At 40.5% G+C, this 109,861-nt stretch overlaps 1 protein-coding gene and 4 long non-coding RNA genes across 6 annotated transcripts; 2 read left to right on the top strand and 3 right to left on the bottom strand.

Annotated features, from left to right (window-relative positions):
• The first annotated feature begins 11,087 nt into the window (after nt 1-11,087).
• LOC119729096 lies at nt 11,088-15,450 on the top strand. Its single transcript, XR_005271185.1, has 4 exons — nt 11,088-11,209; nt 12,076-12,171; nt 13,330-13,413; nt 14,588-15,450. It is a non-coding gene; the product is annotated as an uncharacterized LOC119729096 (long non-coding RNA).
• A 1,971-nt stretch (nt 15,451-17,421) lies between these two features.
• LOC119729097 lies at nt 17,422-28,059 on the bottom strand. Of its 2 annotated transcripts, none has more exons than XR_005271186.1 (3): nt 27,826-28,059; nt 18,489-18,623; nt 17,422-18,361 (listed from the first exon to the last, which is right to left on the bottom strand). It is a non-coding gene; the product is annotated as an uncharacterized LOC119729097 (long non-coding RNA). The 2 variants fall into 2 exon arrangements; XR_005271187.1 differs by lacking the exon at nt 27,826-28,059 and adding an exon at nt 18,836-20,160.
• LOC119729113 lies at nt 21,956-22,702 on the bottom strand. Its single transcript, XR_005271189.1, has 3 exons — nt 22,662-22,702; nt 22,311-22,438; nt 21,956-22,161 (listed from the first exon to the last, which is right to left on the bottom strand). It is a non-coding gene; the product is annotated as an uncharacterized LOC119729113 (long non-coding RNA).
• On the bottom strand, nt 23,211-24,837 carry LOC119729106. The gene is made up of 3 exons (XR_005271188.1): nt 23,863-24,837; nt 23,468-23,646; nt 23,211-23,253 (listed from the first exon to the last, which is right to left on the bottom strand). It is a non-coding gene; the product is annotated as an uncharacterized LOC119729106 (long non-coding RNA).
• A 5,906-nt stretch (nt 28,060-33,965) lies between the features above and the next one.
• LOC119729120 lies at nt 33,966-96,223 on the top strand. Its single transcript, XM_038201638.1, has 53 exons — nt 33,966-34,029; nt 35,069-35,173; nt 37,852-37,989; nt 38,945-39,049; nt 41,675-41,932; nt 43,743-43,899; nt 45,346-45,559; nt 46,876-47,056; nt 47,523-47,816; nt 50,524-50,890; nt 51,266-51,392; nt 52,108-52,278; nt 54,118-54,324; nt 55,489-55,763; nt 56,034-56,178; nt 58,635-58,853; nt 59,946-60,096; nt 60,725-61,008; nt 62,776-62,976; nt 63,169-63,307; nt 65,144-65,323; nt 65,667-65,785; nt 67,039-67,329; nt 68,002-68,167; nt 69,719-69,928; nt 70,139-70,350; nt 71,091-71,196; nt 71,567-71,683; nt 72,015-72,153; nt 73,610-73,790; nt 73,936-74,212; nt 75,333-75,525; nt 76,013-76,340; nt 77,247-77,366; nt 78,783-78,911; nt 79,723-79,833; nt 80,823-81,068; nt 81,842-81,985; nt 83,098-83,275; nt 84,530-84,680; nt 85,330-85,451; nt 86,267-86,406; nt 86,619-86,760; nt 87,510-87,716; nt 88,605-88,808; nt 89,421-89,600; nt 89,789-90,369; nt 90,783-90,927; nt 91,384-91,605; nt 93,282-93,374; nt 93,500-93,831; nt 95,016-95,217; nt 95,630-96,223. The coding sequence occupies exons 3-53, from the start codon at nt 37,974-37,976 to the stop codon at nt 95,899-95,901; spliced, it is 9,951 nt and encodes a 3,316-aa protein (XP_038057566.1). The 5' UTR covers nt 33,966-34,029; nt 35,069-35,173; nt 37,852-37,973; the 3' UTR covers nt 95,902-96,223.
• The last annotated feature ends 13,638 nt before the right edge of the window (nt 96,224-109,861 follow it).

Here is a 109,861-nt window from a genome sequence, read left to right on the forward strand (position 1 = left end):
ACACGTAAAATCAACTACAATACATGTACAGACATTCCCTCAATGAGCAGGATTGTAATTTGTAAATATTGGAAATGCCACATAACATTTGACAATTCGTGCGATGGTTTTCTTACCTTTGATCGCTGCTTTCAACGACGACGAATGAGACAGACAACAAGGAAAATGGCCTATATTTTTACAAATAAAGTTTGAGTCAAAAAAAGGAAACCCAAAGTTAGGACCATTTTTCAAATGAAGTTCTACATGTAGCATTTTTATAATCTAGCATATGAAAGCCCAAGTAATAACCTTTCTTTTAGTACAAAAATCATTCAAATCACTCAGGTACTTTTCAAGTTACGGAATTTTAAACGCAAACACCGTTTTAAAGTTCTGTCCACGGATCACGAAAAAGGTCAGTGTTCTTTCAGCAAAACGAAAACAATTCATCTCATGTACATCCCTATTTGAATTATATTCGTTTTGCTGAAAGGACACTTATTTTTTTTGTGATCCATAGGGAGAAACCTCGTTTAAAATTCCGTTACTTGAAAAGTACATGAGTGATTTGAGTGACTCTTGTACTAAAAGAAAGCTTATTGATTGGGCTTTTTATATGCTATATTTTGAAAGTGCTACATGCAGAACTTCATTGGGTTTCCTCTTGTTTTACTCACCCTTTACAAACTCAGGAGGCAAAGCGGTACATGTACTTACAAGTTCTCTCAATAAAACCACTTCTACTGTACAAAGAATATGTCGCTGTCAATTTACTGTGAAAGTGAAAGATGTATCATTATTAAGGAAGTGCTCTGAACAGGCAGAAACACGTGAGCTATCACCACATCGGGATGTAGTAAAACATCTATGAAACAAGTACATGTAGGGTGAATTACCCGGATGATTCCACTTCCATACAATGTCAGTGACATCCGATACTACTAGTCAAAACAAACTGTTCATCACGTTTTAATGATAATTACGCACTGGTAACAGTGTCAGGCAAGAAAGTTAAAGCGCACAAACTGGTTTAACTCGTTCGCACAATTCTTTAAAACTGACGGCAAGTCTTCGAAGTTCGTCTGCGCTCCAAACTAGTCATTTTAACTAAAGGCTGCAAGAATCCATCAACGAATACACCCATGTCAGTAAGTACTGAATCAGTTTTAAGAATGCTTCTTTCATTGCTGAACAAATCTTTAAAAAATGTGGACGCCTTACGATTCGATCCTATAACAGCATATTTTATTTTAGAATGATTCTGGTAGGACCTACGGTCAGACCTGGAGTTAACTTTTACGATTTTGTACTTTATGGCAGTCTAATCGATAGCACTATGCATCACCTATATTCATTGCTTACAAATCTATAACTTGGTTTACGGCCCCATTTGTAGAAACGTTGAGGGGTCTATTTTGTTTATCCTGGAGCTATTACTTCGGGGTATACACTATCGACACGAGAGTGGAACGGACATCTTTTATTCTTGTCTGCAACATAAGAAAACATAGAGCTGTGCGTCTATTTCAGAGACAGCATGAGGTATCAGTTGTGTTGATTTGGATGTTTATTACGGACAGGGTGAGTAACAAAAACAGCGGAACCCAAACCCCCAAAATATATTTCATTTAAACATATATGTAGCACCAAAAATAATAGCGACTGGAAAGCCAATTTCAGAAACTACTTTTAGATGAAAAAAATACTGAAATTGCTCAATCCGTTCAAAGAATATCACCATTTAAACGCAATGACCCTTAAACCTGTTTCGTCCAACCCCCCCCCCCCCCACCCCAAAGGAATTTATCGTGTGTTCTGACTGTTTGGAACAACAAAGAAAATGACACAGAAAACTTGTGTCAACGGCAACTGTAGTACACAATATATTTGTGAACAACCCTGCTTTGGCAAACTTTTTTTTTTTTAAAGACGGGCCTTCAAAAGGACTTTTACTTTTAAACTGAGGTTTTATCGCTGGTGATGTTTGAAGACAATTGTGACGAGGATTCTTGAAATAGTATTTTTGGACAAAAGAGGTTTTAGGGTCATCTAAGCGTAGTTTATGAACTTGGATTTACAGTCATAATTATTTTTGGTGCTACATACTTTTTTGAATTTGAAATACATTTTGGGTGTTTGGGTTCCGCTTTTTTTTTACTCACTCTGCATAATGCCGTATAGGGAATAGGTAACGATGACGCCAAACAGTCATTATAAGTGAAGAAAATAAGAAAAAGAAAGAAGCTTCTTTAAGCAAAACATGCAAATGTATGTATAATATTAAGTGAAGGAGCAAAGGACAAACAATTGCCATTTCCGGCAATGTGCCGAACAGCGGAAAAACCAAAACCACAATCTCTTTTATGTTCCGCATGGCAGATATAAATAAATACCTTTGGAAATCGAGGGAAATTCCAATTCAGCCTAATTCAGCCGACGCGACGCTCCTAACTATGCCCTGGTTACACGGGCCACAGTAAACAGTCTTTTGTAAACATAGCTTTATTTAAACTAATCTCGACGAGTTTTTAGGCAAGAATTGTATTACTCCATCACAATTTTGGCGTACGTGCGGTATGAACACTTGTTCATGGTTCACATTGAATATGAAGTCTGATGCCTAAAGATGCACAACAATAAATTAACACAAAAGCTAGTAATGCAAATATTGACTTTTTTTCCGAAAGGTACAATTAAACTTATGAGATGCAATGTGCAACCCCCCCCCCCCCCATCCTCCGCCATGGTCTATAATTTTTGAGCAAATTCGCTGATTAATTATGCAAGACAACCGCATCTTGACCGCTAGATTTTGACCAATCAGCGGGCGCTTTCTATATCGGGTCTTCGGTCATTCACCCGTTGTCGCATCGAGACATACATAACGGATAAAAAAAAAACCTAGACAGAGCAACAAGGGCTGTGGTCACGCGCTCTGTATTATGTTACGCAATACGCCCCGGCCGTTGTTGTATTATAAAACACTGCTGTCAAATCGACCAATCACACATTTAGTCCTGATTTGGGAATGAAATGACGTCACCATTTAGTAAAGTCGACTCCGATTGGCCGAGGCGCGAGATCGCATAAATCTGCATGCTTAGATATATCAGACGTTATGAGACTGGGCACCGAAGATAACGGGTGATACTCAGAATGGGAAGCGGGGATGAGATGAACAATAGGGTTCGTGACTCATAATCAGAGGGTCTGGGTTCGAATCCAGCTGCTGGTCATATGTTGTGTCCTCGGGCAAGCCACTTCACCCCCACTTGCCTCTCTCCACCCAGGAGTATAAATGGGTACCAGCATTAGCTGGGGAGTAACCTGCGATGGACTAGCATCCCGTCCAGGGACAGTACAAATATTAACAGTCGTTTCATTCTACTGAAACTGGAGATAAACGGAGATAAACATTGCTTGTGACAAACTTTTTTTTGTACTAATAGACACAGTCCTCCATTCTAATTCTTCTACGTTCGCTGTTTGAATAAAGTAACCATTGAAAACATATTAAAAATGTGAGTTATGAGGACAGGAGGTATAAGTTATTGGGTTTTTTTTTTAACTTTTGGAACTGTACCAATGTTAGCAACAAAATGTAATTAAGACAGATTCTTTTCACAAAAACGTAAAACGAAGTTTGTTTTCTCACACAAAACAACTCATTGTTGTTATTGCAATAAATGGAAATTGTACGATCTCGAACCCAACCCCCCAAAAGATGTTTTCCCTATTATTAATCCTCTTGGGAGGGTTTCTTGGGAAGGTTAATTTTATTGGGGGCCAAATTCTTTTTGAAAAGGGCACTTGCACATATCTGCTGAAATATAGACACGTTTTTCCCCCGGAAACTTGGCCTCCGTAAAATCAAATAAGGGGGGGGGGGGGGGGGGGGGCTGGTGCCATCTGTCGATGGGGTACCGTTCAAAACGACGATTGTTCACGCTAAAGGACAATATATAGTGCTTCTAACGGAGATACATGCACGAAATTGACAAAAAATGCACCCGCAACGGCCGATGGCACCAAAAAGGACACCATAATATTAAAAAGGGCACTTGTTCAGAAAAAAGGGCACTTGTTAAAAAAGGGCACTCTTTACAAAATTTGGGGGGGAGTAAGCGCTGGCTACGCCTATGCATTTGAAGTAGGGTATAAGGTAGATTCCTGCTGGTGTGCTTAACAATATCAGTAAAATTGTTCAGAAATTGCCCCTCGGCATCGAGCCTGTTTACAATGTGTGATTCAATCATTCTTGTAAAAAAAAAAAGCTGAATGCGGAACCTTCCCCCGAAGAGACCGGAATCCACAGTTGCTAAATGCGGAACCTTCCCCGGAAAGACCGGGGATTTCCCCCCCATTCATGGGGTGACACTCTATAACAAAATACCTCGGTTACCACGGGCAACTATCGTAAACAATTTTGCCAAGGTGTCTGGCCTGAAAAGGGGTTGGTCGGGTCAGCGTTTGCCTCATCATAGAGCAAGGGTCTTGTGTACTTAAGGCTCGCGAGATTGCCAAAACAGGCTCAAATGAATTGGCTTCTGGGTGAATTCTGACCCCGTTACATCAAAACAAAAAAAAAGAGGGAAAAGTCTGGAAACTCCCCTGTGCATTCCAACAATGGAAATAATTAGATGAACAAGGTTGTGTGCACGAGGAGGTGCTGGGTGGCTTACCCATCAACGTTTTTACTTAAAGGGGAGATACAACATTTGCAAACATCACGAAACGAAATGATCAAATTATCACGAAATATCTTGCTGGATTGTTAGGGAATGACAGTCTAAAACATCCCGTAAAATTGTGGCTCCTGGTGTGCTGACATTTTCAAGAAAACTTGTGTTTTTCCATTGATGGTCGGCCGACCAGCATTGGAGTAAAACTGGCTTTTTTTCAAAAACTGCTCCTATCTTTTCATTTTTAGTTATTCGCAATTTCAGTTCATTGCAAATAATAACACCGGAGTCTTATATAGCGCACGTGTCTACAAACAATTAGGTACTCAAGGCACTGGTAATTATGTCAATTTTTCAAAGACATGTTAATGAAGTTTATGAAATATGTGAGACCCATAATGTAGCACCTTTTATGAAGGGCATATAACTTGCTGGGTGCATATTGATAAAGAAACTATGTTATCTCAAGGTTGGATTGTCTCATCAGTGGGCAAGACGTTTTTCTCATCGTGGTCAACTTTTAATTTTGTTTTTATTTCATTTGTTTTTCATGCATTTTGTTCGCTTCCAATAACTTACACCATTCAAAATCCACTAAAATGCTCAAAACCAAAATGTTTTTTTTCCCCAAAAATCGGTCAATTTACTGAAAAGGGCGAATCGGGGGGGGGGGGGGGGGCAACGGGGGCCAAGGCCCCCAAAACGAACCCATGTCTTTTTTAAGTGACGTCGCCAAAATACGCCCCATCTTTTCCTCAAAATAATTTGGTTAAAGTGGTCAGTAATTGCCTCAGATCGCACCACAGAGCATCTAGAATTCGACATTTTTTCGAGGCCCTTATGCGGGCCCCGAACCCTCGCCGTAATATTTTGGACCCACTTTTTGGGGGGCCAAAATTGTTTTGCACCCCCCCCCCAAAAAAAAAATGTGTTCTGGATCCGCCATTGTTGACTGATTGTTGAAAATCACCTATACATTTCTTGATTTCATTTCAATGACAACAAGCTACGCAGAATGTTGAGTATTAGTATGATCTTTAATCCAAATTATTATTTTTTAACTATTTGGTAGGTTACTTTATGGGGATAAATGCATACGATCCTGTATGCCTTTAATAATGCTCGTAATGTACACACGTCTATAATCAACTACAACTACAGGTTCACACTTTTCTACAATGCTTACTAAGTGCGTAAGTTGAAATCGTGTCATCAACATCCTCAACATAAAATATATTGTGCATTATATGTGTTCGTTTAAAGGGAATGTACATCATTGGCTTTTGCTGTAATTTTCAGAAATGAACTATTTAAGGGGTAAGTATAATAGATCAAACATTGTTTAACTGAAATGTTTGAAGTTTTGTGTTCGAAAATGCTTGAAAAACCAAGAAAAACACAACTGTTTATGTAGTCTGGTTCCATGACTCCACTAAAGATAAAATGGATCAATTATAGATGTCGGAAAATTGTAAGATAAGGGAACCAGTCTAGCTGGCCTGCACCCGTTCATGAACATTTAACCAATAGCAAACAACATTTGGACTGAAAAAACAATTGTAAATTGGGAGCAGTAGTTGAAAAATAGTTAGGTTTTTCCAACAGTGGTTGGCCGACCACCGTTGGAAATGTATACAAAAATACAATTTTCTTGAAAATGACCCGACACCAGGTGCCATAATTTTACAGGATACTTTAGACTGTTATTACCAACATCCTTGTAAGGTAATTCGTAAAAACTTGGTAGTTTTATTTTTCGCTGTTTGCAAATGTTGTATATTCCCTTTAAAATTTAATTCACGTGCCCTCATTGGACTGAGACTTTAGTTTCGCTAAAACTTGTGTAGGCCAAGTATAGACCTATTGACACCAACATTATACAAGAATGTAGTGGGAATAATAAAGTAATAAAATCTGGTAGCATGGTAACCATGGACATATGTGACAAACAGAAAAATGCCAAACTATTAAAAAAAAAAGAGTTTTTAACAGAACACAATAGATTTATTTGGTTGGTTCCAACATTTCTCACCACCACAATATTCTGATAATTTACACGATTCGAATATATTTACATAGAAAAAAAGCTTTAGATGAAATGACGAGAAAACCAGTTGTATGACTACAGCTATACAGTAGCAGACACATTGACGTATACGGCTCAGAAAAAAAAAGGAATCCACTTGACATCTATGTTTGTTTTCAGTCCAAATAACGTTTTCGTTACAGTAGAAGTTGAACATAATTATTTGTACTTACCCACCGTCTTGGTCGATAATCCGGCACAAACTTTATCAGGAAGTTGGTCTGCTCATGCAGTATCAGTTAAATTTCACGTCTAATGGACTACACGAAGCGTGCCTCGTATTCCCGGGAACTACGCAGGCGCATACATTACGGCTGAACGGCATTCATTTGTACATGACCTGCACAATAAATTATTTTCAGCGCACAATGGGGAATATTCGTCATGCACATTTGCAACGAGAGTTTTCAGATGGCAATATTTTTTTTCTTGCGGACATGTTCCTCCCAACATTTTTCCAATTAACTAACAAAGATAATCTTTATTACAAGGGTCTGTCGGTCGCTATTTGTATTATGATCAATTCCTCCCAAAGATTTGAGGATGCTGTTGCAGATCCGGGATTTTTCAAAAGGGGGTTTGGCTGGGGTGTTGAAGTCCAAGATACCTTCTTTTGGGGGGGGGGGGGGGGGGGGGGGGGGGGAGGGTTTTTTTTTTGGGGGGGGGGTGTGGTGGTGGGGGGTGGCGGGGGGGGGGGGCTGGGCGGGGGCTTGGGGGGTTGGCTGGGGCTGGGATTGGCTAGGGGCTGGGAATTGACTGGGGTGCTGGGGGCTGGGGGGTGGCTGGGGGTGTTATATATTACATGTTCAGTCAACACATAAAAATACCGATGTTTGAAGCAGTGAATCGAGATTTTTTTCAATATTGAGTGATGACGTAATTCAGGCCATTGCTCTCAAATAAGGTCCAGGATAGTCGTCTTCGACTGAATCGCTTTATCACTGACATTGGCCAACTAAGGATACCCCATTACCAAAACTGGGCTAAATTTGCCACGACACTGTGTATATAGTATGCATGAAAGGCACGTGGCGGATCTACGGGGGTGGGCCGTTTAGGGGGTCTAATCATACAGGAAAAAGTACATGCCTGCTACACCCCCCCCCCCTCCCCTCTGAGCTCAAGCTGGAATCGCACCTTAAATGACTTGCAGTAAACAATCATTTTGAACCGATTGAACATAATTGTGTGCCCTCTGGGACCTGCTAGGCGTGTCTTGCCTTGTCTTGTTTCTATTATGTAAATAATTACTGGTGGCACTTGTCTGTCGGGGTGGGGGGGGGGGGTGCCGATCCGCAATTGTGTTGAAGTATAGACTGAGCTGTCATGGGAACAAACACATGACGTTCTTAAACCGACACCTGCCGAAATTTCATGAATCTGCTTTGCATCAGATTACATAATGTAATCTCTTTCACTTCACTTTATTAGAAGTCCTTTTCTGCTTACCAGCTCCGGGGATAAGGTTTCGGTTGGCAGTAGTCCAGGCCTACTTGAATTGTACAGCACTTGAAAAGTGCCATGGCCTATCGGTTAAAAACAGTGCACTAATGCTCTGGTGTTTCAGAGGCAACAGTGACGTGGGTTCGAGCCCGGGCCCGGCCACTTGTGCCAGCAAGGCACTTGCTTCGTCCTTCGGATGGGACGTAAAGCCGTAGGTCCCGTGTGTTGTATAATAATGCACGTTAAAGAACCCAGTACATCGATAAGAGAAGGGGTTCGCCCCGGTGTTTCTGGCAGTGCGATTATCTTCAGCACTTGTAAGGAAGAGGAAGTGTGAAACAAACAGCTCAGTGGAATTTCAGTTCCCAAGTTCCCATATTGAAGTTAGTTCTGCTTTTACTTTGTATTATACATGTAGTTTGCAGCTCCCGATCTCGTGCATAAAGTCATTAAGGTATTTAGCATAATGTCATATCAACAGCACTATATCAAAACTATTAGACACCAACGAATATACAAAACACATCCAGGAAATAAACATAATAGTCGCATAACGGATGTGGGATATGTGTGTGCTATCATTTGATCAATTTACTTTCACTCTTGATGTTAAATACAGATCTGCTGGTCTTTACTCGAGACGCTCACAAGTTCAGCCGTGTGAACAAAAAAAGGCAGTACACGACCTGTATAGGCCTAGTCTGTATACAACTTTGTTTTAGCATGTGTGAGCTAGTGTCTCAGTAATAACCATCAGCAAAATGATGAATTCTGCACTAAAACATTTGAGCCAGTTTGAAGTAGATCTGGGTGAACTTTCTTCGTGAAAAAGAAATACACTCCTTCCGTGGGAGAGACTGTCAAGTCTGAGCCCAACGACCCCAAGAATTCAAATTTCCAGAACTGTTGCACGCAATCACCTTTTGAGTGGTATTATGTGTTAATCTTTTCAGAGGATTCGATTTTGGTTTCCCGCATCTGGAGATAAACCATGCTTTCCTTCGGCTGTGTTATCGTCATCATCTTGGCTGCCCATTTACCACAATCACAGTAAGTTGTTCCGTCCCAAGTGCGAAGAAAATTCTGATAATTTTCTCGATCAAATGTAAGACTCTGGAATTATTGTCAACCCCACTTCCACAGCGGCTGTACATCATTGGTTGGTCATTATATATGCGGTGATATTTTCTTAAATATCACAGCGATTCGATTTTGTTTCAGTGGAATTAGCAATGGTGTTTAAAGTAAGGAGAATTTAAAGTGAGACATTCTTGACGAAAACCTTAAAATAATTAACCGAATTACAAACCGTAATTAACAGAGTTGCGTCGGCTCAAAGTTGCAAAAGAGTGGTGTTAGAAATTCGTATTGTAACAAAACATTGCCGCTCAGAAGATGAGTGTACTGAAGTTACAAGATTACACATGGATTTACTAAAATATCCTCACTATTTTTCTTTTCATTTTGCTGTACGCAAATCTCAGTATTTCTGAAAATAAAAAAATGGACAAATAAAGTTTTGTTGTATTTCCTCTTCACCAGTGTTGTTAGACCACATTTAAGCCAGTGTTTCAACTGCTTTCTGGAAACTTCTATCTATACAAATATTCAAAGGTATAATATTTGTGATAAAAATGTGATAACCATAATTGACTGAAAATGACGTTATAAATTGTATACAAGGGGAACTGTCTGTGAATACGGATGCCCTCAGCGCTACTCAACGAAGTGTGGATTGTTTGGCTGGAAGCGCTGTGCAAGATACAGGTGAGCATGTAAATACGGTTGTCACGCGTGCTGATTATGTGATATCTGTAAAGCAAGCAAACCCGTCTCTGGATCTCTGGATTGTGACCGATTAAGGGGTGTGCGCTGATTAAAAACAACATGGCGCACATGCATGCTGTAAGGTTGGAGTACAGCAACCTCGCCCCCAGTGCTTACTATATTTCAGCCTCGTTTCCAATAGTACGACAGTGGTGGGCGCGTACTGCTCAACACCCTGGGGCCGAGGTTGGGAGTACGGTTCTTTTTTTAGTTGCCTTTACAAAATGTGCCCGAATTTGTCTTTGAAATTGAAACGATGTATGTAGGGATCCATAACAGCTGACAATTGAATCAAAATCGTCAGCTGGTGGCTGTCGATCAATCAGTAGCACTTGTGTCGTTACAGATATTGCGTCTAGCATAAACTTTGGATGAGGAAATCTATTATTCAGACGTTCTCCAGTGGGCTCCGTATATTGAAAAACCCGTGTCATTATGACGGAACAACGTTTCATAAAATTGTGTGATTTCTTTTAATAGGACGTGACAGCAATACGCTTCATACGCTTTCATAATTCAAAAATTAGACAACAATTACACTTGATGTTGAACATCCTTGAAAAACAACGCTATTTATGATAGCGTGGCGTGTCCTTCAATATCTGAAAAATTGAAGTTCGTAAACCAACGTTTGAATTTGCGAACTTAGACGAACATTTTATATTTTTCTTCGCAAGGCCTAAAGGTCTACAAAAATACGTGGGTGGAGGACAAAATCCAATGTAAAATCTTCCTGACGCAAATTCCATATGTAAAAAAATATTTTTTTTGGACACAACCATTGTTTGAATTTTGCCTAAAATATTTATCTTGAAGTCCGTAGTGATGGCGAGTTAACGACACACTACACGTTTGAACACGGTTCACTCTTACAAGTTGTACGAGAGGGTCACCTAATATACCAGTAGTGCCAACGCGGGATTGTGAATTAAAAATATAACAAAGCGTGCGACCGGCCACGGAAAAGGGAATCTCCACATTCCATGTTTGCATCACCTTTGACCGTACTGCGCATGTTGCTTCAGCGAATGGAACAAAAGAACGCACAGACAAAAAAAGACCGGTACAGAGTGCAGTCTCGCTGGGCAGATCATGTAAGCCCTATGGGGCTATACTGACGCCTGTTCTCATGTAACGATGAAACACCAGCAGAAGTTGCCGGACAACGAGCCCGCCTGACCTACTACAGGTAAAAAATCCTCAAGTATTCCCTTCTTTTTCGTGCGTATTTTTATTGTAAGAATTATTGCTAGTATTGTTTAGGACTAAATAATATGCAGGATAATATACGTGCTGATATATTTTGTAGATTTTATTTTTTTCGACAAAATTAACTTTAGGTTTTCCTGTCCAGTTTCATACCTTGCTCAGTCGGTTATGCAAAGCTTTAAAAAAAATCGCATGGAAATTCGATTTAAATTTTACAAAAGGAACTCAGTTATGTTCAAGAAAAGCAAAACATGACTTTTAAGAAAGACTTATAAAGTAATGTATGGCTATTTCAAAGCAAACCACGAATGCTTGAGTAGGAAATATGAAATATGCATAACAAAACTGTCAAAGGTATAAAGCGTCTAAGTAAGAGAAGGGGCAATATGACTTTTTAAAAAATTATATGTAATAAAGATCAAACCAGTTTGTTAATTGGCGCATACGTGTAGATACAATGTCATCTATAAATAAAAGATATAATAACAATCATATCAATTTCTTAACATTAAACTGATTTTCTCATCGCCAATACAATTGACGTTTAGTGAAATGTAAGTATCAAACTTACTTGACTTCTGTACTCTGTAGTTCTATTGAACTCTTGTTGTAAATTGATACGCGAATTCAATGCGAACTCGAAAACCAACAAAATGGGATTTGCTTGCATGGACAATTTTGACAACTGGATTATTGGAAAAGTACGCGGAATTAAATGTTCTAACTGCGTATTGGAACTGTATTCGTGCCCGGATCTCTGAACTTGACTTCTTGAAATGGGATGAGCATTTTGTCTGATTGAGTGAAAAGTTGTGAAATTAGACGGGAATATTATGGTTATTTCAGGACGAATCGACTCTGCTTTGCCATCTTACTGGAGAACATCATGATTTTCGTCGGCTGTTTTGTAATCCTTCTGGCTGTCAGTTTACCACTCTCACAGTAAGTGTCACTGAATATTTTATTCAGAGTACGCCCCCCCCCCCATGAAATCAAACCGTCCGGTGTGATAATAATGAGGCGATTATAATCCACAATAAAATCCTCTTTTAGCTTTTTATATCGTCTCAAGTCCAGATTAATTCCAGTCAGATTTTCTAATTTTGAGGAGATTGACTATGTTGTAAAATAATAACACAGAGAAACGTGAGAAATGATTATTTTGCTTAAATACCCAATGAATGAATCGAAAAATGTTGGTTTGAGAAACACATGGTACTAGTACTATATTGTTGAAATTGTAACTGAGGATGTACTAGTCATTCAAAATGTCCTATAAATGTGCGTACATTCTGAAAGCAAGTACGAATATTTTAGAGTTTGTATTTTGCATGTATATCTTCCTTTCGCCAGTGTTCAGTGTTGAAGACCCCGGAAAGGCCAAAAATAAATAGTTCTGCTTCCCATTACATGACATTCGAAAACAGGTACAGGTAGGTAGGGATTCTTATTTTTTGTTGGTCACTTTTTTTTAATGTACGATCATGGAGGCATCTGCGTGTAGTCAAGAGTAAAAGGTAGAAATTGATGGTTTTGGGTTTTTCTTCTCATTTTCCCCATAAAACAATAAGGGTAGGGGCTGTCAGAATAGTGTAGGTAGGGAAACCGGAAGCAGAACTATTTCTTTTCGGCCTAAAGACCGATTACTTATACTCGGCGCGAAAGCGAACGTGAATTTGTGCAAATTCCGAAGTTGAACATAATTTCGCAGCGAATGTTAATGACGTCAAACTCGCTTTGCATTCGCATGAAGTATGAACAGGGCTTTAGACTAACTTTAGGACTACTCGCTGAAAACAACTCAGTCAAAATATTGACTGATTTTCCTATATAGTTTACTGAAAATCGAATAGGAATTTAGTTAAAACATGCAAAGTTTCATGATATGACTAGAAAAAGCAGTTGGATTTGATTCCAATTTTAGCTATTCGCATAACTTTTTCCTAAGTAATATAGTCAATAATACTGATTGGAAAAATATAGTCAGATTGACTGATTTTCAGTTGCACCCAGCTGACCCTGAATAGCTAGTCAAATTTAACTGGTATGTAGTCAAATCTGACTTGTGCTTATATGTGTTCCCCTTGTGTGTTTTTAAAGGGGAGATGTATGTGGATACGGATGCTCTCAGCGCTACTCAACGTCGTGTGGGTTGTTTGGCTGGGATCGCTGTACCAGACACAGGTAAGCATAATTGCCATGCATTCTTGGGATACACCTGCTATATCTATAGAGGGGACACATTTTCCGGTGGGGGGGGGGGGTACATACCCTGGAGAGGGACACAAGGGTTGATCGGGAGGGGGGGCAACGGGGGTCATCCCCCCCCCAAAAAAAACCGAACCCAACTTCTTCTTTTTTAAGTGACCTAGCAAAACAGGCAGGCACTGCGTACACCACCATCTTTTCCTCAAAACGATTTAGTTAAAGTGGTCAGAAATGGTCTCAGATCGCACCACAGAGCATCTACAATCCACAAAAAATTCCCGGAACCCCATCCCGTAATGTTTGGGACCCACTTTTTGGGGGGCCCAAGTCCCCCCCCCCCCCCCCCGGAAAAAAAAGGAAATTGTGTTCTTGATCCCCCCTTTGGGGACAACATTTAAAAGGTTAACCTGTCCCCGGGCAGATTTATAGAGTCGACGCAATGGACGACTCTAAGTAAATCTGTCCGGGGCAGATTTACGGGGGGTCGGAGGGGAGCAGAATAAACTTTTACAATACTGGCCTTGATTTTAAGTAGATCGATACGGGCACGCTATAAAAGCTACCATGAAGACCCCTTTTAGTGACAAAAGCATAATTGATATTAGCTGTTGTTGAGATATGTTTTCACCAAACGACAGCCACAAAATGATTTCAAAACTTTTTATCCGATGGTCGAGTACACCGAGTTTCACTAGTTCGCATAGATTTTCGGAAGGGAGAGGTCAGTTTTTCGCACGATATTTCTCTTTCACGTCACGTCAGGCAACTTATCAGTTTCCATATATTCATAAGCATAAGTTCCGAGAGCCATAACAGGAAGGAATTGAAGAGGTATGGCAATGAACCTCCGGACTCGGGGCTTCCAATTCTGAGCATTTTGGATGATATTGGGCTCGAAAGTGGCACTATTTTACCATGTTATGGAGGGCTACTTTTCCGCTTTGAAGAAAATAGGGGTCGTATTCTTTGGGTGAGAATATCTCGAAAAGTCAATGGTCATTCCACCAAAAAAAAAAAAAAAAGGAAAGATGACACATTGATCATCATTTTGTCTGTGCAACTTGAATACCTGTGAGAGTTCTGAGTAATTTTTTTTTTAATTTGAAGTATGCGCATTTAGCACTGGTGTCTATGGGATTTTTTTTTGCAGGGTTGCACCCTGTAAGCGCCGTGGACGGCTCCTACTAGACTGCGCATGTATGTTTCTCTGCGAGTCGCTCCCATTTTCCACCGGTGGAAAATGAGTGCGCCCTCTTGTGACTCAACAGTACAGTGACCGCGCTCCACGAAACTTGCAGCCAATCAGTGATAAGGCAAGGGAAAGGTCGAACAATCCAATCACATTTTAAAAAGGGGGCGGGGTTTTAGGACAACTAATTAGTGTAAGTGAGATAGTGTGAGTAATGCTAATCAGCACTAAGGGAGATTGGAATCAGCACTGTCGCCACTGACAGACCGGTGCTGATTGGCCAGGGGGATGCATCGGTAAAACCGCTCGGATGACAAAGGTCTGTAACAATACGTTATATTTTGGGGTTGCCTTTGCATCGGGGGGGGGGGAATACGCCTGTCATTTACTTTCAAAACCACAAATAATTCAAAATTTGTGACTTTAACATGCATAAATGTGGAATTTTTAGTTAGTTTGTTTAGATGTCTTATTTTAACTCAGCACTTTAAAATCAAATTCTATGTTGGTTGAAATTTAGAAAATAATACAGGGAGAGCGTTTTCAACTGTGTGATAGTATGGTACGCTGACTAATTTTCACCAAACCCAATTACCATTCATAATATCAAATTATAGCGTTCTAGACAAAAACGCTAGGGCCTAAAAGGGAACATTTTTCTGGAATGTGTTACAGGCGCAATTTTCCATTTTTCTGGATGTCATCCGTATCTTACTTATCCTTTTTTCCCAGGGCCGCGGTATGTCCCTAAAGTAGCGGGTTAAACGTCAATTTTCTTCTCAATAACTTCTTTCTTTTCTTGCACCAAGTATACGCCTAGTACAAGGCAGGTTTATTTTGCGATCCGCGCATTGTACATGCGACTCAAAACCTCGAGTGGATGAGCTGCATATGCTTTTGAAATCAGCTTGTTTATTCTTTTACCACAGTAAGAACAGTTCAGATGCCATCAGATTTTAGAAGTTTACTCCTTAGTTCGCTGACCAGATATCAAATCCATATTTGAATTTGAATTTGTATTATTCCGCATGAAACAATCTTGGGTGTTTGTACTCTTCGATATGCAGGCCCACCAGCACTATAACCTCTTGAACTGTTTAAATCTAATCGTTATATTTAAACCAAGGCTATTTTTGCTCTGTCGATCTTCGCATCATTCATGAAAATGTTTCAATTGTGTTACTCTTTGATAAGTTATTGAAGCTTGAAATTTAATCATTAATTGTATATGTATTGATACCCCTGTTTGCATGTGAACGTTTCACAATCTTCTTAATGTTAAAACTCATGACATAATTACATTCATTTATTTCAAATAGCTATCGCGCCGTAAGGTTGTAAACAAAGTTGTTAACGTTAAAAATTGTACACGTTTAACATTAGAGACACACTCTTTGAACAAAATTGGTTCGGTTAACTTATTCCTTATGATGGGACTTGCGGTTTGGCCGAAGTCAATTTAGCGTGATCGGCTGACTGATAAGGTTTACGCACAAAACCCCGATCCAACGAGGTTTTTGTATAGAAAGCTGCCGAACCACATTTTGCGAGAGTGTATCCGTAATGCGGTTGAAGCCTGCCGGTAATGCTGAGCTGCCAAAGTTACCAATGGCATCCCTACATTTTCTCGCGCAAATAGGACCCATATTTGGACCCTAATTTTATCAAATCTGCTCTTAGATATTAGCCCAAAAGCTAGGGAGATGATCCTCGGCTATATTCGCACGATTCCACCGATTTTTAAACTAGACGGTCTCGTTTTTTACAAAAAAATTGTGGGGGCACAAATTAACGACTCGCGTAGAAATGTTTGAAACCCTAATCAAAATTATTGCGCCCGCTGTCGGTTTTATTGCGCCACTTCTGATATATCTTCTGTCTAGCGCCCCCCCCCCCAGCCACCCCCCACCACCCCCCACCACCACCACATCGAAAAATATTAGTAATTAAATACTGTTTAAAAATTTGCTCGTTCATTCAGACATTCATGAAGCATATTCAAACTGATTGGATGTTTCCAAAGTGTCTTTCCCATTTGCAAATTGTTTTTAAAGCCCATGGGGGCATGCAAATTGTGATTTGGCCGGCGTATGAAAATTCGGGTCTTTTTATTGGACAATCTTAAAAGGTAGAACCTAGGAGCCTAGCAGATTTTTTTTTATTTCCGTTTAAGAGTAAAGATTTCCCTTACAAAAACACCTAATTATTTTATATTCCCTGACGTGCCTTTTTGTGCGCACCCCGCCCCCCCCCCCCCATCGCCCATAAATAATAAAACGTCATTTCAGCCGGGTTTTGTTACTTTTGTAGTAGCTTGACCTCCCCCGCCAACAACTAAAACAAAAATAGGCAAAATACTAACAACCTTCCATGGATATCAAGTGTCTCACATCTTTCAAGTTTTATTTATTGTTTAATTCCTTAGTCTTATTGACATACAAATATTTAAACCAATTCATATAAACAAATACAAACGATTCCAAATGAGGAAAAAAGTTAGGCAGAAGGCCAATAAATTTGAGAAATTAATAATCACTTTATACTATCATAGATTATTACATAAGCAACGACTACATGACTGTACACGGTAAAGCCCGGTTTTTGTATTTCGCCATTTCGTGAATAAGATTTTAAAAAGGGAAGATAAAACTTGGGAATGCCCCCCCCCCCCCCTCCTAAAAAATTCCTAGATTATTTTGAAACATTTCAGGACTATATTTTGTCTAATTAAGCTATTATGTGAAAAAAAATATTTGATGCGAGGCAAGTTCAACACTCGATATATATTGCGTTTATCCTTTTGTGAGGTTAGTTAATTATTAATAAGAAAATGAAAAGACATGCAAAACCACCAAGAAAAACAATTGTGCATACGAATTAAAAAAATAACAAGTAAAAAAGTACAATGAAATAAATCACAAAAGGACAAACACAAATGTAATTTGAGTGTCACTTATACCTGTTGCAATGCATTTTGATGGATAGAAGTTCCTGAACAGTTTATTCTTTAAATTTTCCTAAAAATTAAACGTTCTTGTGTTTTCTTATAAACATACAATGGAAAAAAGTCACGTTTTAGTTAAACTGACGTCTTGTTAATGACGTTAAATTTAAATAAAGTTACATTTCTTCAGTTTTTAAACAATAAATTAATCCTTTTTGAAATCTTTCAAAACTCTTATGACTTAAATTGGTTTTCTAAAATATGCACTTTCAATATCAAATTAAATTTATAGAGCAAAATTCTCCATTGTCAACTGAACAAAAAGCAGATAGAAAACCTTAGGCGATACCTCATTTATAATTTACCGAGAAGATCCAATCGAACGCATTAAAGATAAGGAGTATGAAATTATTAACTAATTGAAGCAATAATTTTGGATGACCCAGGACCGATCAAAGGAATACCCCTTCTCCCAGACATGTCACTGCTTAAAAGCCAGTGACCAATTATTACCCTTACAATAATTTTTCAGCAAGTTTCCATTATTGTCCATTGTTAACTGTCTGTTGCAGTATCCAGTTTAAGATTATTTTAGAGGCATAAATAATTTAATGAAATCAAAATTACTTTTCATTTTATTTTAGTGCTGTTGCCTTAGTGTATATGATTTATCATTTCATATTGTGCAAGCTAGTTTTTTTTTTAACTCAAGTTTCCGACGAGGGCATCCTTGTCCAGTAGAGCAGCTTCGTCATTGTCCAGGCTCGTCCAAGCTTGGTGGTCCTCATGTCCTAAACATGACAAAATAAGCAAGCAAATTAAAAAAAAATACATATATTAGAAAATCAAGCCCTGTGGATTTTGTAGGAGGGACAATCCTCATACCCTGGTCTTTTTTCGTTTTCAAAGTAAACTCACCTCAAGAATCAGTAATGGCCAGGCCAGCAGGCGGTGTCAGTCCATCGTCGGTCCTCCCAGCTTACGATGGCTTGAGGCAGGCTCATCCTCATCTCAGCAAGACAATTCCCTCATCAGTCAGTGGTCCTCATTTCTCTACAAGGATTCAAATGACGAAAAAAAATTCTGAAATATTAAGAAATATGTGCAAGGAGAAAGAAAACTTCGATTTTTACCCCAAAAAACAACAACAGTCCACACCTTGCCTGTCTAACCACGTTGCTGCTGGGCTAGCCAATCCGCTCATTAATGCATTATTCACCAATTTTGAGTTCTGTGGCTAAGAGGAAGCCTACATGTAAACTAACTTCAAGAATCAGTAATGGGAAGCCCAGCAAGCAGGTCATCCGTTCATCTGTCGGTCCTCCTCCCTGCTTCCGATTCCTCGAGTTTCTGTGTGATGAGGCTGTTGGAGCCTTGGAGGGTTGATTTTCGTCCAGACAAAGCAGCCTAGCTCATCCATGCAGTCTCAACTTTTAGATCATCAGTTTCTTTGAAGAAAGCTGCAACTCTTTCCTAAGTGAACAGGGTTACGAAAACACTGGGCCTAGCCCATTTGTTACTGAAGTGAAACATTCCAAAGCATTATGTCTAAGCCTACTTGTAATAAGGCCACTTGTTACCAAATAGAAACTAAACGATTCTACCCATGTTTCCACTATTTACTTTTAAAAACAGACATGATCTTTTTTTGTCATAATGCACACGAACATGTGCCGACACCGATAACGGCAGGTTGCCAATAAGTTGTACCCTTTCACAATGTGCTTTTGGGGGGGGGGGGGCAATTAGGTCTTTTTGAAGGCACTTCTCGACAATGCCAACAAGATCGATGTTTTTGAAATGCCGCTGTATATAACTGAAATTCAGTCATTTTCTAAACAGATATTTTGTTCATTATGGTGTAATTTTTTTTCTCGTAATTTCGTCAATTTCATTTTCTTTCGCTGCCGTCATTTTCCCACCGTTTGCCAACATTCGCTTTCCGACTTTTTGAGGCAAGTACATGTACATGTATTTACTTCTCTCGTTGCGGATGATTAATTTTTATGCCGTTATTTTCTTCATTTTGATTGTTATTTCCATAACCCATTTTGTTTTCTTTGTAGCAAGAAAAATAATACTGATTTCGGGTATTTTTATTCTCACTAACGTTGTGATGTTTTCCTCGCGTTGTTTTCATCATTTTCCTAGCGTGTAGGCCTACACGTAGAAAGCGGAGTAATTTCTTTTTTCGGAAAAAAAAATTCGCTTACGATGTGATTTCCGATGTGGGTATTATTTATTCCAATACTGCCTAACATTTTAAAGTTGATTTCGTATTTTCGTCAATTTGAGATTTGCCTCTTCAAAACCGTAACATTTTTTTGCCCGACGTATGGCAGTTGAGAAAAAATAACACTGATTTCAAGTATTATTCCTTTCAACATCTGCTTCGATTATGCTTAACGATTTGACATTTTCGTAGCCGCAACGATTAATTTGATTTAAAAAAAAAATAATTTTGTCTATTGTCAGAGACAACAGACGGATACCATTAAAAAATCACACCACACAGAGAGCAATGCACACAAAGGCAAAAAATCAAACATACAACATTTACAATGAAACAAAATACAATCTGTTCTAAACAGAACAAAAACTACTTAGCAAGTTGATAATAAGCAGGACAAGTTCTTCTCAGAACTAATATCTTCTAAGCAGTAGTTATTACCACATGGTGTTACCGCAAAACCGAAACGATACCGATACCCCACCATGCAAAGCCTCAAATCTTATAAAAATATAATCTACTTTTGAGTTTTTTCCCCCAAAAGTCATTCTCTCTGTAAGCATTTTTTTACTCACAGATAAGTTTACCTTTAAATGCTTAATAATGAACCGAGCTTAAAAGTTCTTCACATAATAAAAATGTCTTTTATATAAATTTATGCAAAGTATAATTAACCAAAGTTATGACTTTTGATTTTACTACGATCATTAAAATATGGTCAACTGTCAACTGTGCCCTCACTGCTCACAGACTAGCGAAGTATAGACAATGCGGCGCTTTTACTGACGCTGTTAATCCCAGATTTTTTTACCTTTTAGTGTTACTATAAGAGCGTATATGTCACCTTAACAGAGAGCTCATTTAGGAATTAGTGTTACTTGTTAACCAACAGTTTTCTCTGTATTAGACAACCAAATGAGTAACTCAAAGGAGAAATATATACTTGAGGAAAACATGTATCTATGCCGATCATTCCAAATCGGACTCACATAAATGATGTAGATTAAGTTTAAACCTTTACAAAAACACGAAGAAATGTCGCATGCGATAGTAAATATGTCGCATGTCTTAAACAGCCATTTCCCTATCGCTTTGTTGATTACACTTAAGTTGTACCCTTTCACGTGCAAAACCTGGCTATTTCTGGCCTTTTTGAAGGCAAACTTCTTGACAATGTCACAAATTGCAGTTATTTCCGTGACGAATAATACTTAAAAGATGTGGTGTATGCCTAGAACTCGGGGGAATGCCTTTAACATTGCTGCTTTAATTGAAATTCAGTCATTTTCTTTACATCGATATAATGGAGTTTTTCCTTTATTTCCGTCATTTTTTTACCTTTTTTTTCTGCCGTCATTTTCCCCACCGTTTACCAAAATTCGCTTTCCGACTATTTTAAGCAGTGTAGTACCGTACCGGAAGTGGCTGCCGATTATAATTTGAATTTTTTTGTTAACATTATTTCGCGGGTCATTTTTCCTTAGCAAATTTTTGCACGACATAGGGCCTAGAAGTTTAGAAAATTACCGATTTTCAAATATTAATTTCTTTCGCTGCCGCTGTTAATCTTTTTACCGTAATTTTCGTCTCTTTAATTTCATTCTTCCGCAATCGAATTTTTTTTACTTTGTTGGTAAGAAAAATAACACTGATATCAAGTATTATTTCTCTCACTAACGCTGTGATTTTTTTAGCCGTGTAAAATATGTTTCGTCACTTCACTTATTTGCCGCGTTGTTTTTCGGTGTAATTTTCGTAATTTTCCTGTAGCTACCTGTAGAAACAGAGTGCCGGGCTGCGAGAAGAAACTCCACGTACTATGTGATTTTCGTTGTAATTTATTAAGGCTGATTTGATTTTTGTTTCCACGTTTCGTCACACGCGTTTAGTCAACTATTTCGGGTAGGTATCGCAATAAAGGTGAAAACAACACTGATTTCAGTTATTTTCGGCGTAAATTTCATCATTTTCTCAGCCACTTGTTGGAAGCGGAGAAGCATTTCTGTAAGTAGAAAATCCGCTCATGATTTGATTTTCACTGCAATGTATTATACACCCATTTGTCTGTTTTTCTTCAATTTTCGTCGTATTTGTTGTCAAATATTTCAGGAATAGGTATCTCAGTAAAGTTAACCAGTAACAGTGATTTAAGCTATTATTTCTACCAATTATAGCGGTAACTTTGGCGTAAGAATTCGTATTTTCGTCGTTTTTATGTTTTATAATAATGCAAAATAATATGCAGTCTGATTTTTGATCCAATATTCCGCAATTTGGAAAGTGTCTGATGAGGGCATCCTTGTCCAGATAGAGCAGCTTCGTAATTGTCCAGTCTCATCCAAGCTTGGCGGTCCTCATCTTCTAAAAATGACAAAAAGAGTAAACTAGCATAATTTAGAATTAATATTTAAAGAGGAAATCAAGCATCGTAAGAGGTGACATAGTATTAAAGGAATAACAAATTTAAGTGTAGGCCTACATATCCCTGGTCTCTTTTCAAGTAAACATACCTTAAGAATCGGTAATGGCCAACCAAGCAGGCAGAGTCGGTCAACCGTCGGTCCTCCCAGCTTATGGCAGCTCGAGGCAGGCTCATCCATCATAGGGCAATTCCCTCACCAGTCAGTGGTCCTCATGTCTGTAAAAAGATTCAAATGACGAAAGACAATATCCGAATTATTAAGAAATATCTGAAAGGTAGAGCAAGGGGGGGGGGAGAAGAAATTTTCGAATTAACCCCACAAAGCAATACCCCACTACCAGCACTCTTTATTTGTGGGAGAACATAGAAGAGCGCTAATTCACCCATTTTGATTACTTGTTTCTGCTTATTCTTTCGGTACATGTAACTAAAAACTAACCTCAAGAATTAGTAATGGGAAGCCCAGCAAGCAGGTCATCCGTTCATCTGTCGGTCCTCCTCCCTGCTTCCGGTTCCTCGGGTTTCTGTTTGATGAGGCTGTCGGAGCCCTGACGATGTCTTGAGACAGGCTCATCCTCATCTCAGTAGAGCAATTCCCTCATCAGTCAGTGGTCCTCACTCTGCTGAAAGGATTCAAATAACGAAAGAAAACATTTGAATTATTGAGCTGTATTCGTGCCAGGGCTCGAAAGGGGAAAGAAAACATTGAATTAACCCCACAAAGCAAAGCCCTGCTACCAGAACTCGTTTGTGGACGAACCTATAATATTAGACAGAGTCAGATCGCCCATTTAAATTAGTTCTGTGACTTAATTGTTTCTGTTATGGGGAGGCCTACATGTAAACTAACCTAATAATCAGGAATGGGAAGCCCAGCAAGCAGGTCATCCGTTCATCTGTCGGTCCTCCTCCCTGCTTCCGGTTCCTCATGTTTCTGTTTGATGAGGCTGTTGGAGCCCTGACGATATCTTGAGGCAGGCTCATCAATCCCAGTAGAGCAATTCCCTCATCAGTCAGTGGTCCTCATTTTTCTGCAAGGATTCAAATGACGAAAGAAAACATTTGATTTATTGAGCTGTAATTGTGCCTGGGCTAGAAAGGGGAAAGACAACATTGAATAACCCCACAAAGCAAAGCCCCGCTACCAGAACTCGTTGTTTGTGGACGAACATAGAAGAGCGCCAGATCGCCCATTTTGATTAGTTCTTGACTGTTTCTGTTTAGGTAGGCTACATGTACACAAACCTGATAGTCAGTAATGGGATGCCCAGCAAGCAGGTCATCCGTTCATCTGTCGGTCCTCCTCCCCGCTTCCGGTTCCTCGAGTTTGTGTGATAAGGCTGTTGGAGCCATGACGATGTCTTGAGGCAGGCTCATCAATCTTAGTAAAGCAATTCCCTCATCAGTCAGTGGTCCTCATTTTTCTGAAAGGATACAAAAGAAAACATTTGAAATATTGAGCTGTATTCGTGCCAGGGCTAGAAAGGGGAAAGAAAACATTAAATTAACCCCACAAAGCAAAGCCTGCTACGAGAACTCGTTGTTTGTGGAAGAACATTATAACAGAGTCAGATCGCCCATTTTGATGAGTTCTGTGACTTGATTGATTCCGCGAAGAGGAGGCCAACATGTAAACTAACCTCAAAAAATAGTAATGGGTAGCCCAGCAAGCAGGTCATCCGTTGATCTGTCGGTCCTCCTCCCTGCTTCCGGTTCCTCGAGTTTCTGTGTGGTGAGGCTGTTGGAGCCTTGGAGGGTTGATTTTCGTCCAGACAAAGCAGCCTAGCTCATCCATGTAGTCTCAACTTTTAGATCATCAGTTTCTTTGAAGAAAGCTGCAACTCTTTCCTAAGTGAACAGGGTTACGAAAACACTGGGCCTAGCCCATTTGTTACTGAAGTGAAACATTCCAAAGCATTATGTCTAAGCCTACTTGTAATAAGGCCACTTGTTACCAAATAGAAACTAAACGATTCTACCCATGTTTCCACTATTTACTTTTAAAAACAGACATGATCTTTTTTTGTCATAATGCACACGAACATGTGCCGACACCGATAAAGGCAGGTTACCAATAAGTTGTACCCTTTCACAATGTACTTTTTTTGGTGGTGGGGGGGGGGGGCAATTAGGTATTTTTGAAGGCACTTCTCGACAATGCCAACAATTTCGATGTTTTTGAAATGCCGCTGTATATAACTGAAATTCAGTCATTTTCTAAACAGATATTTTGTTCATTATGGTGTGATTTTTTTTCTCGTAATTTCGTCAATTTCATTTTCTTTTGCTGCCGTCATTTTCCCACCGTTTGCCAACATTCGCTTTCCGACTTTTTGAGGCAAGTACATGTACATGTATTTACTTCTCTCGTTGCGGATGATTAATTGTTATGCCGTTATTTTCGTTATTTTGATTGTTATTTCCATAACCCATTTTGTTTACTTTGTGGCAAGAATTTTTTTTACTGATTTCGTGTATATTTACTCTCAATAACGTTGTGATGTTTTCCTCGCGTTATTTTCATCATTTTCCTAGCGTGTAGGCCTACACGTAGAAAGCGGAGTAATTTCTTTTTCCGGAAAAAAAAATCGCTTACGATGTGATTTCCGCTACAATTTATTTTGGACCGATTTGAAGTTTGTTTTCAGTTTTCGTCATGCGCGAAGTCAAGTAAATATCCGGGTGGGTATTATTTATTTCAATACTGCCTAACATTTTGAAGTTGATTTCGTATTTTCGTCAATTTGAGGTTTGCCTCTTCAAAACCGTAACATTTTTTTGCCCGACGTATTACAGTTGAGAAAAAAATGACACTGATTTCAAGTATTTTTTCTTTCAACATCTGCTTCGATTTTGCTTAACGATTTGACATTTTCGTAGCCGCAACGATTAATTTGATTTAAATTATTTTTAAATTTTGTCTATTGTCAGAGACAACAGACGGATAGGCCTACCATTAAAAAATCACACCACACAGAGAGCAATACACACACAGGCAAAAAATCAAACATACAACATTTACAATGAAACAAAATACAATATTCTTTTGAGTTTTTTCCCCCAAAAGTCATTCTCTCTGTAAGCATTTTTTTACTCACAGATAAGTTTACCTTTAAATACTTAATAATGAACCGAGCTTAAAAGCTCTTCACATAATAAAAATGTCTTTTATATAAATTTATGCAAAGTATAATTAACCAAAGTTATGACTTTTGATTTTACTACGATCATTAAATTATGGTCAACTGTCAACTGTGCCCTCACTGCTCACAGACTAGCGAAGTATAGACAATGCGGCGCTTTTACAGACGCTGTTAATCCCAGATTTTTTGACCTTTTAGTGTTACTATAAGAGCGTATATGTCACCTTAACAGAGAGCTCATTTAGGAATTAGTGTTACTTGTTAACCAACAGTTTTCTCTGTATGGCTATTTAATTAGTAACGTCCTTCCGTGTTTTTGTTAAATGGTTAAAGTTTTAATGTTCAAGTTCTTCTGAAGGAAGGGGCCTCTTGGAAATCGGCGCGACTAATATGCACCGAAGAGGGCATCCCTTACAAGTGACACTGTTCCAGGCATGGTCACTGTCAATTGCCGATGGCCTAGATTTTATGAATCTTGTTTGCTCTTAAACATTTTATACAATAAAGAAATTATATCGTTGTTGGTGGACAACGCACCAGGCATTGCCACTTTCTGTAGTTGTTTTACTTATTTTGTTTAATTATTGTTTTGAGTAGGGCAGAGTACCAGCCAATGTCCGTATAGAGGGCAGCATTCCAGTTGATCGATAAAAAATCACAAATTACTCTCAATCAATTACAAAATCGACTTTAAATTTGCGAGTGAAGTTTCTTAATAGCGAAAATAAAATAAAATACACCAGTACTTTCAAGTTTAGGGGGACAGTGTTATTTATTAGACTGATTTTCGTTTGCATTTTCATCCTATTTTTATTTTTTAAAGAAAACTTCTAAAACTTCCCATCGCACTTCCTGCAGGCTCAATGTGCGCATGCTCGCAGCGGGCTGTGCTTGCTCCCTAATTTTCGTTTGCTTCATTTTCCCTAACACTGTTCATTGCACCGTTCTAAACAGTTCCCTAGATTTTATCACTTCGAAGTCAGTGGTACACGAAATCGCGCGATTACGCAGGTACGCGGATATGCGGATACGCGGGTACGTGGGTACGAAGACCAAGAGGAGATGAACATATTGTTCTTATTTAGGGCCTACTACTATACATATGACAATTACAACGTACGTTCGTGATACATTTAATTTATCACATACGTACGTGATAATATAATATTACGTACTAACGCAATATTAGTATTATTCTTGCGTACATACCTGATAAATAAGTACATATTACGTACGTACATGTATTGCATATTTATTAAAGTGATAATACGTGTATCCTTAAACGAGTATACGTTGTGTATACGTACTTAATAATTATCACGTGGGCCCTACGTACGTAATAATTATCACGTGGGCCCTACGTGATAATATTACCTACGTACGTGATAATATTCAAGTACGTGCGTGAGTTACGTATGTACGTGACAATAACACCTACGTAATAGTATTATGAAAAAAACTAAATAACTCCCATGTCCCTTCACGGTCTTCGTACCAAACCGTCTCCGGTCTAGCCAAAACAAAAAATTAAAAAAACACGAGTTTGCCGAACATTACGTATGAATATGCCTTATTATCGAACGGAAAAGCGATAGAACGCGGTGCGGATGTTTCTAAACGCGTATGAGAATATTTCGCCGAATTTAAATGCCTATAACATTATCCTAACACTCCTACAGATCCAGCAGCTGCTTTGCTTCGCGGATGCTGCATAATGCACGCCTGCAGCGTCTGCACTCCTCCCAACTTGACCTACAAAAAAAACTAATTAATTGTTTGCATCACTTGCACCAACGTTTTGCCCAGAATGTTGATTAGGTTTTATATGGTTTCAATTTATTTTTAGTTTCTGAGACTGAGGTGGGGAACGTCTTTTAACCTTCTCTAGAAAGGGAGTTACATAAGACCTGAAAGTCAATGTGACGATGAAGGAGACACTGTCACAGGTTTATCATTGAAAATACTGGTGTAAATTAGCGAGTTTAATTATTCAGGGACAATTTGAAGAAAAAAAAACCTTCCACTGGAATGCTACCCTTCAACTGTTCCACGTGCGAACGCAATGTCACTGCACGTATCAAATTCCTATGCAAATTAACTCACGTGCGAACACAAAGTCACTGCACGTGTCTGACGAATTCTTTCGAAATTTTATTTTCTCCCCACGTGCGAACACAATGTCACTGCACGTATTTTATAAATTCCTATATGCAAATTAACACACGTGCGAACACAATGTCACTGCACGCGATAAATTCCTATTGGCATTGCATTATTATTGAATAAAATAATCATTTTCGTTCAACCTTAATTCTACTGTAATTTATCTTCCATGTAAATTTTTTTTTAACATCCAATGAAATTAAAGGAGTTCTCTGTTTCAGGTGACAAAACTCTCTACTTTTACCAGAGCTTATACACCTTATACACATGTACATTAATCAGAGACATGTAACGTACCTCTTTCTACTCTTGAAGACATTGCCCCTCTTGGTGTTGATCTTGGAGTAAATGGTAACGATGTCTTTGTTAATATAAATTGGACACAATGTGCACGTTCAGTTAGAATAAACAATTTTATAAAGAGCCAAAATGATAATTTTGAACAGTGTAGTGAGTTGCATGCAGTGAGCGTGAGGAGCACAACGACAGTAATGAAGGCCTAGCCCAGCACCGAACTTAAGATAAAGCTCGTGCACGCTAGGTCGCTGTACCATGGTGATCAGCGAGGCATGAATGTAACAATAGGGCTGGAGTCTGAGTGGAAATCTTCTAAACACGTTATTTGCATAATGTGCATTCAGCACAAGCCTGGGTTAGAAATGAGAATCGGATAGAATGCTAATGCGTAATCCCGATGGGCGATTACATTTTGGTCACGAGACCTACTTAGAGGGGTGGCACAGTTTCATACTGATCAACTTGAGTTGAAAACAATTGCCTGTTTAAATACATTTGTGAAGGACGAAAACAAAATGTACTGCACCCACTTTTGGGGTTTGAATTTTTGGACTAACCGGTTACAGTCGCATCACCGGGGCACTTGCTCAATAAAAGGCATCTTCCATTGGTGTAGCAGCGTATCCAGCTTTTTTTTGGGGGGGGGGGCACATCCGTGCTGAACTTGATGCCGACATGTTTTTTTCACCGGACACTTGGCCTCCGTAAAATCAAATGGGGCCCGGGGGGGGGGGGGGGCTGGGCTGGTACCAAGTTTACAAAAATTGGAGCGCTCTTCGAAACCGGCCATTTTATTCTGGTTCTGTATCTGGTGGAATATACTGCATGCATAATCTCATCAGTAGGGATGTAATATGCAGACGCCATGGTGACCGAGCAGATATTTACATGAAGTTGTAGCGTTTCAGATTCTCAATTCTCAATTATCAATTCGTCTTAACTTTTAGTTAAATATCACACTTTAATTATCAATGTTCCTTTTGAACTGTATTAATGATTAATTCTCTTGAATGTATCGCTCATTGTTTTCCTTATATACACATACACCCACACAGAACCTATGCAATGTGTAGTCCCTATACTTTTATACGGAGCAAATGATCTTCACTGCCCACACACAAGTCTTTGCTCAGTTTCTTAGTACAACCAAGTTACTTTCAAGATCATTGTTTTAAGGAACTATATTACTCATTCCTAGTCATTTTTCTGAGACTCAAGGAAACCACGATATGACTAAGTTTCCCCATTCTTAAGTATTTCTTATTCTCAAGACTTCATGTTTCCACCAGTATATAAGTGCTGCTCCACAATTCCAACTCTGTTCCATTTCTATTCTAGTCTATTTCAGCTCACCCAGTTCTCTTTGTCTCAGTTCACTGTAACCGTAGTTCAATCAATCAATGTGTATTAAAATATTGTTGTGGAATAAACAGTCACAGTAAACACAGTCCTCAACCAAATTGTGTATCGACCTATCCATTCCCCAACAAAGTGGGGCCCCTGATGACGTCATCTATGTTAAGAGACAGAAATTCTGACTTGAAAATGCCAATGCTTGGTGCTTGACGTATTTCCGGTTGAAATTTATAATGTGCCCATTTCAAGGCCCATTGTAGAGGTTTTAGGGCTCGGGTTTTGATATTCCCCGCTCATATCAGAACTCTCAGGCTATACCATTTTGGGAAAACAAATTATCCAAAATTTTAGAGCCAGTTTTGTTTTTATCTCGAGGGGGCCGGCACATTTTATGCTCAAGGGGGGGCACATTTATGTCCGCAGGAGGGTGGAGTGTTACCCCGGTTTCGCCGCCCCTGGGCCCGAACTAGGGACAACTAAAACGTACTAAATAATTTATTTCACGACACTGGCGATGATCGCAATTTTTTTCTAGACATTGAAGTTCTACAACATCGGTTTTTTTTGCGACATGAAATTCACGATAAATGTATGGTGGTGTACGATAATGATCATCGGGAATGCAACGAAATAAACGGAGTTTTTTTTCTAATAAAGGTATACGGTGTGTGGGTGGACTATGCTTGACCGATCCAGTAAGCACCGCCCCATGGTGTTCTGACCAATCACAGCCGTGACTTAATGTCTGACGTGCTCGCACAAAAGTCACGCGCGTATGATGCGCGCGGCAGGAAAATGCAGTGTGGCATTGGATAGGAGCACGTGTTAATTTGCCCAGTGCGCAGTGGGCGGGGTTTACTGGATCGGTCCATTAATCCGGTTCGCCTAAAACGTCATACACCATTAGAGACACGCTCTTGGAAAAAATGGTCCGACTAGGCCACAAAAAAAATAATAAGTCGGTCTCTGGTCAGCGCGCGCGTCGATTTTAATCATGCGCGTCAATCTTTTTTTTTTCAAAATGTTCCGCGGTAGCTCCAACAGCGCCCTCTATTGCTGCACCTCCTCAATTTTTTTTTTACCAAAGAGCACCAAAGAATGGGAAATTACACCAAGGCAAATGATCGAGAGCACCAAGGCAAATTATGGAGGACACCAATGTACATGAAGACACCAAAAAAGCAAAATAGTACCCCACCTTGTCTGTACAATCCAAGCTTGAAGAAAAAAAAAAAAAAAGAAAAAAAAAAGCCGCATCGCCACGTCAATTCCGGAACTTTGGTCTGACCAGAGACCGAATATATATATATATATATATTTTGGCCTTAACATGGTTAACTTATTCCTTATGATGGGACTTGCGGTTTGGCCGAAGTCAATTGAGCGTGATCGGCTGACTGATAAGGTTTACGCACAAAACCCCGAGCCAACGAGGTTTTTGTATAGAAAGCTGCCGAACCACATTTTGCGAGAGATTGAATCCCGGGACATACCGTTATTTCGTTTTACCGTTTTGGATTTCCTCAAAAACAAAAACAGTAAACGAACCATTGACCGTTTTGTCGTTTTACAGTTTTATAAAACGACAAACGGTATTAAGATAAATACGGTTTCTCCGTTTTATAAGTTTAGTAAAATTCATTATAGCATAAAGATCGATTATTTTTGTTTTACAGTTTTACACAAATAACTTTGAAAAACAGCAAAACGGTCATAGTTAACAGTCCGTGGTGCATTTTGTGGCGATGGGCAAGGGGGTGGAGGGGGACCATGCTTTACACGAGTGTTGGCTCGGCATAATTAATGCGTGGTGTGATTCCTGGCGCGGACCCTGACCCCCTTCTCATGCGATTCAGTTGGTGGGGCTTAAAGAGTTGCAAGCAAAAATGGCGCTGGAAAACTGCAAGGGAGGGCATTACTTTTCACAATGGATACAGGATGGTAAGACGTTTGATGAAGTTGCAGATATTTTGAAATTGGAGTTCAAGTCGACGCGGCTCTTCAATAGCTAATTCGCAAATTCTGTCGTGAGAACGAAAATGTAAGGAGGGCCGGCCAGGCAATGACTCGATCCCAAGGACGCATTAACATTCCTAGGTGCATTGCTTAATTGCCGAACCTAAATCAAAAAATGGTCGGCAAGACTATTGACCGTTTTGTCTTTGTCATGATTTTGTAAAACAACACTCTAAAAAAAAAAGCAACTAACCGTTTAACGTTTTAAAACAACAACAACAAGTATTTTTGTGTGTGACTTAATACCGTTTGACCGTTTTACAAAACTGTAAAACGACAAAACGGTCAATGGTTCGTTCACGGTTTTTGTTTTTGAGGAAATCCAAAACGGTAAAACAAAATAACGGTATGTCCCAGGATTGAGTTCCCGAGCTAGTCCGCTTTATGTTGAAAAATGTACACCGTCTAATACAGCGCCCTCAAGCGGCATTTCACTTGAAGAAAAGAAGTTCGCGAGAAGAGTTGTGTTGGTATTCTTCATGCTGAGACTGATGAGTGAGAATTACGAATCTTCCCTAAAATAAAAGTAAAGTATAATTAATGTAGTAGAGTATAGTTTACCAGTAGTAGCTTTTTGAGGTTAATGTTTGAACTTTGTCTGTATACGTTATTGTCTTTGCCATGCAGTTGGTTGTCATCTTTTCAGCTGAGCCTGCATGAGCTCACATTTAATGAAAACAAACAACCCAAAACAAAATTAGCCAATTTTTTGTATTAGGCCAAAAAAAAAATAAGTCGGTCTCTGGTCAGCGCGCGCGTCGATTTTAATCATGCGCGTCGATCTTTTTTTTTCCAAAATGTTCCGCAATAGCTCCAACAGCGCCCTCTATTTCCGCACCTCCTCAATTTTTTTTCACCAAAGAGCACCAAGGAATGGGAAATTGCACCAAGGCAAATGATCGAAAGCACCAAGGCAAATTATGGAGGACACCAATGTACATGAGGACACCAAAAAAGCAAAATAGTACCCACCTTGTCTGTACAATCCAAGCTTGGAAAAAAAAAAAAAGCAAAAAAAAAAAAAAAAGCTGCGTGGCCGCGTCAATTCCGGAACTTTGGTCTGACCAGAGACCGAATATTTTTTTTTTTTTGGCCTTAGGCCTACTGCCAGTTTTCGTCAACAAATCAAATACTTTTTTACTTATTTCTGTAATAAATGTATAAATTTATAAATTTGTAAATGTAATTTGTATGTTTATAATTATATTTCATTTTAATAAAAAAGCATACTTTCTATTTACTGGACGTCTCTAATACCTGTTTAATGTTGCTTTTTTTCACAAAACCACCCTGTTTTGGGCTGCTGTTGGCAATGGTTGGTCTGCGAAGCCCGATTCATTTTTCATGCGAATGCGAAGTAAATTTGCCACACAAACATTCACTTCAAAATTTGCCCGAGTTGAAATATGTTCAACTTTTACTAATTCGCAGCAAAGAGATCCTATAGCGCCGCTTGCGGCCTATAGCGCCTACGGCGCTATAGGATCTTTGATTCGCAGCGCGAATACTTGCCATGACTACTCCTAGAACTGCTCCGCAGATTGGAGCATCATAGGGCCGTATCATAAGTCTGACACCTCGTATCATAAGTCCAACGCATAAGGTGTCGGACTAGTAATGAGGCATACAATTTATTTATTCAGTCTCATAAGTGCGACGCCTCATACATGTAAGTCTGATACCTCATAAGTCCAACGTCGGAAAAACGAATAGTACAAGCGTCGGACCTATGAGGCGTCAGATCTATGAGGCGTCAGACCTATGAGGCATCGGACTTATGAGGCATCGGACCTATGAGGCGTCGGACTAATGGGTCTTTATTTGGTTGGGGGATGCGATTTTGTCGGACCTATGAGGCGTTGGACCTATGAGGCATCGGACTTGAACCCCATAGTTCAAGGAGTATGCCATGATGTCACAAATTCACGTTAGCTTTTGCTTTTGCGCCGTGTATGAACCTGGCTAAAAGTTGATATTCCATAGCTTAACATGGACGTGAAGTGATTTTGTTGTTGGATCAGTTTCATTCAAAAAGTGAACAACTATTGCATTGCTAGAAAAATAATAATTTAAAAAAAGGATGTTTTATAAGGTTGAAACTTGAAAATGGCACTATTCTATAAGGGAAATGGGGATCCCAACTTAATTTGTACAGATCATCACTATACCCATCAGATATGTGTGACTCGGATATTCGTTTCTTGTACAAGTTTATTTTAACAGCAAGAAAAGGGTAGATGGGTAAGTACATGTTGAGCAAGGATGGGAAAGGATGCCGAACTTTGCTTCGATAGATTGGAGCTTGAGAATATCTTCTGTTATTAGGATGATAGTTTAGAATGGAATGAACTACTACATGTGTAGGAGACCACAATGTAGGGCCTAAGACCCTCAGTGGGTGGTTGTTGCTAGGGCAACCAGTGGGCCGTCCTTGGGAAAGATTTCCATATACGAAGTTCACTAATTTTCCTCTGTATTGACTAACAAGCCCCCAGATAGCAATGTCATGTCATCAAAGTCAATTTGAACAGTGAGAAAATACCAGCATTTTCTTAGAAAACACTTAGAATTTTTCAGTCCAATCTCATAGGGTTTGTACACAGGGTGTTGAGTGAACTTCGTATATGGAAATCTTTCCCGTCCTTGTACAACTGATCTGATCTAATAAAGGGCAGCTGCACTGAAAGTGCCTGGTCTAACACAGTAGCTTTGAATACAATTACATGTAATGGTCAAAATCATATTCTGGATTATTCCTTTCATACAGGACCATAACCTGCTATCGGTGTTGCACAGGATGGACTGGAAGTACATCAAGTGGCTGCACAACCAGTAAGTTGACTGTTTTGACCAAGTTTTTTAGAAGATTTTGGGTTTTTTTCTAATTTAATTGCCTCAGGTGTTATTACAGACAGGGCTCTGGAGTGCTCTGAAATGTGCAAAACTAAATTAGGCCAACTTTACTCACATGAGCCAGCAAATTTCTCCAAAAACTTCCACTGGGCAAAGGAAAGGTCCTCAGTATTTCACCAACCAAGTTTGCAGACTCAATTCAATGTTTAAATTAAGGAGATTTTTCTTCAATATTTTGCACATGAGAGGGAAGTCAAGTGATTTCAAAATGAGGCTAAAGACTAGACTGGTACAGGTCCGACCATGGTCCAATTGTTTGAAAAGACCAACTTCTTCATTCAGTGACATTAGTCTGGTGGCTGACTGAGGAGAAATGTGTAGTAAATTGAGACTTGTTCCCGGTTCATGCCAAATGTTTCTTAAATTCTTTTGGCAAGGTTGATTGATGCAGTACTGAAGCGGTGTTGGTCTGGTTGTTTCAGGTGCCAGTCTGTTTTCTGGTATTGCATGTTTTCAATACCTTAAGTTTTGGGACTCTGACATACACGATATTGAGAGTCCAAAATTATCGGACTAGTGTTATATTATATGCTTTAGCTTTAAACAGCTCTGGAGTGTCGTGGCCTAGCGGTTAAGAGCACTGGACTCATGTTCTGGTCTTTCAGAGGCAACAGTGACGCGGGTTCGAGCCCGGGCCTGGACACTTGTGCCCTTCAGCAAGGCACTTGACCATTATTGCTTCGTCCTTCGGATGGGATGTTAAGCCGGAGGTCCCGTGTGTTGTGTAAGGCCTAACACACGTAAAAGAATCCAGTAACACTTATCGCTAAGAGAAGGGGGTTTGCCCCGGTGTTTCTGGCCTCCTAGTTATGCTCCCTTGTGGAAGTCCTTAGGAGAAGAACCTACATGTACCAAGTATTCCAAGTAACCGACAAAGCTCACACACAAATGTTCATCCAATCAATTATGCCTGTAAGTATCATACATTCATTGATTTATTTTCTCATTTCTTACTAAGCCATTTGCTTTGGCCATACTAATTGGTGTCCCAACGGAGGAGATTGCACAAGTCCAAACTACTGCAGCAACTGTGACCGAGGCTTCTACTCTCCACGATGCGATCGTAAGTTGTTATGACAGCAAGACTTCTTGATATAACTTGAATATTTTGATCATAGACTACTGACATCAGACTCTTTTTCTCAACGGATAGGCCTAATGAACAGCAAATCTCTGACAGCCATGCTGGGAGGATTCAACATGATCATTCAGGGAATGGAGGTAGCCAGCTAACTATCTCACTTTGGTATATAAGTCAGTTTAAATATGTAATAATAATAAAATGAGTGGGTATATATATAAGGTGCACGTATCCACCAGGACTGGTGCTCAAGGTGCTACATCATTATTACCCCTGCTCATTGGGCTAATGAAACATTCCAAATACCATCTCAGCTCCCTGGGGAGTATGCTCGATGCTGCCATTTTGGCCCAAAGCAGCTAAAATCAATCACAATAACCATCTCTGCCCTCACAGGCACCCATTTACTCCTGAGTGGAGAGAAGCAATGAGTGACAAAGTGCCTTGCCCAAGGGCACACGCACCATGACCCCGGCTGGACTCGAACCCACAGCCTGCAGCTTTACCCGCAGACCACAAATCCAATGCCCTTTTATAACCACGAGGCCACAGCACTCCACAATATGTGGTGTGTTGATCACTAAAACCATAACTTAATATTTCCCAAACCTTAGCTTACTCCTACTCAGGGTTTGGTTTTATATCTAGCTTCAGTATCATTTTAATTAGACCCCCCCTGTTCAAACCCAATGAAAATTAGCCTCGTAACTGTAAGATCCGATATCCTTGAGGCAGAACAAGTACCAGTTTTGAGCTTTAGTCTCTCAACTCAAGGGCATACAAATCTTCTCTAGCCAAATTAGCCATAAATGGATTCAAGATTTGAAAACAAAGTGTGTTTTTTTAATATCTGAAAAATGTGTACTTGATTGTAAATTGAAATCACGTCGATTTCAATTTACTGTCAAGTTTAAAGAGTGCCTAAAGAGGGGAAGTGTGGCCTAGCGGTTAGGGTTCGTGACTCATGATCGGAGGGTAAGGGGTTCGGATCCAGCTGCCGGCCCTAGTTGTGTCCTTGAGCAAGTCACCTCATCCCCACTTGCCTCTCTCCACCCAGGAGTATAAATGGGTACCGGCATTAGCTGGGGAGTAACCTGCGATGGACAAGCATCCCATCCAGGGGGAGTAGAAATATTCTCGGACATTCATGCCACTGAAACGGAAGATAAAGACCTGCCTGATTGGCCATATAGGCTTTTAATAGGCTTTTAAATTTTACTTTTAAAGAGTGCCTTGCCCAGCGGCGTAGCCATTCAGGTAAGGCACTCTTAACTGGACAGCAAATTGAAATCAAGTACAAAAACCCTTCGCGTGCGATCGCAGCGAATGGGGGTGAATGGGGGCCTTGATGTTATTGGGCCGGGGGGGGGGGGGGGGGGGGGCGTCCCCTACGGCCACCCTCCCCCTTGGCTTTGCTTCCCCCTGTTTAATCAGTGCATCTTTAATAAACCCATCTTGAATAAACCCACAACCATGGAAACTTGTAGGCTAACAAATTTCCAGTGGGTGGGCGGACTGAGGGTGAATTTTTCTTCCCCAAACAACATCCGTATATGGGGGTGTACGCTATGGCGTTTTGGACTTTACTTCTCTAAAAACATGAGAAGAAAATATAAAATTAGAAAAAAAAGAAATGAATTTGAATGTAACGAGATTCGGACTTTATTTCCCTTTAAAAAAAAGATCCTCCAAAGCCTCAGATTAGAAAAGAAAAATATTTCGGGTACAAGACTGTGACTCGAACCCACAACCTCGCAGTGCAAAATCATGACCCCATCGACTGAGCGATCGCACTGCTCTCCAAACCCTAGAAAAAAAGTTATATACCTGCGTACGTATCATAAAAGTATTGTAGAGGGCGCTAAACAACCATGTATGTTGATATGTAGTTTGGGAAAAGAAAATTCGCGGACTGCGAGGGGGTGGGGTTGCACGACCCCTGCGGGCCCCCCTTCCCCTTGGCTATGCTGATGACCTTTTCCTGTTGAGTCACTGCATCCGGAATAAACCCGTAACCATGGTCACTAATGTAGGCTAACAAGTTGCCAGTGGGTGGGTGGACTGGGAGGGGGCAACATGTTTTGGTGGGGGGGGGGGGGGCGTTCCATATGCCCCTCCCTCTCTGGCTACGCCGCTGGCCTTACCCTGTTTAATCACTCCATCTTGAATAAAATCTCACCCATTGTGGGGCGCTGTGGTACAATGGTTACGGTGTTTGACTCGTGTGCCGTGGTACATGGGTTCGAATTCCTGACCGTGGGAACATGGTGCTGGTGCTCTTGAGCAAGGCACTTTACCATTATTGCTTCGTCCTTTTGGATGGGACGTAAAGCCGTAGGTCCCGTGTGTTGTGTAATGCACGTTAAAGAACCCAGTAACACTTGTCGCTAAGAGAAGGGGTTTGCCCCGGTGTTTCTGGCAGTGGCAGCAATATGCGCCGCAGCACCTAACAAAAAAGGTGCTACATAATGGGTCTCGTATGTTCATATACTTCATTACCTGTCTTTCGTCTTTCGTCTCATAATTTGCGCCAGGAGTGTCATATTGACAGATATGGCGCTGTATAAATGTTCACTATTATTATTATTATTATTATTGCATCAGACTTGGGTGCATGTCTCGATGATTCAGGAACACAATTCTTTTTTTGGTGTTCATAGGATGTACAGCCATCGCAAATTGCCTTGAAGTGTTCTGCAGCACATCCTCTGACCAGAAATGTGACCGATGTGATGGTGACTATGGCTCAGCGCATGGATCAGCCTACGTGAAGAGTGATGACATGAGACAATGCATAAGTATGTATGTCAACCATAGGTGGCTGTAGTAGAGAGAGGATTGGGGAATGGGGAACATTATTTGCTCCTTGAATTTGAATTCAGTTGAATATGTAGATTATTCGAAACAGACCAGACAAGCATTACATGTACTAGCCAGTTGGAAACTGGGAATATAAATCTTGATCGGGAATAAAGCTGGTCCACTGAATGAGATTTGCACAAACAATAAGCTTTTGAATATTGTAATGGGCGTGAAATTACTGGTTCAAGTACTAAATGACTAGAGACTAGACAAGAATTCCGACTGCATGGAGAGATCGTGCTGTTCTTCAAAGAACAATAATGGTTGTCAGCACAGGCTGTGCCTGATGCGTACAATCGAATGCCTCTCTAACGATGAGGTAGAGCACCAGTGTGCATTGCAATCGAACGTTGAGTAAGACGCGCTCCTTATTCTAGGTGAAGTTCATCACCGGGCTAGAACAAGTCACGATGTGAATACCGAGCCCTGACTGGGCTCGTCTTTCGTAGCGTTTGGGCGCGTACATAGCGCAAGGAGCCAGCGCATCAAATTAAATGTTTTGCAGTGCTTGCTTGGTCATAAACCATTAATTGCTCCAAATATTATTCTTAATCACGATAATCCTAACCTCTTGACCTAGAAAGCTTATTAAACTTTTAACAGTTTATTCTACCATTAGTTTATCATAGACCCTATTATCAATACGTGGCCAACTGTATTGGCAATTCTTCTTCTCGTTGTTAACTAGGAACTTATTTCTTATCTTACACAAGTCCTATCAATTAAGGTATGAGAAAAGAACCTGTATTTTATCAGAGTGAAGAATAAAGCGTGATTACTGGAAATTAATCATGACTGTTATTTTCGTTACAATATTAAGAACATGGTGTGTGCATCATTTTTAGAGCCTGTATATCCATTATTTCTCTTTACTTAATGACTATTTGTCAGAGCAATGTTCATGGAGGAGTAACAGCAATGCCTGCTACCCAGGATCCTGTACAAATGCCCAGTGCACATGCAGCAGTGGCTTCTCAGGAACGGACTGCAGAACATGTGAGTGAGAAATCAGTGGAGATTTATTAGGCAAAGTAAAAACAAAAAACATGTTTCTAGTCCACGCCCGCTTCGTTTTTGGAGGCCGCTTGGATTTTTCAAAATCATTTTTCATTTTTGAAAAATGCAGTAAAAAAACACTGAAAAAGTCCACAAATTCATCAGAATATAAAAAACTGTTCGTTGTAGACCAATACAACTCTAAATGACACTGTAAATATGTTCAGTTCTCTTGTCCAACCTGTCTTTCATTTTAAAAGTGTCTTTAAACAGTGGAAACACCAACGGTTGCACAACATTTTAAACTGGCGGCCATCTTGAAAAAAAATTAAAATTAAAAAGCCCCTCTTCCTCCTTTTTTTCAAAAACCCAGACGAGAAACATGTTTTTTGTATTCGGCCTAACTGGTATATAGACATAGGTTGGATCTTGTCCAGCAATAAAATCCTTTCTCACATTTATTTATTTATTTGATTTATTTTGTATTTATTACTTTTGGTAATAAAACCAAGGATTCCCCAAATAGCACCCTAGGCACTGTAAGCTCGAAGGCCTGAAGAAACCTGTAGAGAGAAGACAATGCGAAGACATTACAATTTTAGAGGTGGGAGGAAAAACCCAGAAGAATATTCTGGGGAAAACCCACGGAATCAGGTAGGGACTGAAAACCCAATCTATATATTGGCCCAGGTAAGATTCGAACCCAGGTCACAGCGGTGGAATGCGATGAAAGTACCGCTCTTGAAACAACCTGACTCCCCAAGTTCAATCTCCTTCAATCTCCTTCAATATTCTTTCAAAGACAGTCTAGAAGTCATTTCTTTATATCTGAGCCAAGGAAATATGTAACCGTCATACAGTAGACCCAAGAATGTACTTTGCAGCAGAAAGTGAAGAACACCTTGCTGTCATTTTATGGACAAAAAGGGAGGGCGCTTTGTTGCCACTTTTGATGGGACACACCGCATGAGCACACTGGTTTATGTGCATATTGAAAAGCATGATTGATTATATTCCAAATGTGCACAAAGGTTTCTTGTGAACATCAGTTTGGGCAATGGGTTCTCTGCCAGTCTTGGCATTCTCCCTTTTTTTGCCGTTGAGGGGGTACTTGTGCCCGGATCCCATTGCATTATCATCTGTGTTATACTTGCACTGGTATCAATAAGCCAGTTCGGTATTCCCAAATAGTCTGGTGCACAGCAGGAGTCGTCAATTTTTCTTCGGGATAACCGCGGCAGATAAATGCCGACACAAGGCTATGGGGGACGTGGTAACCAAATTTGCAATCTGTGCAATATTTTTTGTGCAATCGAAAAGAGATGGAACTTTCATCCGCACAAACGTTTTGACACACAAGACACCTAAAAACACTTCGCTGTCCAAAGGTTTTTGCAAAATGTTATACTTCAGAACACGATGATCTCTTCAATTTTGCTGGTACCCCGCTATTTATGCTTTTGTACGCATACGATGAAATTGTTATCCCGAAAGAAAAATTGGCAAATCTTGATGTGCACATGCGCAGTTGGAATACCAAACTCGCTATTTAATGAACGTTACAAAAAACCCATATTTTGTGGGTAGCAATAAGGCTGTGTCCCAGTGGCTACCGCCAGCAATCGTATATGGCTAACACAGCTGAATCCACTTCCCCTAGACCCCTGCATTATTGCTACATGTAGCCATAGCCACAGCCTAACTCTTGTCTTGCAGTGGGCAGTAGTCAAGCACCAGTCCTATCAATCATACAGGTGCCTATGGCAAGCAGCTGAATCCACTTAGCCTAGACCCCTGCATTATTGCCACATGTAGCCATAGCCACAGCCTTAATCTTTCCTTGCAGTGGGCAGCAGTCAAGCACCAGTCCTATCAATCATACAGGTGCCTATGGCAAGCAGCTGAATCCACTTCCCCTAGACCCCTGCATTATTGCCACATGTAGCCATAGCCACAGCCTTAATCTTTCCTTGCAGTGGGCAGCAGTCAAGCACCAGTCCTATCAATCATACAGGTGCCTATGGCAAGCAGCTGAATCCACTTCCCCTAGACCCCTGCATTCTTGCTACATGTAGCCATAGCCACAGCCTAACTCTTGTCTTGCAGTGGGCAGCAGTCAAGCACCAGTCCTATCAGTCATACAGGAGCCTATGGCAAGCAGCTGAATCCACTTTCCCTAGACCCCTGCATTATTGCTACATGTAGCCATAGCCACAGCCTATAACTCTTGTCTTGCAGTGGGCAGCAGTCAAGCACCAGTCCTATCAATCATACAGGTGCCTATGACAAGCAGCTGAATCCACTTTCCCTAGACCCCTGCATTATTGCTACATGTAGCCATAGCCACAGCCTTAATCTTTCCTTGCAGTGGGCAGCAGTCAAGCACCAGACCTATCAATCATACAGGTGCCTATGGCAAGCAGCTGAATCCACTTAGCCTAGACGAGACCCCTACATTATTGCCATAGCCACAGCCTAAATCTTGTCTTGTCGTGGGCAGTAGTCATAAGCACCAGTCCTATCAATCATACAGGTGCCTATGGCAAGCAGCTGAATCCACTTCCCCTAGACCCCTGCATTATTGCTACATGTAGCCATAGCCACAGCCTTAATCTTTCCTTGCAGTGGGCAGCAGTCAAGCACCAGTCCTATCAGAGCACCGTGCCACTCTAGCCGTAGGGGCAACAACTCTGGAATCACCCACAGTCCAGGGCAGTACAGACACTGTCTACACCAACGTACACAACTTTACAAACATCAGAACCAACTGGATAAGTTCGTACCAGCCTACAGGACTACCAGACCCTAGTAGTGGTGGGCATCCATACATCCAAAGCATTGGGCTTGGTGTTGTAGGGGCTAGAGTGACAGCCGCTGTGAATCGTAAGTCAAGTTACAATTCTCCATCAAACAAGTGCGAGAGCACAATAAGCTCTGGCCCTCTTGCATGAAAGTCTTGCATGAATTGATACAATTACTCACTTGGTCCTGATTGCCCTTTGAAATAAGGATTTCCCATTTTGTTGAAAGTCACAATGCAAAATAATAGTAACCTTCGTAATGCAAAGGTCTGTATCCTGAATCTTAACCCCTGGAGACTCATTAAACTGACACAGGGCCAGAGGCAGGGGTGATGTATAGTCACTGGTAGAAGCCCCTTTTAAAACTTTGTAAGTTCGAAGTGCACAAAAATACCATGTGACTATAACTTTACCACAATTATCTTGCCTCTAATCAGAAAAGTTCATAAACAATCTAATGTCACAAATTGTTACACAAAAGTTTCGGCAAGTATTTAATGTCTTTTGTTTGCTGTTTTGGACAGTTACAGTTTGGTACTTACAGGTTTGTGGGTGAGTTTGGGGGTTCGTTTTTGGTCAATTTTTTTTTTTTTTTTTGGGGGGGGGGGACTGACCAACCGAAACCCGAGTGACTGGTAGAAGCTCTGTTGCCAGAGCTTAAAAATCTGATTCAGATCGAAAGCGATACACCCAGAGACACCTATTAAGTACATGTACCTTCTTTTGACTCATCACTCTCCATATTTGTAGAGTCAACAAAGTGGCATATCTAGGGTCCAGTTTTGCAGTAGGGTATTTGTTGGAGGGGTGGAAGACACAATGAATGGGTACTGATCTTAATCAGCTTCAAATATACCAAAAAGGTTTTCTTCTCTTAAAGTCGAGTGACCAAAAAAAATCACACCGTGAAACCACATGGAGAATTTTATCACCACACTGTTTCTAGGTCAATAACCCCCTCATGCACAAGATATATAGGCAGGTCACATGGCCTTTGTGTGGGCCAGGATTGTTTACGACCTGCTCTGGGCGGCACAAGGGGTTGACACAGAGAGATCGGCGGCACAAATGAGTTGGCCACTAAGATATCCAATTACTGCACAAAGGCATTCCTATATGAATAAATTTACAAGCTATTGTTTAGGCCACACGGAAAGCATATTTTGTACAACCATCACATTTTAATAAGGTTAATATTTTATCTTTAATCAATACCAGAAAATAATATTGTGATTTTATACAAATAACGAATGTTTGTGAGTGCAGTGGTAAGAATAATTTCATGAGGTGACAGATGAAATGTTGACTTTTAATAGCCAATTTATTCAGGTTAAAAACTGTCTGAAAGTTCATCATATTTAATTTATGCAAACTGTTCAACAGGTTGAGAACCATCATATTCAAGTAATCTCGATTTAAAACAGCGCCACCGCCAGCAGCGATGACACCGTGCAATGGAAGTTCTATTCACCGTGCAATGGAACTTCCATTGCACTGTGCGCTGCGCGCCGCGCGTGCGCGGTGCATTGGGACGAATAATTCAATAACATGTGATCAATGATCCACCAATCAGATGGCGGGGATTTATTCAGGTGTTGTATAAAAATCAATATTAGGTTTTTGCAGTGTATAAACACTGTATATTCAAGTGTGTTACCTCCCGAGTGAAAGTTGGAAAAATCACTCGGATGGGACTCGAACCCACGACCGCCTGCTTTCTAGCGCAGACGTCTTACCACTCGACCACCGAGCATGCAGGATCGATGGCTGGTTTGAATCTGATGTATGTAGCAGAGGGTACCACAGTTAAACTATTCATAAGATGAATTTGCGTCAGGGTGATGTAAATCAATATTAGGTTTTTTGCCCTTTGTGATTTGTTCATGCATTAGGGGGTTACAGTGAGATATATTCAGTGGGCTCGCAGGATTGTACAACGTCGACAACTGGGAATTCTTTCAATCGAAACAATCCGGCAACAGACCTGGTATCCTGTCAGTTTACATTCAACTTGAACTACAACTCCTGGACACCAGCTACAGGAGATGTGTAAGCCCATTAGAAACACGTAGTGTGATCAGATTGCCAAACATTTTACTTAATGATAACAACTTTTTGCCTGTGCTGTGATATTTAGAGCAACATTCACATGTTTTAGATAAAAAAGTGCATGAAAATAACCTTTGAAGTAAAGAGGTTTAGGACAGATCGTTGGGGTAAGAGAATACAATGTATCTTGAAAAATCAAATTTTTTTGATAATTTGAGTGTAAGGACTCAGCAAATTTTCTTAGCTGCAAAATTCAAAACAAATTTCTGTAATGCTTTAATTCATACAGGTTTATCAGTTGCATTATTATCAAATTCTCCAGCCTGTAGAAATAATTTTGTTCAGAAAGATATTATACATGATTAGGACAGTTTAGATTGTTTCAGAATATTCAAGAATAACTCTGTTCAAACATTGAGCAAGGAATAGGAGTTAGAACTCTTCGGCGATTTACATTTTTGACCATTAACATTCCAATCCCTCGGGAATGTCCATATATAGCTACAGCACTGTGACCGCAAGCCTGGACCATTCATTGCGTGACTGCAAGCGGCCTTTGAACACGATGATCGTCACCGCCTTTTCAGTTGGTAACCAACAACCTCCCTAGTAGTCACGTCACGTCGTTGCTCTTTTAAATTTTTTTTAGATTTTAACAACTACGCAGTTGTTAGATGTGAGTAATGAAATCAAGTTATCGATGTGCAGTTGTTGGCCCTTGAATGCGCTATCTGTTTTTGTTATTTGAAGATAAATCGATATTTTTTTTCCCGATAAGTTATCATGTCTTTTTGAATTTTTTATTAGCAATACATCACTTATGAAATATGACATTTTGGGAAATTTCCCAAAGGTTTCCGACGGAAGGGATAGAGCATATTTTGTTTGTCATGAAATGATTGTTTCAGTTATGTTGTCCACATTGTGGGCCAGTATTAGCCAACTCTGAACAGACACTTTCAAAATCATTCAATTTTGGATGTATGACAACTGCACCTGTGTATAATACCATGGTGCTATCCACAATGCAATTGCAAACGCTTTCTTCTAGCATTAGTGAGCAGGGATCTCAATAGGGTAGTGAGCAATGAGCAAGTTGGCTGCCAGGTGCTTTCTATTGTTGCTTTCGAGCGCGGTGACGATCATAATCACTTTGAAGTAGGGGAGTTCTGACTCCTTCAGTTCCTTGCTCCGTGGTTCAAATGACAACATTGCAGTGCTAGAATCAGTTTCAATCAACCAAAGCGAGGCTGGAAGGAAAAATAGTCTGGTTCCTTTTTGCACAAAAACATTATTATTCAGTACTGTTATTGGATACAGGGAACATGAACAAAATGGTGGAAGCATGATAAAGGTCTATCATGATCAGCTGTTTTCTTCAGATTGTTATATTTTCATGTCTAAAGTATGTGCGTTTGTTTATATTTCTTCATTTGTATATTACAGCCTGAGATATGATGTATATTCCACAAGTGGCGGGTACATGAAACTCTATGATAGGGACCATTCAAACAGCATCATCACACGACACTACAATGGCAGGACAACCTCTGGCTTTTCTACATTCACCTTTGACTTTGTTGACCCCTACCACTGTGTGGATGTTGGCAGTGGATGTAGAACCACTATGCTGTATGCAGGGAATGATGTTACATCACAGGTTAGTGTGGACCAAACATGACTTATATCCTGAATAGATATATGGCATGATGGGTTTATGGCATAATAATAATGTAATACTAATATGGTGCTTATACAGGGTGTTTCAATAAAAAGGAAACCCAACTTTGAAGAACCAGTATGGACAGACTAAATGTTTACTGGCTATAAAACTGGTATCATCTGAAAGCGTAATCTCTGTGGTTTTCAATGATACCTTGTTTACATTTCCAGGGTCATGCTTCACTGAGCGGCACTGTCATGAGATTTTGCTGCAAAGTTGCAGTTGGTTCACTTTCATGTCAAACACAATAGGCATGGTGTGCATGAGAATAAGTATTCATGAAGAAGACACGAGTGTATAAAAAGAAACCAAAAAAACCCAAGTCGGGTTGGTTTCAAAACTGGATTTTATTGTTTGTCTTGAATTTCTCGTTTTGACCAAGCCACGTTCAAAACAATGTGCCATTTTCCCGAGGATTAACATTCAAGCCATTTCACAGACATTTCCGTAACAATAGGCACACCGTGCCCATGCAGTGGTTGTTTTTTTTTTAAAGTGAACCAAGTGCATTTTTGCATTCAGTTTTCAAGACAATGATGCTCAGTGATGCATGACTCAGAAAACCTAAACACGGTATCATTGAAAAGCATAGAGATGACACTTTCAGATGATACCAGTTTTATAGCCAGTAAACATATCGTCTGTCCATACTCGTTCTTTGAAGTTGGGTTTCCTTTTTTTTGAAACACCCTGTATAGTGCTTTATACCAAAGGTCTCAAAGCGCTTCACAATTATGACCACTTTTCATCAGGCCATGAGACCACTTTTTGCAGCAACTCGAGATCAATGCATTCTGGTCTCCACCTTCAAAGGTACCACATTTGTATTCCTGGGTGGAGAGTGGCAATTATAGTAAAGTGTCTTTCCCAAGAACACAAGCACCATGTTCCCTGCCAGCTAGGAACGTGGTGTTTATGCCCTTGGGCAAGACACTGAAAGGGAATGTACAACATTTGCTCTTGCTGCAATTTTCAGTAGTAAGTGGATTTTGGGGATTAGAATGTTATAGCACATATTGTTAAACTGACTTGTTTCACGTTTTGGGCTTGAAGATGCTGGAAAAAGTTAAACCAAGAATTTTTTTCCGATCTAGAGACGTTGATTTGAAGTTGATTTCCAAGGGTGCACGATACCCCCGTCTTCCCACCCAACTATCTTTAAGACCAGCCACGTGACAGGCTCTTGACCAAAGGGAATGGGTAAACTGTCTTAGGCATTAATGAATAAATGTTTGGTTTCATATTCTTCACAGGCAGAGATAATTGTCACCTGGCAAGGCTGGGCAGACAGTCTCGCTGGCATCAAGGAATACGAGCTGCAAGTACGTCAGCTATCTGGTAGCCATGGCAATCAGATGACGGAAGTCTTTGACAGTCCAGCTGTTTATAGTGGAGTGACCAACTCTAGTCAGAACATCACTTTGCCCCATGTTGGTGCGTTAAGTTTTTGCAAATCAAGCGTTAAATTTCGCTACCTTGCTATAATATTTTCAAAATCCTTCACAAATAATAAAATTCAAGTTCATTTGAGCAAATCTTGTTAATTTTTATGTTTCAAAATGTACCTTGTACTTTTTTTCACAACCTAGACCATGTATTGCATTTGGAAGGGCTATTTTGTATTAATCCTCTTTCAAGAAACGTGTTAAGGGAATAATTGTGTGCTTGGCCAGTTTTAAACACTATGTTTAGATAGCTTGGAGTTTGGATGCTGTTAATTACCCGAGCCGAACCATTTATTCATAAATACCAATTAGGTCAAAAAATTAAAACTTTTCAATCCAAAAGTCAAAACAAGTCCAAATTTATAAATTTGTTCTGTTCAATTTCCAACACTTTCAATACACCTTGTAAAGAAGAATATAAGACAAGCTGTATCTTTTCCTCCACATCTGTACAGGTGTGTACTCCATCGTCCTGAGTGTTGTTGACAATGCGGGCAATGTCAGACTCAGCAGACGCTTTGTGTTCTTTGATGACGATCCACACGATGTCACCCTTCAGGATGATTCCTCTCTGCGCGTTGTCTCAGCGACTGCAGAAACCAACTACGTGTGGATGACCAATCTGGACTCCAGTGGAGGGATGACATCCGTGCAGCTTGATTGGATGAACCGATTTATGAATGCACCTCATCACAACCAAGGATTGTTGAAACCAATTGGCTCCTATGTTGCTGGTACCATCGATTCTAGTGAGTTTATAATAATAATAATAATAATAATAATAGTGGATATTTATGAAGCGCACGTATCCACCAGGACTGGTGCTCAAGGCGCTACATCATTATTACCCCTGCTCATTGGGCACATGAAACCATCCAAACACCATCTCAGCTCCCTGGGGAGTATACAGCTCGATGCAGCCTGTTAGGCGCAAGGAAGCTAATTCAATCACAATAACCATCTCTGCCCTCACAGGTACCCATTCACTCCTGGGTGGAGAGAAGCAATGAGTGACAAAGTGACTTGCCCAAGGGCACACGCACCATGACCCCGCCAGGACTCGAACCCACAACCTGCAGCTTTACACGCAGACCACGAATCAGTGCCCTTAACCACGAGGCCACAGCACTCCACAAAAGTGTTTATCACATTTAGCTTCGATGGTAGTTGGTAAACGAAGAAATTGTACTTGACATTTTTGAAATATTTTCATTTAAATGGTGAGGGAAACTGATGACAAGGTAATTTAGTAATTTTGTTTATTTAATTGAACAAAGTTGTTTGCCAATTCGGGCGATTCACAGTTTTTAATGCAGCGTGCCACCAAGAGTTTTTCATGGAGAGTTTATTTTTCCCGTTGAATTTCGAGAGATGCTCGAAAAATTCGCAGCGCTGGACGTTTGAAATTGTTTGTTTTTCCGGTCAGTATTTTCGTAAGCATATGATTCGAGTATCTGTTTGTTATAAGATGGAATTTTGCGTCGGGGTGATATAAATCAAATTAGATTTTGCCCTTCACCGATGTTTAAACACTGTCGTCAGATTCGAACCAGCCAACCGATCCCGTTAGCTCGGTGGTCGAGTGGTAAGACATCTGCACTAGAAAGCAGGAGGTCGTGGGTTCGAGTCCCACCCGAGTGACTTTTTCCAACTTTCACTCGGGAGGTAACACACTGAGTATACAGTGTTTAAACGTCGGTGAAGGGCCAAACCTAATTTGATTTATCTGTTTGTTATTTTCTTTTCTTTTTATATCAATGTGATGTTTGTTTGTTAGACGGCAGATTGCTATACCCTAATCTATAACAATTCACTTCAAGTTGTCTACTGGCATTTATTCCAAAAAGCCATGTTTTTGTCAACCATAAATTTGAGAAAAAAAATGGACTCTCCATGGCAAACTCTTGGATGCGCACTGCATTGTGAATCGCCCTAATTGGGAAAGTGCCAACACATACATGACACAGTAGCTCATCATGTAATGTGATGCTGAGGTTTTCTAGAAGTTGCTGGTTAAAATCTTGCCCTTGTCTGTTTTTTTTGTCACCTCCTGTTCAGAGATGAAACTTTTCTGATTTTAATCGGAAAACCGACTTTTTGAATTTTCCAACGAAATTTCTGATTTTTTTACAGTGTGTCCCACAAAATTTGATTTTCTCTGATGATTTTTTCACAAAATGTCATTTTATTTCAATCATAAGTTTGAAGAAAAGTCGATGGAAATGGCATGTTAAAATCATCGCGAACATAGTTTTGATCTCTTTCACCAGTCGTTATTGGAGAGTTTCAACGGTAGAAACACAGGGCATAACACTGATCGGAGCCTTCTCCGTCTGGACAAAAGGTTAACATTGACAGGCGACATGGAAAAATCACTGTGTCGCACGTGCGTGCGAATATGCAATGGTACCAGCGTACGTACGTACCGCACCACCGTACCGTCCGCTAGCACATGGCCGGCCGGGACGGGTAGCCTTGTGAAGGATCCTGTGGATAAAATCATGAGGCCTATGTTGTGCGATTTTCGGAGGTTTCAGATTCAGTTGTACAAAATGCAATGCTTTAAAAATCATGATGATTATCTCGAGGATAGCGAAGAGAGCATTAGCGAAACATTTCACTGGCATTTGTTGGAAGAGAAAGACGTCGTCAATAATGCCTGATTTTTTCCCATGTATGAATGCAAGTGGTTGAATCATGGACATGATTGAAGCACCATGAACGGTGCCCTTGTCTTTCGGACTTTTCCCTCGACTTTCTCAAGTAAGAAGTGAACTTCTTTATTGATGACTCCATTACTCTAACCGTAATTCAGGCATTTTATGCAATGAAAACACTGACCATTTTTTTTTCATCGTAAAATTTTGTTTGAATCAAAAATAAAGCAGGAGTTGGTGTCCGGAAATTGGGCATGAAGTGTATTGTACATGCATGTATATGTGTGTAATGGCAGCGCGGCCCAGATTTCGGACACATATTTTTGTTCGGCCTATTTTCCGATTTTTTTGCCACATGCCAGTTTCATCTCTGCCTGTTGCACTTGAGGAGGTTGGGTGGGATGGTGTTCCTGCTTATAGTATTCGAGGGCTTCTAACTTATGCAGTAAAAAACATGCAGTGGCACTGGTGGCTTGTGCGTAAAGCGCTCACCTCTCACCAAGGTGACTACGGTTCGAATCCTGGCCGCGGATCGCATGTGAGTAGAGTTGTGCGTTGGTTCTCTCCTGTGCCACGAGGGTTTTTCTCCGGGCCCTCCGGTTTTCCTCCCTGGCTGTGCTCCGTGGTCATATATGGGTCGATGTGGCCGGCAGCCATAGGCGCCTTTACGTGCCAGCGGCCCGACCACGTTGTAGCCGCGTCCTTCGCAATTCAGTATACCAGCTGCGAGTAAGGATGATTAGCCTCCCAAAGTATTATTATTATTATTAAAATGCTACACCTAACTACATTTTCCTAGATTACGACCAGAACTTCGGGAAACGTGGCCGTGCAGCCGTCCCTAACTCCCTCGGTGTGACAGAATTCCGCGTCCTACACGACATCGACCACAGCGGTGGCAGAACCACTGTCAACGTGAGTGACGACAACTCAGACCACTGGAGTAGTGAAGGCACCGACACACAGGCGACCTATGACCTGACCCTTGTGGACGGTGATTCCATTCGGTTATGGGTGGAGGCCAGGGATTTGGCGGGTCACTTTGTGAGGGACAGTGTGTTGGTTCATGCTGATTCATCCCCGCCTGTGATTGAAGACTTCTGGCTGGTACGGGACGGGGAGGTGAACCTAGCCGTTCATAATTCAGAGGATCTGGATAAGATGAGGTAGGAATTCTCTGTTATTATTCATTAGGTGATGCTAAGATGATCTGTGATTGATAAAGCTATACCTAACAAAATAGGAAAAAAAATTACGCCCGAAAAATGTTTTAAAATATATGCACAACTCTGCTTAGATTTACAAGCTTTCAAATTTTCCCTGATTGTGCCGATGCAAATTAAGCAATACGTTTTCTAATATTCCTGAGATGAAATGATTGGACCCTTCTTTCACATGTGAACCTTCTGATAGGCATGATAGGAGCCAGGTAGGTAAGAGGGGCCCTACCTATATATAGGTTGCATAGAAAAGCACCTTATTAAAAATAAACCGGAACGTTATTTTTTTCTGAGGGCTATTTTCTTTTCATTTCTCCACAGTGTTGAATTCAGGACGTATGACATTCACAGTGGTATACGAACCATTGAGTGGCTTCTCTTTGATAACCACACTGGCACAGAGATGGCACATGGCAGCCAGAATTTGGCGGCCAGGAAAATCAACACGGTAAAACAACTAACTCTTGAATGTAAAACTTTACAGTTGGTTAACATTGTAGTTTTGTATTTTGTGTCAGGCTCGTATTCCATTTGTAATTGTAAAATGACAGTGTTGTAGTCGAGTACTTTTTTCCGAGTACCGAGTACTGCCGAGTACTTAGGTTGCCGAGTACAAGTACTTGTACCTCCGAGTACAAGGACAGGTCTCCGAGTACGAGTACTTGTACTTCCGAGTACGAGTACTTGTACTTCCGAGTACGAGTACGAGTACTTGCATTTCCGATAATTGGCCCAGGCCCAGTCAGACCGATATACAGACTCACTCATGACTAGCTGTTAAATGTGTTTGTCTGGACATGCACAGAGAAAAATCATGAAACTTTGATTTCTCCACAAGCCAATCAACCATTTCAAACTGATAAAATAAGGCCGTGGTAAGTCAAGCTGTACCATTTTTCCCCGAGTACTTCGCGCTATTCGAGTATGAGTACTTTGACGGTCAAGTACAATTTTGAAATTTCGAGTGCGAGTACTTTGCTGCCCGAGTACGAATACGGTCATTGCGAGTACGAGTACTTTGACATTCGAGTACGAGTACAAGTACAAGTACTACTAAAAAAGTACTCCAGTAGTACTCGAATACGAGTACTGAGTACTACAACACTGTAAAATGATGACTTGGCGCAGGAAAGTTTGCTGTTATTGTTTGCTTTTTTACACAGGATACTGAGGATTGTGATCCCGTCAGCTGTAGGTGTGTCCCACTCGGTGATTGTTACGCAATAGACTATGGTTTCCATCCAACAATGCACATTGGCACCCATGACTATGATTACTACATCACCCTGACGGTGACCAACCAAGCAAGACTAGTTACTACTCGGACAATCAAGGTATGAATATTTAAAGAAAAAAAAATCCAGAAATTCCAAAAGGTTATTGTAATTTATTATTATTTTAAAAGTTTTTTTATTGCTATTTATATACAAACGGAAATTGCCGTGGTTCAGACATGTTTGCCTTACATACCTAGTGTGGATATTCCTTCGTTTTCGTGTAGTTAAGAAAAACTTTTCAAAAAACTCATTTTACTCTAATTGTGAAAACTTTCTCAAACCAAATTTTTATGCCCCGCGGCGAAGCCGAAGGGGCATACTGTTTCCGCCTTGTCCTTCCGTGGGTGGGTGGGTGGGTGGGTGTGTGGGTGTGTGTGTCCGGACAAATCTTGTCAGCGCGATAACTTGAGAAATACTTTACATATGAACTTCAAATTTGGTTTGTGGATTGTCCTTGGCAATTCTAAGAAGCCTTTTGCATTTGGGGCCAAAAGGTCAAGGGTCGAGGTCACAGTGGCTGAAACAATAGAAATTTTGTCAGCGCGATAACTTGAGAAATACTTTACATATGAACTTCAAATTTGGTTTGTGGATTGTCCTTGGCAATTCTAAGAAGCCTTTTGCATTTGGGGCCAAAAGGTCAAGGGTCAAGGTCACAGTGACTAAAACAAAAGAAATTTTGTCAGCGCGATAACTTGAGAAATACTTTACATATGAATTTCAAATTTGGTTTGTATATTGTTCTTGGTAATCCTAAGAAGCCTATTGCATTTGGGGCCGAAAGGTCAAGGGTCAAGGTCACAGTGGCTGAAACAATAGAAATTTTGTCAGCGCGATAACTTGAGAAATACTTTACATATGAACTTCAAATTTGGTTTGTGGATTGTCCTTGGCAATCCTAAGAAGCCTTTTGCATTTGGGGCCAAAAGGTCAAGGGTCAAGGTCACAGTGGCAAAAACAAAAGAAATTTTGTCAGCGTGATAACTTGAGATATACTTTACATATGAATTTCAAATTTGGTTTGTGGATTGTCCTTGGCAATCCTAAGAAGCCTATCGCATTGGGGGTCAAAAGGTCAAGGGTCAAGGTCACAGTGGCTAAAACAATAGAAATCTTGTATTTATTCTGAGATCATAGGGATTAGGGATTAATTCATATAAAACCTACAGAATGTAATGCTTGTCCGGTTAAACATTAAAATGCAGTAATACATTTTAACATTGGATGAAATCACTAGGATTTGTATTTAAAACATTAAATTGCACCTACAATGATTTAAAAATGACACTCAGAATGATTAAATTGAAAGGTCTTTAAAATGTTAAAGAAAATTGAAAGTGAGTGATCTCATCGAATAATGCAATCCAAACATCATGGGCACGTGTGGTCTAGCGGTTGAGCACAGGATTCATGATCGTGAGGTTGTGGGTTTGAGCCCCGCCGTGGCCATGCGTGTTGTGCCCTTGAGTAAGGCACTTCACCTCAATTACTCCTCTCAACCCAGGTGTTAAATGGGTACTGGCATTATTCAATGCTGGGAAGGAAACGGACTCGCTGTGGAGGAGGTGTGGCGATCCCCCCTCAGCAGCATATGAGTCATCGCCCGGTGACTGCTCTATGTTCCGACACCCCTATGTTCCTACAACCTAGATTGTGTTACTCCCGGTTAGGGTTAGGGTTAGGGTTAGGGTTAGGAATAGGAATATGTGCAGTCGGAACATAGGGGTGTCGGAACATAGAGGTGTAACCCATGGCCCAATCACTAACAAAAGAGAGATAGGCACTCCGTTCCTGTTAACACAGGTTCGTCCGCTTAATACTTTGCAATCCAAACAATCAACTTGACCAAACCAAACTATCAACTGAACTCGAATCCTAATTGCTGATGAATCACAGATAACGGTGGATTCCTCTGGTCCTCAAGCTGGTGTGGTGCATGATGGGATACCTGGGTCCAATGAGGTAGACTATCAGGAGGGCAGTGACCTCTCGGCTCATTGGGAGGGGTTCTTTGACAAGGAGAGTGGGGTCAAGTTCTATCAGTATCTGTTTGATGACTCCTGCAGGACCGGCAATACAACAATCGGCAGTGCCATGAATGATGTAAGTTGCATGTGGATTGGTGTTTTGTCCTTGGTATAAGCAATACTCAGATCTTTAAAAAGGGAATAAATGTGTGCTTGTGAGGTTTTAAATGCTCTGTTGTGGAGTTTAATGGTCGAGCGGTTAAGGAGCACCACACTCTGATCAGCAGAGTGTGGGTCGAGTCCCGGTTTTGTCACTTGTGTCCATAAGCAAGACACTAAACCGTTACTTTATCCTTTGCATGGGACGTAAAGCCGTACCAGTAGGTCCCGTTTGTTGTGTAATGCACGTAAAAGAACCCAGTAACACTTATCGCTAAGAGAAGGGGTTTGGCCCGGTGTTTCTAGCAGTGGCTGCTTAATGCGCCGCAGCACCTTGTCAACCCTTATAAAGGTGCTACATAAAATTGGTCTCATATTTCAAATACTTCATTGCTGTCTTTTAAATAAATTCATTAGCACCTTGAGTACCTAATTGTTTGGTAGATACGTGCGCTTTATAAGACTCCGGTATTATTATTGTTATATTATTTAAGACCAGTTGGAGTCTGGATGCTGATAATCACCCAGAGTATATAATACCGACCAAACCCATATTTATTCCCTTTCATAAATATCTTTTCGGTCAAAAAATCGAAATTTCGGTCCAAAAGTCAAAACAAATCAAGTATTATAAATTTTCCAAGATTTTGCTCAAAAAATACCCCTTAAGCTATGCAATGGTAACACCCTCAGGTAAACAACTCCTTATATGGAGATTGATGCGCACGTCGCGCGTACTGTGAGATGTGGCGCACAACGCAAAGGTACCAGTGTAGTGTGAATTTAGGGCTATGAAATATTCACACTGGTAGTATTGCATATGCCTATGTGAGGATTGTGAACGTTCATGTGACACTGGAAAAATGTTTAAGACCAGCCAGCCATGTCTGTATGATACATTTAAAACTGGCCACATGACGGGCTCTGGACCAATAGGAATGGGTGAACTTTATTTAGGTATTTCTTTAGGTAATATCCCATTGTGATTCACATTGCCGGGACTTGCAAATGTTAATCATTTAAACTGTTTGGGACAACTTTACAAATCATTCCTCCACTTTAGCAATATACACTTAAATTTTGGGACCAGGTTTTTAAAAACCAGTTTTACCAATAATTACGATATCCATCATTTCTTAAGATGACAAGGACAACCTCCACACATGCCAGTTGGACATCCCCCTCGCCTGGCCAGTACTACGTCACTGTCATCGCTTATAACTGTGCCCTGGAACCCTCAGCGGCTGTCTGTTCTGACGGTGTCGTCATCGATACCAGCCCTCCAGAGCTGACCCAGATTGCTATCAGCTATGCACGGATGTGGCCTGGTCTGGCCAAGGATGCTGAGGGTCGGGTGTGGTTCATCAATGAGCATCGCAGGAAGATGGAACTGATGAATGCGTCCAGTGACTGCAGGTAGGCACATGAGACTGGAGCAGTTGAGCATTCTGTTAGGACTCATGCTGCTTAAGTACACTTAGCTTTACTATGTCATTTACCAAATCGACTCAAGATAATAAATGCTTGTGTATTATATTGTGCTTGTGCACTATATTTTACTGCAATTGCCCCTCTCCAGCCTTCCGATTTGTACCTCTGCAAAGTGTTGTTGATGATATCTTATACTTGATAAGTTTACTTGAATGCCTTGTATGTTCATGTGAGTTGGGATTTTCTTGCGCACAGTTCCACGGCTGCTCTGGTAGATGATTTGTCAGTTTATCCTGAGATAACTGGTAGCGACAACTCTTCAGCAATACTACAAGGAGACCTAGACTGTCTGTGGATTTCACCCATTGAGCAGAAGTTCTTCCTTCCGACGGACAAACACGTACGTATCTCTGTTCAGGGTCTAAAATGTGTACGAGTCGATGAAGGGCAAAACCTATTGTTAAATTTACATCACCCTGACGCAAATTCCATCTTCTGAATACTTTCATTGCGGTACCCGCTGCTACATCAGATTCGAACCAGCCAACTGATCCCACAAGCTCGATGGTCGAGTGGTAAGACGTCTGCACTAGAAAGCAGGAGGTCGTGGGTTAGAGTCCCACCCGAGTGATTTTTTCCAACTTTCACTCAGGAGGTGACACACTGAGTACACAGTGTTTATACACCGGTGAAGGGCAAAACCTAATATTATATTCACATCACCACGATGCAAATTTCATCATATGAAAATAACTTCTATGCTGTACAAAATACTAAGGGAATAAATGTGTGCTCCGGAGGTTTTTATCACTCTGTTTAAGACCGCTTAGAGTCTGGGTGCTGATAATTACCCGAGCCGGAGGCTGACCGAGCACATATTTATTCCCATTCATAAATACCTTTTCGGTAAAAAAAAATCAAATAATTCGTTCAAAAAATCCCGATTTTGTTCAACAAGTTCACTTCATGCTTTTTGAAACATCCCTCTAGCAAAATAATGAAGTGTTCAGCTGGCGAGTAAGATGTAAACAACCCTTTTATGGAGATTGACGCATGCGTAGCATGTTCTGCGCGATGTCGCGCAGAACGCACCTGGCGCGTTGCGTTTTGAATTTAGAACTATAAAATTCTGACTCCCTGGTAGTGTTGCGCATGCCTACGTGAGGACTGTGAATGTTCAACCAATAAAACAGTAAGTGGCACTGGATTTTTAGGAGTCCACATTTTATTATAACACTGGAAAAGTGTTTAAGACCAGCTAGCCATGTCTTTATCATCCGTTTAAGACCGGCCACGTGACGGGCTCTCGACCAATAGGAATAGCTTAACTGTCTGAGGTATTTATGAATGTGCTATAAGCATCTCCGAGACATTGGCCCCCAGGTGGACATTTACACATACTGGATGTTTGAAGGACAGTTCACAATGTAGGTGGTGTTGAAGTTCTCTTATATAACATTCATAAATACCTCAGACAGTTTAGCTATTCCTATTGGTCGAGAGCCCGTCACGTGGCCGGTCTTAAACGGATGATAAAGACATGGCTAGCTGGTCTTAAACACTTTTCCAGTGTCACAATAAAATGTGGACTCCTAAAAATCCAGTGCCTCTTACCGTTTTATTGGTTGAACATTCACAATCCTCACGTAGGCATGTGCAACATTACCAGCGAGTCAGAATTTTATAGTTCTAAATTCAAAACGCAACGCCCAAGGTGCGTTCTGCGCAACATTGCGCAGAACATGCTACGCGCGCGTCAATCTCCATAAAAGGGTTGTTTACATCTTACTCGCCAGCTGACCACTCCATTATTTTGCTTGAGGGATGTTTCAAAAAGCATGAAGTGAACTTGTTGAACAAAATCGGGATTTTTTGAACAAATTATTTGAATTTTTTGTTACCGAAAAGGTATGTATGAATGGGAATAAATATGTGCTCGGTCGGTATTATCACTCTGTTTAAGACCACTTAGAGTCTGGGTGCTGATAATTACCCTCGCCTCCGGCTCGGGTAATTATCAGCACCCAGACTCTAAGCGGTCTTAAACAGAGTGATAAAAACCTCCGGAGCACACATTTATTCCCTTATTTACATATACCACGAAGATGAGGTTTATGTAAATATAGTCCATTCGAAACCGTAGAAAAAGGAAACCCAAATGTAAATGTAAATTATAAAAAATGTAATAAATATTTTTAAATAAAATAAAGATCGTGTGAAACGATATCATGTGTCCTCTTCCAATGATACCTGGATTGTGTGTCTGTGGCCGATGACTGAGCATACATTGTTATGTTGTCAAGGGTCAAAACCTGCACTGGGCCAAGTTTGTGAAAAAGGGTAACTGGTATTCTGGGCATGTGGAACGGCTTAATTCAAAGAAAGAAGACATCCTTTTCTTTAAAACAATTTATTCAATTTTGACACGGTGATTGAAGCACTCTCATTGTTGCAGTTAACCCCTCATGGCCCAATACCTTCAATGTGGTCGTCACCTCTTTCCACACAAAGCTCTGCACGAAGTCTAGTCCATTTCAGCCTTTGCAAAACAAACCAGCCAGCAATCTCGGCTAAGTAAAACTTGGCCCAGTACAAGTTTTGAACCTGGACAGAATAACGAATGCTCAGTCATCCGTGGCCACAGACACATAATCAAGGTATCATTGGAAAGAGGATACTTTGGCATTTGACATGATATATTAACTTGTTGAAAATAGTTTTTATAATTTACAATTACATCCGGGTTTTCTTTTTTTTTCATACACCCTATATTGTATGAGATGAAGATTTGAAAGTGAAGAACATCATCAGATGTAGTATTTGTGGATGGTATTAATGTCATATTATCAATGACAGGTGACCATCTCATGGACTGGAGGGGATACAGAGAGCTCCATCTATGACTATGAGATAGGTCTGAGCAGTGACCCCTCAAACCCGACCCCTGACCTGGTGACCTTCATGTCAACATCAGGTCATGATCACTTTGTGATGTACCATCCACACATCAGCCATGGAGCTGTGTTCTTTCTGGTTCTGAAGGCCATCAACAAGGCTCGGCTATCTACATCCAAGGTGTGTAATTTACTGAATGTAACAATTAGCCATAGGCTGAATTACTGGCTATGGCTTGTATAAAGTACACACATGCCTATGGAAGTGGATTAAGCCACTTTCCATTTACACATAGCCGGTTAATTCGGACGCAACCAAGACTGAGTATGAAAGTTGAGTAGATGGACAAACAAACCTGTGGAGATTTACGGATCACTCCATTCATAGTTTTGATTGATAAACTTGTGCCACTCTTTGACTTTCCCTCTTCTTAGATTTTGGGTTGTCTGCTGATTGCTCAGATAAAAAGTCAACGTGTTGTGAAGTTCAATTGTTAGATTGCTGCTTTCTGTAATGACCCCAACTCCTTAGGCATTTTTGCCAGGATGTAACCTCAATCCTGCAAAATCCTCCAACTGCCTCCATGTAAAAATAGCATACGTACAGCCCCAATCCTGCAAAATCCTCCGTTATTTCTTGAATGTGGTCCTTGGAGGGGTGACCATTAATTGCCTCAATCCTGCAAAATCCTCTGGCAATGGTCACCCTGTTGAGGCAGAGCCAGTGGCATCCTGGAGCAGTGTGGAATATTTCAAGTAAAATCTAGGCCTAAATTTATGCACGGCTGAGCAAAAACAACACAAGGTCCGGCCTAAGACCTTGACACAGTGCATCTTCTGAACATGCTGCCACACACTTTTGCCATAGCCTCCATCCTGCAAAGTCCTCCCATTTTGCAAAGAGGATTTTGGTGGATTTGGGAAGGTTATGGGTTAAGGGCTGAGTTCTTAATACTTTGTATGCATACATGATATTGTAAACAGCTGCAAACAGCTGCAGAATTCTCCTATATGTAAAGAAGACTTCTTCCAGACTGAGACGTACAGCACTGACTTATCTAATTGTATTGTGACTTGTTTTCAAAGTTAGCTATATGAGTGTGTGATCCAGAACCAATTGTGTTTTTGTGAAGCGTATATTGAAAGGGAAGGAACCACGTTGGTTTGTCCAAGGAGCAGCAAGCAACAGTTTTAAAGATGACAAGAGAAGAGAGCATTTGACAATATGGATAACCATAGAATTGTTCAAATTTTGTTTCTTTGCATGCTGCAGGTGGTTGGTCCAATAGTAGTGGATACTACTCCACCCATGTTTGTTGGGCGTGTCTCTGTCCATGTGGAGGATGAGTATTTGATTGCTGAATGGGGAGATGGTGGCTTCATTGATGATGAGGATACCAGCCTGAGATACCAAGTTGCCATCGGTGAGTCAATCAAACCTAGGTAGTGTTGATTATTAGTCCATAGTGCCCCGCCCATGTTTTTGGGTGTGTCTCTGTCCATGTGGAGGATGAATACTTGATTGCTGAATGGGGAGATGGTGGCTTCATTGATGATGAGGATACCAGCCTGAGATACCAAGTTGCCATCGGTGAGTCAATCAAACCTAGATAATGTTGGTAATTGGTCCAAAGTGCCCCGCCCATGTTTTTGGGCGTGTCTCTGTCCATGTGGAGGATGAATACTTGATTACTGAATGGGGAGATGGTGGCTTCATTGATGATGAGGATACCAGCCTGAGATACCAAGTTGCCATCGGTGAGTCAATCAAACCTAGATAATGTTGAATATTGGTCCAAAATGCCCCGCCCATGTTTGTTGGGCGTGTCTCTGTCCATGTGGAGGATGAATACTTGATTGCTGAATGGGGAGATGGTGGCTTCATTGATGACGAGGATACCAGCCTGAGATACCAAGTTGCCATCGGTGAGTCAATCAAACCTAGATAGTGTTGATAATTGGTCCAAAGTGCCCTGCCCATGTTGTTGAATTTTTGCCCACTTTGTGCAATTTTCTGAATTAATTTATGATAATTATTGTATTTTGTTCCAGGGAGCAGCCCAGGTGGCACTGAAACTCTCGATTTCCAGAAGGAGAAAGCCTACAGAATTGGTCCATGTTTGTCCCGAACATCATGTGCTGCATTCTCATTGGCTGACCTAGACTGGCATCTCCATGGTGATCATGAGTACTACGTGTCAGTCAGAGCACAGAATGGTGCTGGGTTAGCTACAGTGGGGACCTCATCCGTTTATAGACACATCGTGCAGTTACCATCTCTGGGTGTTGTATTGGATGTTGCACCCCCTGGCGAAGAGGTGCATGTGGATTTGGGGGTAATTATGATTATGACAAATTCAGAGCTACCTGTCTTGATTCATTACTTTAATTGTGAATGTTTTTTTCACTCATTTTTTCATTAGTTTACAATCATTTTTGTAACTATCACTAAGTTGCTTCCAAAAATTTCTTGAGAACGCCTCAAACTCACTGTAGTCATTAAATCACAACTTCAAATAATTTATCTGAAAAATTTTATTCCTTTGTGTGCACTTGGAATATGAAGCATTAATTTAGTAACAATGCTTAGGAATGTGGTGGCAGTCATTGGAGATATACAGGGTGGTTAAAAAAAAAAGGACACCCACTTTTGACAGCAATTTTCACCTATTTCTAAAAACTATTTTTAACTGTCGATTAGTAGCTATTAAAGTACTGGCCTTTAACTTAAATGTGACGAAAAAAAATCATTGCATTTGCTCATTTTGTTGATGAGCTATGCTAATTTGAACATTTCATGTGCGAAACCTGTTTGTCCACAGAGGTATACATTCCCTTCGCTTGGCTGAGCTCAGCTATTGGAGCTTCATTTGAAAGGGCATGACATTTGATTGTTATGTTATGTAATGTTATGCAACAATGAACTTAAGCCGACAGCTCATTGAGGAGATGATCTTAACACTGACCTGAATAATTGGACAGCTTCAATGAAAGTTACCAGGGCAAAATATTTTTTGGTAGGAAGGTTTTTTAAGTTGTATGAACCAGGAAAACTTCCAATTTACATAAAATATTCAGTGGACAAGACTGATTTTGGTGACTTGTATTAAAATTAGCATAATATCAGTATTTTTGCGACTTTTACTCAGCTTTTTTCACCATGCACGATTAAAGGCCTATACTTTACTACTACGTGAAAACAAGGTGGAAATCGATGTCAAAAGTGGGTGTAGTACATTTGTGCTATGTTTGTAATGACCACTTCAAACTAATTGGAATTGAATTTGAAAAAAACTCTGGTACACTGACTTAATTGCTCAAAATGCTTGGCCCATTTTAACTTTGACCTCTCCAGACCAAAGATACTGTTGCAATATATCACATGAATCGGGGCAAGCTTTTGCACAGTTATGCAAGAGACGCTCAGCACCAATATATTGTTCACAATGGGTGAGAATGGCACTAAGACACCAGACCATTCTGGAGCAGGGGGTTGCTAGCATAAGGCTTGCCCCGTATCATGTGATATAGTAACAGTCTCTGTGGGGAGTGTGGCATAGTGGTTAGGGTTTGTGACTCATGATCAGAGGGTCAGGGGTTCGATTCCAGCTGCTGGTCACATATTGTGTCCTTGGGCAAGCCATTTCACCCCCACTTGCCTCTCTCCACCCAGGAGTATAAATGAGTCCTGGCATTAGCTGGGGAGTAATCTGCGATGGACTAGCATCCCATCCAGGGGGAGTAGAAATATTCGCAGTCGTTTCATGCTAATGAAACCGGAGATAAACGCCGGCCTGATGAGCCACATTGGCTCATGATAGGCTTTACTTTTTACTCTTTGTTCTGGAGAAAATGTGCCAAGCATTTGAGCAAATCAGCGTACCAGATGTTATTCAAATTTAAATCGCAGATGGCTTTATGAATAGAGTTATAGCATCAAATGATATGATTTCATACTGATGAATAGCAAGTTGAATAGCAAGTTGAATAGCAAGTTGAAAAGCAAGTTGAAAATAAAAAAAAAACTTAGGAATTTTAAATTCATTTCCTGTTACTGACTGCCAGCCTATTGTCTAACAGTAAAACAAATGTCTCCCTAACAGGTGGCCAAAGACATTGATGTTCAGATGAGCACCGCAAGCATCTCAGCTCGTTGGTTTGGTTTTGAGCATCCTCATCTTGATATCAACTATGAGATTGCAATCGGATCAGAAGGAGGTGCTGCTGATGTCAGCGGTGGTTTCATTGATGTGGGCAATGCAACCTTCTATCGACTGGATGGACTAGATCTCATTCCACTTATGGTAATTGAGACATGAATTCAAAATAGTTGAAAATATACTTTCCTGAAACACTGGAATTTGAAATTTCAGGCTCTGTTCCTTTTATTCACCTTGCAAGAGCCACTGACATCTCCTTATGACTTTTTTGTTGGTTTTAGGTTTCCGTAATCATTGAGACGTTTGTTTGTTTATTTTTTTGTGTATTACTGCTAGACCTATTATGTGACCATCCGTGCTAACTCTGAAGCTGGTAGTGTCAATGTTACCTCAGACGGTGTCAAAGTCATTCAGGAGGGTCAGGTACTGGAGGGAGCAGTGATCAAAGATGGACTGGGCTGCGATCAAGATGCAAGTAAGACCCATGGTTTATATTTCTGTGGTGCGACATTCTTGCTGAAAGGATTCAAGTATCTTGCAATGGCTAACATTTACTCGGATTTGAGCTTGATAGGACCTCTCGGATCCTCTCACATTGCTAAATGCATTTCTCTGTCCCTGCTGTTGATTAACCATCAGTGTGATAAAACCCTCTCCGGAACTTTCTTTAGTCATTCACAGTGTCTTGCCTCCTTCTTGCATTGTCTTTGCCATCAGAATGGTGTCTCTGCCTTCAGGATTATCCAATCACTCAGCTATTGGTGTTTGAGCCTGTCAGGATGACATCACTTACTAGTCATTTACCATAGGCATCTCAGGTTCTTATACCATCCCTCAACATTCGTCTCATTTATCTCTTATCCACAGTTTCTTGCCGCCTTCTTGCAGAGTCTTCGCACCAAGATTATCTATAACTTTTCTGTTGCTGTTCAACCCTGTCGGGATGACATCACCTACCAGTCATCTGCCATAGGCATCTCAGCTTGTTATACCATCCCTCAACATCCCTCTCAACTATCTCTTAATTCACAGTTTCTTATTTGCCTCCTTCTTGCAGAGTCTCTGCAATCAGAATTATCCATCATTCATCTATTGCTGATCAACTCTTTCAGGATGACATGACCTACCAGTCATCTACCTTAGGCAACTCAGCTTGTTATACCATCCCTCAACATCCCTATTTACTCACAGTTTCTTGCCAGTGTCTTTGCCATCAGGATTATACAATCACTCATCTATTGCTGTTCATCTACCCTGTCGGGATGACATCACCTACCAGTCTTCTACGTCACTTATCTCAGCTCATAAGACTAACCCTCACCATTCCTCTTTACTCACAGTTTCTTGCCTCCTTCTTGTAAAGTGTCTGTGCTGTCAGGATCATACCATCACTCATCTGTGGCTGATCCTCCCTGTCGGGATGATATCACCTACCAGTCTTCTACGCCACTCATCTCAGCTTGTTAGACAATCCCTCAACATTCCTCTTTACTCACAGTTTCTTGCCTCTGTGCAGTGTCTGTGCCACCAGGATTATCCCATCACTCATCTGCTGTTCTTCAACCCTGTCAGGATGACGTCACCTACCAGTCCTCTACCTCACTCATCTCAGCTTGTTAGACAATCCCTCAGCATTCCTCTTTACTCACAGTTTCTTGCCTCCTTCTTGCAGTGTCTGTGCCACCAGGATTATCTCATCACTCATCTGTTGCTCATCAACCCTGTCAGGATGACATCACCTACCAGTCATTTTCCATAGGCATCTCAGCTTGTTATACCATCCCTGCACATCTCTCTTTACTCACAGTTTCTTGCCTCCTTCTTGCAGTGTCTGTTCAGCCAGGAGTATCCCCTCACTCATCTGTTGCTGATCCAGTCTGCCAGGATGACGATGACATCACCTACTGGTCTACGCCACTCATCTCAGCTCGTCAGACCAACCCTCAACATCCCTCTTTACTCACCGTTTCTTGCCTCCTTCTTGCAGTGTCTGTTCAGCCAGGAGTATCCCGTCACTCATCTGTTGCTGATCCATTCTGCCAGAATGACGATGACATCACCTACTGGTCTTCTACGCCACTCATCTCAGCTCGTCAGACCATCCTCCAACATCCCTCTTTACTCACCGTTTCTTGCCTCCTTCTTGCAGTGTCTGTTCAGCCAGGAGTATCCCGTCACTCATCTGTTGCTGATCCATTCTGCCAGAATGACGATGACATCACCTACTGGTCTTCTACGCCACTCATCTCAGCTCGTCAGACCATCCTCCAACATCCCTCTTTACTCACAGTTTCTTGCCTCCTTCTTGCAGTGTCTGTGCCACCAGGATTATCTCATCACTCATCTGCTGCTCATCAACCCTGTCAGGATGACATCACTTACCAGTCCTCTACCTCAGATATTTCAGCTCGTTGGACCATCCCTGAGATGCTGCAACCCTTTGTGACTGGCGTCTTCTGGGCAGTTGAACAAGAAATCGAAATATACCTTGGTAAACCTGAAATCATATGCCTCTGAGTTTTACCACAAACGTGTTATCCTTCTGCTTTCATTCGTTAGTGTTGGTAATGTACTTTGCCATGTTTTAAGGACATTTTGGAGAGTTTAAGAATGTAGATCCCATAGAATTGATTTGGATATTCAAATTATTGATAATGTTATGAAGTTCAAAGCAAATTGTTAAATACCTTTTGTTCAATATTTTTTTTAATCTATTATTTTATAGCCAAAAGAACCACTATAAGCTACTGTTTTAAATTTGTGTCTTAACCTACAATCGCTGATTTTGAAATTTATGTCACCTTTTTAAAACAAATTATATTCATTTCCCACAGATGATGAGAACACTACGATAGAATGGATCCCAGTGATTGATGATCAAGATCTTGGCATGGCATTCCAACATGTTGGAGCTGGGCTAGGGTTGCATGGTGGAGGTCATTACAGATCAAAGGTAAGAGTAAAATAGTGTCATATTGAAACATAGTGGCATAAATCATTGTCAGCGAGGAAGGGGGGGGGGTGGTGAGATGAGTGTCTGGCCAAATCCTAAAATTGCTCAGCCGTGGAAATTCAGAAGGGGGGGGGGGGGGGGTGGGGGCACCAGACACCACATGACTACCACATTTATATCTTGAACATTTCGTCACCGTTTTCACGAAGAGGCGAATTTAGTATTTCACTGTCTGAACAAACATTCGAGATAATCGCGTTCAAAGTTGGTCCTTTTTTATTTGACAATTTGAAACTTAAAAATGCGTAAAATGTGCAAGATTTAGGTATTAGAGGAAAGAAGAGCTTCTAATCTTCCTAAATGTAGCAAACTTTAACAAAAATAGGTGATTAGTTTTGCAGAATTAATCAACTAAGACCAATTAACAAATTTGCCCCTTCGTGAAAATGCTCAAGTGACTACGCGCAGATTTTGCCCTTCTGCAGTCTGAGTCAATGCATTTTTTGTACAGTACGCGCAGATTCTGCCCCACTGCGCATGCGCCTTAAAATTCGCCCCTTTGTGAAAACGTTTTATTGCACGCGCATGGAATTCACCCCTTCGTGATGTACGCGCCATTGTATTACAATGTATTTATTTACTGAAAATTTATTAATACCATACAGTGCGGAAATTTGCCCCTTCGTGAAAACGCAAAACGGCACTTTTTGCAAATTGGCCCATTCGTTAATTAATTAATTAGGTTAATTAAGATTTTAATTAATTTTTTGAAAGTATAGCCTCACCAGGTTGTAGATATTGATATATTTATTCAGTTTCACCAAAAAAAACCAAATTTCGAAAAACAGACGATTTTCATGAAATTTGCCCCTTCGTGAAAACGGTGACGATATATATCTTATGCAAACTTTTGTGCTGGCGTCCTTTACCCTTTTGACTGTTGAAAAGTTAAAAGAAACCTCAGAATCGACATTTCTTGGTTTTCTCACCACAGAGATATTGGGTGGTTTATTTAATGGCACACTCCCCCTCCCCTTTTTTTCAAAGGGGGGGGGAGGGGGGGGTGGGGGGATATGCCCTCTTCCCGCATGGGATTTAAGTCCTTGGTGAGACATTGCAATGTGCGGTTGCTAAAAATCTCATATACGGTTGGGCAAGACAAACCTTATTTAGGTGAAGTGTGAGATTCATTTTAAAAAAAAATGATTCATTTTAAAATAAATTTGGTCATATTCTGGCAATTTACTTGGCAGGTTCAGTTTTGCCATGTTAACGTTTGCTTCAAACCGGTTGTCACTGATGGATTCTGGGTATTATCCCAACCTCCTGAGGTGGGTCAGGTCACAGTCAGCGACGTTGAAGCTACGCCAGGCGGGACGGAGATCCGTGTGGTCTTCCAGCCTTTTGCCCACGATTACGTCCGTCACGACGACCCGCGGGAACTGATGGATTTCTATGAGTGGAGCATTGCTGAGGATGGTAGCGATGGAGCCTTGCTGAGTCAGTGGACAAGAATCCAAGATTTGGTGGTGACTGGGGACGTGGTAAGTTCTTGTAGCAGAAGGGAGTGGCAGAGATTTACTGAACCCGAAGACAAAGAATATAATAGCTGATGCAGCAATCCGAGATGAATCTGTTGCAGGAGACCATGGTGCATGGTCACAAAATGGAATTAGTTTGACATTCATCATCTGAAGGCCGGGTTTATGTTGGATGACATGCATACACGCAAAGGGTTTGCGGTATTGGGAACGGATGATGGATAAACATGCAACGAGCGAGGCCAGAAATATCTGTCTGCAACCCGCTCGCAGCAAGAGAGGCCGGAAATATGTGGGTGTGCTACCCGCAGATGACGGCCTGAACCCATCTGGCATCGAGGTTTGTGAAACAATCCCGCGCCTGGGTCCGGTCAATGCCAAAATAATCCAGGCATGAACTGGTTAATAGGTGATTAGGTGTGGGTCTATGTGATTTCAAAGTGCCTCTTTTTTATGACAAGATGGCTTATAGATATTTGATGTTTGTTCATGTGATGACGCGTCTGGAATTATAAATCTTTTTAAAGGCCTGTTCCAAGTTCAGCATTTTCCAGTGGTCGACTCAATGCAGTCATATTTCATGTGCTTACTATAAAACAAAATGAACTTTGTTTTCTTCATTAGCACAAAATGTTTCACTACCCAACTTTAAGTCTTGCATGTCTTGCTGAACAGGCACGCTTTACAGCATCTCACAGTGGATCCTTAGACCTAGATCTCTGTCTGCAGTTATCAGTGAGAGGCTACAATATGGCTGGTCTGTCATCCATCGCTAGCACTGAGATTGTGGACTGTGATAACGTGAAGCTGATTGTCCCCCATACTGTCATTGATGCTGATCGTAAGTGCAAGTTGACTTCCCCCTGTCTTTCTGCAAAACCAAAGTTTTTTTTGAAGTATTTCAAAAGTACACATTTGCAGCAGTTGATAAATTATTAATTTACTGCTGAAAATGGTAAGGAAATCTGAACATGCATGAAGTCCATATTAGGGTCTTTTTTTGGTCACTGTGTGACATAAAATTGGGCTTGTCTGATTTTTGAAGCTTTACCCTTGCTAACTACACCTGATAGTACTTTCAATGACTCGTCAGGTTAGGAATTTTTAACTCCCTACCGCAGAGTATAGTTTGTATTTTCACAAATTGTGTCAAAATATTAGGTGAGGTCATCAAAGTTTGGTCACGTGTGTGACATCAAACATAAAAACGTAAAAATGTATCGGGGCCCATATTGGAGAAATATACACTTTTCTCCCAAGTTCTAAGGACACACACACAACAATACTAGTTAATTTTTCTGTTGTGATTTACAGAATGCATAAACAATGTACACACTTTGCTTAAAGCCCGAGTCCATCATTTGCAGCTATCCAAAAAAGTAACCGGCGTAATTATTGTTGAAAAACATACTGGTTGAAAGATAGTGAGGGGACTAAACTCCCTGTGAAATTATCCTTTCTGGCAAGCTCTCATTTTGAAGAAATCAACGAAAGAAGGCATTTCCAACGGTGCTTCTTAAGAAGCACCATAGGAAACTTTAAATTAGTTGTTCGTTTTGTTATTCGGCGCAGCGCGCACAAGCATTGGAACGACGCACAGGCGCGCGCGGTTGCTATAATTTGTTGGATCAGTGCGCGACATCGCGTAAAGCTGCAATTCAAAACAATTCGAAACATGATTTAGCAACTGTTGATTTGAAATTGAGATCCTAGAATGCTGTTTTTCTCGGAATATGAAGCTGAAGCTGAGCTGAAACTTCATCAAGTAAGTTGTTCAGTATCCTTCATTAGATTTTGAACACTTTTGTTGCTTCAAACGAACAAAATGCACTAATTACAAATGATGGACTATAGCTTTAAGTGGGAATTGTTCTGTGGTCACATTTGTGACATTTTGATCGGTCACGTGTGTGACATTTTGTAATTGATATATAATGTACCTTTAATGATTTTTACATCATTGTAAAATTACGCTTGAATTCATACCATATAGGGTCTACTTTTCTAGTATGTTTGACGTGATTGATATGTATGTTTGTTTTTTCTAGTGCCTTGTCTGTCGTTGTTGTAATTTATCACAAAAGTTATCCAGGCTTGGTAACAATTTGGGCTCTCTCGGTGGATCTGTGGTGTCGATTGTGCCATCGGTTAATCGCTGTTTCTTATTAAGGACATGTGGAGGATTGTTTTCAGAAAGAGAAGTAAAGTCTGAGAATTCCTACGGGATTGACCAACTGTGCAAATTGCAATTCTGTGTGATAGAGTGATAGCACAAGTCCACCGATTGAACCTAACAATAACATTAGGCCAAAATGTGGATATCGCAATTTAAGGAAGACCTGAAGACTTTTGTTACTTAACAACAACCTGTTACTTTGTAACTTTTAAACAGATGAAGTCAACATGGAGCAGAATGCCATATGGCCGGAACCAGACAAGAACTACATCTCATCTACGTCCTCATTATCCGCAGTCTGGCCCACATTACGTCATAGGGACTACGTCTGGGCAGCCATTGAAGACACTGGATCCTTTGGAAACTTGGATGATGGTCTGCAGTTTCCTTGTGATCACCCGAGGAGCATCACCTGTGGGAATACAGGTAGGACAGATTACAAATTGAAACAGTAAAACCGTTGATTCTTATAAAAGTGTCCCCAGGAAAATTTTTAAGTAAAATACCACAAAAGCATCTGTTTTTAAAGGTGAAACACAAGACATATTTTCAAATAAAAAAGTCATCTTTAGTGCAATATGACTATTTTCTTTGATGCGAAAAGTGATAGTTCTGTTATTCTTGTATATCTTTTAGATAAAGAGTTTGTCAACGTTCCTGATTTGGTCCTGCATCATGGCAAGCGTTATCGCATTTGCATCCATGCTGATGAAGTGACATTAGAGCATGAGCTTTGGAATGAACTGTTGCCTGCTGTGTCCAGCTGTAGCGATGGTGTTGTCATAGATACGACCCCACCGACCCCTGGCTCAGTTTGGATTGGATGGAACCAGCATCAAACCTATCAAGTAATTTCTGTAATCATTTTTTCCTCTTTGTCTTTACCCCCCCCCCCCCCCGACTTTTAAGCCAGAAAGAGGGATATTGCGATAGCATATTCCGTCTGTGTGTTTGTGAAAATGCATGCCTTTACGATAGAGGACAGACACACAAAGGGAGAACAAAAGATCCTTTCAGTCTCGATCGTACGGTTATATGCTTTGTCTATCTGAAAGTGTTATATTACAGAGAAAAAGGGAAACACAAAGCATTGTCCTCGGGTGTATAGAAATTCACGACGGTGTGTCTGTACATGTGTGTTCCATTTCGGTTAGGTATAAAACTGAAAAGTGCTGTCCTATGAAAAGTCAGACTTCACTCTCAACCAAACTTGGTGACAATATTCTTTGGGTAGGGGGACTTCAGATGACTTGAGACATTTCAGGTCAGAGGTCATCTAGGGGTCAAATGAGGTCATCGTTGATTTTGGTCAGGTACACTGAAAAGTGTGCTTACTAACCGACTGTATAAATATAGGAAATCCACCTTCTGACTAGTATATGTCAGACAATTCCAACTTTTTGACTGGGTTACCTTGTAGAAAACTGACGTTTACTTATTGCTGACATCACACGTATCTGAAAAAGTTCTAGGTATAAATGCTGGGTATTTTTTTAGCACTGTCCATTATTTTGAAATAGATTTTTGAGGAAGGATAATCTTTCTTTGATTTTGAACCTTACCTTTCAATGTTGTGTGTTTTTGACAGAGTTGCAGCTCAGAGTTAGTCCTACAGTGGGAGTCCTTCACTGACATTGAGGAACATGGTTTGGCTAGTCATCACTCAGGGGTCAAGTACTATGAATATGCCATCGGTAGGAGCATACATCCACAATCGTTTCGTTTCTGTATTTTGTGGTTTTTGCACCTGACTGTGGGGATATCACTGCGATAAATGCTCATAGGACAATTGCGATATTTTCATTGAAGTCTATCCCCATCATGTCTTCTTCAAAGACGGAAAGATGGGCATAGGTGCTTTGACACATATATGCTTTGCACCTGACTGTAGGGATAGACTGCGGTAAATGCTCATAGGCCAATTGCGATATTTTCATGGCAGCTCTAGTTATCTGGACCCTCGGTCCTATTTTTTATTTCCAAAAGTCACTTTCATCTTAGGTTTAGTTTATCCGTGTGAAAATAATTCTTCTTTGTAACATTACAAATTGTTATATGTTGCAGGTTCGATGCGAGGTGGCAGTGATGTGATAGAATTCACTCGTGTTGGAATCACTAACAGCGTTATCGTACACAACTTGAGATTGCAGAATGGACACACATACTATGCCACTGTTAGAGGTAAACATTCAATACACGTCTTCTCCAAAGGAGGAAAGATGGGCATAGGGGCTTTGATTTTAATGTTTTGTTCATGTTGTGTGTGATTCAAGTCAATTTCAGATCTTTCAGGTCAGGCATCATAAGATCTAAATCTTTCTGGTGAAGTGTTATATATCTGTGGTAACATGATCATGGTCACAACCAATCAAAAATTAAATCTATCTGGTAAGGTTTTGCACTTTTGTAACGAATACGTTTTTGTACACTGGCATGTCACGTACATTATTCCTTTTGGCCAATGTTTCTTTCCTCTATACGTTTCTTTTGACATGTTTAATTTTCCAATCAGCGACTGACTTTGTTGGTCTGTCATCACACGCCATGTCAGACTCAATTACCATTGATATGTCGCCTCCTGTCATCAATGCTGATCACACACTGGACATTGGAGGCAGCTTCATCCGGTCTACAACTTCCATCTCAGCAAGGTAGAGTAACACATTCTCATTTCGTCACCCTTCTTAAGAGACAGGCATGTCGATTATGAAACAAAAATGAAGAATATTGCAGGACAAGTTCTTCTTAGTTTAAAAATGTGAAAAGTACATTACAATAATTAGGGATACAGCTTCAGTTTGCGGTAACACCATGTAGTTGTGTGTGCTTTCACTGAGAAGAATAGTTCCGATAAGAATTGTCGTGCTAGTTCAAAAGGAACTTGTCTTGCTTATTATCTACTTTCGCTAAGTACATTGGAAGGTGGATTATCTTCACTGAGTCTGAGTGAGATAAGTTTGGTCTCAACGTTTCAACCGGCCTGCTCTTAGCGAAAGTAGATAATTCGTCACCGTCACAACGAAGTGACACTAACATCGAAAAATCTATATTTTGCGATTTTTTCCTAACTGGTGATTATTTACACATAATCTGTCACCTCAAAAAGCTACTATTCACAGAGTTAATTAGTTTTGTCAAAATATTAATTAACATTAATTAACATTTGTAACTTAATGGGTCGAAACCGGAAAATGCGTTTTCACGACGTACACTCTACCATTCTTTCGCGTGTAAACAGCCTGCAAACTACTCGTCAAAAACGCGTTTTTACGAAGTAACACAAATGTCACGTGATAAGTGCGACTCACTTCTGGAATTGTCACAAACTAACGCTAAGCCCATAGCTAATACACACGGGTAGCTTCACTTCGTGAAAACTCCAACACAGCGTTACCTGATTTTTGAGTTTTCATGAAGTGTACTGATGATTAATTAATTTGATAACTCTTTAAAAGTTATTTTGTTCGATAAAAATCAGACATTAACGTGCCACTCAACATCCCGGCTTTCAGACAATGCAAAATATTAAGTTTCAGGCTAAAACGATATTCAGATCACCATTTCAAAACATCAACTTAAGTCGCTTATATCTGGAAACACACATTTTCCATTTGCGGGGGTTAAGGTCACTTCGTGGTGACGGTGACGAATAAGCCGGACAAGTTCCTTTTGAACTAGCAGGACACTTCTTATCGGAACTATTCTACTGAGCGAATGTACACACAACTACATGGTGTTACAGAAGCAATATTGATACTCCACCATGCAAAGCCTAACATCTTAGAATAATAATAATAATAAGGCAGTAAAAACCCATCACATGATTCGGTGAGAGGTATACCCTTTGTGACCCTAGCAATTATCATAAACACGGTGGCAGTAAGCCAAAATGAAGTAGTTACGGTTGCATTCCCAGTGTGCTCGTTTCGAGTTTCACCTCGAAAAATAGATTTGTTTGTTCGATTACAATTTTCTTAACATTATAAAAGTATCTGTTATTTTTGAATGATATGTTCAATGAAGAAAATCCACCGATGTTTAGTTATTAAATTATTTCTTCACATAAGTTGAATTTTCACACCAGCTTGCTTCTTTTATTTCTTTCAGTTGGAAGAATGTCTTCTCAGACAAGGAGAGTGGTGTAGCATATTATGAGTGGGCTGTGGGTTCACATCCAGGTCATGCAGACATCATGCCATTTACTGGAGAGAATACAGAGATAGGGGTCAGTGACCCTTCACGACCTTTGCACCTTCATGAAGGTCACTCATACTTCATTTCTGTGAAGGTAAACTGTCAGATATTTGATTGTTTGTGTTGGTCTGATACAAGGGTGATAACAGATCTAGATTTGCAATGTACATGTATATTCATGATCACAACTACAGTGGTTTTTCGAAGTCCGTGGTTTATGTGATTGTTCTTTTTTTTAGGCCATCAATACTGTAGGCCTGATCACACTGAAGAGTTACGGAGCATTCACAGTTGATGCAAGCCCGCCATTGGCTGGCCATGTCTTTGATGGGAACCCAGCGGATGCCCCGGCCAATCACAGAGACCGAGACTTCCAGGAGGATCGCAGAGTGATCAGGGCATTCTGGGAAGGGTTTCATGACCCGCACAGCGCTATTGTTGGTTATTCCTGGAGAGCTGGGATGTGTCCAGGGTGTAGCGATGTTGTGACTGAGCAGCATGTGGGATTGGACAGTGGTAAGTATTGAATAATATTTGTTTAAGTAAAGATTGACGAGGCTTTGTCTCTGCTTGGCCACTTGCCAGCCATGTTGCAGGGGATCAAACGTGACTGTAAACAACCTGCCAGTGTTGTAGTCGAGTACTTTTTTCTGAGTACCGAGTACTGCCGAGTACTTACATTGCCGAGTACAAGTACGAGTACATGTACTTGTACCTCCGAGTACAGGAACAGATCTCCGAGTACGAGTACTTGTTCTTCCGAGTACGAGTATTTGTATTTCCGATAATTGGCCCAGGCCCAGTCAGACCGATATACAGACTCACACTCACGGCTAGCTATTAAATGTGTTTGTCCGGACATGCACAGTGGAGAAAAATCATGAAACTTTGATTTCTCCACAAGCCAATCAACCATTTCAAACTGATAAAATAAGGCCGTGGTAAGTCAAGCTGTACCATTTTTCCCACAAGTACTGCTATTCGAGTACGAGTACTTTGACGGTCGAGTACAATTTTGAAATTTCGAGTGCGAGTACTTTGCTGCCCGAGTACGAGTACCGTCATTTCGAGTACGAGTACTTTGACATTCGAGTACGAGTACGAGTACTACTAAAAAAGTACTTGAGTAGTACTCGAGTGCGAGTACCGAGTATGAGTACTACAACACTGCAACCTGCGCACACACACACACGCGTTCTTTGTCTTCAATCATAGACCCCCTGCTGTCCCTCTTTTGTTTGTACTTCACATTTTTAGGAAGACCTCCTATATGTTATGTACACGCACATCAAAAGTGGACCTTCAGTCAATCATGGACCCTATTTTGTCCTCTATTGTTCAAGGTCCACGATTTGAATGTGTCTACATGTTGACCCGCATATACAGAAAGGGTTTATGGGACACTTGTATTGTTCTCCCTTTATCCCTATTTAGACTTTACCTTGTAGAGCACCGTTAGACCCCTTAGTGCAAGTACCCAATAAGGGCACTTATAAAAACATACACTATGCTACCTTTGAATGTCATCCTATTCAATTCTCATCCAATGGAATGTGTACCAATGGACTTGGATTTATGTAGTCTAGAAAATAATGATAACCCATCTAAACATTGATGACCATATATTTCTTCGCAGATGTCCTTGCTGAAAACCTGAACCTAGTGCCTGGTCTGACCTACTACGTGACAGTGACGGCCTGTAATGCTGCTGGCCTTTGTACCTCAGTGACCTCTGATGGGGTCACGGTGGATGACTCTCCCCCATTGCAGGGGCGTGTCTATGATGGTGGTCCTGGAGGGGGTGGTGATATCAGCTACCAATCGTCAAGGTGATCACAAAATACAAACACTTTCTAAACTGGAGAAACCCCAATTGCCCAAATCATTGAAAGTCACAGTGCTTAAAGCAAGAAAGAATACTGATGCAGGCTGCAAGGCGGGGGGCAGCCAGTTGTTTCGATTGAATTAAGATGCACAATTGAAACGTGTTAATCCAGATAGCTCCACTTCAATTTAAACTCATTAAACTGAAACTGATCAAGTCCCATGTAAGCAGTCTCCTTGCAAATCCATCAGTTCTGGACAGGGATAGGTGGTTAGTGGTTCATTTGAGTTTTATTTTAAGAATTTTGACAAGTGTTGGATTTGAACCTGTGACCAACAGGATTCTGTATTGGTTGCTCTGCTGCCCTTTTTTGGTAGCTTCTCAAATTGAAGTGTGCCGTTTGGGATATAAGGTAGTAAATTGACATATTTTTCTATACTTGAGTCGTTGTTATGATGTGTTCCATGTTCTTGTTTTTCATGATTCATTAGGCGTCAGTTGCGAGCCCATTGGTGGGGCTTCCATGACCCTCACTCAGGCCTCTCCCACTACGATTGGCGCGCTGGCACGACACCAGGAGCTGCAGACATTCTCCCCTCTACACGCATCGAGCTGTCAGAAGATGCTGTGATATTCCTGTCAGCAGCTGACCAGATGCCAGTTGGCACTGATATCTACATCACTGTACGCGCCTATAACCGGCTTGGTATGTGGAGTCAGGCTACATCTAATGGGTTCCGTGTGGACTCTAGCACTCCTGATGTAGTGGATGCACCCGCTGTGGATGTGACTCGGGGGATGGCTGCCACAAACACTCAAGTAAGAAATAAAAGTAATTCACAATTAAAAACGGCCATTTTGTTTCATTCTTCATCTGAGACAACCCTGTACGTGCATTGAACTGAATAGACTATTAAACCGTTCACGCCAGAGGCCTTGTATGAGGCCTTACTGCACAATTTTTGCAGTATTCGGAACGGATGACAGATAAACACGAGGAAGTGAGGCCGGAAATACCTGTCAGCGACCCGCTCGCAGTGAGCAAGGCCGGACATATGATGAGGGTGATGGCTTCATCCTGCCTGGCTTGAGGTCGATTGAAAATAAATGCTTTGCCTCGTTCCGTTCTTGTCAAAATACTCCTGGTGTTAACTGGTTGAGAAGAAAATAAGCAGAAGGAGCACGAAGCAGAAAAGTGGCATTTGCTCTCCATTTTTGACAATTTTGGATCATTATGAAAAAATTTAGCAATAGAAAATGACAGATGTTAACCAAGCACACAAGAATGTACATAACTTGTCATTCCTTTTGACATTTTACCATTAAAAAAAAAAGTGAACAAAGAAATTGGAGCAGGGTTTGAACCTGCAACCACAGATGGGCTGTACCAACTAAGCTATCCAGCCCTATATTGGTGGTTCCCCATTTTGTCAATGTCTTTGTTCAAGAGGCGCTATTCAGAAGCCAATGCTATGTAGCCAGGGATCACGCCAAATGTCACGATGCTATCAACATTAGCAATGCTGCAAACGTGTGCAAAGCTTGTTATAACAAATTTTCAATAAACCAAAATTGGAAATTTGTCCGTGATAGTTAATTCTGGACCCCTATGGGACTGACAAATTTCCATGCCCCTTTTTTACATTTTTCCACGGTAAAATTTATATTAGGTTTTGTCGATTTCAAATATCTGTTTGAAATTAACCTGTAAAATTCTTTGTTTAGGTTTTGCGGGATCTGATTCACTTTTCCTGGAAGTTCAGTGACCCTGAAAGTGGTATTAAAGACCAGTTTGTATCAGTCAGCACACATCACAATGGAGATGTGAATATCCCATCAATAAAGGTAAACTGCTTATCGGTACAAACATATTCATGGGTTGAGATGGGAGTTGTGAAATCGAAAGTACAAAGAGTGAGCTAAGTTTACCAAATAAACCAACATATGCAATCGGTCTAGGTAATAACATTTATACCTGCAGGGTGTATTAAAAAAAGGAAACCCAGATGTAAATGTCAATTATAACAAATCTAATCAATGTTTTCAAATAATTTAAAGATCATGTGAAACAGCAATGTGTCCTCTTCCCAATGATACCTTGATTGTGTGTCTGTGGCCACGGATGACTAAGCATTCGTTATTCTGTCAAGGGTCAAAACCTGTACTTGGCCAAGTTTTACCTAGCTATTAAGACTGCTGGCTGGTTTGTTGTGCAAGGGTTGAAATGGACTAGACTTTGTGCAGAGCTTTGGGTGGAAAGAGGTGGTGGCCACGGAAGGCATCGGGCCATTTGGGGTAAACTTAAAACTTAAAATTAAATAAATTGTTTTAAAGAAAAGGATGCATTCTTTCTTTAAAGGGAAGATACAACATTTGCAAACATCAAAAAACGAAATGATCAAATTATCACAAAATACCTTACTGAATTGTTAGGGACTGACAGTCCAAATCATCCTTTAAAATAGTGGCTCCTGGTGTGCTGACATTTTCAAGAAAAACTGTATTTTTCCAACGCTGGTCGGCCGACCAGCGTTGGAGAAAACTGGCTGTTTTTCAAAACTGTCCTTAAGTTTTCATATTTAGTTATTCTGACTTTTCTTTGCAATTGATTACACACCTGTGAAGGGGTACAAGCCTGCTAGAATGATTCTCTGAGCCTACAATTCCTTAAGTGTATTAATTGCTCTGTTTCATTTTAAGTGGGGTCAGGGAACCAGTCTACAAGAACATGATAGGTTTTCTTGGTTTTCCAGCGTCTACAAGTCCAAAACGTGTAACAAGTCAGTTTAACAATATTTTCTATAACATACATGTACTAATCCTCCAAATCCATTTATTTCTGAAAATTACAGCAAAAGCAAATGTTGTACATTCCCTTTAAATTAAGCCCTTCTACTTGCCCACAATACCAGTTACCCTTTTGCACAAACCAGGCCCAGTGCAGGTTTTGACCCTTGACAGAATAACAATGAATGCTCAGTCATCCGTGGCCACAGACATGCAATCAAGGTATCATTGGAAAGAGGACACATTGGTGTTTTACATGATTTCTAACTTATATGAAAATATTAGATTTTTTTGTAGTTTACATTAACATTTGGGTTGCCTTTTTTTTTTAAACACCCTGTACAGCCGTTCCGCCTTTTTGACAGCTGAAGGTCGATCATTTGTCACTTCGCATTCCGTTGTTTGTCTGAATTGGATTGCAGTGTATGTTTATTGGCAGCAACTTAATGGATCTGATTCTTGTATCATTTGAAGATTGCAGGGAGTGAGTTGGACTACACCTTCACCAATCTGACATTACATGAAGGCAGTCGTTACATCGTTACCGTAGTGGCTTGTAACATGGCTGGTCTGTGCACACAGGCCAAGACGGAATCCTTTTTGGTAAGTGACATCCACTTCACAATCCCTGATCATAACCACCCATGTACCTCTCCACCAACTTGACCTTTCATGACAGTTTTTAGTATTTTTGCATTTAATCTCTGGTAGACCTTTCCATCCATCAGAGTAATCAATAAGCCTTTTCGGAGTTCCAACTGCGCGCATTCGTAACCTGTGACAACGCACATTGTTTGTCTCAAATGCCCTTTGACAGTACCCACAATGCACAAACAGCCTTTTTGTAAAGTCAGTGGCGCGATGATGTCAAAGGCCATTTGAGACAAACACTGCGCATTGTCACAGGTTACGAATGCGCAGTTGGAACTCCGAAAAGGCTTATTCAGTTCTTTGAGTTGCCATACACACATGCCATAGTGCTTATCTCTGTTGTCATCAGTCATCATTATTACCATTAGTGTTATTTACAATTTAGAGGTAAACTTTTGATCACATCACTAGAGAATTTTGTACCTGAAAGTTTTTGACCGAAACTCCAGTCTCCATCAGCAGGATGACGCGGGTGTTGCATCCTTGATCTTACAGACACGTGATTCCAACACCGCGTCATAGACTCCTGGGAGTTTGTACCCCCCGGTCCCGGTTCAGAGAAAGTTTGTAGGCCCTTATGTAGGCTGCCTCCTTCACCCCCCTTTCGAAGTATCATGCGTCTCTGTCTAAGATGTTTACTTTAGATATGTCTGCAGTGTTACTGTTGTCTTAATTTATCCCCACCCATAATCCTTTTTAACTAGTTCTCTCATTAGTAAGATGGCACTGTACCATCATTTCTTGTATCAATTCTCTTCCTCAGGTTGATGGCAGCCCACCTTCTGTTGGGACGTTTGCCGTTGGCACAGAGAGTGCTGCTAACTTGGAGCGTCATCACATCATCTGGATTGATCCAACTGAACCAAGTACAACTGTGAGTTTATAATATTACTGTTCAGTCTTTGACAGTTTTGTAGAATTTTCATAGCATTTAGCTTTCAATGAATAAAAGAAGACAAAATGCTGAATCACTGTTGCTATTGTTTATTGAAATTCTTGTAAAAATTCGTACTTAAGAAAGTACATCTGTTGTGTTTAAATGAGGAGATATACAGGGATTTATAATTGAAAAATTGTTTAGGAAGTTTGTTGAAGGGAAAGCATTTGACAGACTTAATTAAAGGAAATATACATCATTTGCTTTGCTGTAATTTTCAGAAATGGATGGAATTGGGGGGTTGGAAATATATAGCAAATATAGTTACACTGACTTTTTTGAGGTTTAGGGTTCGAAAATGCTATAAAAACCAAGAAAAACAATCATTTTCCTGTAGTCTGGTTCCCTGACTCCATTTAAGAAGAAACAGAGCAGTTTACATATATTGGGGAATTGTAAGGTCAGGGAACCAGTCTAGCTGGCTTGTACCCGTTCATAGGTGTGTAATCGATTGCAAACAAGTGCGATGGTCAACTGGGGCCAGTATTTGAAAAAAAGCCAGTTGTTTCCAACGCTGATCGGCCGATCTGCGTTGGAAATTGATACAAAAATACCACTTTTCTTGAAAATGACAGTATACCAGGTGCCATGATTTTACAGGATGCTTTACACTGTCATTCACTAACAGTCCAGCAAAGTATTTCAAAATGATTTGGTAGTTTTATTTTTTGATGTTTGCAAATGTTGTATTTTCCCTTTAAGTATAGTACCAGTTTTGGTTTGCTGTTCGCATGTTGAAATCTCCAAGTAGCAACAGCAGTTTCCACGTTCCTCTAATCAATAATAGGATGTCTTGTGCCCTACATCAGGGACTGCCGGAATCGCACAAAGAAGACAACTGTCCCTTGAATCCTGCTAAAATGTTTGTGAATGTGAATTTTCTTTGAGTTATTGTGGTACGATTTATATACTTACCTCCAAAACAGCCTGATGGAGCAAATACAACTGAAGTCGGTAACGCCACGGACTCAATCAACTCTACCACGGAGAGTCCAGCGACCACCCCATCTCCTCCACGCTACCACTCTGGCTGGATGACGTGGCTTGAAGACCCCCGTACATCCACTGGTTCCTTAGCACTTGCCTGGCTGGGATTTGCTGATGTACACTCTGGTATCAGCCACTACTTGGTCTCTGTCGGACTCACGTACAGCGGCTCTGAACTCACTCCGGTACATGTGTGCTTTATTTGGATATTCAAGTCTAGCATATATGGCTGTTATGGACAAATGAAATTTTTCAGATAATTGCATAAATAGTTCAACATGTGCCCCCCAAAAAGTTTTACTCATTTGTTGACCATTTTATTCAATTGTATTTGATCTTTCATTGATGTGTTCAGTTTGTTGCATCTCTGGGCAAGTTTGCACAACAAGCATTAGTCAACCAATGGTTGTTTGGTAATCAAACAGGGCGCATGCGCTGTGACATGAAAGTGTAGTCGAACCATTGTCAACATATGGCGGTCACAAGTTGTTTGGATTGTTTACGTTCTTTGACCTGTTGAATGAACCAGAGATATCGCCGAGGCCCACCAGCGGGTAGTACAACTCGCTACGTTTAACCTTTTGTCAATGGTTCCCTCTGCACTTAAGTAATGAAACGAGGCTACTGATAACCAGTGATGCGACCAGCCCCAGTAGGCTGGTTCCAAATAGTCGACTAGCGTAGTCCAACCATCGTCGACTAGACAGAGTTCGGGTTAACTTATTCGAACTATGGTTAACAATAGTTCTTGCACGAACTTGTCCTTTGATTCAGTTTTCTATATGTCAAGTTTTCTGTTGTATTAATTGCAAGAATCTGAAGTGCTCTTTGCTCTAGATGACTCTTTTGAACAATCCAATTCTGGTTTAGTGTGGTTTTCAAGAATGTTATATTTTATTCAGTTTATGGAACTCTTGTGTGTTAAAAGTGAACTAAATGACAATTTTGTTTTTCTAAGAATGGACCGGTCCGTGTAAACCACAGCAATGACGGCATGTCATTGGACGAAGGCATTGCACAGACAGCCATCATACCACTAGAGGGCAGTATAACAGACCCATCTCATCCATATCTCTACATCTCCATCTGGGCTGTTAATGGGGTAATGAGTTGTAATTCTTGTTATGAATCTATACAAATGTAGATAAAATCACATTTGGTTGGAAAAGTGTAAAACCTCTGATTGGCAGGTGTAACATTTATTTGAAATTTTACTCATAATTGGTATCTTCAACTGGAGCCACTGTCAAGTTTGATAGATTCAGTTCAAATTGGAGGTCAGCCATTTGGAAAAACGATATGATATTATGATAGGATATCTTCCTTCGAGGTCTCTATGAAAGAAATCAAGTATGAACTGAGGAGAAACTTGTGGAGTATTTAAATATTTTGCCATATTTTAAAAGTGAAAAATCAAACTTATAATTAACATTTATTTCCATTCATCATGAAACAATACCAAATGGTGAAAGCCGAGGTTCATGGACTTCAGTTAGGTAGAGTTAAAGGTAGGGTAGATCATTTGCAGCTATCCAAAAAGTAACTGACCAAATTTTTGTTGAAAAGCATACTTGGTTAAAAGATTGTACTGACGCTAAACTCCCTGTGAAATGATTCCTTCTGACTTGCAGTTATTTTGAAGAAAACAATGAAAAAAGGTCATTTCCAATAATTGAAATTTCCGTTTGTAGTTGGTTGTAATTCGGCGAATCCGTGAATGGACGTGCGGAAGCGTTGACACGACGCACACACATGCGTGGCTGCTAATTATCGTCGGTTCAGTGTGTGACATCGCATAGCTGCAATCGGCTGAATGAGAACGTGTCCTGGATGCTGATTTTGGGTGCAATTTAAAACATGACTCGTCGAGATCCTAGAATATTGTTTTCTCGGAATATACAGCATTCACTAAGCTTACATTTCATCAGGTTAGTTGTTTTATAAGTACCCGTCTTTAGATTTTGAGCACTTTCGTTGCTTCAAACGAAAAATATGCACAGATGACAAATGATCTACCCTACCTTTAAGATGTTAAAAGGGTTAAACCTAATATTGATTTACATCACCCTGACGCAGATTCATCTCGTGAAAAGATGTTACTGGTCATAAAAACTTTGTCTCATTCTAGAAAGAGGTTTGGTTGTAACGTGATCAATGAAAGTATAAAAAGATAAACTACCTTTTGAATTCATATTGTTTTTAATATCTCTTTAGGTTGGGATACCAAGTAGCCGCCATCATTCCACTTTCGAAGCCTCTCCTACTCTACCAGACGAGGGCTCCCTTGTCCTGCTGCGACGCTGCTTCCCTACAACATGCAAGGGCCATTGTGCGTGTGCACCCATTGATAGAGCATGTAATCCAGACCAGTCTTGCACTGATGTCACTCACAGTAAGTTTAGGTGTATAGGCCATTCCATATTCACTCCAACCAGAGGTCCTATGGCGATCGACTCAGATTTTGCTTTAAAAAATCTAGAAGTACCTAACACAAGCACAGGTTAGGCCTCAACTCCTTAGGGTTTCTGAGATATGGCCTTCCAAAGATGGGGTGCCATCTTTGTTGGCTGCCTGCATAAAGGATAGGGAAGATTGGAGACGCTGAAGGGCATCCCGCCTGCGGGCGACATGATGACATGATGATGTGCCACGCCCACTTTCGCACACGCGTAAATTTGTTTTTTTTTTTGGAGGCCATTATCTCGGAAATGAATCAAGGATTTGTGCTGAAAATTGCTACCAAGGGTAGCAATTATCAGCACAAATCATCATATGAGTTTAAAATCTTCAATCATTTGTTTAACCTATACGCCATACTTAGTCATTGATGAATCTGTGACACCATAGAGTGTTGGGTTGGTTGAGGGGTGTATAAAGAATTGACGAGTTTGGCACTTTTGGGCAGTACAGAGACGAATGGGTTAATCCTTAGAACTAAATGGAGATCCAAGGACAAGGTTCTCAAGTTACCCTCAGTCTGTCATGGGCTTCATGCACAAGAACCCCTTCAACAGACAGAAAGGAGAGTTCGGGAGACCTAGACTGGTTCCCAGTCCATCCACTGCGTATTTCGAATGATCCAAAGATATTGGGGGCGGGGATTAGTCTGGGAGACCATCGCACGTTAAATTCAAATGTATTCATGCGCTGACTACGCCTGACGCTCACTTGAAGACACTGTGACTAATAGCTTTGGCACGTTCAGGAAGTCGTGTGTACTTGTGCGCTAACCAGTATAGTACAGTACAGTATGCACATGCTGTGTGTCCTGTCCACGATGCTCTGAAAAGTGGCAAAAACGCGCCCTCTTGTGTTGGCGCACGGAGCCCATAGTCAAGCTTTATACTTAGCAGAGACGCTTTTTTTCGCAGTGTACTTCCATGAACCAAAGCTGGAAAATAACATGCCAACTGACAAAGTTTGACAAGTAGAAAGCAGACGGATATTTTCTGAGATGATGAGATGACAAAGGCATGAGTTTTAGAGGTGTGAGCGAACATCTTAAAGCAGAAAAGTGATAATCATCAGTTATAATAGTAAGGAAATGATGACATGCAGCTTGGTAACTATTTAAGCAGGATTCAAACCAGTGCTGTTAAACTGTTATTTTGATTGTCTTGACCCATTCTTTTACGATGACTTGAAGGTAACCCCAACACTGAGATAGAAGTTTTGGATGTATTGGATCTGATGAATGATGATATCAATAATGTGATTGATATTAATGATACCGCCACTCAGTATATGGCTGCTGCAGTATGGCAAGTCACTGAGCAGAAAGGACTGCATATTAAGTGGTGAGACATGTGATTTATATCGATTATGGAATTGATATCTGTGAACTATTTACTATGTAATTCTTGAGTGACTATGCATCTTTAGAAATTGATACTTGGTAAACTTTTACCCAGTTTAATAGTGGTGGCCACTGCTCCTTAAAGGGGTTTTTGATATGTCGTTCTATGATCGACGTTTATGATATAATTGCAAGATTGAATTTTGAAACTAATTTACTCAGGTCTGTAAGATATTGCCAACAACTTTACTTCATGTTTTTCGAAACACCCCTCTAGCTGTGCTATGGTATGGCCCTCTCGCGAGAAGTAGTAAACAACTCCTTATATGGAGATTAGCGCGCGCGTACTGCGTGATGTGGCGCGTACTGCGTGATGTGGCGCAGAACGCAGCTGTGCCGTTGTATAGTGTGAATTTAGGACTATGAACTCACTGACTCACTGGTGGTACATGTATTGCGCATGCCTACGTGAGGATTGTGAACATTAAACCAATAAAACTGTACTGGCACCGGATTTTAGAGGAGTCCAAATTTCATGTGAAATTTCAGCCGGTCTTTATCAACCGTTTAAAGCCGGCCACGTGACTGGTTCTCTACCAATAGGATTGGGTAAACTGCCGTAGGTATTTATGAATTTATAATATTTGCAGGTTTGAATGGAGCATCGGTGATGACTCTTCGTCAGATCCTGTGGGAATCTTCGATCCAGTACAGGATAGGTTATGGTATGATGTTGGACAGGACAACCAAACTATCATCACGCTGGATGAAGGTAATGAAATCCGTCCAATTTATAATAAGTCAACATTATAAATTATGAAGAAAAAAACAGATTTGTTTAAATAAATGTTGTACAGAATGAATATGATTGTAATTTGGTATGGTATCACATGTACTACATTGTGCAGGGTGAATAAAAAACGAAACCCAAATGGCAGGACCAATTTTTTAATGAGGTTTTGCCTGTAGCACTTTCAAAATCTAGGATATGAAAGCCCAATCACTGAGCTTTCTTTTAGTACAAAAATCATTCAAATCACTCATGTACTTTTCAAGTAATGGAATTTTGAACACAAACACCGTTTTAAATTGATCCACAGATCACAAAAAAAGTGTTCTTTTAGTATTAAACGAAAACAATTCATGTACAACCCCATGAGAATCGTTTTCGTCTTGCTGTAGGAATGTACATTTTTGTGATCCGTGGACAGAACTTTAAAACAGTGTTTCTGTTCAAAATTTGGTTACTTGAAAAGTGCATGAGTGATTTGAACTATTCTTGTACTAAAAGAAAGCTTAATTACTGGGCTTTGATATCCTAGATTTTGAAAGTGTTACAGATAAAACTTCATTCAAAAATTTGTCCTGCTATTTGGGTTTCGGTTTTTTTACTCACCCTGTATTGCATTGTATCTGTTCCCTGATGAGTCGATCCATAATCCATAGATTGCTCAGGCGGTTTAGGGCACAACAGGGACTGATTGGTTGAGTTTCTTAAGTGAGCAGAATGTCACCTTGAACTTGCTTTTTCCCCCTGTTTTTGTTGTGTACAAGAAGCAAAGAAACTAATGTTAATATTTGTTATAGATCACAAGATGGAGAAAGGAGTCACATATCATGTGTTCATCAGGGCCTGGTATAATCCTACTACATACGCAGTGTTCAGATCAGATGGCATCACCCCGGATATCACACCACCAAAAATATCAACAGTCAGAGGCACAAAGGTATGAGAATTAGAGAGAGTCAGTTGTACAAAGAGAATCTGACAATGCCTGCCAATATACCCTTTTTTGGTTCTCTAACAGTGCTCTTTCTTCTAATAGTGTGAGATCATTGAGAATACACAAGCCATAATTGCAGTTTTATCAAACCTCTTAAATCAATCATTCCTTCAATGTTGTCAAAGTACCTGAATAAAATATGTTTTTGTTTCCAGATAAAAGATCTTGCCAGATCTGATGCCAGGAAAGACACTGATTACTTGACGGATCCTAACGTCCTCTTTATCTCCTGGGAGAGAGTGTTTTTAGACGAAGCAATGTCCCACTACCAGGTGTCTCTGAGTACCTACCCAGGAGGTAAATACACTCAAATCTCACCGAATCAACTCAAAACTCGCTTTCTTAATATGAGTCACCCTTGCTCATTGAAGTCGAAACATTTACCAGTAGGACTAAAGGTCCCATTTATGATACCTTATTGTCGTGTTTTGCAGGACAGAATGTAAGAGATGTAAACAACTTGTAACATATTCTTAAAGGTACAGTCCATCATTTGCAGCTATCCAAAAAGTAGCTGAGGAAATTATTGTGGAAAAGCATTCTTGGTTTAAAGCTAGTAATGGGACTAAACTCCCTGTGAAATTATTCTTTCTGGCAAGCTGTCATTTTGAAGAAAACAATGAAAGAAGGCCATTTCCAACTATGGGTCTTAAGACACATTTTTGAATAGATTTCCGTTAGTAGTCCGTTTTTAATTTGGCAAAGCCGTGAATGAGTATGCACAAGCATTGACACGACCCACAAGCGAGTGCGGTTGCTGTAATTTGTCGGTTCAGTGCGGGACATTGCGTAGCTGCAATCGGCTGAATGAGAACATGTTCCGAATTCGAGCGCAATTCAAAACATGACTCGGCAAATTTTGATTTGAAATCAAGATCCTAGCATATTGTTTTCTCGGAATGTATAGCAATCACTGAGCTAAAAGTTCATCAGGTTAGTTGTTAAGCACCCTTCTTTTGATTTGGAGTACTTTTGTTGCTTCAAACGAAGATAATGCACAAATTTAAAAATGATGTACTCTACCTGTAATTCATTTTGTTTCTCAGGTGAAGATATTCGTCAGTTTGCTGACCACACCTTCCCGGCCAGTGTGTCCTCCACACAGTTCACCAATCTGAATCTAAAGAGTGGACTGCGATACTACAGCAACGTACGAGCGTTCAACAAAGCTGGTCTGCACACGCTCAAAAGCAGTGATGGCTTTGTGGTGGACACAAGGAGGCCAGATGCAGGCCTTGTGTTTGATGGAACAGGTGAATAGTCACCTTGTTTCTCCTTCATCATGTACAGATAATGCTTCATGGATAATGGTGACTCAAAAGCATCTCTGAACAGCTCTTGTGCTTTGTATTTCTTTGCACAATTCCTTGTCAGTGCCTAATGCATCACTTCCGTAATCACTGCTGTAATCACACTGACACAAAAGTCTCTTCACTCAGGAAACAATCATGTACCAGTATGTAATTGTTGTAAAGTGTCTTGCTGTTGGACATAAACGTCATGAGTCACACAAAAGCAACACACATAGGATTGCAGTTGTGGTAAGATTGAAAGACCTCTACCCTGATGGTCCACAAATTTTAAAATATCTGTGTACATCATCTCTACTATACATTTCTACACTCAAACAAAATTTGTAATAATGACAATGTTAACCCTCCTCCTGTTTGAACAGGCACAGACAGTCAAAAAGTCCATCCACTTAAGCATAGTGTACCAAGTTACATAGACAGTCACAGCCAGTCAATCCTGCTTTATGTAGGCTGGGAGCTCTTAGCTGTTAAAAACAGTCACTTGACTAATTTTGATTGAATTTACGTCTTGGCACAGAATGAATTTTTGTGTAGGAAGGTTTTGATGTATCAATTTGAATATAGACCATGGAATTGTTGCGGCCATCTTCATTTTTCCCCATTCAAATGAACGTAACCGAAGCAAGGTTGGAAGGAAAATTAGTCTGGTTCCTTTTTGCACAAAAACATCATTCAACTATGATTGGATACAGGGAACATGACTGAAATGGTGGCAGCACGATAAAGGTCTATAGAATCTGATGCTGATATCCAAAGAGTAATTTTTCCATAGCTAAAAGCAGAACAAACCTGAACTGAGGTTTTCTGAACTTTACTTCTTTGTTGCAGATCTTCATGACGTGGAATACCAGAACTCTAGCACATTGATCTCAGCCTCCTGGCATGGCTTTGTGGATCTGGAATCCTACATAGACCATTATGAGTGGTGCGTTGGACAGACCTCTAGCCCAGCAGATGATGGCATTCTGCCCTGCACCAATGTTGGAATCCACCTGTCAGCCTCCAAGACTCTAGCTGTGCCTCTCACAGATGGTAAGGTTTTGTCTATCAAACGTCTCGGATACTCGATGTCCTGAATGACCACTGCGAGAAGCCTGTCTCTAACTTCATTTTGACTATTTCTGGCTGAAAGATATAAATTCTTTGACTCTGAATATCAGCAAGTCTGTGTGAAAATTTTAATTTCTAATATCAAGCAAACTCATCTGCTTTCTGTGGAAAGACGGTGCTTTTCCCCTTAGCAGACTTAATCTAAAAGAAATCCTTCATAATCTACAATGCAGTTTTGAAGGATTCATTATAAATTTGTTATTGTAGATCCCTGAGCTGCTATTGTAATATTTGGCATGATGCTCCTTGAAAGTTCAAGTACAAAGAATTTCCCGGCTTAGTGGAGGATTTTAGAGGACGGTCAGACTGAGTTTCCTAAATGCCTTAAAAATCTTCCAGGAAATAGGAAAAATGGTATTCTGTAATTGTGCAAAACAGGCCTGTATTATCTAAGATATTTCCGACTAATAGTCTTGTGAAAAAGTTAGGGGAGGTGGTGTGCAAACCATCTGAATCCCAAAGCCTAAAGATATGGACCAAATACTTGTCTCCTGGTGACCAATAACTATGAATTTGATTCCTATTTTTTATCAGGCATCCGATATTACTCCAAGATTTCTGCCATCGATGCAGCTGGCTTGCAGTCTGCATCTGTCTCTTCAGACGGGTTTGTGTCGGACACTACACCCCCTGAGCCACTAGCACAGATAAATCTAGGGGATAACTTGATCCAGAATCCATCATTTGAAAGGATGCAGGAACCAGACATAACAGGTGAATCAAAAAGCCTGAGAGTATAACATTATTAGGTTTATTCATATTTTCATATAACTTGTTTAAACAGTTTTCATTAGAACAAAATTGAGAGAAAAGAAGTTTTGCTATTTCAAACCTAACTTCCATAATAGGTTCTTCTGATCCAATTAAGCAAATGTTTGAAACCATCTTGTCGATCTCTTTAGATATGGAATATGAATATACAACAGTGATTGCTGAGAATGAGACATTAAATGAAGCCTCGGGTACATCTGATCCAAATCACGGCAATGTCTCTGATACTTATCCCACTTCTGCCACCAATTTGTCAACTGAAGAAATGTCATCCACAACCAGTGTGCACTTTACCGATGGCAAACGAGGTGAGGTACTAGTTCAGTGGGATGTAGGATCTGACAGCCAATTTGCTGTGGTCACTTCAGGGAAGAAGATTGCTCAAGATGGTCATTCCTTCTTGTCTCTTCATGGCTCCATCTCCCAAACCTTCAACACAACACAGGGAAGCCACTACCAAGTTGTGTTCTTTGCGAGTCACCCGGTGCCATCCCACAACCCTTTGCTGAATCAGGAGGGTCGCATCGAGGCCCCAGGATTGGATCGCATCTTCAGGTTGTATGACCGGCCGGCACACAGTCACTCAGACCAGAGTCTCAGGTCCATCCGATGGCATCAGCACAGATTTTACTTCACAGCCAGTGGAGACGTAGCAACACTGAAAATCTCATCTGAAGGAAGATCAAATGGAATCTTATTGGATAGTGTTCAGGTGAAAAGAATCTCCTATAGGCCCAGTATAGTTTATTTTGTAGGTTGTAAACACATCCCCTACATTGTTTTAAGCCGATGTAAAAAATAAATTCTTTGAAACTTGCATGATTATACAGTTTCAATAAAGTCATGGCTGAATTTCCAAATTATCACTCACACCTTGGATGTACAAATCAATATCAAAACTTCTGAACATAAATGTTGCTGACTCATAAAATAAACTATTAGTTTAGTTACCGCATAGATCAAGATAAACCAAGTACCCACTGATCGTACATTCTACTACTGTTTAGTATCATCAACTTGTCCTAATATAGGTGTGGGATCTCAATCCATTTCCTTATAACCTGCTCATACATTCCATTTGATTTCACCATTTCATCTGGCCATCCCATTTCTTGTTTAACACAGGTTAGGCAGATTACCACTATACCCAGTACCGGTGAAGGGTCTGTAGAGGTACATACCCAGTTCATTCACAGCTGGTCGTCCATCCAGGCCAAGTGGCATTTCATTGACCCTGAGAGTCCCATAGTCGACTACACCTGGGCCATAGGTAGGTTGAGTCTTGGACTTATATTTGTCTGCAGTCATTATACCATGCTGTTGGCTGCAGTGTGGACATTTCTGATACAGGGCCCTATTTCATGTTGCTGCAAAGCACACGATTGTCTGCTAGTAGAGCCTCCATCTATTTCATGGGATCATAATCAGTATTAACAAAAGCATGCTTAACCCCAGTGGAAAAAGTTGCTAAAATCAGTGACGGAACAATATATATCTCCATGCGCACATAACGGACCATTTGCACATGCACGCTGTGAAATAGTGTTTAATCTTAGCACAATTTTCTTCTATAGGCTAGTAAGCACAACTTTTGTGTTAGCTATTAAACAGCGACATCAAATTGGGCCCTGCTGTTTTGTTGTTATGCAGTATTCAGTATGACATGACCTTGATGTTTGTACGCATCCGTTAATTACTCTTCTTTTTTGGGGGGTAAATTTGCCAGGTACTACCAAAGGCGGCACCCAGTTACAAAGCTTCACATCAGTGGGTACACAGACAGACGCTATCAATACTGACGTCATGATGGCACATGGCTCCTACGTCTACGTCACCGTGATGGCAAGAAATGCAGCTGATCTCATCACCATAGCAACCTCTGTCTCCTTACTGATCGATCTAACGCCACCCATGATTCATTTTGTCAAAGATGGTGGCGATGCACATGGTATTGTATATTACAAACTGACACGTCCACTTCACATCATGTCCACTGTACAGACTTGTGTGACTCAGACTCACATTTTCCGTGACTCCCAATCTCAGTGACTCGGACTCGGACTCAAGTGACGATCACAAACCCTGTGGACTCGGATTTGGACTCGGACTCGACCAATTACCACAATCACCTATTTTTTCAACAAAATAATAACAAATTATTTTGAAGACGATCCTCTCCTAAGCAAGCGATACAGTCTGTGCAGTGCAGAAGAATCGGATCTATTACTCTACATAGACAGTACGTGCGGCTGGATCGTTTGCGACATATTGATCAATTTATCGAAACATATACCCCAGCGTCCACACTTTATATTGTGTAAATGCAAACTTCAAAGTGTTCGGTGCCAGATTAACCTTTTTCAGACACTCGTGCCTTTCCTTAGTTGACACACTGCGTATACAGTGTTTTTACGGTGAAGGGCAAAACCTAATATTGAACTTAGTTGACATGTTATACATGTATTTCCAGTGCTTAAAATTAGAGAAAACCTGTGAAAAAATTGAAACATTTAAACTGTGAGGTTTTAGCAGTACCTCAAAATTTATTTCCAATATATATTTGGTGACTCGGACTCGAACTCGGACTCGACCTTTGTGACTCGGACTCGACCTGCATGACTTGGGCTCGGGAGAGGTGACTCAGACTCAGACTCGGACTCGATGATTAGTGACTGGAATACAAGTCTGCCACTGTAACACATGAAATTTGTAGGAGGCAGAAAATAGTCACAACCTCTATGCAGAAGTACCCTCTAAATGGTTACACTGAGAGGGTTAAACAGTCCTTAGCAATTGCATACACATGCAGACAGTATGCACTATACAAATATAACATGGTTTGAGGGTGGGCAGTCGATATTAGCTTTCCAAGGTATTGCGGGAAGTTGGCAAACTGATTCCCGACTATCGACTATCCACATGAAATAAACCATGTTATATTTGCTTCATTATACCTCATACATATTCAGTTGCCGAATTTTCCCGTTGCAGTATGCACCTCATGGGCATAAAATCTTCTGAGAAACTTGTCGAGCTCACCATACAGTAACTCCTAAGAGTTTATACTGCATTGTGGACACCTTTTTTGAGTATAGGAGGCATCTTTATTGTCCACAATATTCTCTTGTTCAACATCATTGAGCTCGGGGAAACACTAATTAACATTTACACATGCAACCGTCTTTTCATGTGTGGCTAGGGCGATGTTCCCACGTGCGTACTACACCCTTGCAACAGTTCCACGATTGCTTCGTAAAGCGCATGCGTAGTTGACTGTCGCACAGGTAACCCATGCGACAGTCTGCTACCCTGTGTGTGAATACTCGTACGCTAGGTAAACAGCAAAAATAGCTTCTGGCACATGATGCTGAATTGACCAGTGAGAACTCGGCCCTCGATCATGAATATATATGAGGTATGGTAATATGGAATTGTGCATCCTTGGATGAAAATTTGTTGTGCATATGCTCCATGACATATGCTTATCAAACAGTGCTTACATGCAGTGTTTCCTGCAGAAGCAGCTCTTGTGATTGGTCACACAGTGCAATCCTACTGTTCTAGCATGGAAACTATAGTTCCTTGGAAATAAATATCTTATAACGTTTAATTTGCCCTTGACAGATATTGACTTCAGTGCAGATGATTCCTCTTTGACCTTCAGTTGGTCAGCGTCTGACCCTGAGAGTGGCATTGACCACTGTGAGTGGGCAGTTGGTAAGTTGATATCTCCCGTTTTCAGATTGTCGATGTAGATTGGATTTGTACCTTGCATGAGTTGGTAGGAATCTGACTAACTTTGAAAACTAGACAATCAGTGTGTTTCTTCCCTTTCTTCCCAGGATCTGAGCCTGGACTTGATGACATCCTACCAAGCTCACCATCTCCTGATGCTACTTCCAGCATCACCACCAGTCTGTCTCAGGCCATGGTTGAGGGTCAGCGCCTGTACGTAACCATCACATGCTACAATGGTGCTGAGAAGTCCTCATGGAAATCATCAGATGGCGTTACCATAGTTACAGTGCCTCCTAGCTCATCAGCAGCAGTCGTCAATCTGAAGACCGTGTCAGAGACTCAATATGACACACGCGATAGGTACCAGTCACAGAGAGACTCTGTCAAAGCATCCTGGGATGGATTCATGGACCCATTTGAAATTCAGTCCTATGAGGTCAGTGTTCTGTGCGTAGATGCAGTGTCAAAAAAGGTCAAATATCAAGACTAAGTTTGTTCGCAGCACATCAGCCAGTGGTGTACCATTATTAGGTCTTCAACTTCTCACAGAATTGTATTCGAGTCACCAAACATCGAGTCTGAGTCCAAGTCGCCTCTTCTGAATCCGAGTCATGAGTCACTTTTAAGTACTATATTTGGAATTAAATTTTGAGGTACTGCTAAAACCTCACATAGATTTCTCAAATCAATGTATCGGATAATCAATTCAGCCGCACGCGCTGTGTATGTACAGTACTTAGTTGCATTTCTTCTGCACCATTCTGACTGTATGGTTTGAAAAGAAACGGGTTATCTTCAAAATGTAATTATATTGTTGGAAATATAAGTGGTTTGTGGTAAAATTGGTCGAGTACCGAGTCACGCAGGTCGAGTCCGAGTCAGAGTCATTTGTCATCGTGACTCAAGTCCGAATCCGAGTCATGGAAAATGGGACTCAAGCTCAACTTGAGTCCAGCTTAGTTGGACTCGAGTCTAAATCTGAGTCACGTGTCGTACAACTCTAAGGGTGTATACAAAAGATATTAAAGTTATGAACTTAAACAGTGTGAAAGTGGCTCCATCTTAAAGGGTGGTGAGACATGCCCTTGGTCCACCTAACTGAGAACATTAATAGTCATTTTCCTTCATACGTTCCCGGAGTCAGTGCGAATCCCTCTCACACATCTTACCCCTGGATTCGAGACACATTGACCCTGAACATACGGTTAAAGTGGCCCGCTAAAGCCTACCCATGTATTTGGCCCTCAGTGACCCTGAACACCTAAGCGAGTGTGACCCGCTTAACCACTAGCCAAGAACCTGTCAACCAAAAATCTCGCAGCTTGCAGTCATATGATGACAATGACGCCGACCTGTATTTAAGTCTACAGGCAGAAAGTGTAGAGCTTCAACAACTTGAACAAGAGTTCAATTTCTTGAATCTTTGTCAAAGGTGTAGTGGGGGGGGGACAATATTTTCTTAATGCTGTCCTTTTCCATTGAAATGGCCTTTTTTTCACCGGCACTTGCCCCCGGAAAAGGGCAGTATTTAGAAAATATTGGGGGCCTGCAGTTTTAAATATACATATCTGCTCCATCACACTATTCTCCCCTTTACTGAACCCTTTCTCCTCTCATCAGTGCCATCTGAGTGACCCCAACGCCTACAACCACTGGACACCCTGTGGATCTACATCAGAGACCCACCTTGATTGGTCAGGTCTTACCCTGGATGATGATGCAACCTATAGCCTATCAGTCAGAGCTGTCAATCATGCTGGTCTGATCAGCCAAGCTATCACTGGCAACATCACCATAGAGTCTACCAAACCCCCAGGGGGAGGTACGTATACATACACGTAGCTCAATCATTTCTAGAAGATCGAGAATATTTTCCAATTTTAAGAAGAGCACACAAAAGTCTACAGTGTTATTATGCATTGTTAATCAGGGTAAAATGTATTCTATACACTATGACGGAGGCGGCAAAAAAAGAGGGGAACCTAACAAACTCTATGCATGTCAGCGTTCTACTTAAACTCTGATGACTTGCAATGGCTTATTAACTCCTGAAATGAGAATTTTAATTTTTTTTTCTCAGTTACCAAATATGTAAGGGTCATTACATTTGTTGTTTCCCTCATGACTTCTGCACAATTTCATCTCTACAAGTTCACCTAAGCTCTAATCCAGCAATCCACATTTTGAGAGTTTCCTCCATCTCACAGGTTTCGTATATGATTGTGTCTTTATAGCGCTAAGCCTGCTCAGTCATACCTGGCTTGGAGATGGAAGAGTTGATCTGACCTGGGATGGCTTGTTCTCTGCCTCTCCTTCCTCCTCCTTGGTGTATGAGGTATCTCTGGGTACCATCCCAGGAGGTAGTGATATCATGCAGTGGGTGGAGACCATGGAGATTGGTATGCGTGTCTCGCCACTGGCTCCCTTCACTGACTACCACTTGACATTGACGGCCATCAACGCGGCCGGCTTGTCACAGACAGTCAATAAGATCATCAGTGTGTAGAGAATTCACAGCATAACAGGTTTTAAGCAATATATTTTTATAGTCTTTCCTTAAAAATGTTTACTCAGAAAGCATTGACATATACACAGACACTTAAGCTGTTTGAGAGTTGTGTGATTTTTTTTTTATAATAGAAAACCACATGTCCCTGATAGGAAATTCTATCGCAAATGAAATGCTTGAACAAGAACAAATTCTGCAAAATATTTAACAAACTTCTGTACATTCTTTCATAGCTAGTGTCTGAATTGAAAATTCAGTCCAGATGATTAAAGAGTTGAAAGGATGTGAAGCTTTGACCGTAGCGCTGCCTATTGGTATATGGGTAAAAATTTAGGACTCAGAGTAATCTTGTAATTTACCATTGAACTATCATTATGAATAATTTCGGATGAATTTTTTTTGGCCTTTGGCTGGTAGATAATGTTGTAAGGGAATACAGAATTATAAAATAAGTAATGTCAGATAAGTAATGTAAAAGGGACAGGAAAAAGTTGGGACCCCAAATTTATAGAATGACCAATGTGGCTTGGAATTTTCAAACTTTGGTTAACCATATCATAAGACCCAAGTCAAGCTAACAGAAAGGTTATCATTTTCACTGTCAGATTTTGTGTTTTGAATATAAGGAACAAGTCCACTCTTTTCTTCTGAAAAGGGTATGTCTTATTTTAGCTAATAGATAACAGCTTAAATCACGTGCTGGGCTCTGGCCTGGTGCGACTATACCTCATGTCTTGGTTGCGTGTGGAAAAATATGCAATTCTTGGTCATGTGTTAAGTTGTGTATTTGCTCATAGATTGTGAGTAGAGCTAGAGAAGAGAGGGGAATGGAAGGGTCTGCTGAGAACAGACAAGTACCGTCCGTCGTTGTCAATCATAAAGAAATTACTTATTTTGTTTTTGGTATAATTTGGGATAAACTCGCGTTTGGGTGTGCTGTGGTGTGTTAATATAATTTGTCTTGACTTGCTGTGTACATAGCAAAGTTCAGTGCCATATTTTCAAGCAAGCATAGTGCATATTAGTGCTGGTTGAATCACAGAGTTCAGGGCCGAGAAATAGGATACATGGTCTTATGTCCGCGTCTGTACAGAGGGCACCCTCAGAACAGCTACCGATATTTCACACCGATATTTCATAAAAAAAAAATAAAGCTCCAACTTCCGGAGGTCCCGAAAATAGAGGTCCAACTTCCAGCAAAGCAAGTTAATTATAATTAATACTTCTTAATTGTACACGTGTGGATGACGTTTGTGGTTGACGTTTGTAGGTTACCAATTAAAACTGTTCTTAGCATGAATAAATAAGTATTAAGATAATAGCCTAAACGTCTTGTAGATGTGATTAAGGAATAGTGATTAAAACAAGCAATACATTGATTGTTCCTGCACAGAAACAGCCTGTCCATTGTCCATTATTGTGTCCTAATTACTGCATGAATCCAAGATGTTAACAATCAACTACAAATCGGTGGCAAATTTTGATCAGAAGGCCTACACTTACGGCACAAGGCTGATCGTACATATAGACTAGGAGCTAGGTTTAACAATTTGAGCACAAAAGGTTTGTTGGTACCAATGGATTGCCCGTCGGGGGTAATTCCGAAATGGCCATTCTTAAGTTGCCCTAGGTCGGATAGGCCGGGTCAGGAGACCAAGGTCAAATGTCAAAAGTTTCGAGTTTACATGTCGTGCACAAGCCCCGTTTTTGGACATAAGTGTTGGGATTGAACCCCTGATACCAAAAATGCTACTTAAGAACGGAAAAGTCGGATAAAGTTATTTATGAATGATTTAAAGATTGTATTTTTATGTTTCATATTATATACTGTATACGAATGTACACGTACTATCCTGGCAGCTCCTTAGGCCAATTTTTTGGCTAAAACTGTGCCCAAATTTGTGATAAGAGCATGACATACGGCGTGCAGATCCGAAACGGTCTGAGAATCATCTCAGAGGTCGACCCACCTTGAAACCTGCCGATTTGGGGGCGGTGAAGGGGAAATAATAAATGAGTTGACTTTTCTGAAAAAAAGGCAGAAATTCATGGCCCTTGAGGCTTCTTTCAAGCAACTTTTAAGACATTTAATTTTTTTGGCCAAAATTGAAAAAAACGCAAGGGGTTAGCCTTACATTTTGAGTCAAAATCGGCCCAAAATTGACTTTTCTCAAAACAAGACAGAAATTCATCTGAATGCAAGGGGAACATCAATCAATAATCTAACACACAATTTTCAAACTTTGGGTAAAAATCGTCAATTTTTGAAGAAAAAACTTAATTTTTTGAGCGATTTTACCTTATTTTTTCGACAGAATTTCCCCTTCAATAGCACATTTGTCCAGCAATCGATTTGAAATGCGTTCTAGGGCCCTTAAGGCATCTGTCTAGCATTTTTTAAGACATTTCTTTTTTTGGCCAAAAACAAAAAAAACGCCTTACATTTTGAGTCAAAATAGGCCAAAAATTGACTTTTCTCAAAACAAGGTAGAAATTCATCTGGATGCAAGAGGAACGTCAATCAATACTCTCACACACATAATTTTGAAGATTTGGGGAAATCGTCAATTGATGGAGAATTTTTAAAAAGTTTTTGAGCGATTTTACCTCCAGTTTTCGACAGAATTTCCCCTTCAATAGCACATCTGTCCAGCAATCGATTTGAAATGCGTTCTAGGGCTCTTAAGGCATCTCTATAGCAACTTTCAAGACATTTCATTTTTTGGTCACAAACGTAAAAAATGCCTAACATTTTGAGTCAAAATCGGCCAAAAATTGACTTTTCTCAAAACAAGGCAGAAATTCATCTGGATGCCAATGGAACGTCAATCAATACTCTAACACACATAATTTTGAAGATTTGGGAAGAAATCGTAAATTTTTGGAGAATGTTTTTTTTTAATTTTTGAGCGATTTTACCTTCAGTTTTCGCTAGAATTTCCCCTTCAATAGCACATCTGTCCAGCAATCGATTTGAAATGCGTTCTAGGGCCCTTAAGGCATCTCTCTAGCGACTTTCAAGACATTTCATTTTTTGGCCAAAAACGAAAAAAAACAAGGGGTTAGCCTTACATTTTGAGTCAAAATCGGCCCAAAATTGACTTTTCTCAAAACAAGGCAGAAATTCATCTGGATGCAAGAGGAACATCTATCAATAATCTAACACACACAATTTTCAAAATTTGGGTAAAATTCGTCAATTTTTGGAGAAAAAAAATTAATTTTGTGAGCGATTTTACCTTATTTTTTTCGACAGAATTTCCCCTTCAATAGCACATTTGTCCAGCAATCGATTTGAAATGCGTTCTAGGGCCCTTAAGGCATCTGTCTAGCATTTTTCAAGACATTTCTTTTTTTGGCCAAAAACGAAAAAAGTGCCTAACATTTTGAGTCAAAATCGGCCAAAAATTGACTTTTCTCAAAACAAGGCAGAAATTCATCTGGATGCCAATGGAACGTCAATCAATACTCTAACACACATAATTTTGAAGATTTGGGGAAATCGTCAATTTTTGGAGAATGTTGTTTTAATTGTTGAGCGATTTTACCTTCAGTTTTCGCTAGAATTTTCCCTCCAATAGCACATCTGTCCAGCAATCGATTTGAAATGCGTTCTAGGGCCCTTAAGGCATCTCTATAGCAACTTTCAAGACATTTCATTTTTAGGTCACAAACGTAAAAAAATGCCTTACATTTTGAGTCAAAATCGTCCAACAATTGACTTGTCTCAAAACAAGGCAGAAATTCATCTGGATGCCAATGGAACGTCAATCAATACTCTAACACACATAATTTTGAAGATTTGGGAAGAAATCGTCAATTTTTGGAGAATGTTGTTTTAATTGTTGAGCGATTTTACCTTCAGTTTTCGCTAGAATTTTCCCTTCAATAGCACATCTGTCCAGCAATCGATTTGAAATGCGTTTTAGGGCCCTTAAGGCATCTTTCTAGCGACTTTCAAGACATTCATTTTTTGGCCAAAAACGAAAAAAAGCAAGGGGTTAGCCTTACATTTTGAGTCAAAATCGGCCAAAAATTGACTTTTCTCAAAACAAGGTAAAAAATTCATCTGGATGCAAGAGGAACGTCAATCAATACTCTCACACACATAATTTTGAATATTTGGGCAAAAATCGTCAATTTTTGGAGAAAAAGAATTAATTTTGAGAGCGATTTTACCTTAATTGTTTTGACAGAATTTCTCCTTCAATTGCACACATCTGTCCAGCCGTCGATTTCAAATGCGTTCAAGGCCCTTAGAGTATCTTTCAAGAAACTTTCAAGAAATTTCCTTTTTTGGCCAAAAAAACAATGCAAGGTGTAAGCCTTACATTTAAGTCAAAATCGGCCAAAAATTGACTTTTCTTTAAACAAGTCAAAAATTCATCTGGATGCAAAAGGAACATCAATCAATACTCTAACACACATAATTTTGAAGATTTTGGGGAAATCGTCAATTTATGGAGAATTTTTTTAAAAGTTTTTGAGCGATTTTACCTCCAGTTTTCGACAGAATTTTCCCTTCAATAGCACATCTGTCCAGCAATCGATTTGAAATGCGTTCTAGGGCCCTTAAGGCATCTCCATAGCAACTTTCAAGACATTTCCTTTTTTGGCCAAAAAAAAAAAAGCAAGGTGTAAGCCTTACATTTTAAGTAAAAAACGGCCAAAAATTGACTTTTCTCAAAACAAGGCAGAATTTCATCTGGATGCAAGAGGAACATCAATCAATACTCTAACACACACAATTTTCAAAATTTGGGGAAAAAACGTCAATTTTTGGAGAAAAAACTTAATCTTTTGAGCGATTTTACCTCCAGTTTTCGACAGAATTTCCCCTTCAATAGCACATTTGTCCAGCAATCGATTTGAAATGCGTTCTAGGGCCCTTAAGGCATCTGTCTAGCATTTTTCAAGACATTTCTTTTTTTGGCCAAAAACGAAAAAAACGCAAGGGGTTAGCCTTACATTTTTTGTCAAAATCGGCCCCCCAAAAAAATTTGAGCGATTTTACCTTAATTGTTTTGACAAAATTTCCCCTTCAATAGCACATCTGTCCAGCAATCGATTTGAAATGCGTTCTAGGGCCCTTAAGGCATCTCCATAGCAACTTTCAAGACATTTCATTTTTTGGCCAAAAAAAAAAAGCAAGGTGTAAGCCTTACATTTTAAGTCAAAAACGGCCAAAAATTGACTTTTCTCAAAACAAGGCAGAAATTCATCTGGATGCCAATGGAACGTCAATCAATACTCTAACACACATAATTTTGAAGATTTGGGAAGAAATCGTCAATTTTTGGAGAATGTTGTTTTAATTGTTGAGCGATTTTACCTTCAGTTTTCGCTAGAATTTTCCCTTCAATAGCACATCTGTCCAGCAATCGATTTGAAATGCGTTTTAGGGCCCTTAAGGCATTCTCTAGCGACTTTCAAGACATTTCATTTTTTGGCCAAAAACGAAAAAAAGCAAGGGGTTAGCCTTACATTTTGAGTCAAAATCGGCCAAAAATTGACTTTTCTCAAAACAAGGTAAAAAATTCATCTGGATGCAAGAGGAACGTCAATCAATACTCTCACACACATAATTTTGAATATTTGGGCAAAAATCGTCAATTTTTGGAGAAAAAGAATTAATTTTGAGAGCGATTTTACCTTAATTGTTTTGACAGAATTTCTCCTTCAATTGCACACATCTGTCCAGCCGTCGATTTCAAATGCGTTCAAGGCCCTTAGAGTATCTTTCAAGCAACTTTCAAGAAATTTCCTTTTTTGGCCAAAAAAACAATGCAAGGTGTAAGCCTTACATTTTAAGTCAAAATCGGCCAAAAATTGACTTTTCTTTAAACAAGTCAAAAATTCATCTGGATGCAAAAGGAACATCAATCAATACTCTAACACACATAATTTTGAAGATTTTGGGGAAATCGTCAATTTATGGAGAATTTTTAAAAAGTTTTTGAGCGATTTTACCTCCAGTTTTCGACAGCATTTTCCCATCAATAGCACATCTGTCCAGCAATCGATTTGAAATGCGTTCTAGGGCCCTTAAGGCATCTCCATAGCAACTTTCAAGACATTTCCTTTTTTGGCCAAAAAAAAAAAAGCAAGGTGTAAGCCTTACATTTTAAGTAAAAAACGGCCAAAAATTGACTTTTCTCAAAACAAGGCAGAATTTCATCTGGATGCAAGAGGAACATCAATCAATACTCTAACACACACAATTTTCAAAATTTGGGGAAAAAACGTCAATTTTTGGAGAAAAAACTTAATCTTTTGAGCGATTTTACCTCCAGTTTTCGACAGAATTTCCCCTTCAATAGCACATTTGTCCAGCAATCGATTTGAAATGCGTTCTAGGGCCCTTAAGGCATCTGTCTAGCATTTTTCAAGACATTTCTTTTTTTGGCCAAAAACGAAAAAAACGCAAGGGGTTAGCCTTACATTTTTTGTCAAAATCGGCCCCCCCAAAAAAATTTGAGCGATTTTACCTTAATTGTTTTGACAGAATTTCCCCTTCAATAGCACATCTGTCCAGCAATCGATTTGAAATGCGTTCTAGGGCCCTTAAGGCATCTCCATAGCAACTTTCAAGACATTTCATTTTTTGGCCAAAAAAAAAAGAGCAAGGTGTAAGCCTTACATTTTAAGTTAAAAACGGCCAAAAATTGACTTTTCTCAAAACAAGGCAGAAATTCATCTGGATGCAAGAGGAACATCAATCAATACTCTAACACACACAATTTTCAAAATTTGGGGAAAAAACGTCAATTTTTGGAGAAAAAACTTAATCTTTTCAGCGATTTTACCCCCAGTTTTCGACAGAATTTCCCCTTCAATAGCACATTTGTCCAGCAATCGATTTGAAATGCGTTCTAGGGCCCTTAAGGCATCTGTCTAGCATTTTTCAAGACATTTCTTTTTTTGGCCAAAAACGAAAAAAACGCAAGGGGTTAGCCTTACATTTTTTGTCAAAATCGGCCCCCCAAAAAAAATTTGAGCGATTTTACCTTAATTGTTTTGACAGAATTTCCCCTTCAATAGACCATTTGTCCAGCAATCGATTTGAAATGCGTTCTAAGGCCCTTGAGGCATCTTTTAAGCAACTTTCAAGACATTTAATTTTTTTTGGCAAAAATTGAAAAAAACGCAAGGGGTTAGCCTTACATTTTGAGTCAAAATCGGCCAAAAATTGACTTTTCTCAAAACAAGGCAGAAATTCATCTGGATGCAAGAGGAACATCAATCAATACTCTAACACACATAATTTTGAATATTTGGGAAAAAAACCACAAATTTTTGAAAAAAAAAACTTTTTGAGCGATTTTACCTGAATTGTTTTGACAGAATTTCCCCTTAAATAGAAGATCTGTCCAGCAATCGATTCGAAATGCGTTCTACGGCCCTTGAGGCATCTTTCTAGCAACTTTCAAGACATTTAATTTTTTTGGCCAAAATTGAAAAAAAATGCAAGGGGTTAGCCTTACATTTTGAGTCAAAATCGGCCAAAAATTAAATTTTCTCAAAACAAGGCAGAAGTTCCTCTGGACACAAATGGAACGTCAATCAATACTCTAACAGATAATTTGGAAGATTTGGGCAAAAAACATCAATTTTTGAAGAAAAAAAATTTGAGCGATTTTACCTTTAGTTTTTGACAGAATTTCCCTTCAATAGCACATTTGTCCAGCAATCGATTTGAAATGCGTTCTAGGGTTTATATCTTCTGTCTAGTTTGTCTTCTTTTCATAACCAATCATCTGGTCACAATTCAATTCAATGCTCCAATTAATTTTTGAGATATCGTGTCGACGTGGACTATCGTTCCTGTGCAAAAGTAAGGCAAATGTTCTGTTTGGACTGCCACGCAGCCCATCGCCTAGTTTTGCTACGTGTCGCGACACAAGATAATGTTTAGGGAGAGAAAAACAATATTTCGTTTAAATCTTCTGACCAGTTTGTCTTCTTTTCATGACCAATCATCTGGCCACAATTCAAGTCAATGCTCCAATTAATTTTTGAGATAATAGCGTGTCGACGTGGACTATCGTTCCTGTGCAAAAGTAAGGCAAATGTTCTGTTTGGACTGCCACTGCAGCCCATCGCTAAGTTTTGCTACGTGTCGCGACACAAGACACTGTTTAGGGAGAGAAAAACAATATTTCGTTTAAATCTTCTGTCTAGTTTGTCTTCTTTTCATAACCAATCATCTGGTCACAATTCAAGTCAATGCTCCAATTAATTTTTGAGATAGCGTGTCGACGTGGACTATCGTTCCTGTGAAAAAGTGAGGCAAATGTTCTGTTTGGACTGCCACTTGAGCCCGTCGCCAAGTTGTTCTCCGTGTCGCGACACAAGACACTGTTTAGGGAGAGAAAAATAATATTTCGTTTAAATCTTCTGTCTAGTTTGTCTTCTTTTCATAACCAATCATCTGGTCACAATTCAATTCAATGCTCCAATTAATTTTTGAGATATCGTGTCGACGTGGACTATCGTTCCTGTGCAAAAGTAAGGCAAATGTTCTGTTTGGACTGCCACGCAGCCCATCGCCTAGTTTTGCTACGTGTCGCGACACAAGATAATGTTTAGGGAGAGAAAAACAATATTTCTTTTAAATCTTCTGTCCAGTTTGTCTTCTTTTCATGACCAATCATCTGGCCACAATTCAAGTCAATGCTCCAATTAATTTTTGAGATAGCGTGTCGACGTGGACTATCGTTCCTGTGAAAAAGTGAGGCAAATGTTCTGTTTGGACTGCGACTGCAGCCCATCGCCAAGTTGTTCTCCGTGTCGCGACACAAGACACTGTTTAGGGAGAGAAAAATAATATTTCGTTTAAATCTTCTGTGTAGTTTGTCTTCTTTTCATAACCAATCATCTGGTCACAATTCAATTCAATGCTCCAATTAATTTTTGAGATAGCGTGTCGACGTGGACTATCGTTCCTGTGCAAAAGTAAGGCAAATGTTCTGTTTGGACTGCCAGAGCAGCCCATCGCCTAGTTTTGCTACGTGTCGCGACACAAGATAATGTTTACGGAGAGAAAAACAATACTGCGTTTAAATCTTCTGACCAGTTTGTCTTCTTTTCATGACCAATCATCTGGCCACAATTCAAGTCAATGCTCCAATTAATTTTTGAGATAATAGCGTGTCGACGTGGACTATCGTTCCTGTGAAAAAGTGAGGCAAAGTTCTGTTTGGACTGCCACTGCAGCCCATCGCTAAGTTTTGCTACGTGTCGCGACACAAGACACTGTTTAGGGAGAGAAAAACAATATTTCGTTTAAATCTTCTGTCTAGTTTGTCTTATTTTTATGATCAATCATTTGGCCAAAGTTCAATTCAATGCTCCAATTAATTTTTGAGATAGCGTGTCGAGCTGGACTATCGTTCCTGTGCAAAAGTGAGCCAAATGTTCTGTTTGGACTGCCACTGCAGCTTATCGCCAAGTTTTTCTCCGTGTCGCGACACAAGACACTTTTTAGGAAGAGAAAAACAATATTTCGTTTAAATCTTCTGTCTAGTTTGTCTTCTTTTCATAACCAATCATCTGGTTACAATTCAATTCAATGCTCCAAGTAATTTTTGAGATAATAGCGTGTCGACGTGGACTATCGTTCCTGTGAAAAAGTGACGCAAATGTTCTGTTTGGACTGCCACTGCAGCCCATCGCCAAGTTTTGCTACGAGTCGCGACACAAGACAATGTTAAGGGAGAGAAAAACAATATCGTTCCTGTGCAAAAGTAAGGCAAATGTTCTGTTTGGACTGCCACTGCAGCCCATCGCCAAGTTGTTCTCCGTGTCGCGACACAAGACACTGTTTAGGGAGAGAAAAATATTTCGTTTAAATCTTCTGTCTAGTTTGTCTTCTTTTCATAACCTATCATTCGGTCACAATTCAATTCAATGCTCTAATTAATTTTTGAGACAGCGTGTCGTGCTGGACTATCGTTCCTGTGCAAAATTGAGGCAAATGTTCTGTTTGGACTATCACTGCAGCCGATCGCCAAATGTTTCTCCGTATCGCGACGCCAGACACTATTTAGGGAGAGATAAACAATATTTCGTTTAAATCTTCCGTCTAGTTTGTCTTCTTTTCATAACCAATCATCTGGTCACAATTCAATTCCTATCCAATTATTTTTTGAGATAGCGTGTCGAGCTGGACTATTGTTCCTGTGCAAAAGTGAGGCAAATGTTCTGCTTGGACTGCCACTGCAGCCCATCGCCAAGTTTTTCTCCGTGTCGCGACGCAAGACACAGTTTAGGAAAAGAAAAACAATATTTCGTTTAAATCTTCTGTCTAGTTTGCCTTCTTTTCATGACCAATCATCTGGCCACAATTCAATTCCTATCCAATTAATTTTTGAGATATCGTGTCGATGTAGACTATCGTTCCTGTGCAAAAGTGAGGCAAATGTTCTGTTTGGACTGCCAGAGCAGCCGATCGCCTAGTTTTTCGACGTGTCGCGACACAAGACACTGTTTAGGGAAAGAAAAACAATATTCCGTTTAACTCTTCTGTCTAATTTGCCTTCATTTCATGACCAATCATCTGGCCACAATTCAATTCCTATCCAATTATTTTTTGAGATAGCGTGTCGAGCTGGACTATCGTTCCTGTGCAAAAGTGAGCCAAATGTTCTGTTTGGACTACCACTGCAGCCCATCGCCAAGTTTTTCTCCGTATCGCGACGCAAGACACTGTTTAGGGAGAGAAACACAATATTTCGTTTAAATCTTCTTACTAGTTTGTCTTCTTTTCATGACCAATCATCTGGCCACAATTCAAGTCAATGCTCCAATTAATTTTTGAGATAGCGTGTCGACGTGGACTATCGTTCCTGTGAAAAAGTGAGGCAAATGTTCTGTTTGGACTGCCACTACAGCCCATCGCCAAGTTTTGCTACGTGTCGCGACACAATACACTGTTTAGGGAGAGAAAAACAATATTTCGTTTAAATCTTCTGTCTAGTTTGTCTTCTTTTTATGATCAATCATTTGGCCACAATTCAATTCAATGCTCCAATTAATTTTTGAGATAGCGTGTTGAGCTGGACTATCGTTCCTGTGCAAAAGTAAGGCAAATGTTCTGTTTGGATTGCCACTGCAGCCCATCGCCAAGTTGTTCTCCGTGTCGCGACACAAGACACTGTTTAGGGAGAGAAAAATATTTCGTTTAAATCTTCTGTCTAGTTTGTCTTCTTTTCATAACCTATCATTCGGTCACAATTCAATTCAATGCTCCAATTAATTTTTGAGATAGCGTGTCGACGTGGACTATCGTTCCTGTGCAAAAGTAAGGCAAATGTTCTGTTTGGACTGCCACGCAGCCCATCGCCTAGTTTTGCTACTTGTCGCGACACAAGACAATGTTTAGGAAGAGAAAAACAATATTTCGTTTAAATCTTCTGTCTAGTTTGTCTTCTTTTCATGACCAATCATCTGGCCACAATTCAATTCAATGCTCCAATTAATTTTTGAGATATCGTGTCGACCTGGACTATCGTTCCTGTGCAAAAGTGAGGCAAATGTTCTGTTTGGACTACCACTACAGCCCGTCGCCAAATTTTTCTCCGTATCGCGACGCAAGACACTATTTAGGGAGAGAAACACAATATTTCGTTTACATTTTCCGTCCAGTTTGTCTTCTTTTCATAACCAATCATCTGGTCACAATTCAATTCCTATCCAATTAATTTTTGAGATAGCGTGTCGACGTGGACTATCGTTCCTGTTCAAAATTGAGGCAAATGTTCTGCTTGGACTGCCACTGCAGCCCATCGCCAAGTTTTTCCCCGTGTCGCGACACAAGACACTGTTTAGGGAGAGAAAAACAATATTTCGTTTAAATCTTCTGTGTAGTTTGTCTTCTTTTTCATGACCAATCATCTGGCCATTATACAATTCAATGCTCCAATTAATTTTTGAGATAGCGTGTCGACGTGGACTATCGTTCCTGTTCAAAAGTGAGGCAAATGTTCTGTTTGGACTGCCACTGCAGCCCATCGCCAAGTTTTTCTCCATGTTGTGACACAAAACACTGTTGTGGGAAAGAAAAACATTATTTCGTTTAAATCTTCTGTCTTGTATGTCTACTTTTCATGACCAATCATCTGGCCATATTTCAATCCGTCGTTGTCGTGGTCTGGCAATCCTCGATTCGAGGGTTTGTTACTTTTGCTGCTGTCTCCCTCGCTCTTGATGACTGGTCTCGTGGCTGTATAGTCCTAGCCATGACCGTATTGGTCGTCAACAGATGGAGCAGGAGAACTGCAGGGTTGAGTAAGGCTGAGACGCCCGTTCTTTCCTTCGGCATCTTTTCTCGTCCTCCTGCTCAAGGCGTGAGGTCTCGAAAAGCTAGTTCCACGTGTGACGGTGGAGCGCCAGGTGGATCGGTTAGCTGCTTTGTCCTCCCGGGTGTCAATGGGAATTCCACAGCGGTGCGGGTTCAGTTTGGGGAGGTCCGTTAAACGTCTTTTGGGTCTTCCACGTGGGCGCTTGCCAGAGCTGAGTTCATCGAAAAAAAGTTGTTTTGGTAGAGCGGTGTCCTCCATCCTTCTAACGTGTCCGAACCACTGCAGTTGACGTCTCACAATCATGGCTTCGATACTGGTCATCTCAGCACGTTGGAGAATATCAGAGTTACGGATGTGGTCCTCCCATGTTATCCTGAGAATGACCCTTGGTTTTTTTCGATGAAAACGTTTCAGAGCACGTGCGTGACGCCGGTACAAAGCCCACGACTCACAGCTATAGAGCAATGTGGAGAGTACAGCAGCACGATACACCTGGGGTTTGGTACGGGACGTCAAGGAGTGGTTATTAAATACTCGACGATGTAGTCGCCCATATGAGGAGTGTGCCAGCCAGCCGAATGCGATTGTTGATTCATTTAGAATGTTTCCAAGGTTTTGAAATTTGCTCCACAGGCTCTCTATGAATAGTGATCTGAGGAGAGGAAGCAGGTTGAAGTGGGCAGTCTTGTGCAAGGAATTTAGTCTCTATGTTGACCTCAAGGCCAGCAGACTCGTAGGCCTCGACGAAGGTATCGGTGGCATATTGGAGGTTGCTGGCAGATGAGGCTGGGAGCCTGGGACCATGTCATCATCAGGATACTGGAGTTGAGACACTCACAGAGTATGCCGGGCCATGTTGTGAAGAGCGTGTTTAAATCACCTTTTCTAGATCCTTCCCCTGGTGTGGGGTGAGCAACGCTCCGTCTAAAAAGACCCGCTCAGCCGCGGATGCAGCTGCCTGTGGCCAGTGTCTTCACAGTGTCACATAGCCACCGACCATCACACACCTGCCCCAACGTGTGGGTTTCAGGCTGAAGACATCCAGGATTCACCTTCCCTGTTCCCGTCACCTGTCGCCCATCACCGCTAGGCTCGGAGGTAAGACGATTGGCAAAAGTGAGCCACTCGCGTGAAATATTAAGGTGGGGTGCAGGCGCGACTCCGGTCCCCACCACCTTAGCCCACACATTCCGGAATCCATGGCAGATTGGAAAATCCGACGATGGCAGTAAACATGGGTTGCAGCAGACTGCCGAAATCCCAGTATAACAGAATTCGCCTCAGAGCCTGTCCACAAGGCTTGTGTGACTGAGGTCAGTGTCGAGACACTGCTTTGCAGGTATTATTTTTCTTGTTTGTCTGATTCTAATTCAGATCCCTTAGCTAGCTTAAGAACTTTCATTTTTGTTGTGCTTACGCTAAGTCTAAGGTATGGTGCCATTAGACTACATATTATAGTCAGCGGAGCCGGTGGCATGGTTAAAATCGTGATCACGCAAGTTGCAGTGACGGCGCACGGAGCCAACGAGCCCCGGGCCACTCGCATGGTCGTTTTTGTACGTGTCCGGGATGCCATGCGCCTTGACTCAAGTCTACGGAACTGACGATTCACGGTCATCAAAAAAGGCCTTTGAGACAAAACAAAGCAAATAGAT

Source organism: Patiria miniata, unplaced genomic scaffold (genome assembly GCF_015706575.1).
Source record: "Patiria miniata isolate m_02_andy unplaced genomic scaffold, ASM1570657v1 HiC_scaffold_1, whole genome shotgun sequence".
Taxonomy (NCBI): Eukaryota; Metazoa; Echinodermata; class Asteroidea; order Valvatida; family Asterinidae; genus Patiria; species Patiria miniata.

Excerpts from the sequence above, each read along its gene's own strand:
- LOC119729120 (XM_038201638.1), top strand. Across the intron at positions 50,891-51,265 it reads GAGGATCTGGATAAGATGAG|TGTTGAATTCAGGACGTATG; the intron begins GTAGGAATTCTC and ends ATTTCTCCACAG. Across the intron at positions 68,168-69,718 it reads TACTGTCATTGATGCTGATC|ATGAAGTCAACATGGAGCAG; the intron begins GTAAGTGCAAGT and ends ACTTTTAAACAG.